General features: G+C 39.3%; 7 protein-coding genes and 1 long non-coding RNA gene across 8 annotated transcripts; 2 read left to right on the top strand and 6 right to left on the bottom strand.

Annotated features, from left to right (window-relative positions):
* The first annotated feature begins 23,190 nt into the window (after positions 1 to 23,190).
* Positions 23,191 to 25,670, top strand: LOC117503062 (CCN family member 2-like). Its single transcript, XM_034162228.1, is given in 6 exon segments — positions 23,191 to 23,493; positions 23,584 to 23,800; positions 23,885 to 23,926; positions 23,929 to 24,135; positions 24,220 to 24,431; positions 24,524 to 25,670. Coding segments are annotated over 6 exon segments (1,038 nt in total). The 5' UTR covers positions 23,191 to 23,430; the 3' UTR covers positions 24,821 to 25,670.
* Positions 25,671 to 29,218: 3,548 nt separating this feature from the next.
* chga (chromogranin A) lies at positions 29,219 to 42,496 on the bottom strand. The gene is made up of 8 exons (XM_034162227.1): positions 42,265 to 42,496; positions 42,037 to 42,086; positions 39,588 to 39,681; positions 38,722 to 38,790; positions 36,540 to 36,626; positions 34,055 to 34,336; positions 32,310 to 32,701; positions 29,219 to 29,490 (listed from the first exon to the last, which is right to left on the bottom strand). Exons 1-8 carry the CDS (start codon positions 42,308 to 42,310, stop codon positions 29,410 to 29,412), a joined length of 1,101 nt encoding a protein of 366 aa, XP_034018118.1. The 5' UTR covers positions 42,311 to 42,496; the 3' UTR covers positions 29,219 to 29,409.
* A 7,021-nt stretch (positions 42,497 to 49,517) lies between these two features.
* Positions 49,518 to 60,481, bottom strand: si:dkey-177p2.18 (phospholipase B1, membrane-associated). The gene is made up of 16 exons (XM_034162222.1): positions 60,415 to 60,481; positions 60,043 to 60,107; positions 58,393 to 58,483; positions 58,250 to 58,308; positions 58,027 to 58,094; positions 57,891 to 57,934; positions 56,895 to 57,015; positions 55,553 to 55,604; positions 55,385 to 55,465; positions 55,241 to 55,306; positions 55,068 to 55,159; positions 54,273 to 54,354; positions 54,058 to 54,159; positions 53,868 to 53,963; positions 53,653 to 53,724; positions 49,518 to 50,018 (listed from the first exon to the last, which is right to left on the bottom strand). The coding sequence occupies exons 1-16, from the start codon at positions 60,470 to 60,472 to the stop codon at positions 49,881 to 49,883; spliced, it is 1,287 nt and encodes a 428-aa protein (XP_034018113.1). The 5' UTR covers positions 60,473 to 60,481; the 3' UTR covers positions 49,518 to 49,880.
* A 2,780-nt stretch (positions 60,482 to 63,261) lies between these two features.
* Positions 63,262 to 74,986, bottom strand: sel1l (SEL1L adaptor subunit of ERAD E3 ubiquitin ligase). The gene is made up of 21 exons (XM_034162250.1): positions 74,530 to 74,986; positions 74,387 to 74,424; positions 73,395 to 73,590; positions 72,492 to 72,659; positions 72,258 to 72,363; positions 71,508 to 71,670; positions 71,353 to 71,406; positions 71,199 to 71,258; positions 71,031 to 71,112; positions 70,763 to 70,917; positions 70,178 to 70,234; positions 70,012 to 70,080; positions 69,797 to 69,874; positions 68,881 to 68,943; positions 68,530 to 68,617; positions 67,790 to 67,938; positions 67,526 to 67,691; positions 67,283 to 67,357; positions 65,126 to 65,298; positions 64,923 to 65,051; positions 63,262 to 64,835 (listed from the first exon to the last, which is right to left on the bottom strand). Exons 1-21 carry the CDS (start codon positions 74,615 to 74,617, stop codon positions 64,578 to 64,580), a joined length of 2,415 nt encoding a protein of 804 aa, XP_034018141.1. The 5' UTR covers positions 74,618 to 74,986; the 3' UTR covers positions 63,262 to 64,577.
* Positions 74,987 to 85,376: 10,390 nt separating this feature from the next.
* LOC117503050 lies at positions 85,377 to 86,657 on the top strand. Its single transcript, XR_004558466.1, has 2 exons — positions 85,377 to 86,044; positions 86,093 to 86,657. It is a non-coding gene; the product is annotated as an uncharacterized LOC117503050 (long non-coding RNA).
* Positions 86,658 to 88,691: 2,034 nt separating this feature from the next.
* arhgap18 (Rho GTPase activating protein 18) lies at positions 88,692 to 123,766 on the bottom strand. The gene is made up of 18 exons (XM_034162207.1): positions 123,470 to 123,766; positions 108,646 to 108,904; positions 106,494 to 106,629; positions 104,803 to 104,885; positions 104,493 to 104,642; positions 100,890 to 100,953; positions 99,455 to 99,573; positions 95,352 to 95,423; positions 95,121 to 95,214; positions 94,753 to 94,844; positions 92,928 to 93,005; positions 91,930 to 92,089; positions 91,656 to 91,738; positions 91,340 to 91,546; positions 91,082 to 91,216; positions 89,277 to 89,398; positions 89,120 to 89,175; positions 88,692 to 89,013 (listed from the first exon to the last, which is right to left on the bottom strand). The coding sequence occupies exons 1-18, from the start codon at positions 123,583 to 123,585 to the stop codon at positions 88,922 to 88,924; spliced, it is 2,118 nt and encodes a 705-aa protein (XP_034018098.1). The 5' UTR covers positions 123,586 to 123,766; the 3' UTR covers positions 88,692 to 88,921.
* A 4,517-nt stretch (positions 123,767 to 128,283) lies between these two features.
* On the bottom strand, positions 128,284 to 133,576 carry fkbp6 (FKBP prolyl isomerase 6). The gene is made up of 8 exons (XM_034162208.1): positions 133,357 to 133,576; positions 131,922 to 132,039; positions 131,728 to 131,817; positions 131,391 to 131,593; positions 129,455 to 129,574; positions 129,107 to 129,304; positions 128,474 to 128,583; positions 128,284 to 128,382 (listed from the first exon to the last, which is right to left on the bottom strand). The coding sequence occupies exons 1-8, from the start codon at positions 133,429 to 133,431 to the stop codon at positions 128,301 to 128,303; spliced, it is 996 nt and encodes a 331-aa protein (XP_034018099.1). The 5' UTR covers positions 133,432 to 133,576; the 3' UTR covers positions 128,284 to 128,300.
* Positions 133,577 to 134,592: 1,016 nt separating this feature from the next.
* Positions 134,593 to 143,236, bottom strand: tmem244 (transmembrane protein 244). Its single transcript, XM_034162267.1, has 6 exons — positions 142,928 to 143,236; positions 139,181 to 139,266; positions 137,388 to 137,464; positions 136,001 to 136,126; positions 135,054 to 135,098; positions 134,593 to 134,852 (listed from the first exon to the last, which is right to left on the bottom strand). Exons 1-6 carry the CDS (start codon positions 143,018 to 143,020, stop codon positions 134,755 to 134,757), a joined length of 525 nt encoding a protein of 174 aa, XP_034018158.1. The 5' UTR covers positions 143,021 to 143,236; the 3' UTR covers positions 134,593 to 134,754.
* Positions 143,237 to 144,179: the final 943 nt, after the last annotated feature.

Genomic DNA, 144,179 nt, shown 5'->3' with positions numbered 1-144,179 from the left:
TTAAAAAATCATACATTGTGATTTCTGGATTTTGTCTCTCACAGTGGACATGCACCTAAGATGAAAATTTCAGACCCCTCCATGATTTCTAAGTGGGAGAACTTGCAAAATCGCAGGGTGTTCAAATACATATTTTCCTCACTGTATATACTTATGCCTTTTATATGTTCAAAGTGTTTCAAAACAGTAAATCTTTTTCTGAAGCAATTGATTCAATTAGTCTGAAGTATTCCAAAAGAGTGAATCATATCCTGAAGCAACTGAAATGTTTTAATGTTTGAAGTGTTTCAAAACGAAGCAAGTGGTTTATTTGATTGAAGTTTTAAAATGTCTAAAGGAAATCCAGCCTCTGATGCTAAAGTCATAACCAGTGCTGTTAACAGGGATAAAGTTTAAAAACCTATGTGGCATTACATAATCTGTTGAATACAGCTGTAAAGGAAAAGAAGAAAATAGGAAAAAGTTGTAGCTGGCGGCTGTTGATTTGGCGGACAACAGAGTGATGTTCCTTCCTGCGTCATCGCCTCCTCCTCACACCACACTGAGAGATTTAAACGCTGACTGAGACTGGATACAGCTGGAAAAATAGCAGTGAGCTCACAGCTGATGATGCACAAGTCCACGTTTGGTGCAAGCACATGTGGCTGACGATGCTTTTAACCAGATTAAGATTCATAAATATGACAGCACTGTAATCCTGAAGGCAGACATTACTGTGTGTTGCCATGTTGAACAGCTGGGCTCCAATTGAATACTGTTATTTTTCTCCCTCCTATTACATGCAATAATGCACTGGATATGTCCTTAAAGCTGCAGCATGTAAGATTTATGGGTTTAAAGCTACATTATGTAGAATTTAGTGATTTAAAGCTACAGTATAGCAGATTTATGGGTTTAAAGCTACAGTATGTAGGATTTAGTGGTTTAAAGTGACAGTACGTAGGATCGAGGGGTTTAAAGCTACAGTACGGAGGATTTATGGGGTTTAAAGAATATGTAGGATCTCAGAGTATAAAGCTATAGTACGTAGGATTTATGGGGTTTAAAGCTACAGCATGTAGGATTGATGGGTTTAAAGCTACATTATGTAGAATTTAGTGATTTAAAGCTACAGTATAGCATATATATGGGTTTAAAGCTACAGTACATAGGATCGAGGGGTTTAAAGCTACAGTACGGAGGATTTATGGGGTTTAAAGCTACAGTATGTATGATTTAGTGGTTTAAAGTGACAATAGGTAGGATCTCGGAGTGTAAAGCTATAGTACGTAGGATCTAGGGGTTTAAAGCTACAGTACGGAGGATTTATGGGGTTTAAAGCTACAGCATGTAGGATTGATGGGTTTAAAGCTGCATTATGTATAATTTAGTGATTTAAAGCTACAGTATAGCATATGTATGGGTTTAAAGCTACAGTATGTTGGATTTAGTAGTTTAAAGTGACAGTATGTAGGATCTAGGGTTTTAAAGCTACAGTACGTGGAATTTATGGGGTTTAAAGCTACAGCATGTAGGATTTATGGGTTTAAAGCTACATTATGTAGAATTTAGTGATTTAAAGCTACAGTATAGCATATATATGGGTTTAAAGCTACAGCATGTAGGATTTATGGGGTTTAAAGCTACAGTATGTAGGATTTATGGGGTGTACGGCTGCAGTATTGAGGATTTGTGGGGTTTAACGCTACAATATGGAGGATATAGGGTTTTAAAGCTACAGTATGTAGGATTTATGGGGTTTAAAGCTACATTATGGAGGATTTATGGGGTTTAAAGCTGCAGCATGTAGGATTTATGGGGTTTAATGCTACAGTAGGTAGGATTCATGGAGTTTAAAGCTACAGTATGTAGGATATATGGGTATTAGCAGAAATGGAATAGAGCATTCATATCTGTTCTTTACAGTATAAACAAGAAATCAGTGTTTTTTTCATAAGCTTAAAATGACATATTCATGACAGCGGCTCCCCTTATGGAGGCCGCCATGTTGCACCACCATGTTGATACAGTTGCTCAAAACGTGCGTTCTTTGCATTTTGCAGCATGCTGGGAGATCGAAGAAAAAGACGAAGAGGACTCCACTGCTACCACTACTCCCCTGCACACTGTCTGCTAGTTGCTAGCACAGGCTAACAAGTCTGAGAACCCTATTTTTTGTGAAATGTGAATCATACACATTGTTTTATCACCAGAGAATGCAAACGAGTATGACTCGCCATCACCAAACATGAAGGGAAACCAAATAGCAACCAGCAATGGCATGATACAAATGGCCACCAGATGGCACTAAATCCTGCACACTGCAGCTTTAAAAGCCAAAAGCCTTTAATTGCAGCTCCATTAATATCTGGAATTTGAGGTTAATTTTGGTGTATGTAAACATTTGAACGACCGAAAATCTGATCTAAACAAACAAACCGCAATAAATGTGTTCAAGGTCCACACAGGCAAAATTAAAAATAAGATAAAAAAATACACATAAAAATAATAATTTCAATAATAGCTTATTGATAGTAGAGGAAAATTGAGTTTGAAGGTCTTTCACTAACTTTTTCTGCATTTTGCTTCATGCAGGTGTTCCAGCATAATATCTTTGTGAATAATAAAGGGGCTTGAACTTATTTATACCGTATGAGGGTGTTGTTGGTCTTAGTGCTCTTGTGCCGCACTTTGCACCTGCTGACAGTGGAAAACGTATTTCTGTCTTTAGGAAGGCGAAACGTGTGAAAGTTGGGCTGTTAGCTGTCAGTTTGACGGCTAAATGAGTGATGACTTCTTCCTGCGTCATCACTTCCTCTTCACTTGAGTGAGAAATCGGCCTCTTCACCGCTGCCGCCAGGGAATATTCCACGTTGCTGCAAAAGAGCGCGTGACATGCGGGGTGAAGGACCTGCCGTCGGTGTCAGACAGACTCCTGCCAATGCACACAACACGCTGTTTTTCACACACGTCTGTTTGCACGACTCAAAACTGTTTAACACGCTCTGACAAAGCTTTGGCAGAAAGCGTCATTCTGGCTTAGAACCCAAACCGTGACAGTGGGAGTGGATCCACACATGAACCAAACCTCATTAAACTCCTCACATTAAAGGTTGAAGTGGATTTTAACATTTTTCAAATATTTTTATAATATTGCAAGTAAGCTCAAATTTTTTTTTTTTTTTTTAGTAGGTGATTATACCTGTAGATATGAAGACAGTTCTGACATTTGACCTGTGACCTTGACCTCCACCTAGATGAGTCACCTCTGGCTGAACTTGTCAGGACAGTTCAGGCATCCACTTAAAGTGTGTTGCCACAAATTGGGTTGCAAATCAAACTCTGACCTTGACCTTTGCACAAATTTCTTTAAAGGTGATTTCAAGGTCAACATTAACTGATAGACAGGCAGGCCTTGACCCCAGTAATTTATTTATTTATTTATTTTTGCAAGTTTGACCTTGATGGGCAATTCTATAACTTACCTAAATATACGTGGCCGGGGTTGGTGCAAATCAGAGTTTAAAAAAGTAATTATAATTAGACCTTTGACCCCAGTAACCTTGACCTCACTGTTTGACCTGTGGGCAATCCCACAACCCATCAGCACGTGTGTGGCAAGTTTGGTCCAAATTGAACTTATCAATTTGGTTCAATCTTAAAGGTTCAATCTTGACCTTTAACCCTAATAACCTTGACCCCAATGTAAAATTGATGATAATGAACATCACCTCATCCAGCATGTTGTGTTTAATCTGTCTTCTGCTTGGTTTGCTTGTTATCAGGTTTACTTATTTTAAAAAAGCAGAAAATGATCTCTTTTTTAATGGATCACAATGTGCATTTTACATCTTCAGGGAAAAAAAAAACAAAAGATGTGAAATGAATTCTCCCCCCCCCCCCCTTTTTTTTTTTTTTTTTTTTTAGGAAAAAGGTTTACACCTTTGGGTTCTCTGAGAATTTTAAGACAAAAAAAAAAAGCCTCAGTGGCAACTCAGATATGAAATGTAGGGGAATCTTATCATTTTTGACTGTTACCATGGAAACACCTGTTGCTAACATTATGTTTCATTAGAGCCTATAAAAATCTTGTATGTTTGCAAATATCTGACAACAAAATTAGAGTAAGGAATAACATCCTTGGAAGAATATAAGATACATAATATATATATATATATATATATATGGTAGCACATGTGAGGGTATTGTTTTGGTCCTGCACGTTTGCTTGCGCATCTATCACAGCATGAACAGTATATCTTGCAGAGTTTTGATCAGATTTGGTCCAAACTTGGTAGAATAACTAAGGGTTGGCAAAGGACAAAACAACTTGATTTTGATAAAAATCGGTTAAAAGTCAAGGTCAGGGGTCAAGGTCAAAATTTTGGTCTAATACTTATACATAGGCAACTTTTCAAATGGTTGTTTAGAGGAAATGGTTAAAATACTCATATGAAGTCTGTTGTCACATGACCTTTGACCTTGGGTGAACTTGAAAGGTCAAACTCTAATATCAAGCCAATTGTCTTGGTTCTCGCTTGTTTTATGAAAAGCTGCAGCTGCAGCATATCTGATATTGTTGAAACTACTTTCAGCAAAAAAAAAAAAAAAAAAAAGAGAAAACAGATGTGAAATAAGGGTGCAGTGGCTGAAGTCCGACCTTGGAGCGCGCACTCAAACAGGGTGAGGCCTTCGTTTCAGACAGACAGGGAGGGTCCTGTTAGCTGCTGTGCAAAAAAAAATAGAAAAAAAAAGAAAAAGCAGCATATCTGGAAACAATTAGAGTAGGTGGGAACCCCTGGCCAGACCTGTTCTATAAGGCTCAGCTCTATTGGGCATTTTTAGCAAACAGTTTGTCCTAATGATTATTTCTTTGCCAAATCGCTCGTCACATGAACGCAGCTCGTTAATCCATCAACATATTACCACGGAGCAATTAAATTTCCACACACTCCTTTATTTGTTTACGCCGACAGCCTGGTGAAAGGCAGAGATCTCTCAGCAGTCTTTTCACAGCCGACCTCCCCGACGCTAATCTTTCGCCTTTCCATCTCACACGCCGCCGTCGCCTTCTGCAGCGATCGGCATCGAAGGCACACGACGGCTCTCTTGTTGACTTCGGGTGTTGTTTCGGCACAGACATCAACCAGACGTTGGTTTTTCAGCGGTGATGCCAAAAGATCTGGTTTCACTCGCAAAGCCAAAAGTCCAGCGGTGATGAGAGGCGCTCGCTCGCTCGCCGCACACGTCTCCAAAAGGAAGGAGCCTTTGTGTCTTGAATATTGTTCTGTGTTTTTATTTTTAATCATGTCGATGTTACTGCCAAGAAGGGGAAGTTTTTGGGGCCGATTTTATGTTCAAATCGTGCACATAACATTCTTTGAGAAATTCTTGTTTGCTTGTGTTTGTTTGACCCCAGCATTAGGTTTTGTTTTGGCAAAGGTCAATGTGACTTGAGGGTGAAGGTCAAACCTTTAGTTTCCCTCTTTGTTCCCCTGCTCCACCTACATTATTTGGCTGATTGCCACCAAACATGATATTTGGATGATGTTAAACCCCTGGATTCCCCTGAAAGGGTTTGTTTAGGCAAAGGTCAAGGTCATTAGGGTTAAAGGTCAAAATATGTTACAACCCCCCACCACCACCACCAATTTGCACCAAACGTGGCACACATATAAGAATTATACAGGCAAGGTCAAATTTAGCAAAGGTTAATAATCAGGGTCAAGTTCACTGAGGTTAAAGGTCAAATGTTTAGTTTCTCTGTTTGTTCCCCTCTTTCTCTGAGATCCTTTGGCTGATCTCCACAAAACTTGGCATTTGGATGATGTTCAACCCCAGAATTCCCCTGAAAAGTTTGTTTTGACAAAGGTCAAGGTCACTGGGGTCGAAGTGGTTTCATTGCAGAAGGATACCGGTTCAAACCCCGCCCCTGCCACATATCTCCATGTAATGTGGAGTTGTGTCAGGAACGGCATCAGGTGTAAAACTTGTGCCAATTCAGCAGCTCGGATTTGCTGCAGTGACCCCAAGTGCAAAACAAGGGAACAGCTGAAGGGGCTTACTTTTTACACGGAGGTGGGTTCTGGAATTGCACAGGCAAGGTCAAGTTTACCAAAACTCAATAATCATGGTCAAAGTTTATTGGGATCAAAGGTCAAAATTTTACTTTTTTCACTCCGATTTGCTGCAGCAAACATGGCACACACACGGGGCTGCATTCTGGAATTACCCAGCAAGGCCAACTATTGGGGTCAAGGTCATGTTTGGCGGTCTGTCTGTTGGCCGACTCCTCTCAGGTCCTTGGGCTGATTTCTGCTACACTTGGTAGATTAATGAAGGTTGAAGGGCAAAGAATGTGATTTTTCAAGTCAATATGGGCCAAATGTGGGAAACACTGCAGTGGTCTACACAACTGCCTTGGCAAGATCAGTCAGAGGTCAATCATTTGAATAAAAGTCAAGGTCATTGGGGTCAAATCTGTCAGATTGTTGTAGTCATCACGCCCACAGGTACTATTACTGAGCACTTTGAAGTACGAGTACTTTTATTAAATAAAGGAAGGCAAATGGCAAACACAGACCTATTTATTTATTTATTAACATTCTTCACACTTCTCATCCATCAGAGAGAAGAAGCCTGCAAGCCAGTCAACTTGAATCATGCCGCTCAGGTCATAAATTTGATTGATTGCACATTCTGCACTCTCCATTCTGCAGGCTGTTGTCATTTGGCAGGCTCCACATTGTCCAAACAATCGGCACTGAAAAAGCTGTGCCTTCACTGCAAGTAAGTCCACAAATAATCAATGAGGCTCATTTAGCATTTTAAAAAGCTGATGTATTTCTTCTCACCTCATTCACTAACCCACCGATTCATAAAATGAGCCCTTTTAGGTCTCTCCAGCCCCACACCTGGCGAATACCTACATTACTACGCAAAATTTAGTGATGAAGTTTACGTCCTCGATTATTAGGTGTAGTCGCACGAAAATCATTCATTCATCATAAATATGCAAACCCGTGTGTCAAACAACCCTAAATTGTGATTGGTTTATGTACACCACAGGGGGTACCTATGGAGTAAGTATCAAGTGTCTAGTATTTATTGTCAAAGGTGAACGTGATTACAAGGGGGGTTAAAAGTCACTTACTCTCCATTAATATGCATATATAGCATGAAACAACACTAAAATGTGATTGATTTATGTACGCCACAGGGGGTACCTGTGGAGTAAGTATCAAGTGTCTAGTATGTATTGTCAAAGATGAATGTGATTACAAAGGGGGTTAAAAGTCACTTCCTCCCCATTAATATGCATATATGGCATGAAACAACCCTGAAATGTGATTGGTTTATGTACGCCACAGGGGGTACCTATGGAGTAAGTATCAAGTGTCTAGTATGTATTGTCAAAGATGAATGTGATTACAAGGGGGGTTAAAAGTCACTTCCTCCCCATTAATATGCATATATAGCATGAAACAACCCTGAAATGTGATTGGTTTATGTACACCACAGGGGGTACCTATGGAGTAAGTATCAAGTGTCTAATATGTATTGTCAAAGGTGAATGTGATTACAAGGGGGGTTAAAAGTCACTTCCTCTCCATTAATATGCATATATAGCATGAAACAACCCTAAAATTTGATTGGTTTATGTACACCACGGGGTACCTATGGAGTAAGTTTCAAGTGTCTATCATGTATTCTTAAAGTATATATACAGGTGAGCCCCGTTAACCTGCACAAGTTGGGGTCCACAAAATCAGACCACGGATTATCTGAAATCACGAGTTAATGAAGTTGACCAACAAAATATACAGTATATTATAGAGTACTCTAAATTTTCAGGGTCCACAAATTGACAAGTTAAGCCGAATCGCAACTTGCGCATGCGCGAGTTAATGGGGTTCACCATATGCAACTATTTGCAATAAAAAGCCTTAAACCGTAATTTGCTTATGTTCTGCACAGAGGATACCTATGGGGTAAGTATAAAGTATCTATTCCTCTATGACCATTTACGTTAATTCATTCTTAGCCCTCCTTAATATGCACATATACACACACCAAAGCACCATGAAGCATAACTCAAGTCAGCTATCCCCAGGGTGTGTGTATATATATATATATATATATATATATATATATATATATATATATATATATATATATATATATATATATGGTATGGGTGACAAGTGTCATGTTTTGTCAAAGGAGAAAATATTGAGAAGTAAAATAATTTCATCTTTATTAATATGCAAATAGTCCTCCAAATGTAATCAACTCATGTGGATACCTATGGTGTAAGGATCAAGGATCTGCCATGTTGGATACCTATGGTGTAAGGATCAAGGATCTGCCATGTGCTGGAAATGAATTACAGTGTTCAAAAGAATGTGTCTGTGTATACAGTATAGATACTCTACATGCCACCTTTTATTTATATAAAAAAAGAAATACAGTAGCAGCAGTAATGAATAAGCTTTGATGTTATTTTCTCTGGTTGCCGAGCGATGTGAAGAATTTGATGCAAAAAAAAAAAAAAAACCTGATGCAACTTTGCAGCTGAGCTGATGAGTCTGTTGCTCCAGTTTTACATCTGATGTCAGCGCGGCCATCCTTTTGCACAAGTCCTGTAAAAAGTGCTCATGTGAACGTGCACCGCGTGACAGAAGACAGGAAGGAAAACCAATTTGCACCATTTCAAAATGGCATCAGAAAAACAGCACACCAATTAAAATAATAAAAAAAAGCAACCTTTAAAAGTCTTAATTGCAGAAAAACAGACCGTTTATTTGATGTTGAGGAGGTGAAATCTTGACCTGGATCATTGCACATCACGTCTGGAAACACCTGCGCGGGAAATAGCTAAACCACACGGTAAAATGTCCCCCCCACTTGAAGAAACATTTACCTTGGCAGTAAATGAAACAAAGCAGCAGCAGCGTGTGATTAAAGCCGATGTTTTTCATTTGAGGCTTTTTACAGGAAGCTAATTAGCCGAGGCACGCGGCCGTGTGCCAAGCTAACAGGGGTGAGAAGCTGATATTCCTGCAGGAAAACGAAAACCACGCAAAGCTGCAGAATATGTGTTCACATCCCGCGGCCTTGAGGTTCACTTCAAACATACGTTTTGGTTTTGAAATTCAAATGCAAACATTGGCTGTGCATCTGCCCGTTAACGTGTTGAAGTCCAACTGAAATCAACAGGAGTGAACAACCCAACAGTGACCCCCAGTGGCCACCGGGACTTTGCGATTAGCAGCAAAGCTTCGCAAACGACTTGCGTGGCTCGTCTAATTTTATTTGCACATTAGAAGACGGCAACATGTTATGAAAATAGGAGGTTCACTGGTCCTCATCTGCATCTGTCAGAACCCAACACTTCAGTTTTTGCGTGACAGCGTTGCTTTTGGCAAGTTTGGTGGTCGTAAAGCTACTATATGTAGTATTTAGTGTCATCTAGTGGTGAGGTTGTAGATTGCATGATGCTGTTTGTACTGAGTTGGACGTTTTGCCACCTGTGATGTAGTGACATGCCCACTTTCAGGTTCTGACCCAAGGCCAATCAGATAGACCCTTGCATACAACCAAAGTTTCCCCAATTAAACCCAAAGTTACATTAATTAGTCATTCAGAAGTCTTTAGGAGTTAATTCCATCAGTTTCTGGAAAATTCAACACCTATATACATAAAGGGCTACGTCTGTCTGTCTGTCCGGGATAAACTCCCAAACTATAATATGTAGCCCTAAAAACTATATATATTCTGAATCATGACATGGGGAACAAACTGGTACCATTTTTTTTAAAGCTGAACTGAAAATTACCCCCAAAATAGCCAGCAGTGGGTATGACCTGGCAGATTCAAACTTCCAGCCCTGTATATGTGTTGGCCATCTCTGTTTATTTAATCCTGTTCTACAGCAGACTCAGCAAAACAACAACAAGCATAGGCTGAGGCTGTGGGTATGACCAGGCAGATTCAAATTTCCAGCCCTGTATATGTGTTGGCCATCTCTGTTTATTTAATCCTTTTCTACAGCATACTCAGCACAGCCACAGCACACTCAGCAAAACAACAACAAGCATAGGCTGAGGCTGTGGGTATGACCAGGCAGATTCAAATTTCCAGCCCTGTATATGTGTTGGCCATCTCTGTTTAGTTAATCCCTTTCTACAGCACACTCAGCACATCACAGCCACAGCACACTCAGCAAAACAACAACATGCTTAGGCTGAGGGTATGACTGGGAAGATTCAAATTTCCAGCCCTGTATATGTGTTGGCCATCTCTGTTTATTTAATCCCATTATACAGCACACTCAGCACAGCACAGCCACAGCACACTCAGCAAAACAACAACATGCTTAGCCTGAGGCTGTCGGTATGACCAGGCAGATTCAAATTTCCAGCCCTGTATATGTGTTGGCCATCTCTGTTTATTTAATCCCTTCCTTCAGCTACTTTATGTTCTCAACTGTTAAACACCTGACTGTCCTGTACAATCCAGTTTGCCTTCCTGTCTGAATACATTCATTTTATGTTTGTAAAATTGCAATGTAAAAACAGTGAAATACACCACTACCTCAATTTTGATTCATTGATATTTACATTTACTGTTACCTACCTTTTGTGTGTAATTTTGTTATATATTTGATTGCAAAACAAAGTCTGCATGAAGGACTTCAAATGTGTTTGTCTTTTAACCAAGTATTTCCACTTAGTTTGGGGAGTCCACCTCATAGTTCTGCTGGACAAACTTTAGCCCATTAAATATTATATTTATAAGATATCACCATTACAAAAACAAATGTTGGGCAGTTGTTTTGATTAAAACGATTGGCATTTGGCTTATGTCTAAAACAGGTTAACGCGGGCAGCGCCGGGTACCCCAGCTAGTTGTGAATATAAACTTGTACTGACTGCTTTTAAATGGTGCCACATGGAAATAAAGTAATTCTAACCAACTGAACACATTGATAAAAATGAAGTTCAGCCAAGCTGTATTAGATTAGATTACATTAAACAGAACTGTATTGATCCCTTGGGAAGACTTCCTCAGGGAAATTGAGGTTCTAGCAGCATTGTATTGCAGCACACAGGCTAAGAAGCACACAGAGTATCAAAAGTGAAAAAAACAGTTTGCAAATATAAATATAAATACAAATATACAATATAAATACTGGTTTACTGGCTACTATTGTTCCTCTCAATCTCATTCCTGATCTCTGTCTTCCTGTTACTCCTCCTCCCCCCCGAGTGAGGAGTGTATGCAAACCTTTGCCCACAACGAGATGTATGCTGGTGGATCAGGAAGTAGGAAGAAGCAGCACCAAAATATATTCTGATTACCCTGAAGCAAGGTATTGTTTTCACTAGCATATATGTGTGAGGGTCTGTGGACAAGACAACTGAAAAATATTTCCCAGCTGGCTTGGGAACACCTTGGGATCCCCCGGGAAGAGTTACACAACTTGGCCGAGGATAGGGAAGTGTGGGATGAGCTGCTTGCTCTGAAAATGGATGAAGAATGAACAGACTTTGATTGATATCTAGAGAAGACAAAGGAAGACATATTTGAAAACAACCTTTTATTTGTATACCTCAACAACAAAAAGGCCTAGAAGGATGAGCTAAAGCATATATTGATGAGCAAAATATTTATGATTGATTGGTATCAATGCATTCATAATGAAGTCATACATAGACGTGTATTTATTGGCGGTTAACATACATCAGCCCTTTTATTATATACAGGGATTATTTAGCTGTAGTGATCGCATCACTGGTTAATACATTTGCAGTTAAAAAAAATAGCCTGAAATTGTCACCAAAACAGAACAGATGCCATCCTGGACCTACATGAAGCTATGTTTAGGTTAGGACCACCTAAGTGTGTGGCAACAAATCTACAGCGGAGATGAGTTTTTTGTGCTGTTTGTTGAAATAGTTATGGCTCAAATTCTCATTTTTGTCTTCTAGTCTAAACATTATCCAGGACACAGGGTAGGTTTGACAGCTGGGCACCCCCCATCACCTCCAAGCATTCACCCGTGAGCCTCTAACACCTGGCATCCAACCACTTAACCCGCCGGGGATCGCTATGATAGCCCAGCAGAAATAAGCAAACCCATCTCTAAAGACGCCTCAGACGAGATGATTTATGAGAAAATTTGCCAGAAATACAATTCAGCTTCCATCACTGCCATCAAACGCTCGGTATATTATCTCAGCCCGTTACCCCCCCCGAGTAATTCCACACGCAACTATTTCGTGCAGGCCGTGCCTTAAAAAGATCGGGCCTCATGCATGTTTCCAGTCTGAACATTTTCCCTCCACCTCAAGCTTTAAATAGACACTGTTTCCATCGTCTCGCCCCCTCCGCAATTCATCTGCCCTCCAACCCTCATTGTTAAATTTCACCGAATCGTCCCGCCAGGCTCCCGATCCCTTATTATTTTCCAGCACTTGCCTTTTTATAGTCCAGCGAGTGTTTCCAACGCTTTCATTTTTCAGTAACCGATGGGTCCCTTCTGTATTGTTAAACGTCAACAGATCAGCTTTCGGCCCCGTTTTTAAAAACGTTCCCTCAGAGCGATTTTTCAGACCGGTCCAAAATCAGCTTTGCTTTCCCCAGCTTGCTTCCACAAAGTAATCGCATATTATTGCACACGATACGGGAATGCTGTCGCTTATTTTTGGCGCCGTTCTGCATTCTGCCCAATCACAAGTCATTTCCCGCTGTACTTGTTGGATTGCTCTACGACTGTCATTGCCGACTTTTATAAATGTACATTGTTTTTGTCTGCGTTTGCCAAGTTGGCTGCAGGCAGCCGAAGAGTTCAAAAAGAAGAAGAAATATGCAGTCTGGGAAATCGTTTAAGAGATTTTGGTTTCATGTTCAGTTTACACCCTGGTATAGATGGTTGGTTTGAAGGCTGAAGCCAGGGAACATTCCTCAAACGGACTGCCAGCGACCGCTAATGGAATTCACTTTAATGGACAGCTGAGTGCAAATAACTCAAGCCAGTGTTCAAATGTAGATACCTTTAATTGAAAAACAGTGTTCTACCATTACGAGTAATTCATATTTTTTTTCTTTTCTTAACCAGCCAAAAGTTTCTTACATTAAAGTCTACTTTTTTACATATAAAAAGAACACCTTTCCAAAAAAAAAGGGGAGAATAAAACCATAACTAACAGTTACATAATAAACCAAGATAACTTTTGCCAAGTCAATTAAAAATAGTATTCTGTAGAGCGCATACCTTTGTCAAGACCTAGTGTTTTGAAATCATGTTTTAAAAAAATAAAATTAATAATAACAATAATAATAATCTCAAGTTTCAAGACTGCAGCACAAGAATTTGTCTGGTCTCGGTTATACCCGACTTTTATAGAGTTTCTTTTTTAATGCAACTCCTTATTAACAACTCAGAAAACTAAAAGTGAATTTTTTCTCCCTTTAATCCATTTTGTCATACCTATCACAGAACGTCGTAGTACCTGTTTCAGGCCACACCCGATAATTTCCCCAAGTGCTGTGAAAATGAGTTTTAGTAGTAATATTTAGCCAAAAAACCAAAACAGTCTGACTTTGCCGAGCCTTACTCTTAACCCCAATCAAGAGGCCTTTCCTGACTCCTTTGATCTTATCAAGAGGCCAATGCTGACTACTTTGATCCCAACTAAAAGATCCTGAATCCTTCAATCCGATCAAGAGGCTTATCTGGATTCTTTAATTGCTGATCAAGACGCCTATCAAGAAGTACACCTTGAATCCTTCGAGTCTGATTAAAAGCCTTTTTCTGACTCCTTTGATCTTTAATCCCTATTCTTTTTATTCTGATCCTACCTTTGATTGTGCTTAAGCAAAAGGGTTCAGAGGACAGCCCCTAATCCTGAAGACTTTGATCATGAATACATAGACAGACAGAAAGAAACACAAGATCTTTGGTGAGGTTCAATGATCAGTAGTCAGGATCAAAGGTCAACAATCAAAGATGAGTGATCTACATCACACACGAGCGTCGAAGGTTTATGTAGCATTTGATCAAAAATGGGAACTCAATTTCAAATTTTTGACTCTGATAAAGTGAAGCAATGGTCTTTTAAGCATTTGTTTGTACAAAAGCAACACAGGAAACCTGGAGGCAGCCATGTTTTTATTATTATTATTATTACTCACTTTGTGTATTGAATGCCTTGAGGTCGAAAATGACAAAAATTGGACTTCAGACATCCCATATCTGATGTACATTGAATGGCAGCGAAAATATAAAGTGGTTTACAAAGTTAAAAAAAAATAAATAAAAAAATCAAAGTTAAGAAAAAATCAAAGGCAACGAGGTATAAAGAGAATGACAAATTTACATATGAATTTAACATCCAAAACAACGGATAAATTCATCCATCAGATATGACAGGTTAAAAAAAAAAAGTATAACAAACAAACAATTTTAGCACATCGAGATCTGTTCTGGTGTGGTGAAAACGTAACCCCATAAAAGTATTTAGTCAGGAGTTTTTGGTCAAAGGAGTTTTGGTCAAAGGAGTTTTGGTCAAAGTATTTGCCAGGAGTTTAAATACGTCTGCAGCAGTCCTGAATAAGAGCACTGTGGGGGAACTAATAAAAGATTTCCCAGCGGAGACAAGGCTCCACACAGTGACAGCCACCGCTGGAATGACATCACCGAGTGAAGCGCGAGTTTCCACTTTCCATGACTAAATCTGAGAAGTTGGGACAGTGTCGTCATCAGAGCTTGTTGTGCAACTCGTGAGAAATTAGCCTGGTCAGCTGTACTGTCACATAGCTGCTAGTGACGTTACACAGTAAGAATGAAACGGCTGGTGACGGATGCTGTAAGTGTCACGCAGCAAATAAACATGAAGCTAAATCCTGCCTCGGATACGAGACATCACCGAGTCGGAAATAATAAGATGTCACATAATCATAAACGTGTCAACATGGCAAAATTAATCAAGCTTTATTCAGTTTCAGTGGAGGTAGCGAGGTTTCAAATGCTAGCTTTTAGCCTACTCACTACCTAGCTTTTGGCAGCAGCTATAATAGCTGTTAAACATCAAATTTTATAAAATTCTTCTTTACCAAAGCATAAATTGTTCTAAAACAACTCTAAAAACAGTCATTCTAGTCAGTTGTAGCACAACACATAAATACAAATGCATGAAACTTTCCAAGCTACCGCTTCTCCAGCTAGATTAGCATGTAGCTAGCTTTTAAGCTAACCCATTAAGCTCATCCAGGAAGAAATAATGTATTAAACTGATGTGTTCATCAACTAATGTTGGCTTGTTATACATTTAGTAAGTATTAAATTGTTTTAAATATAATAAAGGTGCACCTCCACACAGAAGCAAGGCCAACTGTGCACAAAATAGTGGACCATTAAACAACCCGCGAATACGTCACTGAAAGTTACACGGACAACGATAATTTATGAGTTTTATATACTTGGGGGTGGGGGGTTTATAGAAAGTAACACAAACAGTAACTTTACCACACACTTTAATAATGGCACTTGCACTTTTGACTTATGTTTGCCGTGTATTTTTTGTAATTGCCACATGGAGTGTCACATTTTCAATTCAATTTATTTTCATTTATATAGCGCCAAATCACAACAGAGTTGCCTCAAGGTGCTACACACAAGTAAGGTCTAACCTTACTAACCCCCAGAGCAGCAGTGGTAAGAAAAAAACTCCCTCTGAGGAAGAAACCTCAAGCAGACCAGACTCAAAGGGGTGGCCCTCTGCTTGGGCCATGCTACAGACATAAATTACAGAACATGTGGAGTCGCTTACCTCCTTTGCTTCCTGTGTTCGGCCAAGGAGTCCTCTGGTAGCACAAATGCCTTATAATGGTTCCGGAGAGGACCAAGTTATAAATTAGGTAGGGATGAGAATTGTATCGCTGGGGAATGTAAATGTTTTTTTCATGAATATCCCAGTGTGTGCGTGTTTTTAAGACACGGTAATAAATATAAAGTAGTAAGACCAATAAAAACAATTAGATTAATATTTGTAAATTATAAACTTTATGGTAATTCACCTGCAAGATGGCACATTCCTGTGACGTAGGCATATAAGGCAAAAATCCACATCTGTTCAGGGTGTCATTGTGTTGTTGGTGCCAGTCTGTAGCTTTTATGGTATAAGTTGTCTTTGTTTAAAATTTTGTCATCATTTGGCCCACCTATCACTGTAACCAGCCTATTGCTTTTAATTCATTTTTATTTATATTTTTGTCAGCACAATTCCAAAATCTACTTATGTGTGCCATGTTTGGACCAAATTGGGTTCATCCAAAGATGCTGATGAAATGAAAAGACAGACATTACACTGACCCCAGTGATTGACCTTTGCAACATTGGACTTTGCCTGGCCAATTCTATAATTCAGATACATACATACGTGTGTCCAGTTGTGTGAAAATCGGAGTGACAAAACAAAGCTAATCTTCCTTTGAAAAGAACCTTTTAACATCAATTCCAGGGTCAACCTGGTTGATTTCCACCAAACTTGGTATGCTTGGTGGAAATCAATGAGAAACCCAAAGGAGCAGGGAAACAAACATGCAAGACAGACAAATTCCCGTTTTTTTTTAAACAATATTTGTCACAAAACTTTTGCAAAGTTTGAGTTCATGTAATTTGGGCATTTCCTTTTTGAAACTAAAATGAGAACATCCTACTAGTGGTTGCAAGTGTTCTGAGTTTACAGTCAGGTAGGTATGTTTAACACCACCGATCTCAGTGAGCACACTGACATTGTATCACCACCACAGTTACTTGGCTGATTTTAAACTCTTACATAAATAACTCTATACTTAGCCTCGAACATATCTCGGCCTGCCACACACAGAGACGTATGTTTCCTTTGGCTGCCACACTGAGCCCACATCCAGTTCTACAAAACACTGTGTACCCGGAGTGTCAGACTGCTGATATTCAGCACAGTGAGCCCTCACAATGGCAGGATGAGCGGCTCGTACGAGTATTTCTGTTTTTTTAGATTGTCAGCAATATGACTCAACAACTGATTAACTGATTCTTATCAGAACTGGTGAGAGGATCAAAACAGAACAAAACAAATTGGATTGTGATGATGATTCAGTGTAACGCAGAGAAACATTTGTGATTTTCTTTGTGATTACTTAAAAGAATGTACTTCTTTCACTGTAAACACCCTGCAGAGTTGAATCCATTACACTTCTTGAGGCTGGTAAGTCTTTGCAAAGCACTTCCAACATTCTCTTGGAGTATGATGTCCAAAAGGCCATGCAAAGTGTTGGTTGAAAGATTGATCTCCTTCATGCCATGTGTGTTGATGTTGTGGGTTCAAGTCTCAGTTTTGCCCCAAAGTTTTGAAGTCCAGTATGGAAAAGGTCTCAAACAAGACACTGCATTATTGGCAAATTACTGGTAAACACCACCCTTGCCACATGTACAACATTGTCTTTCTCTACTAGACTCCAAAGCTCTGAGGCAAAGCTGAGATTTGAACCTATAACATCAAGAAGTCAAACCAGTTGTACATAGTATGGTTCCCCTGCATCACTACAAAGCCCTCAGAGTTACAGTTTTATGTGTGTTTTTATCTTTTTACTTTGTCTTCTTCAAGATTTGATGGCAAAACTGAGACTTGAACCTATAACATCAAGAAGTCAAACCAGTTGTACATGGCACTGTCCCCCTTCATCACAACAAAGCCCTCAGAGTTACAGTTTTCTGTGTTTTTATCTTTTTACTTTGTTTGCTTCAAGATTTGATGGTGAAGCTGAGACTTGAACCTATAACATCAAAATGCTGCAAGATGTTTTACGCATTCCTGTCATACAAATCCATGAGCTCTCCCAATTTCACACTATTTGACCTCAAGATGTGTAAGTGGGACTAGGTTTGTTTGATAGACATAAAGAGTTCAATAGCATTCTCGAGATTTGAACCCACAACTTTAAAGATTTAAAGAACTCAAAGACAAAACAAGGTTCATATACAGGTTGTTTTAGTGAGGCTTTTGACACTGGACATGGATTCTGCTGATATTTGAATAGCAGCAGAATGTCCAAGACTTGAACCTATAACTTTAACTTAGAACATTCCTCAAAGACTGGGAGCCACACCAACGAACATGGAACCACCCTCTTTTGTTCAAGCTCTGGAATTTTCACTTTGTGGATTGCATTTCAAAACTCAAGGGAATGTCTGAGAATTGAACTCATAGCTTTAAAACCTCTAAAAACTCTTGATGTACAGCAACATGTTCGTGTTTTTGCTTTAGTTCCTGGACATCAAATAGCAGCAAAACATCAAGGTTTGAACTCACAACCACCAACCACTTACATCCATTTAACAGGATGAGCTTTTAAAATGAATATATGCAGGCTTTTACTTTATTACAGAGACAGTGAAAGACAGACAGGACATGCAGCAAAGGTAGCTCAGGCAAGGATTTGAACCTATGGATGCTGCAAAGTGTATTCTGTGGCATGCACTTTTCTTTCAACATCTAAATGCGCTTTAAATTTATTTTCACACCAGTGTCAGCCTGCAGCCATGCAAGACACTCAGTGATCTTTCCAGCCAGACAGGGGATTTGCACCATCTGGTGCCAAACTAACCCTTGTAACCACAAGACCATCACCTCATACCTTAGCTCACACTTTAATAGTTTCGTATCAATGCTGGAGCCAATTTGTTTGTGAGTTTTCTTGATTTTTTTTTTTTTTTTTTTGGGGGGGGGGGGGGGGGTGCAGTATTTTTGGATCTGCTAGTACGGTGAGATAGAATGACGGCTAAGTTTGAGTGTTGTCATGCAGCATGGGCAGCACAGACACATCCAGCTGTTTTCTTTGGATATCATCAGATATCACAGAGGTGACGACTCGTGACCACATGACCTGCACAACTCAGTTACACTGCTTATTTCTGTCAGAGTTTGTTGTTGTTTTTATAGTCCCTACCTTGTTTGCTGATTGTTTGCATTATGTTTCACTCTTGATAAAGAGTAACCCCCCTTGCTCACTGCAAATGACCTGCACAACTAAATTAAACTTTTCATTTTTTAGTCAGTGTTTTGTTGCTGCTGTTGTTTGGCTGTTTGTTTTGTTTATTTGGTTTCACTCTTGGGAAAGATACATCTTTGGCTCACTGCAAATGACCTGCACAACTTAAACTAAAGTCCTGTGTTGTTGTTGTTATGATGTTTAATAGTCCTACATTGTAGCTGTTTGCTTGCGTATTTGGTTTAATTGTGATAAAGACAACCTCTTTGGCTCACTACAAATGAGCTGCACAACTTAAATTAAAGTCATATTTCTGTCTGTGTTTGTTGTTGTTTAATAGTCCTACATTGTATGCTGTTTGTTTGCATATTTGGTTTAATTGTGATAAAGACAACCTCTTTGGCTCACTACAAATGAGCTGCACAACTTAAATTAAAGTCCATATTTCTGTCTGTGTTTGTTGTTGTTTAATAGTCCTACATTGTATGCTGTTTGTTTGCATATTTGGTTTAATTGTGATAAAGACAACCTCTTTGGCTCACTACAAATGAGCTGCACAACTTAAATTAAAGTCCATATTTCTGTCTGTGTTTGTTGTTGTTTAATAGTCCTACATTGTATGCTGTTTGTTTGCGTATTTGGTTTAATTGTGATAAAGACAACCTCTTTGGCTCACTACAAATGAGCTGCACAACTTAAATTAAAGTCCATATTTCTGTCTGTTTGTTGTTGTTTAATAGTCCTACATTGTATGCTGTTTGTTTGCATATTTGGTTTGTGATAGACAACCTCTTTGGCTCACTACTAATGACCTGCACAACTTAAAGTCCTTATTTCTGTCTGTGTTTGTTGTTGTTACGGTTGTTTAATAGTCCTACATTGTATGCTGTTTGTTTGCATATCTGATTTAATTCTGATAAGATAACCTCTTTGGCTCACTACAAATGCCTGCACAACTTTAAAGTGCTTATTTCCTGTCAGTGTTTTAGTGCAGTGAATGTTTTCTTCTTTTTGTGTTGTTTTTTTTTCATTGACCTACATGTACTGTGAGATAGAATGACAGCTAAGTCTGCATGTTGTTGTGCAGTGCGTGTGGACAGGCTGTGTACCACCGTCAAGCTGTTTCCTTCAGATACCACACAGATGAAGCATGGACCCACAGCACGCACACACTTTCTCTGCTCTGGAGTCTGTTTTGACAGACACGACACGCCACGTGCAGGCACACTTTACTGTACACAGATCAGCACAGACAGAGAACATGGCCATATTAGGACAAGAGACGAGGTCCTTATATGGGGGAAACTTCCCGTGTAGTAAAGACCCAGTCTGCTGGCTTCTCTCGCTCGCATTCCTTCAGCTGCAGGTTTCTCTGGGACTTTTTTCATTTCCGATTCACTGGCTGGAGAAGGAGCAGGGCCGCCTTTCATGAGTCTGGCCCGGTGTGTGATCCCTTCTTCAAAAAAATACACAAACCTCCGTCTAGCTTCTTTCCTCTGCTCCTCTACTCTGGGGTTTCATGTAGTAAAATAATCCTCGCCAGGGACGGGGCACACCTGCTCTTTCAAGTTCGTCATAGACTAAACCTCATTAGGCAGGTGGGAACATGCGGCCTTTTGTTCCTGCACTCCTTCACGGGCAGAGCTGCACTTTCACACATCGACTCAGGATTTTTATCCTGACTAAACCAAAACACCTCGTCCCGTGTGATAAAAAGAAGACAGGTTCAGCAAAAATCGCAAGAAAAGCACCCAGTTCGAGAAGCACTATTAACTGAGAACATTCCACCTTTGTTCCCCGAATACCTGTCCGGGAAGCTTAGTCAGATCAGGTAACTCAAGGAGACTCACAGGCCCATCGAGTGACAGAAATGCACTCATCTGTCTTTTAGCAGGAAAACTCAAAGCAGCAAACTGATTACATAAACCGGGTGAAATGGTCAAAACAGGAATACAAATCCATTTTCCAGTAGATTCAGACGACAGAACTGGAAATTTAGATTTATAATTTGGCGCTTGAATTGTTGTCCTATAACTTTTCCTTCCAATTTCCCGATCTACTACTATACTACATACTACACTACTATGATTACTGTAACTCTCTATTTTTTAGCCTTAGCAAGTCCTCTTTGGACCGCTTACAAACGGTTCAGAATGCGGCTGCGAGGCTGACGAGGTCATCAAAGAGGTCACATATAACCCCAATCCTCTCCTCCTTGCACTGGCTCCCCATCCATTTCAGACTCCAATTTAAAATTCTAGTACTGACTTTTAGAGCTCTGCATGGTCAAATGCCATCTTATATCACCGAGCTATCACATCCATATGTGACAAGTAGGTCTCTGAGGTCTTCGGACCTGGGCCTATTGGTTGTGCCTAGGACAAGACTGAAGACCAGGGGAGACTGTGCTTTCGAGGTGGTGGCACCTAAAATGTGGAATGCACTGCCTTTGGACCTACGCTCCGTGGACTCTGTTGAAACATTTAAAGTGAAGCTAAAGACCCTTTTGTATAGGCTGGCTTTTACCTAGTTTTTATGGTTTTATGTTTCTGCTGTTTTTAATTTCTCTGTTCTTATGTGAAGCACTTTGTGATTCTATCTTGAAAGGTGCTATAAATAAACCTTACTTACTACTTACTTACTTACATGATATTTATGTCATTTTAGACAAATGTGTGGCATCAATACCTCTGCTTGAGGAAATTATGTTGTGGGCATGATCTCCACAAAAATTTCTTGGGATGATCTGTTTAATCACAAAACCATTAAATTTTCGATTTGAAAGGCACCGTTTGTAGGATTTAGGAACATTTAGCATAAATGGAATATAGCATCCATTATTACCTGCAGCAATGAATCAATGTAAGGTTAGAATGAACCCACGGGAGGGCGCCCCCTCATGGATGCTGCCATGTCAATACAGCACCCCAAAAGAGACATTTTCCAGTGTGACTGGAACACTGGAATATAAATGTATAAATAAATATCCATATGTCTGTAACGCTATTGTTGACAATGTATGGCTTCATTATCAAGTCTTCCATACCAATCACAACTACACTGAAAAAGAACAAACTTAAAAAAGCATTACAATTGGTAAAACCTGAATGAATTAAGTTGTTTGAACTTAAGTTTGTAAGTTCAAACAACTTAATTCATTCAGGTTTTACCAATTGTATCACTTTTTAAGTTGATTCAACTATTCTCTTTTTTCAGTGTATTTTGCTGATCAATATCTGCTTTAGATCATCCATCTAGGCTTCTTGGTTGTTGAGATATACAAAAAAGTGTTTTTCAGACCATGTTTTCCTTGACCTTTGACCAAACTACTCCCAAATCTAATCACCTCTACACATCGATCCAATTAACATGCACCAAGTTTGATGGAAATCCATTTTATCAGTAAACAGCCCCGAATACATGAAAAAGTCTGACTGACTTTTCTTAAACTCTACAAGGGAAAAGGGAAAATTAAGAATTCTACTTCACTCAGTAATAATTAGATTAGCAGGACTGAAAGAAGCATTGATTGTAAAAATACTTTCTTCATGCATCAGAGTTTGGATGAGTAACACTTTAAGGCTGCAGTCGGTTTTCTTGTGTCAGTAGCCGACGTCAGCGCACAAAAATGCTCGTAGAGCATCTCAGACGCGACCACATCACAAGACAAAGTTACAAGACGGTATAACAGCTGCCAAATCGCTGCGTCTGAAGCAGCACCTTGATAGATAACCTGCTCACACTAATGGCTTCAGTGAACTTCCTCTCTCAAGGAACCGTTTTGCTGTTAATTTTCCCCATTGTGCAGGAATGCTCTTGTGTGTTTAAATCCCTCACCGCCCATCACACAACAATCAGTTCCATATTTTTGCATCCACATCGACTTATTTTGCTTGTTTTCTTTTCTCCTTCTTTTAAAAATTAATATTTATTTGTCGCCGAGGTCTGTTTGTGAAGTCAGACTTCAAGAATTCCCAGTGTGCGGTCCCAGAACTCCAACCAGACACCCCCTCCACCTCCCTCCAAAATCCAGATGAAAGGAGCTCTGAGAGGCAGTGTTGTTTGGCCGTGCAGCAGAGCCTTGCCTTCAGACGGCAGGAATGTGGGATGTCTGGAGTGGGGGTCAGGAAGTGAGGAAAAGAATGCCAAGTATGTCCATGTTTGTCCAGGGTTGGCTCTCCATTCAGCCTCCAGTGACGTGCCGCGAGGGCCAGCGAGTATAAAGGGAGCTCGGCTGTCCGGGCAGAACTCAGATCAGCTCCACTACCGAAGCTAAACTCTAGCTTTCACCAAGAACGACCGAGACCGGAGCCTCCGAGGAACTCCAACCAAGACAAGGAGATCGACTTGATCCGAAAGAGGTTTAACTCAAGACTTCTCCCGTTTGGAAGAATACATCGAAAGTGCGAAAAGATGTCTGACGGAGTGAAGAAAACAACTTTGCTGCCTTTCCTGTGCATTCTGCTCTCATATATGGTAAGAAAAAGCAGTCTTTTAAGTTTTCTACTCATGCACTCTTTGTGAATCGGAGTTAATTGTGCATTTTATTTGTATGTGTCCCATCAGGCTGCAGCTCAGGAGTGCAGTGGCAAGTGTTCGTGTCCTGCTACTCCCCCACAGTGTCCCATAGGGGTAAGCCTAGTGATGGACGGCTGTGGGTGCTGCAGAGTGTGCGCCAAGCAAATGGGCGATATGTGCACTGAACGAGACGTGTGCGACCCCCACAAAGGTCTCTACTGTGACTTCGGGGCGCCTAGCAACAGACGGATAGGCGTTTGCAACGGTAAGCCTCAACTATACACCTGAAATATCCTGGTGACGGAAGTAGGAACTGTCCTTCATAATATGTGTCGTTTCCACTCCACAGCCAGAGAGGGCGCCACCTGCATGTTCGGAAGCACAGTGTACAAAACGGGGAGAGTTTCACGAGCAGCTGCAAGTACAAGTGCACCTGCCTGGATGGAGCTGTGGGTTGCGTCCCACTTTGCTCTGTGGACATCCGGCTGCCAAGTCCTGACTGCCCCATGCCGAAACGAGTCAAGGTGCCTGGGAAGTGCTGTGAGGAGTGGGTGTGCGATTCCCCCTCCACACAGACCTTCGTGGGTTCAGCTTTGCCAGGTGAATTCATCCCAACATATTCCTGAAGCCACTTTTTGACAAGAGGGTGTAGTGAGACGTTTCTAACCCATCGTGTTTTTGTAGCCTACCGAGAGGAGGAGACCTTTGGCCCTGACCTCTCCATGATGAGGGAGAACTGCCTGGTTCAGACTACTGAATGGAGCGCCTGCTCCAAGACCTGCGGACTTGGCATCTCCACCAGGGTGACCAACGATAACCGTGACTGCCGCCTAGAGAAACAGATCCGGCTGTGCATGGTCCGACCCTGCGAGTCGCAGCTGGAGCAGAGCATTAAGGTGAGTCCCTGGTTCAAATTCAGCCAAACATCCACCCAAAACCACCAGAAACTCAACAAATTCCCCGCTGACGTTGCCCCGTTCTCTTGCAGAAAGGAAAAAAGTGCATCCGAACTCCTAGAGTTTCCAAGCCCATGAAGTTTGAGATCTCCGGCTGCACCACCACCAAGTCCTACAGGCCCAAATTCTGTGGCGTCTGCCTGGACGGCCGCTGCTGCACGCCGCACAGGACCACCACCCTGCCCATGGAGTTCAAATGCCCTGACGGGCAGGTCATCAAGAAGTACATGATGTTCATCAAGTCCTGCGCCTGCCACTACAACTGCCCCGGGGAGAACGAGATCTTTGAGTCCATGTACTACAAGAAGATGATCGGAGACACGGTGTGAGTCGCCAAGTGGGGAGCGCCCCGAGCTTATGACTGTGAACACAAACAGAACTCCATCTCATTTTGCAGCTCATTGTACTTTGTGGTTGTCGTTCTGTCGTTGTAAAGTAGTCCAGACACTTGCGTCTGCGTGTGTTGTATGGCCGGTGCACGTCGGTCACATAGAGCTCAGACAGAGGGTTGCGCCGCAACTCCAAGAGATTACTGCACATATACTTTGATTTGGAAACCTACTGTCAGGTATCCACCCCAACCCCTGAAAATCCCCCGTTTTTGCCAACCCATCCTTTTACTGTATGCGATTTTAAAACCTCGACTTCCTCTGTCAATGAGGTGTTTAACACCCCCCCCCCCCACCCCACCCCCCCCAACCCCAGGCTAGACCAGACCTGTAACACTCCAGGCAGCTGTTGAGGAAGCACGTAGACCACAGCGGGCCAGCGTTCCCCAGTCAAACGGTTGAATGTGTCCCTGTGTGCGTTTGTATCCCAAAGATTTCCACCCAGCATGCTGAGTTTAGGGTTGGATCGAAACACAGTGGCTTTGCACAGCACTGAAAAGAAAAGAAAGATGACGACCGATTATTGATTCAGGTCAGAAGGAAGAAACCATTGTCTATTTTGTATGAAAAAAAAAGATATGACTGTAAGAATTGTAATTTCATTCCTTTTTGTTTCATTGTTGATGTGTAATTCTGTATATATTTGTACATTTTAAGGTTAATTTAAAAGCCAAATTTGCTTTGTAATGTATCAATAGTGTATTTTTTACTATTTTATTGAGAAGTGTGACAAAATTGTTACATGTTTCACTTTGTAGCTGGAAAATAAAATGTTATATTTTTTATACAACACAAGTTCTGCAGTTGCTTGTTCTTTACATTATACACACAAAATATCTCCATAATAACTGAATTTATCATTATTATTATAGTATTATTATTTTATTTTTCTACTGTGATATAAGTAAAGTATGGTGTCTGAGAGAGGCCTAACAGATACAAAAAAAAAAAGAGAAACAAAACACCTGCATTAATTCAACAACAGTTGGCTGCATCAAAAACACCTTGCAAAGTGTCAAAGAACAAAATACAGAGAACACGAACAAATATAACCTGCAGCACATGCAACAATGTAGTACGATTAATGTGGTCTGGTGCCTATCCTCACAATGCACCCAAAAAACAGAAGTGTAGTAAGCTCCACAACACAACAGGAATACAAACAACACAAAAACAGGTTTCTGTCCACTTTCATGGATGTCTACTGTTCAATGCATTGCAAATAAAAATAGTAAAACATAAAACTATAGTTAGCTTAACATTACTACTTTCAAAGTAGCAGCCTTGCAGACAGGAAGCACTGGGTGGGTCGTCGAAGGCAGCAGAGAAGTTTAGTAGGCCAGGCTGCCAACCATTGGTGAACTGGCAGAACAGCAACTGCTTGTCCATGGCAAGAAGGATAATCAGGGACACTTCCATCCCTTTAACAATCTGTTTTCCCTCCTGCCCTCAGGTATGATGGTGCTCTAGGCTGAGTTGCAAAACAAGCAAATTCAGGGGCAGCTTTTACCCAACCACCATAAACAAATACAATGGATAGAAAGAATTGTGCAATATAGAATGTAGGAACATAGAATGCACTGTAGCATCTGGTTGCAACTTATCCTTGTAGCATCCGCATATGTGCAATATCCTGTGTTCTTTATTTATTATTGCATGTTGTGTATACACAGATGCAGAGAGATTTATGGATAGGTTTATAAAAAAACAAAAGAAAAACAAAATCATCACACAGCTTGGACTGGCATTCTATATTTTTTATGTATTCATATAGTGCATCATTATTTCATTCTGTGACAGAATCTGTGGTGTTTTTTTTTTTTTTTTATATACTGAATGTCAATAAAAATGAGTCTGGGTCTGATTAAATCTGATTAAAAGTAAATAAATAAATTTACTCAGCTCTGCCGACCAGATATTTGTGTTTTTTATGTTTACAAATTGTTTATTCTAATTCGACTTTTTATGCAACTACCTGTTGTTGAGTTGATGCAGGTGTTTTTGTATTTGTAAATAACTTATTTTGAAACTTTAGCCACCGTACAGGTGTAAGAAAAGTACCTCATTTACCCACTATGTCACATCTGGAAATAAAAGTGATTGGGAAAAAAAATTCACAGTGAAGTTATAAACATATAAACTCCACAGATCCTTATTATTTTCATATAATAAGCTTGAAAGTGTTACTTTTTTGCCACATAATATTACAGTAGCAGTTCTGCAGCAGGTTTTTTTTCCCTTTTCTTTTATGACCATATAAAAATGAACTGAGTTTCCAGAGGACAAAAACAGAAATGTACCCATGTGATGGCTATGATGTTTCTAATGATGTCCACTTTAGGAAACAAGCACTAAAACAGTCTAATGTCGCCACCTGCTGCCCTTTTTTAACCCCATTGTGTTTAGTAGATTTTACATTTTATTGATGTTACACCTTTGATTTGCATTAAGCTCCTATTAGAAATCTATCCAGCAAGTCTCAGTACAAAACCCTGGTGCTCGATCAGCTTCACCGGACACCACCCTCATGTGGTTTTCATTGGCCATTTTCACAGTACCATGTTAAAATTTGGATTTTCACTCATCAGATCATTGGGTTCAAAGGGCAAAATGTCAGTTTTTTTCACCCCGATTTGCAATAAATTTGGCACACTGTGGCTTCTGAAATTGCCTAGGGCAGTCAAATCTATAGCCAAGATCATATCTGTCAACTCCAGAATTCATTTGGGCAAAGGTCAAGGTCAAAGACTTGATTTCGACCCAGTTTTGACCAAATGCGCACATACTTGGGTGGAGTCCCAATGTGCCCTGGCCATTTCAGCCAGAGGTCAATCATCTCTGGGTGAAGCTCAAAATCACTGAGGTCAAATGTCAGATTGCCATAGCCTGTTAAATCTAGAATTGCCTTATTCTGAAATCAAAAGCAACCACTTCTGATCCCCACAGACAGCAAGTGTGAGGGTTGTGCAGACAAATCCTTTGCATTAGCCAGATCAGAACACACCCTGCAGGAAGAACACTCACATGCAGTGCCAAAGCAAATATCAAAAGAAGAAATGACTATAAGAAATAAAGCATCAGTATAGGACTGAAAATGCCCCCAAAAAGGTCTCAAACAGCAATTCAGAAGCAACATCTTACTAACGGACAAATAGTGTAGCAGATAACAGAATATTGCAAGAGGAACCCTTCAAATCCGGTTACAAGCACCAAAGTTTGACTGTGTATACCTTTTGGTACATACTTTAGAAAAATAATTTTAGCCATTGAATTTTCAGTAGGGGGCCGAGTAGGGGTCAAAGGAAGAACTGCATAGGGGGTAAAAAAAAATGTTCCAATTATATTGAAAGCTATATCACATTATGTGTCTAATCACAAGATTCCAAAAGGTATAGTTTGAACAATCTGTGACTGAATGTTCTGGAGTTACGGGGTAAAAACAGCAAGCATAGCGACAAAGGTCACTTTCAGTTTGTGCAGGGGGTCAAAAGTTAAAGTTGCTCCAATTATGGTAAAATATGATGCAATTATTGGTTGAGTTAGTAGGATAGTTTGCATCATGTGTCATGCTTAGTTATCATGCTATGGGAGCAACTTTAACTTTTGACCGCTGTACAAACTGAAACTGACCTTTGTCACCATTCTGCTGTTTTTACCCCATAACTCCAGAACATTCAGTTATAGATAGTCCAAACTATACCTTTTTGGAATCATTGTCATCAGATACATAATGTGTTATCACTTTCATATGATTGGAACATTTTTTTTAATTTTGACCCTGTGCAATTCTTCAACTGACCCCTACTTGGCCCCCTATTGAAATTTCAAATGGCTAAAGTATTTTTCTACAATATGTACCAAAATTTTGGTGTTTGTAACAAGATTGTGAACATTCTTACAATTATCTGCTGTACTAAAACAAAAGCCAACACAAAGATCGTTCGACTGTCAGTTAAATATTTAATGGATTACGACTACAGGTGAAAATTTGTAGTAAGCCAAGTTTATTGAATTACTTCCATACACAACATGTTTATTTCATTTAGCACAGTTAAAAAGTAAATATCAATCAGGATATCAGATTATCATATATATTATCAGACTGTTGGTGTGTTTTCTTAAAACGCTGACTTGGCTTGATTAATGTGTATCTATGATAATTAAGCAGATCTCACTTGATAAAAAAGCTTTGTACATGTGTATCATGCCTTTAACTGTACAACTTCCCTGCTACCCCCAAACTTTAACACAAATCACAGACAATATCATTTAAAAGCGAGAGAGTAAAACAAACGGAAAAGAAGCCATCGTCCTTCTCTGAGAGAGAGCCCACGTTTATTTTAGTATCAGGGTCGAGCCGCAATGTGCATCTACGCTAATATTAGTGAGGAGCATGATGTCACATGGCAGACTGCGTCAGCGTGGAAGAAGCTGCCTCGAAAGATAAAACTTGTCACATATTCACGAGATCTGGAAACCAGGCAGCTGTCGAAGCGGAGGAGGATGAGAGGAGACAGGATGGCAGCGTGTCAGCCACTCTGCTGCAGAATGTGGAGTTTATGGGCCACAGTTTCCAGCTCTGATTCGATGGCTGCCAAAGTTTCAGCATCCTGCAGATATAATAACAATAGCAGGAAATGTACCAAGACAGAATCAACCAACAGGGAAGAGCAACGTAGTTCTAAAAAGGCATCAAAAATATTTAATTCCAATCAAAAGGCATAGATATTCCATGCAGTATGCAAGACCTGGACCATATTAAGATTCTGCAACTGTGTAAGACGCCTGAAGTGTGCACGAATTCCAGAAGTGTGCAAAACTGTGTCTGGAGCAGATTTAGGGTTCAATTTTCAAAGTTTTAAGCATAAAAAACAAAATTAAGCCCTAACTAAACTGAAATCATTTAAGAGCAAGTTATTTGCATGGTTGCTCAGTAGCTGAGACATCAGGCTTAGTGCCATCAATCCGACATCGGAAGCACACACAACGCCCTTCCAGAAATGCAATCGATTTTAGAAGTGCGAAAAAAATCAGTTTGTCCCATTGCATGCAACAAGGAACATATGTCTTGAATTCAGTCATTCTTGTCATAATTAGAAGTCAATAAAATGCTCAATTCATTGTCTAGACAGTGACAACATGCAGCAATGGCTGACGCAGGAGATAACAAGCAATCACGATGATTTCAAGCCTGATAAGTGGAACTAATAAAAGAAACCTTTTTCATAATATAAATCATTTTTATGACTGGGAAGTCATATGCGTGCCAGATCTATGAAAGAGAAGACTGCATTATATATGGTGTAGTTTGTAGCTCACTGGTCAATATATTGTTATATTATAATGTTAAAATATCTATTATTTTTATCTATGAAAGAAAAAAGAGGGACTGTTTTATAAATGTAATAAATGTCAGCAAATCATACAGTAGTGCGAAACACCTGCTAAATAAATACTGTGTGTCTTAAATTAAAAATGGTGCATTGAATTTGTAGATGCGATCGTGGTCGATCCTATGGAAGCCCTAAAGGTCATTGGTGTTGGTACTTATCCCCAGATACCGAAGCATGAAGCAGATGAGAGTTGACAACTACTCCTGGATGGGACGCTGGCCCATCATAGGATACATCTCCAGCGAAAACCAATACCCATGAAGCAATGGAGATAAAGTGTCTTGTCCAAGAACGGAGACAGGTGGCATGATTGGAAACTGAACCCAGGTCTACATATTTGAATAATTTGCAAAATGTTCACAAAACCTTTTTCATGCTGTCATTATGGGTTTGTTGTGAGTAGAATTTTCAGGGAAAAATGAATTTACTCCATTTTGGATAAGGCTGTAACATAAAAAAATGTGGAAAAAAGTAAAGGGCTGTGAGCACTTTCCAGATGCACAGTATATAAATTCAAATCAGCTCCCTATCCCTGATTCTATTCCCGGATTATGCTGTGGATTCATTCAGCGCTCGCATCATTTCTGGTTGAGTTTTACACAGCAGTTTTCTCTAAACCCAGGCAGACAAGTAATTAGTAGTAGAAGAAGAAGCTGCTACAGTGAGCAGGTCAGCCCCTCTTTTTCCTAAAACAAGCACAACATGAGACATCTCCCTGTCTGCTTTGCTGCCTGGTCTTTTTTCCTAGTATGTCTTTATTTCACAGCAAAAAACTGGGACATTCCCTTGGTACAGCTCCAGCCGGGGATGAGCTCACAAAACAGACAATGTCCCTGAAAACTGGGACTTCTGGTCACCTTACTATTCTGCCCCATGTGGCATGAAAAAACAAGGATTGGCCTTTGTTCTGGTGATCAAGGGTAAACCTTCAGAATGACACCTTAAAATCCCCACCACAGTTAAAATAAGTTCTTCATGGACACCCTCCTGAACCCTCTAAGGTGTATTCAAACTTTGATCTTATGAGATTCAGTCCACCCAGCTGTAAATGGGTACCGAAATTGGCTGGGGAAGTAACCTGTGTCAGAACTGGGCGTCCCACCCTGTGGGTTGTAGGCTCTTATATGCTTCATGTTGTTGAAATCTGGTGATAAGCTTCGACATCAATGGGTCACAGGGCCTTCATGAGTCCTACTGTGGAATTGGATGACCAATTTATAGTCCAGTATTTGACCCCAGGTCTGTTTTCATGGTTCCTGACAAGTAAGTAAGTCCTATATAGACTCTTGGGCCTATTGGTGCCGGTGCTTATCCCTAGATTGTATGGCATGATACAGATGAGTCTACAACTCCATCCGGATGGAACACCAGTTTAATGCAGGTCACTTCCCCAGCCAGTGCTGGTACTCATGCACAGCTGGGTGGGCTGAGATAATGCAGAGGAAGTGTCTTGTCTAAGGACACAGGAAGGTAGAATGACCAGGACTCCAATCTCATATTGGATACTTATATGGGTAACCCACTATTCATCCCACTGAAGTACCTGCTCTATGTTCCAAACCACTCAGCTGGAAATGGGTACCAACCTTGGCTGGAAGTGACCTACGTTGGACTGGTGTCCTGTCCTGGGGAAGCTTTAGACTCTCCTCCACTTCATGCTGCAGTATCTGGGGTATAGTCACCAGCACCATTGGCGCTTAAGGCCTATGTAGGACCTACTTCTTTACATCGTCTTCTCCAAAATCCAACCCAAAAAGATCAACTCCCTCTGCTGTCGTCATTCTCAGAGGTACTACTAAAGCGGAGATTTTTGCATCCCAATTGACAGTTGCTCTATTGCATCTATCTTTATGGGTTTTAAAGTTCTTTTTGCAGAAAACTCTTTGAGGGCAAATCTCAGTTAGCTCAGCTGTTACACGACAAACACGCCTCCTTTTCCAAACAAGAAGAGAAAAGCATCGACTACTAAAGTCAATATTTAAACCAGAAAGCAATTTCAAAGCTATTGCTGGGAGACAAAATGATGAACAACAAACCTTTTGGCTGCCGCTGCCGTTTTCTTCGGAGCCCAGCTTCGCCTCCGGGATCATCACCTGCAACTCCTTCACCTCTTGACTCCTCTGCGCCCCTCTCTTCCTCTTCTCCTCCTCCTCTTCTTCTGGGACCTCTTTGGAGTGACTCCTTTTCCGCTGCGCCTCCTTTCCGATCGCTTTCTTCTGCGCTGTCGGTCCCTTGGCTCTCTTGGTCCACGTGCTCTCCTGACTACCTGCCTCTTCACTACCCACCTCCTCCTCCTCCTCCTCTGATGCCTGTTTTACATGTGGTAAGAATGGAGATCTCTTGTCATCTTTCTCCTCCTCGTCTTCTTCGGCTGATTTCGGGTCAGGTCGGCGTCCCTGCGGGCCTCTTTTTTCCTCAAATCCAACACCTGGGGTTAAGAAACAGAAAGCCTGGGCTCAATTTATTTTCTCACTTAATCACCATCAGCATAATCCTCAAAACAAGCAGCAAGAATCCACTTCTTGTAATGGAACATTTCTTGCCAGCTGGCAAACGTCCCACAGCACACTTGCCGTGTTTTATGGAAATTAACCACATGCCAGGAGCAGGACGATGACTTGGCTTTAGGATGTGGCAACACCTCTTTCATTAGTGCGATTGCTGCACGGCATGAAATTGCGATTGTGTTTGCTTCGCTTTGCTCGTAACACTTGTCCACCCGGTACAAAAACAACAAAAAAGTCAATGAGTGGGTAGGTTTGTCCACCTCAGTTTGTGTAGGCAATAACTCAAAAAGAACGAACAGTATCATCTAGTAACTCACCAAGTAAAAAGAGCAGATAGTGAGGATGAAGTGTTTAGAAAGTGATTAAATCTGATGCAGCAGATCAATCGTAAAACAAACTTTGTGATGTGTCTGCCACCTACTGGATGGTTCATGGATGGATTATAAATGACAACCAGCTGTGAAAGAACTTGTGTATAGTTTGTCTGCTAATCATTCAGCACATCGCATGTTGGCTGCGGGGCTCCGCCCACTGGTTAAGCAAGTAAGTACTTTAAGTTGTTCAAGAGGAAAATGTTTAAGAAATTCAAGTTGAAGGTTTTAAACCCTCCAGTTTATTCACACATTAACTCTACTTTGTTTTTGTCATAATATACCTATCTGGCACTTGCAGATTTAATCTGCGACACATACAATCTATGGTTGACCTCTGACCTTTACAACTCGTAATCGTTCTCCAATAGTGCTTCAAAATAAAGAAAGAAAGAAAGAAAAAAAGAAAACCCAGCAAAATTAACTTTTTTTAGTGACTAACTTAACTTTTTCCTTTTCTACGCTTCCTGTCTTGCTTCCTTTTATCCTTCCTCTTTTTTTCTGGGGGGGAAGTTGTGTCCAGTTCTGCTTGGATGCTTCTCAACAGCACATGTTTTTTAAAATCATTTCCCAGGAGAACGACCTGTTCATTTGAATTCTGGAACGTGAGGAACTGTTAATGGTTCCGGACGGCGTGCTGGCAGAATGCGGGCGATATCGATGGCACTCCGCTGAGGAGGGATAAAATTCATCACAGAGATGGAAGCACTTCCATCAATCACTCCATCCTCTGGCTGCGGAGTCTTTCATCCGCACCAATCCGTTATAGCTCCGGCTCGGCCGTGTGGCGTTATTTAATTTGGCGAGCCACCCTTTATTTAGTCAAACTCAATCTAATTTGTTTCTATCTACTGCACGATGTTCTTCTGATTACTTTTAATTTTTTTTACACTCTCCACTTGCCTTTTCCATCCTTCATCACTTGCTCCTCCTCGGAATTCCCCTCCGAGTTTTCCCGCTTCTCTTCGTGCTCTTTTGTCTTCCTCTTCTCATTTGTGTCCTCTCTCCACTCGGCCGCCGCCCCAGACTCGTGCCTCCATGGGTTCTCCTCATCTTCCCTTTTCTCCTGCGCTGCCCCGCCGCCCCTCCGCTCCTCCTTCTCCTCTTCTCCTTTTCCTGCCCTCCTCTTCTGGGACAGAACAGATCTTTCTCCGAGACCGCCCAAAGCCTCCAACATGGATCGATCTGAAAAGAAGAGAGGCCCAGATTTAATTCACTAAGAGAAATTGATTTCCTAATGATGTTTAAAGACGGTGAACTGCAGCGCAGGTAGAAACGCCACAGATGTCACATTCAGTGGACTGTCAAATGTGTGGCGCTAAATGGAATAAATCAGCATTTAAATGATTCTGCATTACTGCTGCCTCGGCAAAACAATTTAAGCCGTTTTTTGGCACAAAATTCAGATGTCTCAAAGAAGGCCTGTGAGATACACAGAATAAGAAATATTCATCAAATGCGTATTTTTATTACTTACGCATTATGTACACTCACTGGCCACTTTATTAGGTACACCTGTTCAATTGCTTGTTAACACAAATAGTTAATCAGCCAATCACATGGCAGCAACTCAACACCTTGTTGAATCTACGTCTCAAAGAATTAAAGCAGTTCTGAAAGCAAAAGGAGGTCCAACTCAGCACTAGCAAGGTGTACCTAATAAAGTGGCCAGTGAGTGTATAATTTAGTATCACAATGTAGGAAATGTTGGAGGGAGTACTGAAAACTATACTCAAGGAAAATTACAAGTAATACCAAAAAAAAAAAAAAAAAAAAAAATGATGCAGGTAAAAGTGAAAATTCTATTTGAAAAATCTGCTCAAGTATAAAAGTATCTAGTTAAATGACTCAGAGTACCTCAAAGTATAAGTTACTTTTGTCAAACCTACACTGAAACTATTTAAAGTTATTTAAAGTTGAATCAGCTTTTAATTTTTTTTTCTTTGCTCTAATTTGTGACATCAAAATTTATATTTAAGTATATTTATAATGTGGTTGAAACCTTAAATTTTAAATACACTTTGAGGGAAAACTGATACATTTAAGTGGAACAAATGAGGGTAATTTAAAAAAAGTTTATTATAAAAATTCTAAAGCTGAGATCTAAAATGTTTTGGGGGGTGACCTGGAAGTTCTCGTCTTCATTTCAGACTTCACTAAAATACTTTGACAGCATACAAATGATAGTGTTTGAATTTATATGCACTTTAATATTTTCTCCAAATTTTTAATCAGCTGTTGTGACTAGAATTATTTAGTTATTTATTTTTTTGGAGTTTGATCCCCAGAAAGCTGTGAACAAAGCCTCCATCAGCTTCTCACCACTTGCATTGTCTGCTGCTAGGTTTCATGTGAAACCCATTGCCATGCAAGTCATCAAAACTTTGTGATCCAAATTATTTATAACCTAAATCCTGATGTAGACAGGACTGTTTTGCTGCTTGAAATAACAAAATGACGTAATACTAGGGGAGCTACGACCACTACCTTTGCACCCACCCCCACCCCCCAGGACTGAACCAAACCAATTTTTTTAGGTTCCTTAGATGACCCCAAAACACAATCAGGATGTTCCTAACCCAGTTATCCAAGATGGCGTCCAAGATGGCTGCCAAAATAGGGTTCAATTCAATGATAAGGGTCTACTGGTGGCCATTTTGGATCTTAAACCCATGAATGAATTTAGTTTAGGCACAAATGAGTTTGCTGTGACCTGCAATGGTCTTCCCATTGAATCTCTGTGACATTTAAGTTGTTTATATGTTGTTTAAAGGTGTTTTAGTGGAAAAACCCTATTTTGGCGGCCATCTTGGACGCCATGTTGAATAACTGGCTTGAGACGTACCTTTGCAAAGGTGCAAAGGTACTGGTCATAGCTCCCATAGTATAACTTTCTGTGCAATGTTGCAGATGTTTGTATGCAATAAGACTTACAGCAGCATGGAATTTGTCATATGGAGCTGCAGATTTAGTCACGGCATTTACAGAAATACTTGTGCATACAATAGATTATCATTTAGTAAATATATTCCCACCACCTGGCCTTTGTTCCGCATTGTGCTCATAAGTGAGTTTTGGCACTGCCTTAAAAAGGCTTCATTATTTTCACGCAATGCAACAAAGTTTAAATTCACCTCAGCCTTCTCCTGCTCACACAAACATACAAAACCCAGCTTTGCTGACAACATAAAAATAAGAAGTAACGGATATAATGCATCATTCTGACAGCCAGGGCACTTGAACGTGTTGACGAGAAATGATTCAAAATGAAAGCCATTGAACGCTGTTGGATTATGATGACACATGAAGAGCGCGAGGACACAGCAGAGGTTACGTTTTACCACTCGTTGAGGACGGTTGTGTGTTTTGGAGCTGCTGAAGGACTCACCGCTCGCGTCGCTCGTGGTTTGAGGAGTTTGCGTCACGTGGTCAGGTGCAGCGGCGTCGTCACGCAGCTCAGTTCTCTCTTGGTCACCTGTCAACAACAACATGTGTTTATCTTTCAAACAAGTGTCATCCCAAAAGATTTAGTAGTGGCCGACATCGCTAATTAGAAACCTATAGCAGAGCAGGTTTTCTTTATTATTTATTAGAAAAAACATTGTGCATGAGATCCTTTTAGTGCACTTAAATTCAATTACATAAAAAACTATTTTTATTCACCAAGCATCATTTTACTTACTTACGTAGATATTGTAGGTTCCAGATTGTAAATCATGGTGTGTTTTTTTCTAGTTTGAGAGGCCCTGCGACTTATACTCAGGTGAATAATAACTATTATAATGACTATTTAGAGAGGACTTTTTCCAGGAATCAAAGCACTAAATAAAAGAATAAATGCCAATAATAGAAAGTACACTAGAATAATGCACAAAAATCTCAAATTGAAAAGCTGATAATTCAGGGAAAAAAGTTTGACTTATACTCTAGTGTGACCCATATATGGACTTTTCCTCTTCAAGAGGCATTTTTTAACAGGTGCAACTTATACTCCAGAAAATACAGTAAGTAAATAAATCGAAAAACAAACAAACAAGAAGCTTTGTTGAAATAATTTTTCTTATACAAGCATCTTTTTACTTATCTCGCTTTGTTTTATCTTATGTACAGGGGCGCCGAAAAGGGGAGAATAAGGAGAAGGATTCTAGGGGCCCATGACTGACAGGAGCCCAAAGGGGCCCCTAATACAATTAGTATACTGACAAAATAATATGACACTCCGTAATAAACTTACACTCACACATACATTTATTTACAATGTATTGGTAACATTAAATTTATTTGTTTTGAAAACATTTCTCAACACCCCCCCCCCCCCCACTCTATTTACGTAAAATGGTTCAGTCCACCTGCTCTGTCAGACGGCTGCAGAGCGTAATACCTTTTCACAGACAGCAAGTGGAGGAGGAGAAGCAGACAAAAAAGAAAAGAAAAAAGCATGGGGGAATGAACTGAGCGTTTGTCACCCAGTTCTTTCATAGGCAAGGTGGGTCTGTTAGTGATTCAAGTGATGGAAAGTTCTGGAATATTAGCTTGTATGTTCCTAACGTTGTCCATATTTGCTCATACTGATGAAGAAAAATCTAGATTTGTACATTTCACTGTTGTTTTAGTTAAAGAATCAATTCAGGCAAATGTTTAGCAAGCTGCTCTGCAAAAAAAAAAAAAGGTATTAAAACCAGTAGGGGACAAAGATCCTTGGCGGTGCCCCTGCTTATTGACAGAACAGTTACGGACGGACACACACACACACACACATGTATATACATATACATACAAACATATATATAAAATTTTAGGTTCTCAACATTTGGACAAAACTGCTTCTCTGCAGGGATGTGGAACTCTATACCTTTGACTGAGAGAGAGAGAGATACTCTGCAACAGTTTATTAATTTCACACAAAGAAATGGTGGAAAGATGGTCAGAATTGTGAACATTAATTAATTGTGAGTAATCCGTTGCTGGTGTTTCTTGTTGGTGCTTGTGGGGGTTGTATCTATTTTTATATTTTGTAGTATTTTGCACATTGTGACCTGCTGTTTCTTGCTTCTGCCCAGGGAGAACAGATGAAAATTAGCTTGTAATTAGCTTCCATTCCATTCCATTGTAGCTAAATCTGGTCTGTGCAACACATTTGTTGTGCAATGTCCCTGTCAAATAAATAAATTATATATAGTTCACAAGAGGAAACTTCTACTCGTCAACTTAGACAAAATTATTGAGAAATGACAAAATTTTGCGTCATTTGACATTTAAGTGACATTGCATAGGGCCAAGAGTTTGGACAAGTGTTAATTACAGTTCAAGGAGCAAAATTGTGGAATACTGTATGTATTCACATTTTAAGAAAAATAAAATGGGCAGAAAAATCATATAATTTTTCTTCTTATTTTCTGGAAAACTAGTTATGGTAATTTGATTATTGGAATGTCCATAGAGGGGTTACATGACTTTTTCTTCTGGTCTTTCATCGAATTCAAGTTTGGATTTTTTGTTGTTGTTTGTTTTTGTGCAAAAATTATAAACATGCATGCACATGCAAACATGTTACCATTTGTCTGCATTACCTTGGACAGCGATGTCCTGCAACTCTTTCAGAAAGTTATGACGACGGAGGATCGTAACAAGCCGGTTATCTGTAAAAAAAAAACAAAACACAAGCATTAAAAAAATGTATACATGTAAACTGTTAAGTGTCAATGTGATCATCATCATCATCATCCTGCAGGGCTAGCACGTGTCTTTCTGTCTTTACCCTTCTTTTTTTTCACAGCACTCAGCAATTTCCTTCTGCAGCTATTTGAAGTTAATTGCCCTGAAATTTACTGCTATTCAATGCAAGAGTGCAATTAATCATTTGGCTGAGAGCCGCCTGCGGCTGAACCTTCTGCTGACCAAATAGCAGCGCTGCACACAGCGGCCTCTCCTTTATTTCCTCACTGCACATCACACTGACCCCTTTTCTTGCACGCTCCACTTTCCTCTTGTGGTGTTCTGTTTCTCGCTCAGTCACTAACAAGCGGTGTGCGAGCAATTCGCCGATTGATTTTTTTGCAGCAAGGACACTATCAAGGTAAGAGAGCTGCGCTGTAACTGAATCCTTTTTAGTGTCCCAGTATCACACCACACCACACACACACACACACACACACACACACACACACACACACACACACACACACACACACACACACACACACACACACACACACACACACACACACACACACACACACACACACACACACACACACACACACACACACACACACACACACACACACACAGAGTGAGTTCTTACCCAGCAGGCATTGTATCAATCTACAGTGTGGCTACTTTGCCTTCATGAAGAAAAACAGCAACATATATGATGGTAATGATGATAATAATAAAATTCATCATAATGAATGTTTCGAATGTGGGCGGGGCTTACCTGTCTTCAATATGACCAGACACTCCTGACTGATGGGCAGTGGGTGTGGTCTGGAGAGTACATCTGTCAGTGCCTCCACAATGCATTTCGTCACCTGAAGGGACACACACACACACACACACACACACACACACACACATTTAACTAATTACCTCTGTATAAATGTTGTTATCATCAAATGGGATAAAAAGTGCTCCGTTCTCTGTTTGCATAATTACTTAGGTTTATCTGTGCGCTCATGGGCGTGGCATCCCAAAAGGAGGTGTAGTCAGGCACAAAGCTGGTGTATTCCTAGATCACCAAAAAGCAGGTCTAAATTGTATCACGGTGACTTTGTGGTATTTTAAATATGCTGCACGCAGACGTGCCTTACATAAGCAGATTCACCACACACGTGCACTATGTGCACAGCACCCTGTCTGTTCAGATCTCTTTCCTCCCAGAAATCCTTTAAAGACCTTTCTTTTGCATGCATTTAAAACCATACTGTTGTGCAACTTACACACTCCTGTTTAAAAGGGATGACAAGCAGCACTCTGATTGGTTAATGTTGATATGCCCACAAAATGCCCTTGCATAATACAGTGCCCTGGCACTCAAAATATTCATTCTCTAGAGAGCAGTGATGCTGTATAGAGTATAGTGTAAAATGTATGGTACAAATCGATTTGGAGTGTGTTACATAATGACCTCTATGGTGCAATGTGCACCAGGCCACACCCCACATGGATCTGTGCCATGTATTTTAGACTGTGTGATATACAACATCAAGATAAAGCCCCTAATATTTGAAAATATCAAAATCATTTTACCTTTCAAATCAAATTTTTGCACCTATGGACAGCAGTAGCACAGGCGTTAGATCCCTAACGATATATCAATTGGTCAATAATTTTGATAAATGTGAGCCTTTCATGACCATATCAGTATTACCGTTGTTTTTTGCAGAAATGAAAACTTTTATTTTACTAAAAAAAAATGCAAAAAAACATTATGGGTGTTGAAAATTGTGTCACTGCATAGTTTGTCCAACAGAGGGCACTCCGACAACATTGTTTACAATCCTGTCAAGTATTGTTGAGGCCTCATCACCCCTTGGTCACATTGGTTACAAGAGACTGAGGAAAAGCGAACAGCTGTCAATCAGAGTGTAAGTTTTACAGCAACAAGAGACAAGTGGCCACAACGCCACCAGCTGTGCAGAGCCAAAATAGACACAAAGTCTATTTTAGGCAAATGATGAACAACGCAAGAACAAATGTGAGTGAATACAGCATGACAACAGTGTGATGTATGTTGACTGGTTGATGGTTATATTTACGGCTAATAAAGTTCATGGTTAAACTACAAAACATCATGAGATAATGAAATGTGAAGAATCATTGCCATTTTTGATGTATACTGTATATCTTCAGATATATCAGTGTCATAAAAATTTTTTACTCCATAATATTGGTATTGGCCACCAAAAAAGTTAAACATTAATAAGTGGAATAGATTCAGACCCTGTCAAACTGACATAAAATGCCTGATTTTGCAGTGATTTTTGAAAAATAAAAAATTCTGGGTGTTGTAACATTTAGGTTTGAGATGATTTTTTACACAACTTTCTCAATTCAAAGTGAAATGTTACAAAATTAAATTAAAAGATTTTAAAATTCACTGGAAGTAAAATGTGAATTTGCGGAACGATGGCAGAACATCTCGAAATGTCCACGTTTGTAGCCTTATATGGCAAATAGAAAAAAAAATTCTGTTTTGTAACATTTAGGAGGAGTTTAAGGGTTTAAATACAAAGAGATACAATATAAGTCCATTTTTTTCCTCAAATGGGAGAAAAATGTGTGAATTCACAGCAAACCGCATTAGAAAATGCACAAATTTATATAAAGTGAAAATTCTTTTGCACAATGGCAGTGACCAAAGCAAGTGCATGATGGCCTCAACTAAAAAAATAAAAAAATAATAAAATAAAATAAATCCTGTGGTTTTGAACTTGTATTTTGCATGTAAACCCTTCAGTTGTAACATTTAGGGACAAAATCTCATTAATATTGTCCAATTACTTTTGGTCCACTAAGGACCTGCTTTGGATGCAAACACATTATTTCACTCTAACATGCTGTAACAGCTAAAATAAAGATTTTTGCCAATGTCCAAATATATTTTTGGCTTTAACTCTGCCTGTGTGTCTCTGTCTCTTTGCCATGAGGAGAAATTAATCCTGCAACACTAAAACTCACAAAATGCTCTCATTCTGCGTGGATAAAACAGGAAAAAATATTATTTATTTTAAAACAGACAGATTGTTTCTTGATTTTCTTAAGGCTGAAGACTCTTTTATAACATACAGGTTGTGGAATTAATTCAGGCAAATTTGATAATGTAGTAACAGATTTTAAATTCCTACTGATGCTGTAAAAAAATGAAAATCCATGAAAATATTTACCTTCAGGTCTTCATTCTCCAGCTGATTTGAGTCTACTGGGGCAGCCAGAGCTGGAAAAAAGAAAAAAAAATACATATAGTGTCAGAGTGAGTGATTTTGAGTGATAAAAGGTCCGTTTTTCTGATGTGATATTGCGGTGATTTAACTCCGGCTGGATGTGGCTGCCGGCGCTGTCCGCGGTGCTGAAATCTGACACAACTTCCAGAAGGATTCAGTGATTTTTCTTACCGCAGTTGGACAGGATTGTCAGAAGGAAGAGAACTCGTCCGATCATGTTGGAAAATAAATTAGATATCGTCGCGCACGCGAAGCTCTCCAGCACCAGAGAAACACCCGATCTTTAAATCAGAAGGACAACACAGAAATCCGGCGGATTCAAGGACGCATTCTGAATAAAAGTCAGCCGTCTGTCGGTGTGGATTTATTTATTTATTTTTACAGGAGAGTCCCCCCAAAAAAATCATCTGCAGCCTCCACGCGCCAACACCTCGCCGCATCCGCGCTTTTATAGCGCGCTCTGTGGACAGGAAATGACGTCATCCGAAGAGTACCTGGTCAAAGCGCGCAGGTTTGTCAGGTGCGCGTTTGGAGCGCAGAAATAAAGTGACGCCGAGAGTTTGTTTGTTTGATTACGACAAAAATAAATACGTGAGTAGTGTTTAAGATTGGTTTGCAAGAAAGGTGAAAAGGTTAAATCCAGTCTGGAGTAGTGAAGTTTGACCCAAAGGTCAAGAAGCTGTGCACCCCGTGGACAGGTCACCAGTCCATCGCAGGGTTCTGATCAGTTTAATTTCAATCAATCTTTTGTATAAAATACAGCAAACCAATGGAAGCTCAATTATTTGTTTAGATTAGATTAGATAGATTCCAATGTGCACGTTTTGTCTAACCGTAGAAGCTCATTCCACCTCCACAGTTGTGTGGTGTCTTTCTTGTTGGTCTCTTTCTGCTTTCTCTCAGTTTTTGAGGCAGATTTTTCATACATTGCTTTACAATTTGTATTTCCTAATACTGGAGCAGATAATGAAAAAAAAAAATCATGCTTTTGGTGGTGGGAGCACCAGATTTGGCATGTTGATTCTCATGATATGACTCAGCATATCTTTTCAATTGGCCACTTTGCCATTTTCCAAGATGGCCACCAAAATTACTTAAAGAAAATAAATTTTTGAATAGAATGATCCCATTTGATTGATTAAAATGAACTTGATGTCAAATTCCAATGTAGTTATATTATATTTTGTTTGCCATTTTATGGTACTTATTATGTTTTATTTTGCTTATGTGCCAAATTAGAGTGAACTTTATTATGGGTTGTCTGTCTCTTGAAACTACTGCATATAGGTCTATTAAAAGGTGTTAAGCGCTAAATATATTGTGTGTTATAATTTTTAATATCCACAGACAACATGGACAAATGGCAATTTATGCCACTATGAGTAGTACATGAAAAGTTAAATCTGGCATGGCCGAAAACCTATAATTTAACAGCAGATGATTGCATAAATCAAATAAATAATGACATTTTTGTGAGACAAAAAGATTTTTGGGGTCAATTTGGGGGCCATCGTGAAATTAGGCACCACCTTGGTTTTCACTAATGCTGTAAAACAGATCCAGTGTGATCGGAGAATTTCAACGCAAAAAGCAATTATTTATTTGGTCAGTCATTCTGGTAGCCATCATGGAAAATGGCCACCATCTCAGATTTTCAAAAGACGGCATAAATTCAATAAATAATGACATTTTTGTGAGACAAAAAGATTTTGGGGTCAATTTGGTGGCCATCGTTTAATGAGGCACCACTTTGGTTTTCACTAATCCCGTAAAACAGATCCAATGTAATCAGAGAATTTCAACGCAAAAAGCCATTATCTGTTCAGTCATTCTGGTAGCCATCTTGGAAAATGGCCACCATCTCAGATTTCCAAAAGATTGCATAAATCCAATAAATAATGATATTTTCGTGAGATAAAAAGATCTTGGGGTCAATTTGGTGGCGATCGTTTAATGAGGCACCACTTTGGTTTTCACTAATCCCGTAAAACAGATCCAATGTAATCAGAGAATTTCAACGCAAAAAGCCATTATCTGTTCAGTCATTCTGGTAGCCATCTTGGAAAATGGCCACCATCTCAGATTTCCAAAAGATTGCATAAATCCAATAAATAATGATATTTTCGTGAGATAAAAAGATCTTGGGGTCAATTTGGTGGCCATCGCTTAATTAGGCACCACTTTGGTTTTCACTAATGACGTAAAACAGATCCAATGTAATCAGAGAATTTCAACGCCAAAAGCCATTATCTGTTCAGTCATTCTGGTAGCCATCTTGGAAAATGGCCACCATCTCAGATTTTCAATATATTGCATAAATCCAATAAATAATGACATTTTTGTGAGACAAAGTTTGGGGTCAATTTGGTGGCCATCATGAAATTAGGCACCACCTTGGTTTTCACTAATGCTGTAAAACAGATACAATGTGATCGGAGAATTTCAACGGAAAAAGCAATTATTTGGTCGCTCATTTTGGTAGCCATCTTGGAAAATGGCCACCATCTTAGATTTTCAAAAGGTTGCATAAATCTAGTAAATAATGACATTTTTGTGAGACAAAAAGATTTTGGGGTCAATTTGGTGGCCATCGTTTAATTAGGCACCACCTTGGTTTTCACTAATGCTGTAAAACAGATCCAATGTGATCGGAGAATTTCAAAGCAATTATTTGGTCGGTCATTTTGGTAGCCATCTTGGAAAATGGCCACCATCTCAGATTTTCAAGCGGCCAGTTGACGAGATTTGTTAAGTACTACGTTGGGAAACGTCATGCCAAATTTGGTGCTTGTATCAGCATTTGCACAGTTTTGCTGTAAAATTGATATCATCTGCTCCATTATAATGAATAATGCAAATGCAGTCCAAGATATAAAATATTCATGTGTCCAGCCTATGATTCATCAATAATCCATTGTCCTAATAATTATGGCTTTGGAACATGAGGGGATGATACATAAAATAGGTGTAATTCTGAAATGGTTAAATGTGATATTTTGTTGGTGTACGAAAGAAAAAATACAAAGATTGTGCTACTCTTACACTAAGTGGTTCTAAAGTGACATGGAGCTTGAAATGAGCTTGGTTGTCAGTTTCATTTTGAAAGCCTATAGGTCTGGTGGCCACCAAGGCCACTGCTGGTTGTGCAATAAAATCATTTAATTCAAATACATAATAAAAACATCTCCAGCCTCCACACAAACCCTACCCCAGTCATCTTCTTACTGTGCATTCTGTCTGATATTTAGTGTTGATAATTTGCTGTCTTGCAGTGCTTTTTAATCAGTCAGTCTCTATTTGTAACACAGCTGTGTCTGTGTGTTCAAGCTGTGCTGCCACGTTGAACCAAGCCTTAATTTTGTTTGTCGTCTCTCGACAACATGCACGCGTTGCCAAGTGTGCGATCCTCATGTGAGCAGGTGGCATGAGTGGTTTTAACATGAAAGGACTTCCCCCCCAATAAAGACAACAATCTGTAAGCATTTACACCCCTTATCAATAAAAATATTCAACCTCATTGCTCAGTGCTTTAATAATGTTTCAGTGGGCTTTGAAATACAAGCAGGACAGCAAACAAAGAGGATTATTACATGAAAGCAAACACTACCTAAAAGGAAATTGTACACTGTGATACGTAAGGTACTTTTTAAAAATTATTAAAATATAGACAAGCAAATATTACCTGGTGTATTATTCAGTGTAACACCACAGATATAATACGTAAGATATGTTAATATCTATGTCACTAATCAGCTTCCATCTAGATTTGATGCTACTTAGGGATTAAAAGAACTAAGGTAATGTTCCTCATGGAAAACAGTAAGGACTACAGCAATAACCCAGTGACCTTGACCTTCACCCAAATAGTTGACCTCTGGCTGATCTTGTCAGGACATTTTTGAGATCATAAGTGTTGGGTTGATGAATTCTGAATTATTTCAAGGCAATTTTTAGGTCAACCCTCAATGACAGACCACGTTTGGTAGAAATCAACATAAAGACCTGGGAGTAGGCCATCAAATATATCAAATATGACTTTAACCTCAATGATTGATTGGTTGATCTTTGCCACATTTGGCCTTGTTGGAGAGTTCTAGAACCCATTTCCATATGTGTACCAACGTTCATGCAAACTGGAGTGAAAGCTTAAATCTTCACCTGGACCCCAATGGTTGATGTTTGGCAAGTTTGATCTTCTTGGCCATTTCCAGAACCCACCTCCATATGTGCACCAAGGTTGGTGCAAATCGGACTACACAAACACAAAAAAAATGACCGTTGACCACAACACTTGACTTTTACAGAAAAAAAACACCTTCAATTCGGGGGCTGATGGTCATGCACATATCAAGCTTGGTGGAACTCTACCAAAGGATGCAGAAGGCTTTGAGGAATGAACAGATTAGCAAATTAGGGTAAAAATTATGGACGTTGATGAATGTTGGCCTTCAAGATGTTTCTCCAAAAATCTAAGTGACTTTTTTTGTTTTCTTGAAGAGCAACAAGACATCCATCCATATACATTATGGTTCTAAACATGTTCACTAAAGCTGTATGTGGCATGTACGTATGGAACATCCTAAATCTGTTTGCTCTCTTTTATGTGTTGTGTAAGCAATGTGCACCAGCCTGTGTGAGCTTCTTTGCTCTTTTGTTACTGACACATTCATTAAAAATCAGACAATGAGGTTTCCTTGGCACACGTCTGGACTGTTTGCTGGTTCAAATTTCCTGCTGTGTGGTCAGCAGAGATCACAAAGATCTCATTATGCCTTAAGGGAAACAATAAAGGCCAATCTGCGTCAGAGCCCGATTCCACATTAGTCCTGCGCGCATAAAACACTGACACCTTTGTTTAAACGCAGCCGGCAGTCTGAATGCAACACGGACAATATGAAATTCAAAAGTGGATGAGTACCATTTGAAATTCTATCCGCCGCAATGTCCAAGAGGAATAAAGACACAGCAGCTGCATATATTGTAACCACTTGAATGCATCAGTGAGCAAAAATACAAGCCTTTATACTTATTTTTATTTTATTGCTGATGGATTACAGACCTTGAAATATCCTCCTGAAATTTTCCACTTCACAATGATACTTAAAAACAAAAGACGTGTGCGTAAAGTCCCGCCAAGATCGTGACGTAGGCGGATGACCAAATTGGAACACGTTATCTGTCCCTGCATGGAAGCACAAGGAAATTATGTTTGTTAGATGTGACATGCTGAGTTGATGCACCGCACTGTGAAAGGTAAAAATGGAAGTGGACCACAGCAGCCGTCAACATGGGTGAAAACTGGAAATTTCCACTGTAGAGACATAGATGTATCCAAATCTCAATCTGTAACTATGAGCTGTCCACCCTTAAAGCTACAGTGTGTGGGATTTAGGAGTGTTTATTAGCAGTCGTAGAATACAGCATTCATAAGTCTGCAAATCACCTGCAACATTGTATCGATGTGGTGTCATATCTACACACAGCATAATGCAATCTGCAAGCTCACCACTAGATGACACCAAATCATACACACTGTAGCTTTAAGGACTAAAACTTTAGATGTGCTTCACATGGGTACCGCTCGTGCATATATCAACTTTCCGCTTCCAAGCGTAGATGAGATATAGCCAGAAATCAGATGATCTCAGCATTAATATGCACATTCATTTATGCAAATGTCATAGCAACGCTCATGTTGCAACATGCACTCCGCATGAGGTACCTCTTGTGCAAATATGAGCATTCCACTGGCAAAAATGTGTCAGATATGCCCATAACTGCAAAAAACGTTTGCTCCCCAGTGATTCCACATGATCTTTCTGCCATTCAGTAGAACTGAGATACAAAAAGATTGTTCCCCTCATGAGATTGTATTGAATATATGCACAAAAAGTTTGCACAATTCACCTACTTCCTTCCTCTATCTATATTGTTAACATCTCATGTATAAAATATATCAGTATTGAGTTTGGGTTAGGAAATTTTTTGCATATATCACCCATTGCACAACCTACTCCATATGAGGCACCCATGACGTGAACACCAGCTTTCCAATGTTAAGTACTGGTGAGATATAGCAGAAAAAAATATTTTAAGTTTCCTGCTATGCAAATATCACCAACATCCACTCCACAAGGCCTCCATTTTGAAAATATCAAATTTCCACAGTTCAGTAAGATTGGGATATAGTGATTCCAATAAGATCTTATTGCCCTTAATAACATGCAAATATCTGAAGAGAACTTTTCCAAAACATAAACAGTGTGTCAACACCCTTAGAGTGACCTATATGGTTAATTTTAAGTGTTCAGTATGTATTGATCATGAGTTATTGTTTTCGCAAGGATGTGTCTACTTCTCTAAATAAGACAGCATAATGCGCCACATACTGTGTGCCAAGTTACATGACTTTTAGTTAGTGGTACAGTTTTTTCTTCCTTCTCAAACTCACCTATCAGCTCTATAATCCTTTATATATATATATATTCGAATAATTAGACACTTCACTTTGTCTTTTTTTGTGCTCAATCTAGATTCACAGTAAGACATTTGTGTCAAGATGAAAGTAAAATATTTTTACAAGTTCAACAGACACCATTAAGTGTTATAGAAAAAGTTACTTGTACTGCTTATTTGATAAAACTGTTACTACTTTTTCCTTTAATTATTTGTGCCCTGAAGGGAAAAACCAGAGAAAATGTTAATTCAAAATTTAATTCAATATAATATTTGTCATTTTTGCCACATTTCTCAATGTAATGTAGAGTTGCACCAGGAAGGGCATTAAATGTAAATAAATAAATAAATAAAATAGTGTCAAATATGGTGACCCCAAGAGGAAATAATAATAATAATAATAATAATAATAATAATAATAATAATAATAATAATAATAATAAACAAGGGAGCAGCTAAAGGGACTTATATAATATTTGTCATTCACACCACCACCTTCAAAACGCCTGGAAACATGTTCCAATTTAACATTAGAAAACACCTAAAATAATAAATAAAATACAAATAAAATAAATAAAATATTATAAATTTTATAATAAATGTTATAATATAATATTGTAATATAATAAAATAAAACATTCTGACTCTGTGTAGTGATGTTCTAGCCATGTCATCTGCTTTTGAAAGCCCCAGAAATTTCACTGTGGAGAAAACCAAATAATGTTTGTACTTTGTGGATTAAATTCAATAGTAAGTCCCTTCGGCTGCTCCCTTGTTTGCACTTGGGGTCGCCACAGCAAATCCAAGGTGGATCTGCATGTTGAATTGGCACAGGTTTTACGCCAGATGCCCTTGCTGATGCAACTCCACATTACATGGAGAAATGTGGCAGGGGTGGGATTTGAACCCGGAACCTTCTGAACTGAAACCAAGCGCACTAACCACTTGGCCACCACCCCTGCGTGAATTAAATTCAATCAAGTCTTGAAACAAAGGTCAGAACTTCCAGGTCACAGCTGCACAGGTGACCTGTTTCCTCTAGTCATCACGATGACACCAGAGTAAACAGTTCTGTTTCATTTTCTGGGTGATCTTCTAAAGCTACTGTCGCCATCTAGTGTGGATAGATGCAATTGCAGAAACCACCCCTCCATCTCTCACTCCAAGAATTAACACTGTAGTTACTATATCATACAAAGTCATCTTATTTTAGAAGCAGATATATTTGAAAATATTGCAACCTGAATTATAAATCTTCTTTCATATTGTAAAATGATCTTATTTTGCCAATTAAATGCATGATCCCAAGTGGAGTTATCATTTTTTATAAGTTAAAAATCCATAAATTCTCCAAATCCCAGAGGGAGCAGGAGGAGCAGGGTGACAGCTGCCTGCGAGGGAGCACCAGACGGGAGAGGAGCCGTGCCGGATCCGGCTGCTATGGGGCGGGTGAAGATGTACGGGTGATCCTGGAAGTGGGACACACAGCACGTGGATTTAGTTTGAGTTTTTGGGTGCAGAACGACATGAAAACTGACAAGGTCATTTTAAAATGTATTTTATGATTCAGAGGAAAATATCTTTGAGACAGTAGGAAGGATTCATTTAAGCCTGGGGGATGTTTCAGATCTTGATGTCGCTCGGGCTCTTCTGGAACCCAGCAACATATGTGTGACACATTTGGTGCAAATCTGAGGGAAACCTTTGACCCCAATTATTTTGACCTCAATGATTGACCTTAGGGAATTTTGATGTCACCTGGGCACTTCCAGAACCTTCCTATGTGTGCCACGTTTGGTGGACAACATTGTGAAGTAACACCTTTTTTTTTAAAACCACAACACTCATGTTTGTATTGTGTTTTTTTTTTTTTTTTAATTATTGTTATTTGTGAGGTGTTGTAATCTACTTTATTTATTTATTTATTTATTTGCAGTGTACTGTCAGCAAATTTCATTTTTCATTTATTGCATGTTACTGGTAATTTGATTTATTTATTCATTTTTAGAAAATTTGTAGCAATTTTCTACTTCATTTATGGAACATTTGCAGGAATTTTTAGCATTGTGTTGTCAGTAATTTGTATGATTTTTACATTGTGTTATGGTAAAATTGCAACTTTTAACATTTTTATTGTGATGTCAGAGATTTGCATGATTTTTACATTGTGTTATGGGAAAACGGCAACTTTTAACATTTTAACTGTGATGTCAGAGTGTGGCATGATTTTTACATTGTGTTATGGGAAAACGGCAACTTTTAAGATTTTTATTGTGATGTCAGAGATTTGCATGATTTTTACATTGTGTTATGGAAAAACGGCAACTTTTAACATTTTTATTGTGATGTCAGAGATTTGCACGATTTTTACATTGTCTTATGGGAAAACGGCAACTTTTAACATTTTTATTGTGATGTCAGAGATTTGCACAATTTTTACATTGTCTTATGGGAAAACGGCAACTTTTAACATTTTTATTGTGATGTCAGAGATTTGCACGGTTTTTACATTGTGTTATGGGAAAACGGCAACTTTTAACATTTTAACTGTGATGTCAGAGATTTGCACGATTTTTACATTGTGTTATGGGAAAACGGCAACTTTTAACATTTTAACTGTGATGTCAGAGATTTGCACGATTTTTACATTGTGTTATGGGAAAACGGCAACTTTTAACATTTTAACTGTGATGTCAGAGATTTGCACGATTTTTACATTGTCTTATGGGAAAACGGCAACTTTTAACATTTTAACTGTGATGTCAGAGATTTGCACGATTTTTACATTGTCTTATGGGAAAACGGCAACTTTTAACATTTTTATTGTGATGTCAGAGATTTGCACGATTTTTACATTGTCTTATGGGAAAACGGCAACTTTTAACATTTTTATTGTGATGTCAGAGATTTGCACGATTTTTACATTGTCTTATGGGAAAACGGCAACTTTTAACATTTTTATTGTGATGTCAGAGATTTGCACGATTTTTACATTGTCTTATGGGAAAACGGCAACTTTTAACATTTTTATTGTGATGTCAGAGATTTGCACGGTTTTTACATTGTGTTATGGGAAAACGGCAACTTTTAACATTTTAACTGTGATGTCAGAGATTTGCACGATTTTTACATTGTGTTATGGGAAAACGGCAACTTTTAACATTTTAACTGTGATGTCAGAGATTTGCACGATTTTTACATTGTGTTATGGGAAAACGGCAACTTTTAACATTTTAACTGTGATGTCAGAGATTTGCACGATTTTTACATTGTCTTATGGGAAAACGGCAACTTTTAACATTTTAACTGTGATGTCAGAGATTTGCACGATTTTTACATTGTCTTATGGGAAAACGGCAACTTTTAACATTTTATTGTGATGTCAGAGATTTGCACGATTTTTACATTGTCTTATGGGAAAACGGCAACTTTTAACATTTTTATTGTGATGTCAGAGATTTGCACGATTTTTACATTGTCTTATGGGAAAACGGCAACTTTTAACATTTTTATTGTGATGTCAGAGATTTGCACGATTTTTACATTGTCTTATGGGAAAACGGCAACTTTTAACATTTTTATTGTGATGTCAGAGATTTGCACGATTTTTACATTGTCTTATGGGAAAACGGCAACTTTTAACATTTTTATTGTGATGTCAGAGATTTGCACGATTTTTACATTGTCTTATGGGAAAACGGCAACTTTTAACATTTTTATTGTGATGTCAGAGATTTGCACGGTTTTTACATTGTGTTATGGGAAAACGGCAACTTTTAACATTTTTATTGTGATGTCAGAGATTTGCACGATTTTTACATTGTGTTATGGGAAAACGGCAACTTTTAACATTTTTATTGTGATGTCAGAGATTTGCATGATTTTTACATTGTGTTATGGGAAAACGGCAACTTTTAACATTTTTATTGTGATGTCAGAGATTTGCATGATTTTTACATTGTGTTATGGGAAAACGGCAACTTTTAACATTTTTATTGTGATGTCAGAGATTTGCATGATTTTTACATTGTCTTATGGGAAAACGGCAACTTTTAACATTTTTATTGTGATGTCAGAGATTTGCATGGTTTTTACATTGTGTTATGGGAAAATGGCAACTTTTAACATTTTAACTGTGATGTCAGAGATTTGCATGATTTTTACATTGTCTTATGGGAAAACGGCAACTTTTAACATTTTTATTGTGATGTCAGAGATTTGCATGGTTTTTACATTGTGTTATGGGAAAACTGCAACTTTTAACATTTTTATTGTGATGTCAGAGATTTGCATGGTTTTTACATTGTGTTATGGGAAAACGGCAACTTTTAACATTTTTATTGTGATGTCAGAGAGTTGCATGATTTTTACATTGTGTTATGGTAAAATTGCAACTTTTAACATTTTAACTGTGATGTCAGAGAGTTGCATGATTTTTACATTGTGTTATGGGAAAACTGCAACTTTTAACATTTTAACTGTGATGTCAGAGAGTTGCATGATTTTTACATTGTGTTATGGGAAAACTGCAACTTTTAACATTTTAACTGTGATGTCAGAGAGTTGCATGATTTTTACATTGGAAAATTGTGTTGTCAGCATGTTCTTTTGTCACTTTTGTCATTGTGTTTGTCACTTCATCACTTCCTGGTCATGTTGTGGCCTTTCTCTGCCTCTGTACTAACGTGTATATATATATATATATATATATATATATATATATATATATATATATATATATATATATATATATATATATATCAAATCAGTTGGAAAAAATGAGACCAGGTTTAGTTGGAGTCGACGCTGAAGTGTCAGATGTCTGAGTTTGCCTGAATGCATCATCACCCTGCTGTCTTGGGAAAACGATTAAAGGCCAAGAATATGCACTGTGCCTGATTATCGACATGCATACAATCAATCAATACAATCAATAAAACTTTCAAAACTGATTAATTTACATGATGCAATGAAATGCGCTCAATTTTGCCCTTTTTTAAAATGCTTTTTTCCACTCAGAGTGTATGAAGAGCTCTGAAGCCTGATGTTACTGCAGCCGACATGATCCTGCAGGTCCAGAAAGAAGGTCTGCAAGTGTCTTACCAGAGGAGGACAGATGAGACTTATGGGATCAGAGAAGCTGCTTACAATCATCTTCCCTCCCTCAGGTTGGAACTGTGAGCACCAGACAGGAACACACAGTGAGTTCTGACCACGCGGGGGTTTAGGGTTTGACATAATACACAGTTTGCATAATACATGCTTCTTTGTTTTCATTCTTTTTCTGTCTGGTTTGATGAAGTAAAATCAGCATTCACCATGTTGTTCCACAGTCCTTTGGCCAGCTCCTCGTGTCCCTTTATGGTGAAGTGGAAGCAGTCGTGAGTGAAGAAGGTCATGTCGAGCTTCCCGTTCTGCTCAGAGAGACCAAACACAAACAGACAGTGGGTGAGGATTTTCAGACTCGCCGCAACAAAGCCGTCAAAGTTCACCGACGGGTGGATTAACCGGGAGGCGCGGCGGGTCGGCGTGTTTCAGAAAGGGCTGCAGGATGACGGCAAAGTCGTCTTTGAAGAAACGGCCGCTGTGCAGCAGCTCCTCGAGTCTTCTCTGTGGACAGATGGGACATTAAAAAAAAACTGACTTTCTGCAGGTTTTCTCCCACTGATGCTGATTTCACACAAACCAACATAATTCATCTGCATCTGCAATTTAAACTGCACCTGGAACTCCAGATTGACTCCTACAAGCTCCCGTAGTTCAGGAGACCTGGGGACCGGCTCTATGAGGCAGGAGCAGAAAGACCTAAATGAAGCAAGGTGGCACACAAAACAAGACACAAAAATCTGTGAGATTAAAGTAAGACACAAAAGAAAATCTGAATATTGGAATAAAAAAAATCAAATAAATAGAATTTAACATGAGAAGATGGAATCAAACTACAAACAAAATAGTTTGCTGGTTTTCAAACTGATGGACGGGACCATTTTGGGGTCATAGACTTTCCAAAAGGGTGCAGGGCCATCTAGTGGGGGAAATGTGAACTGCAACTAAAAATCAAATAAAGCTTATTCATATACAGGATAAAAAGAAAAAAGAACAAAACAAAAAGATCATGGTCAGACATGAAATAAATTAAAATTGGCTTCTTCATTTATTGATTTTGTTGCTATTTTCCATATTATTCAGTTTGCATTTTCAAGTCTAAAGTCTTCTGTGGTCCACTCAAAGTGTGTTTGTGTATATAACAGGAAATGAAATTGTTTTATTTTTAAATTAATATTTTAATGAATAAAAATTTAATAAATAAATAGTTTAATTTCATGTACTGACTTCTCATGGCCCACCTAGTACTGTAATAATAAGCAAGCAAAACAAACATCCTTTTTTTTGTTCTAATGATGCATCAAAGTTCACCAAAGTTTAATCGCGTTATCCTCATGATATGCCCTTTTCATCTGAAGGGTTACAAACTGATAACATTTATCATATTAAGAGTGTGGAGGGGGTGGGGTCACCGCTGGAGGAGACAACCAGGGGTTGGCTTCTGCACCTCCCTCAGAGTCTGCATGGGCAGGATCTGGACCACATTAATGATCAAACGGGGAACCTGAAGAACAACGCAGACAAACTCTGACACCCAATAATAATAATAATAATGATGCATTCAATGCCAAAGATAAATCATTACCTCATTCATCAGCATTTCCAAGGAAATGGTGACATAGTGAATGAAGTTATCCACTGAGAAAAGAGCCTGGAAAGAACACAGAGACTCTGCAGTCTGACTGTGAGATGTTTCATTTTTAATGTCTCAAAGGAGACAAAAGCAGACCTTGTCTTTGCAGTAGTCACAGATGTCGTTCATGCCCATGAGAATAGTCAAAAGCTTCCAGTCCTCTTCAAACTTCACACTCTTCAGGGAATAGACGGATACACAGATTTTAAAGACAACTTTAGGAACACGTACTGTATGAATACACACACAGAGAGGGTGATGTACCTCATGACCTCTTAGCGTGTCAATCAAATGTCTCGTCTGGCTCGGGAGATTGCTAAAAAAAAAAAAAGCAGACAGCAAGTGTCACTTTAAAAGCGTTGTTAATAAATAAGTAGACTATGTGAAAAGTACGTATATGTCATACCTTGATGTGTGAATGTCATTAGCAATTCATGTCAAACATTCCCAAAGTCTCAGTTCTCTAAACGCACAGGAGAAAATCTTTGGACATGAGCGAAACTTCAGCCTGACCTGTGATCCTGATCACTCATCTTTGATCACATTCTTGATCTTTGATCACAATTGGTGACCTTTGAGCCTCATCACTGACCTTTGACAATCAGGCTAATCTTTGATTATGATTTCTAAATTTTGATCCCATTTGCGAAACTTTGATCCTGATGTCTGACATTTGATCCTCAAAGCTGATCTTTTATTGTGATGATTAAACTTTGATTCTGGCCTTTAACCTTTGATCCTAACTGAACTTTGATTTTGATAACTAAAGTTTGATCCTTGTCTGTGGCCTTTCATCTGCAAATGTGATTTTTTTATTATGACACTTAAGCTTTGATCCTTATTGCTGAGCTTTGATTCTCAAAGCTAATGTTTGATTGTGACAACTAAACTTTGATCCTGGTCTCAGACCTTTTATCGACATGGTGATTCTTGACTATGATTACTCAACTTTGATCCTGACCACTGAACATTCATCCTGGTCTCAGACCTTTTATCAGCAAAGTGATTCTTGGTTATGATTACTAATCTTTTATCCTGACCACTGAACTTTGATCCTGGTCTCAGACCATTTATATTCATGGTGATTCTTGACTATAATTACTAATCTTTTATCCTGACCACTGAACTTTGATCCTGGTCTCAGAGCATTTATATTCATGGTGATTCTTGACTATGTTTACTAATCTTTGATCCTGATCACTGAACTTTGATCGTGGTCTCAGACCTTTTATACATATTGTGATTCTTGACTATGATTTATAAATTTGATCCTGGCCTCTGAACTCTGATTCTGGTCTCAGGCCTTTTATCGACAAGGTAATTCTTGATTGACTGCTAAACTTTGATTCTGTCTGCTGAACTTTAAACCTGTTCTCTGACCTTTGATCCTCAGTGCTGATCTTTGATTATGGTAATTGAACTTTGATCCTGATCTCTGACCTTTGATCTTACCACTGTTAAACTTCAATCCCGATCTCCTTTTGTTTCTGATTGCTGACCTTTGATCCTGCTTTATTCGGGAACACTGACCAGGAACAGTCTCTCTGCGTTAATTGTTTCCATGGAAATTGCGGTGTGTACTGAAGCCATGTCGATCAGCACTCACAAAGTGTTGTGTCCTGTCACCGCCAGGTTGAAGCCTGTTTCACGAATGTGAGCCTGCATCCCGTGAACAGTTTTTCCAGGAGCAGCACCAACCAGACTGGGATTGAACAGTTTGATGATATCTAAACACACACAGGTGGGAAAAGAAATGAACAATAATCTGAACTTTCTCTGGAAGTCGTGGAATAAAGAAATCATATGATAATTTGAGCAACATTAGTCTGTGTATGCCTTTACTCATTCCAGCTCCTTTGGGCAGCTTCCACAAATTTTGATATGTGGATGACAATCAACTCCAAAATTGCCCTAAAAAGGTTGTTTTATGTATTTATTTTTAAGGTCATGGTCATTGATGTCAGAGGACAAAATTTGGGCTTTCCATCCTTTGTTCAACAAACATGGCACACATAGGTAGGGTCTGGAATTCCCCAGGTGACATTAAATTTACCAAAGGTCAATTACTGGGGTCAAGGTCAATGGGTTCAATGGTCAAAAATCAAAGTTTTTCAGTCTGATTTAAACCAAACATGGTACACATATATAAGTCAGTTCTGGAATTGCCCAAGTAAGATCAGATTTACCAAAGGTCAGTCATTGGAGTCAAGCTCTTTGGGTTAACACATCAAAAATTTTCACTCTCATGTCCACCAAAATTTGGCACACATAAATTACCAAAGCTCGATCATTGAGCTCAAGGTCATGTCTGCTTGTCTCTTTGTTGGTCTATTCCTCCCAGGTAATTTCACTGATTTTGATCCAACTTGGAATGTTGGAATGTTTCAGCCCAAAACTGCCCTTAAAAGAATTCATTTTGGCAAAGCTCAAGGTCAAGGAATTTCATCTTCAACTCTTATTGGACCAAATGTGGCACACATTTAGATGGATTGCAGAATTGCCCGGGCACAGGTCAGTGATTTGGGGTGAAGGTCAATTTCACTGGGATAGACTATTAGTACTACTTCCTAGTTCAGAGGAAGTGGAGAAGGAAGTCGCTTACTTCCCAAAGTAATGACATCTTGAAAGGATCCATAACCTCCGATGCTGAAAGATGACGAATAAAACAGGAGCCACATCAACAAACAGTAACCCGAAACACAGATCAATTACAGATTTATAGAAAAGGTTTCCATCACCTCCACGACACGTGACGGAACTCAATAGGAATCCCGAGCACTGTGGTAGCGTTAGCGCCAATGGCTGTCTGAAAACACAACACAGCATAGATCAGGGGGGACCTCAATGTCAAGCATGGACAGTCTGGTGTTTGACAAAATTAAATGTGATTTTTTTTTTTTTCCCCCTCTCATTTTCTTAAAGAACATGAACATTTTTCCAAATCAAGTGAAAACCACCTACTGTCAGAGAATCACCCAAAGCAGCGATGACTTTGATGTCTGCTGCTTTCACAAATTCAACTAGAAAGAAAAAAAGAAGAAGAAAATGTTGGAAGAAAGACAAGGTGTCATTTCAGGGATGATCCCGATGAGATGTTGACAGACCTGACGTGGGGATGGAGGGAGACGGGTTCATGTCCGGACACTGGAACGCGGGATGTTTAAAGCTCACCGGCCTGGTTTTCTCTGGAAACTCCTGCAGGACACACAAGAGAGAATTTGGGGCACAAACAGTGACATCTTGTGAAAGATCTTTTCTCCTAATTGCTGATCTTTGATCATGGCATTTAATGTTTGATCCTGTACGCTGATCTTTGATAATGACTAAAATTTAATCCTGTTCATTGAGCTATGTTTCTGATTGTTCAACTGTCATCCTGCTCTTTGCTCCTAATTACTCATCTGTGACGATGTTCTTTATATTTCATCCTGATTCCTGAACTTTGATTCTGACGGCTAATCTTTGATTATGATGACTAAACTTTTATACTGTTCAGTGACCTTTGTTTCTGACTCCCGAAGTGTGACTCTGGCCTTTGCTCCTGATTACTCATCTTTGATGATGTTCTTGATCTTTGATGCTAATTGCTGAACTTTAATCCTCAGCTCTGGCTTTTGATCCCAAAGGTCCTGAATGTTGATCCTTGATTACAATAACTAATCCTATTCATTGACCTTTGTTACTGATTGCTGAACTGTTATCTTGGTCTTTGTTCTTAATTATTCAATTTTGAGGACGCTCTCGATCTTTGATGTTCTTGCCTTTGATCCAAAACGGCTGATCTTTGATTAGGATTACATAATTGTGATGCCGGTCACTGACCTTTGCTTCTGATTGCTGATCTTGAGCTTGCTGAACTTTTATGCTAATCTTTTGACTTTGATCCAAAAGACTGATCTTTGATTAGGATTACTAAACTTTGATCCTGGTCACAGAGCTTTGCTTCTGATTGCTGATCTTGAGCTTGCTGAACTTTGATGCTAATCTTTTGACTTTGATCCAAAAGACTGATCTTTGATCAGGATTACTAAACTTTGATCCTGGTCACTGAGCTTTGCTTCTGATTACTGAACTGCGATCCTGAATGGACACTTTGAATCTTGCCCATTCTGGTTCAATGCCCCCAACCTCTTGGGCAGTGGGCTCCTCCAGATGTTCCACGTTCACCCTCCACTATCCGTTTATGTTTACCAGGTCTGTCCAAAGTCCCCCCTCACTCTCTGATCCAACTCACCAGCAGATGGTGATCAGTTGACAGCTCTGCCCCTCTGTTCACCCGAGTGTCCAGAACATGAAGCCTCAGATCAGATGATATGATGACAAAATTAATCACTGACCTTCAGCTGAGGCTGCTTTGATACTATGTACACTTATGGATAGTCCATAACTAGCAGAGATGCCCATTAACAAACAACCACTCAGGTTTAAATCAGGGAGGCCGTTCCTCCCAATCTTAGTTATGTGTCTTAGTTATTGCCCACGTGTGCGTTGAAGTCCCATCGGAGCCTCATGCACGACTCCAAGAAGGCTGAACACTCCAAACGGCTGTTCGGTTCATACGCACAAACAACAGTCAGAGCTGCGCCACCACCTAAAGGTGCAGGGAGAAGACCCTCTCATCTACCCTCTCATCTACCGGGGTAAAGTCGAACATATTCTGTGAGGTTGTGCTAAAACAAAATGGTCCATCCATCAGTAAATCCCGTATCCCCCAAAACAGCAGTTGTTGATGTACACGTGTGTGTGTGTTGTACCTTGTTCAGAGCCTCCTTGGTATAATGTCTGATACCCTCCTCGTACTCCCGCCACCACTCACTGCCTGAAAGTCACAGAGTGGTTATCTGACATGTGATTTTCAAACTCAATGTCAAAACCGTTTTCAGTTCTGTGCATCTCATTTTCTGCCCTAAAATGAGATCTTATCTTATGCATTTTTATGTGCAAAGTAAAAATGGAATCAGATTACTTCTCAGGTGAGGGAGATTACTCTTTGAAAAAGGCATTTGGAGCTTTTAAAGTAACTCTCCTGAGCCTGACTATAAACAATCTGGCTCAAAAAGAAAGAAAAAAAAGAAGCCGCGACTTGAAGGCCGCCAGTTTGGCGTCGTGCTTGTTCTAGCACTTACCTTTGACAGAGTGGGACGCGAGCACACATGTGGCCACGGCCATCCAAATCCACTCCATAGTGATGTGTGGGGGCCAGCTGACGGGTCGACCCTGCACAGCGCACAATGGGACGCACATTTTTACAGCACTGTCACTTTATGTCGTTCGGCCTCCGCGGGCCAGTCACATAATGCGTGCATCACATACACAAACACTGCATTTTTAACCGTTTGTCAGCACTAAAGCCCAGTATATATGATTTTATAGAATAAAAGAGGCTGTAGTTATCAAGCAGGAGAAACAGCTGTTGTATGTTTGCTACTTAAAGCTGCAGTGTGCATCATTTATTTATTTTTTAACATGAATGGAATGGGCCTGTTCATTAGTGCATAATTACCTGCAACAATGAATCAGTGTGTTTTCATAAGTTAGAATGAGCCCTTCATATATTTACATGGGATCAATCTGTATTCCATTTTGGCTAATAAAGACGCCTAATTCCTACATACTGTGGCTTTAATATTCCTTGAAATATTGGATTAGGAAGTGTTTAACGAATGCACCATCTTGAAATATTTAACAACAAAAAAAGCTTGTTTCATCTCATATATGACTCAAACAAGATTTTGTTGAGTTTTAGGATGTATTATCTCAAAACTAGTCCTTATATCCTGCTGAATTTTTACTTAAGCAATTAGAATTTGGTCAAATATACACTCACCGGCCACTTTATTAGGTACACCTTGCTAGTACCAAGTTGGACCCACTTTTGCCTTTAGAACTGCCTTAATTCTTCATGCCATAGATTCAACAAGGTGTTGGAAATGTTCCTCAGAGATGTTGGTTCATATTGACATGATGGCATCACATAGTGGCCCATTCTCCTCTGACTTCAACAAGGCATTTTTGTCCACATAGCTGCCGCTCACTGGACATCTCCTTTTTGGACCATATTCTCTGTAACCCCTAAAGACGGTTGTGCGTGAAAATCCCAGTATCTCAGCAGACCAGCCAGTCTGGCACCAACAATCATGCCACCTTCAAAGTCACTTAAATGCTAAATGCATTGAATTGCTGTCATGTGATTTGCTGATTAACTATTTATGTTAATTGGCAATTGAACAGGTGTACCTAATAAAGTGGCTGGGGTGTGTACATTGAAGATTTACTCTTTGCAATACAAAAGTAATTACATATATAAAATAATCATGTGAACATTTCATTCAACAGAATTCCATGGATTGATAAACCAGCACGTCTTACTACAGTGTTATTACACTTAGCTCGGAAACCGTTATATTTCATGTAAAAGAAGTGTTGCCATTTCAACATGAAACACATTAAGAAGAGCACAATTAGAGCAGAAACAAATATTTATTAACTTGTAATAGTAATGATGAAAATGCAATGTTTAAGCTTGACACTGTGAGTTACTTTGTTGGCAAATGCCACTCGGTCCACTGCTGGTCATCATCCATAAAACATTTCTCTTTTCCCTGTGATCATTTCAAGCAAATGTGAGACCAAACTGAATCTTTCCATCTTTTTAATAAGCACATGTTGGGTAAGTGAATAAAACGGATTTAAACACACAGGCAGCAACATTATTTTAATATTGTTTTGGCCGAACGGTTCTTTTATTTCTCACGAAGAGCTCAAAAGTTGGTCCATCTGAGCTGAGATGTGTAGGCAGAGTACAGCTCAGACTTTTGGTGAGGAGGCGGATATTCTCACACCGGCTGAAATTATGCAAGCGAACAGACGTCTCGTCGACATCGTCCAAGACAACAAACAACCAGAATGAATCCACCTCAAATCGTGCTGCTTTCAGCAAACAAACTGAAAAAGTGAAACCATTCAACAATGAAGAGCTATTTAGAAATTAACTTGAAATGTGACATTATGACGGCGGCCTATCTGGGGTGTAACTATTCACCCGCTAATTAAAACAGAGGGTATACACAATTTTTTTTTTGCTGTTTCCCCATAAGCCAACTGTGACTGACTTCCTGTAATCATTTATTGTTATAAGAGTTCAGCACCTGCGTCTGACACCGTGGCTTTGATACGTGCCCACCACTTTGAACACTTATGACCTCGAGTTTGGCCTTTCAAGGTCACATGACCAGACAGCTATATATATATATATATTCATTTTAGCACTTAATAACCAAAAGTGTAGCTAACCAATTCACGAAACTGAAGAGTGTGGTTGAAAAGTTGACCTTGCCTCTTCACTGATTTTCCCCCCAAAAGTTAAATAAATTTGTCCTTGGCTGACCCTCAATCATTGACCCAAAACTTATTGTATTTATCCACAAAGCAGCACAGAGGACCACAGCTGCAGCTAAGGATTATTTTCATTGTTGATTAAACAGTAAATGGACTGCATTTATATAGCGCATTTCCATCTGCATCAGACGCCCAAAGCGCTTTAAAATAATGCCTCACATTCACCCCGATGTCAGGGTGCTGTCACACAAGGTGCTCACTACACACCGGGAGCAACTAGGGGATTAAGGACCTTGCCCAAGGGCCCGTAGTGATTTTCTGGTCAGGCTGGGATTTGAACAGAGGATCCTCTGGTCTCAAGCTCAACAGTTTAACCACTAGACCATCACCAGATCCGATTAACCTCTTTAAGAGTAATCTATTAGTCATTTGATCAATAAAATGTCACAACATGGTGGAAAAAAAAAGTCAAAATACCACCTTCAAATATTTTGTTTTGTCCATAACCCAAAGATATTCAGTTTACTGCCAGAAAAAGGCTACAAAAATTTTAAAAAGTCATAAAACATTGACATTGAAGACATGGGGGGGGAATATGTTAGTATCTTGACATAAAAAAGGACAGACAACTAACATAATTGGCAATTACTTTAATCAATTAATCGTTGCAGCTCAATCCAGGAAAACAAAATTCCTGCATGCTCTATCACTGCTTGTTTTATATATATAGTCATTATTGAGGGGCTGCAACACATAAAATGCTGAATTTGTAAAATGAGACTCCGTTATCAATTATTCTAACAACTCTGAATGGATTCACATCAGCTACAATTCTTACACGTTGTCCCCCCACTTGCAATTGCACCTGATTATTATTATTTTTCCATTTTTAAGTTCAAACACTCACTCTTCAGTGTTTGGATAGTAAAACGTTTCACTGTGGACGTCACCTTGTCTCCATGCAGGATTTTGACGGCCGATTACTCTACTGACAAATTATCAGCAGTGTGCTGTCCAATATCTTAACATAAAACTTGGTGATAAAAATGATTCTGCTATCGATATTAACGCCATAAATAACTCAAAACACACACACACACAAACCTAATAAATTACTTAATGTAAAATTTGTTCACCTGTGAAAGATTTGGGGAGGAGGTGTGGTCAGGTGAATTCCCCCCCCCCCAAAGAAACAATTATTCAAAGGAAAAAAAAAAAAAAAAAAAAAAAAAAAACTAAAGTTAATTACAGCCTGAAAATTACCAAAGTCACTAAATATCCATAACAACACAGCTACATTTAATCAGCATTTATATGATCGCAGGTTCATCCGACACAAACATGAATCATTTGTTGTTCACGTCACAACTTCTGTCCAGCTACGTGAACATTTAAAATATTTTGGGGAGAATGACGAGAGATGCATTGAACTTTTTTTGCTCCTCCAAAGTTTCCCAACATTTTTTGGTTTAAATGTTTTGTGTCTATAATTAAAGAGTAATTGTGGTTTTCAAAGACATCAGCAAAAACAAAAAAGACTGAAGTTGATGTTTTACCCCAAATACTGGATTAAAAAAAAAAAATAAATAATAAAAGGCCGACTGAAGGACTTCCATAAGCAACCGTGAAAACAAACTGATACACAACTCAGACTTAAGCTTTTGCTAATGAGTCCAGTCCAAATCCACCTTGATCTGGCAGCTGCACACCTGTTTCAATGCGAGGACTTGTGGCGAACTCCAGAAGTATCCAGAGTCTCAGATTGACATGTCTGTAGTCCTTACAAGCAAAAGTCCACTGTTTTGCCTCAGAACAAACTTAGTTTATTAATTTCAGTCTGTGTGTGTGTGTATATATATATAGGCACAGAAGGTCAGCAGGTTCTCGGAGAGCAGCGGCTGCTTCGTGCAGCAGCCGGCACTGCCCCCTTCTCTTTTCTACCAGTTTGTTCTCACTGCTGTTCCTGTGGCTCCTCCTCTTCCTGGGCAGGGCCCTGGAGCTCAGCCTGGGCTTGCGGCTGCTCCTGTGCCGGTCTCGGCGGGGGTGCTGGTGCAGGAGCGGGCGGTCGAGGCGGCGCTATGATATGGTGGTGGCGCTGTCGGTAGGCAATGACTGTGCCCAGCAGCAGGGCGATGACGGTCATGAGATACAGGTCCCACTCCGGGCCGAGGAGCTGGTCCAGGTCCACTTGGGAAACCAGCTCTTTTAACTGATGGACAAAACAAAGAGGGAGACGTAAAAACAGCTTCAGCCGGTCACAGAGTCGGCTTTGGAGGACGGAAGCTGAGCGACTTACATTCAGGTCGTGCAGGTACTGCAGAGTGTATATCAGTCCGAGCTTACACAGGGCCAGGAAGACTGGAACCTGGGCGTCGGGACTGGCTTCAGCAGCCATGTCATAGAAACGCTTGGCTAAATGGATGTCCTGTGGGAACACATGGAATAAGTCTGTGTGCGCCACCAAAACCTGCTCATCGGCATGACGTGACATGAGCCCACCTGTTTAATACCCAGTCCTTTCTCATGCATGTAACCCAGATTAAACATGGCCTGGGCACTGTGCTGTTGCTCCGACGCCAGTCTGTAGTGGATCACAGCCGTCTCGTAGTCCACGTCCGTCCCATAGCCGTAGTAGTGGTAGTCTCCTAATTTTATCCTCGCCACAGTGTAACCTGAATGTTATTGTCACATTCAAACATTACATTTCCAGCTCAGAATCAAACTCTTTAAAAGCTACGGTGTGTGGGAGTTAGTGTCATCTAGTGGTGAGAATGCAGACTGCATTGTCACTTTTTTGGTGACAGGTATTCATGCATACAACCCCTGGCAAAAATTATGGAATCACTGGCCTTGGAGGATGTTCATTCAGTTGTTTAATTTTGTAGAAAAAAAAGCAGCTCATAGACATGACACAAAACTAAAGTCATTTCAAATGGCAACTTTCTGGCTTTAAGAAACACTATAAGAAATCAGGAAAAAAAAAATTGTGGCAGTCAGTAAAGGTTACTTTTTTAGACCAAGCAGATGGAAAAAAAAAAAAAAAAAAAAAATGGATTCACTCAATTCTGAGGAATAAATTATGGAATCACCCTGTAAATTTTCATCCCCAAAACTAACACCTGCATCAAATCAGATCTGCTCGTTAGTCTGCATCTAAAAAGGAGTGATCACACCTTGGAGAGCTGTTGCACCAAGTGGACTGACATGAGTCATGGCTCCAACACGAGAGATGTCAATTGAAACAAAGGAGAGGATTATCAAACTCTTAAAAGAGGGTAAATCATCACGCAATGTTGCAAAAGATGTTGGTTGTTCACAGTCAGCTGTGTCTAAACTCTGGACCAAATACAAACAACATGGGAAGGTTGTTAAAGGCAAACATACTGGTAGACCAAGGAAGACATCAAAACGTCAAGACAGAAAACTTAAAGCAATATGTCTCAAAAATCAAAAATGCACAACAAAACAAATGAGGAACGAATGGGAGGAAACTGGAGTCAACGTCTGTCACCGAACTGTACGAAACCGCCTAAAGGAAATGGGATTTACATACAGAAAAGCTAAACGAAAGCCATCATTAACACCTAAACAGAAAAAAAAAACGTTACAATGGGCTAAGGAAAAGCAATTGTGGACTGTGGATGACTGGATGAAAGTCATATTCAGTGATGAATCTCGAATCTGCATTGGGCAAGGTGATGATGCTGGAACTTTTGTTTGGTGCCGTTCCAATGAGATTTATAAAGATGACTGCCTGAAGAGAACATGTAAATTTCCACAGTCATTGATGATATGGGGCTGCATGTCAGGTAAAGGCACTGGGGAGATGGCTGGCATTACATCATCAATAAATGCACAAGTTTACGTTGATATTTTGGACACTTTTCTTATCCCATCAATTGAAAGGATGTTTGGGGATGATGAAATCGTTTTTCAAGATGATAACACATCTTGCCATAAAGCAAAAACTGTGAAAACATTCCTTGCAAAAAGACACATAGGGTCAATGTCATGGCCTGCAAATAGTCCAGATCTTAATCCAGTTGAAAATCTTTGGTGGAAGTTGAAGAAAATGGTCCATGACAAGGCTCCAACCTGCAAAGCTGATCTGGCAACAGCAATCAGAGAAAGTTGGAGCCAGATTGATGAAGAGTACTGTTTGTCACTCATTAAGTCCATGCCTCAGAGACTGCAAGCTGTTATAAAAGCCAGAGGTGGTGCAACAAAATACTAGTGATGTGTTGGAGCGTTCTTTTGTTTTTCATGATTCCATATTTGTTTCCCTCTGCTTGGTCTAAAAAAGTAACCGTTACTGACTGCCACAATTTTTTTTCCTGATTTCTTATAGTGTTTCTTAAAGCCAGAAAGTTGCCATTTGAAATGACTTTAGTTTTGTGTCATGTCTGTGATCTGCCTTTTTTCTTCAAAATTAAACAACTGAATGAACATCCTCCGAGACCGGTGATTCCATAATTTTTGCCAGGGGTTGTAATTGTCTAGCTCACAAAAATAGCCGCTTTCAAGCTTGCTAGCCTGCACTAGCAACCGTGCAGCAAAGTTTTATAAATGCTATATTCCACTCGTGCTAATAAACGCCCCTAAATCCTGTAAGACACTGTAGCGTTAAGAAAGTATGTGAAGGCTGCATGAACTGACCCTGAGCTGCAGCTCTTGTCCAGTGAAGCAATGCTCGAGGATACGTCTCATTGTTGCTGAAGATCTTTCCTCCATCTGTAACCCAACAGTACAGATCCTAATTAACTTGCTGTAACATCAACAACCCTGGGACAAGTTTGTCGGACACGAAGAAAACCAATTTTATAGTTGTTTGCCAAAACATGGCTGTAGCTGCTGCTCGAATTCATTTATATACGGTCACTATGTGGTAGTACAACATACGCTGGTCCAGAACGAATGCCACGTTGCTCTGAGCCACCTCGTAGCCCTGCTCAGCCAAAAGCATGTACTGCACCAGTGCCGCATCCATCTCGCCTTCCTTAAAACTGCTGTACGCCGACATCAGACGCTCTGACCAGCGCCCACGCTCACACACACTCTTGAAGAGCTGCAACCAATGAGAATGAATGATTAACAATGCTGCCTTCCCAGCTTGGTAACCTCTGGCAGAACGACGGCGAAAACAGTCACGTTAAAGCTGCTCACCTCCACAGCAGTGTGACAGGAGCGCATCACTCCCGTGCCAGTGGCGTGCATCTGGGCCAAGTTGTAAAAAGCTAGAATGTGACCTCCCTGAGAGGCCAGGTTGAAGAACTTCAATGCCTGCTTGTAATCGCGCTTCACCCCAATGCCATCTACAAAAGAAGACGAAGAAAAATGCTTCAAACCAAGAAGTGAAGAGTTCTAGTTAGAAGCAACAAGCAAAGCACAAAATAATAAACTCCAATAATAAAAGAATAAATGCCAATAATAAGTGCAGTACAACAATGCACAAAAATCCAAAATGAATGAGCTGATAATACGGATAAAAGGTGTAACTTATACTCTGGTAAAAATACGGTATACTCAGGAAAATACAGTAGTTTGGGAGATCCTATGACTTACCCATAAAATAAGTGAACAAGCAATAATAACCAATTACATAGGATTTCCCAGAAATCAAAGCAATAAAAATAAACTTTAATAATAAAAGAAATAAATGCCAACAATAAAAGAAACTACAAAAATGCCAAACAGCTGATAATACAGGAGAAAAAAAAAAGTGCAACATAGACATTTCATCGCCCCCTTAGGCATTTTTGACAGGTGCGACTTATACTTTGAGAAATACTGTAAATTTTTACTTTTTTTTTTATTTTTATTTTATTACCCAAACTATCATCTCCGGGCCAAAAAGAAGCAAATGCCCTGGGAACACATGCTGAAACTCAGGCTTCAACACTTACTATAATACATGGTACCCAGCTGAAGCTGTCCGTCAACCCAACCCTGTTCTGCTGCTTTCTGGAAATATTTCAGTGCCAGCTCGTAGTTCTGAACACACAAAACACACTACTTATAGTTTATTAGTTTCAACATCAGCAATAATCTAGTATCTTCACACAGGATTTATAAAACAAGACCATTTTATCCATGATTTGTTTAAATTTATCATACTTTAGTTTCCATTATTGGTTCTAAAAAACAGCCAAATCAACAACATGAAAATGTTTAACACAATAAACACAGGCAGGTATCTGGATCCCGACCAATTTACATATTTATGTCCTTTTTAAGAGATTCATTCAGTTCCTTACCACTGGGACACCCCTTCCATATAGGTAGGCCATACCCAGGCCACTCTGACCTACTGGGTTACCCTGTAGACCACAAAAAAAATAAACCAACAAATTCACAGTCAGGTCCATAACAGGGCTGCAACTGAAGATTATTTTCATCATTAATTCAGTGTTAAGTCCATAAAATGTCAGCAAATGGTGAAAAAAGTTGATGGTATTCCAGAACCCAAGATGATGCCTTCAAATGTCTTCTTTGGTCCACAGACCAAAAATATCTGGTCTACTGCTGGAAAGGAATAAAGATCCTAGTAAAATAAAAACTACAAAATATTTACATTTAAGAAGCTTTAAAAAAAAAAAAAAAAAATTGGATTAAAAATAATACATCACCCAAAATGATAATCAATAGTTGTTGACTATTTTAATTGTCAATCATTTATTCACTGCTGCTGTGGTCAACAAGCAGTTGGGCACCGTGACAATTTTTGTAACCATCTGTGTACCACTACAATGGATTTAGAAAAATAAAAATACTGTAAAATATCACAGCTACTTTTATACACAGCTCCTCCATCCCTCCAAATATAAGAGTTATTGTTGATACAATTTCACTGCCAGTTCTATTTTAAGACAAGCTGATGGATACGTAAACATTTCCAAGTTACTGAATGTATCTTGGACTTCATTTCCATCAATCATCGAATTAAAATCAGTACAACACTGTATGTAGTAGACAGTTTACAACAACAGCAACTGCAAGGAGGAGACTGATGAAGGAAGCCACCAAGACACAAATGGTGATATAAGCTTCTGTGGCTGTTCATGGCACAAAATTTGTCTATTGTATGACCAGTTGTACAGCTTCCTGGTGGAACCGCAAAGGAGTGTACAAACCCAATGTACACTAAACATCTGAAACAAAAACATGAGTTACCAAGTCTGAAGCCTTCTTGAAGTACTGCAGAGCTGTCTCATTGTTCTGAGGGAGAAACTTGCTGCCTTCAGAGTACATCTGAGAGACAGAAATAAGCACTTACTCTTCATGAACTGGCTATAAATGTAATAAAACTGCAAACCCAAATTACAGCCTTTAATTGTTTTGGATTGGCTCTTCATGACAACCAAACATGAGCTCCCCTTGTCACTCACCTTACCCAGAAAGGCCATAGCATGTGTACTCCCTGCATTGGCAGCCTGGGTGAAGTAGTCATATGCTCTCTGTTAGAGAGAAGCAAGAGAAATCTATTTACCACTACAAAATCCAAACAATATTAGTAAAAAATAAATAAATAAATCTTTGGAGAAAAAGTCACACCTGATGATTCTGTTCAACTCCACGTCCTCCATGCAAGTGCAGCTGACCTAATCCGACCTAGCAAAGTGACAAAAATCACTGCATGTGGGAGGGTGCATGCATTAGGCAGGACTTCTATAAATAATAAGAATTCTGACATTCTACTTAGAAGAATTTCTCAAAACATTAAGTTTTGAGCACCAGTCATATTTGGAATATTTGCATGCAAGTAAATGTCAGATTTGGATTTCACTGTAAAATACTCCAAGTGTCCTGGAACCCATAAAGTAAAGCCTTATATACAAGTTTCTATCGGCTCCGGGTGTCCAGAGGGCAATTCCTCATCGGAGGTTAATAAACAAAAATGTTCTGGCACTGATCCGATCTCAGCGCACATCGTTTTGTAGTTTTTCCACACCACCTCTTCCACAGATGGAGGCGAGACACCAGGAAAAGATAAATGGATCACAATAATGAGGTAAAACGCGGACGAGTCAGTCAGCTGACTTGGCACCATTTGGGTGGGTGTTGGCATGCTGATCGGCGCCCTCATCTTCATTAATTCCAAGAGCTACAATGTGACAACTCCAGACATAACTATTTTACCTGTGCTTGTACGTCTCCTTTCTCAGCTAAGAACTGGTAGTACTGAATCAGGTCCTCCTCCAGCATTCCGCTGGTGGATCCGGGGTTCTCCACCTCATCCAGCAGCCTGATCCTCTGCACGGCTGAACCGCCAGTCAGGGACACATCACTGGCAACTGTGGATGTTTATGAATTGAGAGCTCATGCTACGAGCCAATAATCTACCAAATTATAGTCTAGCACATCGCGTATAAAACACCACAGAAAATTCTATGAAATATATTCTCACCGTGATTTGCCACGAGCCTATAGTGGGTCAGTGCTGATTCACAGCTCTGGGGTACACCCACACCTCCCCAGTATCGGTATCCCTGATGCAACAAAGAGAACAAATGTTACTTTATGCTTCAGACAAAGTCATTTTGTTGTAGATAGGAAGGCAAACCAGTCGACTTACTAGGATCATATGAGCCATCAAGTTTCCACCCAATGCTCCAAATGTGTAGTAAACCAAAGCCTGAAGTCCAAAGAAAGTGCACAATATGCATAGATTATTAAGTGTAGAAAAGGAGGCAGGTATAATTTCATTAATTAAATAAAAAGAAAAATACTTTTGCTTGGCTGGAGTTGACACCAAGCCCGGCAGCATATAGAAATCCAAGAGCCTACAAAAAAAAAAAAAAAACATACGCCATCACTTGCATGCTGAGTAATGCAGGAAGTTTCTACTGTGGATCACTAGCATAAACGACAGAGCGAGACGCACTGTTTGAGCTTTGGGTGAACCCTCCACGGAAAGCTTCTCCAACATTTCCTTGGCTCTGGTGATGTTCTGTCTCATGTAGCTTCCAAACAGCATGGCATAAGCCACCTTCTCCATGGCTTTATGGTGGCCTTTCTCTGCTATTTTCAGCAGCTTCTCATATAAACTGAGAGAGGGTGGATGGGCATTAAGAAGGAACACAAATATAACTTAATAAAAAAAATAAATAAATAAATAAATAAATAAATAAAAAAGCATGTGCACAACAAACAGTCCTACAACACCTAAAGCAAACAAAGTTATGCAGAGCAAAGTCACAGGAGCAGTGTGATTTAAAAAAAAAAAAAAAAAAAAGCACATAAACCACAACTATAAGCTTAGCAAAAGCAGAAATGTGTGTTCTAAGATTTGTGTTTGTATTATTGTGATCATGTTTACCTGCTATTCTAAGCAGTTTTATGATTACGGTAAAACTGAGCACTCATCTGCAGCTTGAGTGGCTGCAAGTCAGAGTTAAAGTACTGCTGTCAAAAATGAAGCAACTGACACCATCCTCATGCCTCATCTCCATTTTTGGCAGAGTACAAGTTTACACTTCATTCGACGGGTTTCAAGATTCTGGTTGTAGCCAATACCAATAGAGGAGAAAAGATACAATCACCTTTATGTCATTTGTAACTTCAAAATACACCAAAAACAAAACCAAACTTCACAATTAAGAAGCAAATTGAGCAGGAGTCAGAAGAAACCTACTCTTTCTTCTGGCTCCTCCGGATAGTGATGTTGAGCATTCGCACCACAGTCTGATACTGTTCCTCAGTCTCCTCTGCCTGCAGCCGCCGCTGTGACTCCTCCTCAGCTAAAGGACATAGAGGAGACGCAACTAATATCAGAAATGTGAAAAGAATGCTTTTAAACATTTGGTCACTTTGGGAAGAAGAGTTATTTCATAAAACTGGACAACTGGATAGAAGACAGAACACTTACTCTCACAGAAACCCCACTTTTTATCCTGGTCATAGTCGTATGTTGTTGCGCACCACAGCCGTCCATCACCCCGCCCATCGGTGGTACACTCAGAATACTCCTTCCCTTGGAAAGAGAAGGGAAATATGCAGAGCTCTCCATTGGCTGTACCACCATTGACTATAGGAACTGCATGGGGAAAGGGGATAAAAAAAATTAAAAAAAAGCATGACAACACTTTAAAAACATATCTAGAGATTAGTGGTGGCCAAGTGGTTAATGCGCTTGGTTTCAGTTCGGAAGGTTCTGGGTTCAAATCCCACCCCTGCAACATTTCTCCATGTAATGTGGAGTTGCGTCAGGAAGGGCATCCGGCGTAAAAACCTGTGCCAAATCAACATGCAGATCCACCTTGGATTTGCTGTGGCGACTCAGAGTGCAAACAAGGGAGCAGCCGAAGGGACTTACTAGTGTAGATAATATGGAGAACTATTTTCCCCTGAAAGAAAGAGAAGTTATAAGTTCAATAAAAAAATAAATAAAAATCTCATGCAATATGATGCAACTGTCTGCAAGAGAATCTACAGGTGCAAGGACGCTTTTAATTTCTCATGGGGTTTAACTGTTTATCCTGTGTGTAGCAGCACTGAAACCACATAACAACTGAAAAACAGGGCAGAAAGAATATTGCTCTCTAAAACAGATGCAGTCAAGCCAGAGCTGAAAACCTGAGTGCAGTGAGGTGTAACAAAGCCAGTGAACACACTTGCTGGAAACCTTTGCTGAAAAGCTTTGTGGGCTAAAAACCATCTGCAATCTGCATTTTGTCATCGCCACCATGGCACGGCAAGAAAAGCGAGCTCCACTTTAACATGGGAACAAAACATCAGCAGCCCACAGAATAGTCTTTCCTAATCTCCTCACCTTCTTTAGGTTTTTCTTCAGCAGGAGGTAGCTGGTCAGGTAGCTCCTCCTTCTCTTCACCCTCCAGTCCATCCTTAGGTGGCTGTTTCTCCTCTTCTGGTCGAGAGGGTTCATGACCTGAAGTGAAGGAGGTTTCTGCCGCAATCGATGAGCCAAGTATGATGTCGTCATCCTCAGAGTCTGGCTCATGATACGACTTGGAGAAATAAATAATCAATGGATGGAAACAAAGATCACTGGATGACAGTATCTAGTGGCTTCAAATATCAAAATACTGCAAACTCTCGAGGTGCTTCTCTCGACATCTGAGGTAAACAATTCTTGGGTTTACTGGAAGTAATTGAGGTGTGCCTAATTTTGCACCAAAAATTGTAGTGCAATGTTGTGAAAATTCACATCCATTTACAGAAATGCAAAACCAATGGATTGTTCCACTTTTGTCATCTCATCTGAAGATGTGATCAGATTCAGCAAATCTATCACAATGGATGAATTTCAGATATTTCAGCCCATGTTTTCAAAATGTTCTGACTATTAACAGATAATTAGACATAAACACTGCTCCTCTAGCACCTGGTTATCACAAAAGCCTGAAGCATATTTTGAAGAGATTTGGTTTGGTAAATTTCAAGTAAAGAATCTCAACTTCACTATTCACAATGTTACACAGAAAAAAAAGCACATTACTGCTGCTGCAGGAATACAAACAATATATGGGGAAAATAATCAATATAATCTGTATTCTTTATTTGCATCCAGAGTGCTAAACAATGAGGCAACTTTTTCAGTACGTGTTTGGGATAAAATACAGTAAAACATATAGTGTGTCACTTGTTTGCAGACAGACACATAATGGTGTTTACCCCAAGATTATGCTCAACTGAAAGTCTGCACATCAAGATTCTTTCAAATCAATTGCAATGGCGCAGAATCAAGGCTACTTAAATTGTCACTGTCCAAATAATGATGTTCGTGACCACTTCACGACGTACTTTTAGCTCTGGTTCATCGTCCACATGTTGCTCTTCATCTGTAAAGTACATGAAAGTAAATAGTTTCGTCGCATAAGAGCGGCTTACATCATCTTAAAACACATCATATGACAGTAGCTACATAGCTGACATTTAGTACTTACCAGCTGTTACTCCTTTCACGAAAACTATTAGAACAATCGTGAAAACACAAAATGTCCCAGCCGTCTTTAAACGCCACTTAAAGCCCATGTTGTTGATGTGCTAACAGCCTGCTAGCTGGAGCTACGGCTGTGTTCACCTGTAAACATTAAGTTACGGCTGTGTAAAATTTTCTGAACTGTACATTTAGGCCATGACAAAAATAAAGTCTCTCGGGCGACAACTTGATAGATTTAGCTGCCAAAGAAGCTAACAGCGAAGTCAGCTAAATGACATTAGCGCAGACACAACCGCAAAAAAAGAAAGAAAACGCAATATTTACAACAAAAATATCTATCGACTCTGACGTGTGACAACCAACTACCTCATGCCATAAAAACAGTCACATTTAGCGAGAAAATACAAAAAGTGCACACTACTTAGCTAAACATGCTAAAGCCCATGCTACAGATCGACGCTTCCTATCTTCTCAACGCGACCAATGACATGACGGTAACAGTGACCGTAACCAATGAACGTGGAGCACCGACATTTCAGCCAATCAGGTGCGTCCACAATTATATCTCGAGGTTGACGAGTTTATCGTTTGTCCACGACACTAAAAGCACAGTGAGTTGAGTTAAAGGTGAAAATCAATGAACTGTATTTTGTAAAAGCCTTTTAAAAAAAAATCATGTTGATTTGTGTTTGTTTTATTGGTATCTTTGTGCAGTTCCCGTGAAATGGGAGGGAATCGATTCAAAATGTTCACAAACCAGATAAGTTTGTCACTTTTGATATAGCTCCACTTACATAAATAAATACATAAATGCTGTTAAATCGTTTCTTATGTACCCCACGCCGACGTGAGGCGAAAATTTGCAAAAATAAATAAATAAATAAAAATAAATAATTAGAATATATATATATATATATATATATATATATATATATATATATATATATATATATATATATATATATATATATATATATATATATATCGTACTCGAGGCGGAGCTACATTAGGCCACATCCCTCTGTTTGACGTCAGTCTCGAGACTTCTGCAAAATAGCTTTTAATGACACAATATTTGAATGCAAAGTTGAAACTTTTTGGTAGAATTGATGTTATTACTGGTATGTTAACAAAAGATGACTAATCACAAAATAATCAGTAGACTGATAGAAAAAAAATTGTTAGTTTCATTGAAAAAAATACTTGTTAGATTAATCAATTATAAAATAATAATTACTTGCAGCCCCAATAACCTATTAATAAATGGTTTCTAAGAATCTTTGGGGGAGTGAAAAAATGGATTTGCTTTGGTTTTTTGAAATTTGGAAAAATGTCTTTTTATTTACATTTCCAGTGAATGATTATCAAATTAATGCTCTTTTTAATCGTAAAATGGTTCCTCTAGAAATGCAACAGAAGAAACAGATACAGGAACTTCTGGCCAAGAGAGCCACAGGCGGATATGGGGGGGTGGGGGTTGTGCCAAAAATTTAATGGCTATGCTACAACTTGCCAACTGAAAGCTTAACCCTGTCCAGGGTATAATGGCTTCTTTTTTATTTTTTTTTTTTAACTACTTTTGGTTTTACCTTCATAAAGTGGGTCGCCCTTTTCAGTCTGGTCTGCTTGAGGTTTCTTCCTCAACAGGGTTCTGTACTGCAAATTTTTGCCCGGCCCTAGGATTCAAATTGGCTGTACCGCCCAGCATGGATTTTTCAAAAAATAAACTGAAATGTTGCTGAAAAATGTACCAATTTGACGTATTTCAAGCTTACAGAGTTGCACTTTTGCTTTATTTTGCAATTTCAACCAAATAATTAAAGAAATAAGAAATATATTTCTCATTTTCTTCGGATTGTAGCGGCCAATCTACAACATGCGCATGTGCACATGCACACACAAGGACCGTTTCGCACATAATTCACTCAGTCAGACGTCGTTCAGAAGGAAATGCAGCAACTTGCAATAACACTGGGTTTCCTGCCTTATTCAGGGACACGTGTGACACTCCAATGTACAGGTTCACATTTAATGTTGTGGTGCGCTGATGTGGAAGTTTAGAGCGAGGCTCCTGGCGTGCCATTGAGTAAGACCTCTACATATCTCCACGCTGTTAAAGATAAGCATGAGAGAAAAATGAGTCCACACACTGAATGAGCTTAGAAGTGAATAACTCTCTTTATTTTCCAGATATACAAGTTTTATACTAGTTGGGAAACAATGAAGCAGGAACCGCTCCATCACATGAACAAAGGAAGGACAGTGAGATTCTGGCAACAGGCTTTGATCTGTGCCGTTGATCATTTCTTGTATGATCGCAAGCAGGTGGTTCCTGCCGTGGTTCATGGGTGACATGAAAGACACTTTTAATGTCTGGATCAAATATGCGCTGCAACTTACTGTGTCAACACCCGGTTGGACATGAAAAGACATTAACATACATAAAACACAAGTTCTGTCAACAGACATTAATTTGCATAGGATATGTTGCAGGCAGAAACCACAGTGAAATCAAATATGACTTTGTGCTTGGTGACTGAAAAGAGTTTATGGTGATTTGTGCGTTAAATATTGTAGCTTGGCCTCTACAGTATTAAATAAGCTGCAAAAAGCAGAGATCCGCAGTCATTAAATAATCCAGAGTTCCTTCTGTGTCTTTAGATTATGATTCATTCAGAAATTTACGGTTTATTTTACAGTTTAAAGTCTTCCTGTTTCCAAAAAGCTCAGAGGAACAAACACATTGATGGAGAGAGAGAGAGAGAGAGAGAGAGAGAGAGAGAGAGAGAGAGAGAGAGAGAGAGAGAGAGAGAGAGACAGGGGGGGGGGGGGGGGTAGGCAGTGGGCCAGAGGAGATGTTTGGCCCACCTGGGGGGAGGAATGCTTCCTATTATTTTATTAAAGTTCAAGTCTCCCTGAGACAGAGAATTGATGATAGCAATGCAGCCACAGCACCTTATTATTTTGGGCATCTTACTGTTGCTCACTTGGACATGCTAGAGAAGCAAATTTGGTGTGTAAACCTATGTTTTTGTGGTTAATACAGACAATGAGCATACTCTTATTCATTCAGTTTACACAATATTTGGTCAGCCATTTTGCACAATGGCCGCCAAATATTTAGCAGTTTTTTGGTGTTTTATTGTTCTGTTATGGTAACAAGTACATGTATTGTGATTGTAAGTGTTACACTGCCATGATATTTTATAATGGCTTGTTTTACTACTTTATTACGAAATATATCTCAAATGATGACTATTTCCTGAAGAAATAGAAACAAGGTCTTTTCAGTATACATATGGTTATATATTCTGTGAAATAGTCAAATATATGATCAAGGTTGGGTAGGATTACTTTGAAAGAATACATGTGGATTACATGTTTGTATGCACATACATTTGGATTACTTGTAATCTGATTACTTTTGGATTACATTTCAAAGTAATCCTACCCAACCTTGTATATGAAGAGGTCAAATACAAGAGAAAAACTTACCAAAGCTACTGAATTGAGAGTTGATGAAAAGCTACATAATCTAGCAACTAAGAGACAAGATAAGGAAAGTTACTACCAGAGACATTGTTGCTGGTGAGGCCCATCATCACCCATCCTGTTACAAGAATCACACACATGAATTGGATGAAGACAAAAACGAAGAAGAAACTGATTACGCTCAATCCCACTATCAGGAAATGGACACACCATTTGCAGACCTTCTAGGATTCAAACAAACTGAAACAGCAGAAAAGAAATCAATGATCCATATATCTACCTCGAAAAGAAAACTCGATACAGAACAGAGATCTAAAAAAATCAACCAAAAACCATCTCTGCAGAAAGCTTGAAATTGAGCTTGGCAACTCAGTGCAGATCATTTTAGATGATACAAGAACACTCCTTGTAGGTCCAGACACCCCTGAACTTAGAGATGTGGTCATCGAAAACCAGACACCAAAAAGAGAACTTGACGTGGAAGTCCAAAGAAATTTCAAAGGAGATTGACAAATCCTCAGCCATATTAGCTCAGTCACAGAAAATGACAAGAAATCAACACCATGGCTATATCACCCTTGAGGTAGACAGTGCTCTATTCAGTATACCATATCACCTTGATAGGTTTTTGCTGGGACTTCTGACAGGTGATCCCGACAACAAAGCCCCATCTCAGAGATTGGTAACTCTTATCAAATCCTTCAGTTAGGATACATAGTGACCTGTGGACAGCAAAAGCCTCGAAAACATTGGTTGTTCCCATATGCTGTTAAGACACTCACTGGTAATGTTGAAATCATCCATACCCCCAATCACCTGGGACATGCTGTATCCTATTTCAACTTCAGGAGAATGACACAGCATTATGCTGTGTCTTAGAAGCTGCAGAAGATGGCGGCTTCTATGAATCAGCAAACTATTCTCCCTGCATCTATAAAGCCCTACGTCTTTACCAACCTTGCATGGGACAACATAGACTGACTTGAAGAAAGACTCTCAGGCAAGGGAACAACACACAGTGCCAATGGTATTTCTGTTCAACCTAAAGTCTACGGACCAGATCTACCACTACAACCCCTGGCAAAAATTATGGAATCACCGGCCTCGGAGGATGTTCATTCTGTTGTTTAATTTTGTAGAAAAAAAAGCAGATCACAGACATGACACAAAACTAAAGTCATTTCAAATGGCAACTTTCTGGCTTTAAGAAACACTATAAGAAATCAAGAAAAAAAGATTGTGGCAGTCAGTAACGGTTACTTTTTTAGACCAAGCAGAGGAAAAAAAATATGGAATCACTCAATTCTGAGGAATAAATTATGGAATCACCCTGTAAATTTCCATCCCCAAAACTAACACCTGCATCAAATCAAATCTGCTTGTTGACATTAACCCTATGTGTCTTTTTGCAAGGAATGTTTTCACAGTTTTTGCTCTATGGCAAGATGCATTATCTTCTTGAAAAATGATTTCATCATCCTTAAACATCAGAAAAGTGTCCAAAATATCAATGTAAATTTGTGCATTTATTGATGATGTAATGACAGCCATCTCCCCAGTGCCTTTACCTGACATGCAACCCCATATCATCAATGACTGTGGAAATTTACATGTTCTCTTCAGGCAGTCATCTTTATAAATCTCACTGGAACGGCACCAAACAAAAGTTCCAGCATCATCACCTTGCCCAATGCAGATTCAAGATTCATCACTGAATATGACTTTCATCCAGTCATACACAGTCCACGATTGCTTTTCCTTAGCCCATTGTAACCTTGGTTTTTTCTGTTTAGGTGTTAATGATGGCTTTCGTTTAGCTTTTCTGTATGTAAATCCCATTTCCTTTATGCGGTTTCTTACAGTTCGGTCACAGACGTTGACTCCAGTTTCCTCCCATTCGTTCCTCATTTGTTTTGTTGTGCATTTTCGATTTTTGAGACATATTGCTTTAAGTTTTCTGTCTTGACGCTTTGATGTCTTCCTTGGTCTACCAGTATGTTTGCCTTTAACAACCTTCCCATGTTGTTTGTATTTGGTCCAGAGTTTAGACACAGCTGACTGTGAACAACCAACATCTTTTGCAACATTGCGTGATGATTTACTCTCTTTTAAGAGTTTGATAATCCTCTCTTTGTTTCAACTGACATCTCTCATGTTGGAGCCATGATTCATGTCAGTCCACTTGGTGCAACAGCTCTCCAAGGTGTGATCACTCCTTTTTAGATGCAGACTAACAAGCAGATCTGATTTGATGCAGGTGTTAGTTTTGGGGATGAAAATTTACAGGGTGATTCCATAATTTATTCCTCAGAATTGAGTGAGTCCATATTTTTTTCCTCTGCTTGGTCTAAAAAAGTAACCGTTACTGACTGCCACAATCTTTTTTTCTTGATTTCTTATAGTGTTTCTTAAAGCCAGAAAGTTGCCATTTGAAATGACTTTAGTTTTGTGTCATGTCTGTGATCTGCTTTTTTTCTACAAAATTAAACAACTGAATGAACATTCTCTGAGGCCGGTGATTCCATAATTTTTGCCAGGGGTTGTAGTTTCACTGCCAAGTATTAGGAAAACAAAACAAAGCTCTGTTTGTACTGAAGACCAGAAACTGGATGCATACATTTCAGGAGAAGGAACTGGTCCCCACTCACTATTTACATCCAATGTTGGAGTTGAACAGTGTAGACAAGAAACTGCCATTGCAAGGAGCAAAACATTGGCATGAATACTTGCAAGGCATTCTGAAGAGGGAAAACAATTGCAAGCTGGAGTGGTTTTAACATTAAAACCAGAGACTCTATTTCTGTGTCAGAAGATACTACTGGTAACAGATATGACCACAGTTTTTGAGATCAGGAACCAGTCAGAACGTATTCATGAGACACTGCATCTATAGACAGAAGTTGTTGTCATGGAACAGGCACTCTACTCCAAGGCAGCAGAAATTGTGTGGAAACACAAACGGCAACATGTCAATGTAGTCCCTCGCATGGGTGCATTCCATACCGTTTGTAATGCACTGGCCATTTTAGGGAAAAGTTTCCAGGATACGAGATGTCCTTATCGAGTCAGGAATTGTAGCTGAAGGTTCAGTCACAGGTGTTATTGAGGGAAAATGTACAACAGGGCTGTGTGTGTGCAGAAATGAAATTTAAAGTATCTCATAAGTTCCCAAATGTTATAGTTTATAAAGTTGTGTCACTGTGTTGGAAGGAGCCAGAGCTTGTGCGGGAGGTTGAGCGATACCAGTTAGATCTGGTGGGCCTCGACTCAATGCACAGCCTCAGCTTTGGAACCACTCTCCTTGATAGGAGTTGGACCTTATTCTTCTCTGGAGTTGCCCAGGGTGTGAGGCGCCAGGCAAGTGGGGATACTCACGAGTCCCTGGCTGAGCGCCACTATGTTGGAGTTTACCACGGTAGATGAGAGGGTTGCCTCCATGCGCCTTCGGTGTGGCAGGGGTGAACAACATCTAGATCTGGGTCCACAACACTACTGACACGAGAATCCAGTACTTCACCAGTTGCACCTGTATCTCCAACACTGTCATGTCCAGTGGAGGTTAACCTGTTTCTGGTGACATCCCTCTCTGAACTACTCTGAGAGTGACCCGTGTCCACAACATTGCAGACAGAAGAATCAGAATGGAATGCTTCATCAGATGTCTCTGCTTTATAAATTGAATCACTGCTAAAGAGCACGTAATGCTGGGTCATAAAGGTGTGATGGATAGCCTGCAAAGGTCTTATCCTCTGTTTAGGATCCACCATGAGCATTTTCTTCAGCAGGTCTAAAAAAGCTTTCAGGTCTCGACGGTCTCGATCATCTCGTGGCTGATAGAGTTCTTCCATTTGACGCCAACTCTCAAAACATACATCTTCTGTTTCGTTTCCTTGATGTTTTTGAATCTTGAACCTGCAGACCATGTGGTATTTTGTGTAGACCTCTCTGGTGGCTCTCCCAAATTTTTTAAGGTCTTTGGTGGGTGACCTGGGTCATACTCTATTAAGACACTGTTAACGCTTGACCCCAGAAGCATGTGAGCTGCTATCATACCTAAAGCCCACATATCAATGGTGTGTGTTTTTAATCACTTGTTCCTCTTGTCATTTCCAACCACTCCACAAAATTTCATCAAAATCCGTTCAAAACTTTTTGAGTTATCCTGCTGACAAACAGACAAACAAACGTGACCGAAAACATAACCTCCTTGGCGGAGGTAATTATCAAATTCATCTGGTGTTTAAATCAAGTTAGTAAGTGATTTAAAATGTTAAAACAGCAGCTGGTAAAGAAATCATTACCATGTATAAATGAAGATAGGTCACTATTTGTTGTTGTAATCCATATGTGGCACACTGTACATGATTCCTGACACTAGTTGTGCCTCTCATTGTATGCTGTCCCTGCTTGTGTCTTGCAACCTGCTACTATATGTTGGACTGTCTCTAGGGCACTTTTGCACAGCCTGCAACTTTGGGTCCAGTTGGCTGTGCTACACTCCTGCCTCTATGGATTTGAAAATTGTATATACAGTAAAACTCACCTAAACCGTCATCGTGTAAACAGTATATTCACACTCACCAGACAAAAGTAAAAGTCCCAATGCTTTTCTATGGTTTTCCATGTAATAAACACTGTATATAAAACAGATTTTTGCTCACATCATGACATGGGGAACAAACTGGTACCATTTTTTAAAAAGTTGAATGTAACCAAAAAAATAATGCTTTAATCTATTCATTTTATATATTTATCTTTTATGGAATTACTGGACAACCGGGTCAAGCTGCCCTGGTTGCCCAGGTCTATATATTACTGGGCAACCAGGGCCATCTTTTATGGAATTACTGGGCAACCGGGTCAAGCTGCCCTGGCTGCCCAGGTATATAGATCTATAGACCTTTAATCATGGAATTACTGGGCGACCAGGGCCATCAAAGATAAATAGACCCCCCATCCTGAGGATGTCATCAAAAAAGCCTGAGTACAAAAAGTATAAAGTGGTCAGAATTCTAACTTTGATTAAAGTTCCCCATGTCATGAGTATTCAGAATATATATAGTTTTTAGGGCTACATATTAGGTTGTGTGGGGTGGAATTAGAATTGACCACTTTATACCAACCAATAATTTAATGCCTTAATCTATTCTCTTTATCTATTTATCTGTTACAGAATTCAGCTTTAGTCATTATTGCTAGAAATCTTAGACAAAAAGAAATTTCACTTTAATTCTTTATTTCTTTTTCAAAAATTAACATAATTTGCCTTCGGGACATTAAATAAGCACATTTTCCAAAATCCTGCCTCAAATCTCTGAGTGTACTTAATTTCATACCTGGGTGATTCTTTAACTACGGGCACTATTGGCCTTGTAAATGTGATTTCCACCACACCATTGCCTTACAATATAAAGCGCCTTGGGGCAACTGTTTGTTGTGATTTGGTGCTATATACATGTGCTCTGATGTTACTGTTTATCTCCATAGAAACTACCCACACAATCTTTCATACAAACTTTTTAAAGGGACATTATTGTTGTGGTGGAAATTACGGCAATAGTGTGGGACGACTACATTTCGTTTAAAAAAATCACAACAGTTGTATGACATTGAATACCCCAATTATGTTTTGATTATTTTACTGATATTTTATTCAGAGATATTTTAAAACATTAGAAAAAACGTGTGTTTACTATTCATTTTTATCATTGAAGATCATAAGTCTGGGTGTGGGACAAGCACAAAACGGCAATATTTGCATATAATGATGCTGAAAAAAGGTGAAGAAGTCATCATAGACTACTAGGACAAATTTCTTAAAACACTTTCATTGTAAAGATAACTATAGAAGTGTGAAATTTTCCCTTTTTTTCATAAAATATGATCAAGGGACATAAAAGTGCCCGTAGTCTAAGAATCACCCACCTCTGTTATTGAGCACATCCAGACTGCTCTCTTTGGTATATGTGAGGTTTTTTTTTTTTATTATTATTATTAAAATGCATTGCGATCGGACAGGACGTTTTGTCTTTTGGCTTCCTCCAGGATAGTCAAGCTTCAAAAGACAGATCAGTCCTGTGTCTTAGGTCCTATCGACACTTCATGGTGAAGAAAAAGCTGATCCAGAAAGTCAAGCTCTCGATTGTGCACCCACTTGTAAATGTATGGTCTAACATGGAGAAAAAACACTTGGACACCAAGTTTATTTGATCTTGAATCATGTATTTTTGTCTGAAAACGGCCACAACAGTACTGGTATTGATTTCAGCACAGCGGCTTCAGAATATCAGTTCAACTTGAATCAGGGAATGTTTACTGCAAGTCAGGCGTGTCCATCAAACTGGGAGGAGAGACGTACTGTAAGTGTCCGCGCAATTCAAATAAATATGACATCCCAAAAAATAAATCCAACAAAATCATGATTTTATTCATATCAATCCTACAGATGTCACCAATCGTGCAAAATTGATTGTTGCATACAAAGGACTCCTCATTGAAGTTTGTGCAAATGCACTTTTACTCGTATTTACAGTTCAGTGGTCATTTTCATTTTCAAAGACAGAAATGAGAAAAAAATAAATAAATTTCTGAAAAAAAATAAAAATAAATAAATAAAAATTCACATGCCCAGGAAGGAATTAAAATTTCACCAGAGGCATTTTTGCACAATCTTTGTTTAGCTTTTTTAAAAAAAAATCTTTGTTGCAAATGTGAATCGACACCACATGTTGAAATGGTGCAAAACTGCAAAGGTGTTTAGTCTTTAAGTGAAAACCCAACAGCAGCTTACCTCTGTGTGCAATAAAGATAATAATTATTATTTACCATTTCTGGATAAATAAAACACCTGTTGCCTTCACAGTTCCAAAGGACAGTAAAATGAAGTAATTTGAGCAAATATCAAACATTCTCATCAGACAAAAAAGGATTGGTGTCCAGATATTTTTGGCACCCACTAACTATAAGGGTGCATTTTTTAGCAGCGGCATTTCCAGCCATGGTCGGCATTACTGGCACCTCGATATTTTATGTACAACTTTTAAAATGTGGTCCAAAATAAATGCAAACAAAGCAGTTTAATTCATTTTTTAAAAATTTCGATTTATTTGGCAACAAGAGCAAAACAAAATGTTTCCATAAAGTGAAACAAAAATTCCTGACATAAAATGTATGCTGGAAACAATTATTGGCACCATTTGATTTACAGTAAATCATCGCTTGTACAGCCAGATGTTTCAGACAAGTCAGGGGATGGATACATAAACATTTTTCAATTCACTGAATATGTCTTGGACGTCATTTACGTCAATCTTTAAGAAATACAAACAGAATGGTACTCTATGGTAAATCTGTGTGGAAAAGCAGTTCTCAAAAACTGACCAACTGTGCAAGAAGGAGAAAAGTGAGGAAAGCCACCAACTCTGAAGAAGTGATAGGCATCTGTGGCTGTAATTGTAGAAATTGTGCACAGTGTAACTTTTAACTGTTGCATCAACCTGATATACAGCCTCATGGTGTCTGCTCCACTTCACTATGAGGCTGAGTGCTGGTGCAACAGACAAAAGTTGCACTGTGCACAGTTTCTCCAATCACAGCCACAGAAGCCCATCACTTCTTCAGAGTTGTTTTGATGGCTTCCCTCACTAGTTCATCAGAGTGCCAGTAATCAACGTAATATCGCTCACTACTGCGTGCGGTAAATGGCATTTCTCATCAAAATTGAACATAATAAATGTTCCCCCATACATTGGACTGTGTTGTCTTGTAGTTTTATATCTTTTTTGTCATGGCTTTGTTTGTCCCGATACCGGAATCGCGCACCGCGCATGTGTACTTGTAGTGTTGAACAGGCTTATTGTGTCCCAGCATACATTTTACATCAGGAGTTTTTGTTTCACATTATGTAAGCATTTTGTTTTGTTGCCAAAAATATTTGGATGACACAAAATTGGTTTTCATTTATTTTGTGACCATATTTTAAAAGGTTTACATCAAATATAGAGGCGCCAGTAATTCTGACCATGACTGTATAAAGTCAACAATTATTTGAATCAAATTTCTTATTTTGTATAAAGTCAACAATTATTTGAATCAAATTTCTTATTTTTCCATCATGTCTTTAAAGATAAATCTTCGGTACACATCAAGTAAGGATTCAACATATTCTGCATTGGTTTGCATATAAAAATTACTTGTTCATATTTCTGCACTGGAGTAATTAACTCATGAACAAACTCAAACAACTTGTCTGTGTTAATGTATCACATGTACACTTAAAAACCTTGTTGTCGTCATTGTGTTCCCTTTGTTACAGTTGTTGCTAATGGCATGTTTTTAAAAGTGAATCACGGCTGAATGTGACCACGTAGAAGGTTGTAAAGTGTGACTCCTGCAACATCTCTATTCTGAAAAAAGCCTGTCAAAAGTCTTCCCCCTGATGCTAAATACTGTGAACTCACTTTTTCAGGACTGTTTGCAAAAATAAATAAAATCATAACCCAATATTGATAAAATTAATTAGAAGGTCCACAACCTTAAACTGATTCATGAATTTCAACATCCTAAAGCATGACATTATTAGATAACACAAAGTGATTAGCAAAAAAAAAAAAAAAAATGCATTAAAATATTTAGAATATTGACAATATCATGTTTCAACTGCTGCTGTAAACAGGAAATTGTACATTTTCCCCACTTTTAAACTGTTTGATGAGGTCTTCCCAAACACGTGGTTTTCATGTAACTTTATAATTGTCCAGTATTTCGTGCAAACTGTACCTGCAATGACTGGTATTTAGTGGTAGAAATCTCTAAGTGTTTCAAAAACAAAAATAATACAAGATCTTGTCCTTTACATACACTGCAAAACAGCGATGCACCATGCTGCTACGGCCAGATATCAGCCACTTTGACGGCCAAGAAAGAAAGGGGCGCCATCAATGTCAAATCTTTATTACCTCTGCCAATGAAGCCTGGAGTCCATAATTTTCATATATTATGAAATTTTTACTCAAGATTCATATCCTGGTAGGCAAGAAGTGATTCAGTTTTTAAGGTCATAGGTCAAAGGGCAAAGTCTTTAACATTGAATAAATATTCACAAAATTATAACTCAGTCAAAGCATTATGTAGGATGGTATCCTTTATTGACTGACAAAGTCTGATCTGGATCTGATCGGTATTACAGATCTCTTGGCCATTTAATTGTAACATTGAAAACCCCATTTAATGTATATTTTACATTATATCTTAACCCGTTTATGCCCAGATGTTTTTTTTTTTGTTTTTTTTGTAAGTGGAAAAAGTTGCATTTGTACCTTTGAGATTTTTTTGTTGTATTGTGAGTAGAAAATGACAGTGATACACTTCAGTGACAACTGTTGCCAGGGGGCAAAACAGGTTAATCAAACATGTCACAATCACTCTCATATTTGAAGGTGAGGTGCAGACTGACACTCACTATCGCCTGACAAAGTTTGATCCAGATCTGATCCTGATTATAGATTTCTTGACCATTTAAATTTAACATTGAAAACCCCATTTAATGTATATTTTATATCTTAACAAAACGTGCCCCAATCACTCTCATATTTGAATGCAAGGTGCAGACTCACACTCACTATCACCTAACAAAGTCTGATCCAGATCTGATCCTGATTATAGATTTCCTGACCATTTAAATTTAACACTGAAAACCCCATTTAATGTATATTTTATATCTTAATCAAACGTGCCCCAATCACTCTCATATTTGAATGCAAGGTGCAGACTGACACTCACTATCACCTAACAAAGTTTGATCCAGATCTGATCCTTATTATAGATTTCTTGACCATTTAAATTTAACATTGAAAACCCCATTTAATGTATATTTTATATTATATCTTAATCAAACGTGCCCCAATCACTCTCATATTTGAATGTGAGGTGCAGACTCACACTCACTATCACCTAACAAAGTTTGATCCAGATCTGATCCTGATTATAGATTTCTTGACCATTTAAATTTAACATTGAAAACCCCTTTTAATGCATATTGTATATTATATCTTAATCAAACATGCCCCAATCACTCTCATATTTGAATGTGAGGTGCAGACTGACACACACTATCACCGAACAAAGTTTGATCCAGATCTGATCCTGATTATAGATTTCTTGACCATTTAAATTTAACATTGAAAACCCCTTTTAATGTATATTTTACATGATATCTTTATCAAACGTGCCCCAATCACTCTCATATTTGAATGTGAGGTGCAGACTCACACTCACTATCACCTAACAAAGTCTGATCCAGATCTGATCCTGATTATAGATTTCCTGACCATTTAAATTTAACATTGAAAACCCCATTTAATGTATATTTTACATGATATCTTGATCAAATGTGCCCCAATCACTCTCATATTTGAAGGTGAGGTGCAGACTGACAAGGTAAAAGTTTGTGGAATTGGAAACTACTGTTGGCGGAGGGATGCGCTCTATAAGCACGCTGCTCTCATACATTAATGATCATTTCAGTGTTGGGTATGGCTAATTTACATGATGATGCTCTTTGCCACGAACAACACGATCTCAATCCTGTAAAACTTGGAAAGAGTGAAAAAAATGGACCACTTTGAGTGCATCTTCCAAGATTGTGCAGAATTTTAGTTTTCAAGTCACATTTGTCACAAATGCTTCTTCTTCAAACAGGGTTAGAGGCTGAATGAATGTTAACTTGCGTCGAAGTTTCTGCACCATTTTGACAGAATATGTCCAGAACCTGAAAAGAAAAAAAAAAAAAAAAAAAAAAAACAAACAAACAAACAAACAAAAAAACAATGAACTGGAATACAGGTGACCTCAGGAGCACAGGGTGGTGGCGCTGTCCCGCACCCAGTTGGGTGTGACTGAATTGGTTATCGTTGTACGGTTCTGACGACCCATTCTGCTGCTGGATTCAGCTGGAAAAGGTCTTTCATGTACGTTTCCTCATCCAGACACCTCTCCTCTGAGGAAAAGGAGGGAAAGAAAAGTTGAAAATTATACTTGTTAAAGGATTTTCTAAGTTACCAAGTTACTATTTTTTCTGTAAGTCCTGCAGAAGCGCGCCTTACTGATGTTTCCGCCAATCTCATAGAGACACAAATCTTCTCGTTTTGCTGCCACCGAACTGTGAATGGAAAAGAAAAGGAGACGAGGAGAAGATGGGTGACTGAAGGCGAATATTTGCGTTTGTGTGCACGTGTGCAGTTCTGTATGTGGACGGATCACCTGTCCTGGCTGAGGAAGCGCGTTAAAATGTCGGCAGCTTGTAATTCTTCTGTAAGATGAACAGCCATCGACACTTTACTGAACTGTGGCGCCTGAACGCGAATAAATCCGAGCGAACTCTCCTGGTTACAAAGACAGAGGAATGAAGAAACGCACAGTCACAAGAACTGCAAGCTCTCAAACAACAAGCCAAGTTTTTTGGTTTCAGTAGGGTTGGCGAAAACTGCGGTTGGCATCTGCGTTTTTATACGACACCATAAGAAGATAAAGGTTTGTCTTTCAAGATGGATGGTGGCATGTTCCCGTGAGTTCAGTTCACATCACCAATGAATAAACTCGGAATTTCACTTCTGAAATGCACACACAGGGCGGCACAGTGGCTTAGTGGTGGAGTGACCTGGGTTTGAGTCCTGTGTCGTTGGACAACAAAGCTAATCTGCATTGTTCCCATCCAAGGAGGTGCATGTTCCAGCCCCGCCACATCCATCGCACTCCCAAACCACACTAGGTACCAAAGAGCAACCACCCAGACAAACAACTGGTCGATTCCCACATCTGAAAAAGTAACATCTAACTGCCACAAACAGTAGACATCTCCTTGGCCTTCTTCCAGCCACTTGGGTCAACACCTGTGTGCTGAATAAAGCCCTAAGAAATGAGCCACATGGCCAACATTCCCCCACAATACATGTGATGTGAATCTTCTAAAACCCCCCCCCCCAAAAAAAAACGCTCATTCAGCAGTACCCAAAGATCTAACTAATGGATGGTGGCATGTTCCTGTAATTTCAGCTCATAATGCCAATGAATAAACTCAGAATTTCACTTCTGAAACTGACACACAGGGTGGCACAGCGACTTAGTGGTTAGCACTGTTGCCTCACAACAAGAAGGTCATGGGATCGATTCCCACCTGGTCCTTTCTGTGTGGAGTTTGCACGTTCTCCCCGTGTTTGCATGGGTTCTCTCCGGGTGCTCCGGCTTCCTCCCAATTCCAAGTACGTACAGGTTAAGTGAATTGGAACCTCCAGCGCCCCCTGTGGCCCTTGAGAATGTGAATGAATGAAATTGACACATAGCATTTCCATGGAACACCAGTAGGTGTCCCTAATAGGTAATTTAGAAGAAAATTACAGTGGCCAATAGGGGTCGCAATACTTCAACACCACCAGCAAAAGCAGAAAACACAAATGCAAAATCTGCATCGAGTAAACAACAGGTTGGTGTTTTTGCAAATATTCCTATTTATTTTTGGTGGTATCTTAATTACATCCTCCAAGGATGCAATAAAATCAATGGCGTTTATTTATTTATCTGTCTGCCTGTCTGTTAGCAGGATTACATCAAAATTGCTGCACAGGTTTTGACATAATTTTCCACCACAGATAGATATTAGGCCACGGAAGACTCCATTAAATTTTGGAGGTGATCCGGATCCAGATCCAAATTCTGCATCAAGATTTCTGGATAAAGATTATACTTTATATAGGAGTTGAAGGATTATGTCAAAATTACTTCACGAATTCTCACCAAATTTGCACCACAGATTGATATTAGGGCATGGAAGACTACTGAATTTTGGAGGAGATCTGGATCCCAATTGGCAGATGTCAGACATCTCAGATTGCTTATGTTTGGAAGTGGTGCGGTCCATTAAAAGCTCAATTTTTACTAAATTGTGACCACCTACTTCAATGTTTTTTTCCTTATTATTCATCTTCAGCCTTAATTACCTGCATCACATCTAAACGTGATGGTTTTTGTTTGTCAGCAGGCTCATCCCTGCATGAAATCACACCTCCTACCTCAGGAATGACTTTGTCAGAAGGTCTGTCGGTGGTAATCTTCTTCAGTAGCTTTCTTACAGCTCGCTCCCGATTGTTTTTGCGTTGACTTTCCATGTTCTGGTGTCTGACCTGGGTCAGAATGAACTTGGGAATCTGAATGAGACAAAAATACATGAAGGTGAAATCTGAGACGACACCCCAAGTGCACGATGCACAATCGTTCATTCACTTTGGAAAGAAAAATCAAGCGCTGGAGCAGACGATGACGGCTCTTACCGTCCACAGAAGGTTCTGGTATCTAATCAGCAGCCGGACGATGTTGGCTGTGCTCGTTGCCATTGAGAACTCTTGTTGTTCTGTAATCTTGGAGCGAAAGCCTTTAAACATAAAAATGTTGGGCGCCATGACGACTGAGACATTGTTGAGAGTCATTTTATTTTGGGACTGATGGTCGATCACGCGCTGAAAAAACTCCACGAGTACCTGGATCAAGAAAACGGAATTCAAATAACAAATAAACCAGTCAAGCATCCCTCATGAAGAAATGGTTTACTGAAGCCTAAACTGTGTAAGTAAGTTAGCTTGAGCTAACCTTTAACGTATCACGATTAGCTTCAGGCAACAAAAGAACCAGCAGGTTTAACGCTTGCAGCTGTTGCTTCCTTGTGGGGAGCTCTGCAAACATACAAACCAACTGAAGAACCAATATCAACATTACAGTGTTTTCCAGTGTGTAAGTCGCAGTTTTTTGCCTCGCCATTGTTTTGCTGATGCGGCTTACACTCTCTTACAATATGATATATGAAAATTCCTTCTTTTCTCGTGCAGTATTAAAGCACCTGTTTTTAGTATGAGAGCATACATACTGTTGACAGCAATAAAAGCACTGAGGTATTCCACAGTCAGTAATGGATGGGGTAGTTCTCGGATGAACAGCTTCAAAAGGCTCGCGGCATCGTGCTGTTTCAAATGGTGCCATGGAAAAAGTCCATCGTAGAAACAGGACTCGAGTTCTTGGCAGAGCGCCTGGATATCATACACACACACACATAAAAATACAGATACCCAAAAGAAGACATGAATGTTTGTTAAAAGTGTCAAGAGCAGACATCAACAAGAGGCTTGGAGCCACCAAACTTAATATTCCACTGGCCCGGTGGGTTATCGGACAAACTACGGTCTGTCATGGTCCAAGAACTTCATGTTAAAGACAAAACACTGCCACCGACTCACTTCCCCCAAACAAGTACTCCATCCTTTGTCGGACGGCAGGAAAGGAGCCATTTTTTTTTAATCAAATAATACGCCAAAGTGACAGTGCACAATTGCACATAGTCGCATAATAAATCAAGGGTGCGTTTTGGGGGTAACATAAAATAAGCCAGAGTGCTATCTGTTGGCGCATTGGTACTGAGATGGCAAATTTACAAGTGAGGGTATTTCCGGTGAAAACACAAACCACTGCCTAACCCTGGTGTATCCTCATATGTGAAAATTCATTGGCAGTTTTGTGGTACGTCTTCATGGACCACCGTCAGTCTGTGCCCCATGCATATAAGGTGCAGATGGTCTTTTAAGACACATTACAACACTGCAACACTACTAACAGTAAGGTAAAAACTGTTCACTTTGACATTGAAAATGCTGTCTGTCTGCGCACTGTTCTCTGACATGCACATGGAGTGAGTGAGGTTTTCTTTTTCTGTTAAGGCTGGAGTACTGTGTTTTATGTCACATCACGTATTGTTACGCATCTTCTTGGCGCATTATCCGCAATCTACATTTTAATCTCAAACCAGATTGTGAAAATTCAAGTTTTCCAACACTGGGTTTTGCATCAAAAAATTGAAAGTATATTGGTAACCTTGACTCTTGTGGCTGCTCCAGGTATCCTTAGCAACCCCTCTGTGTCCAGTCCTTCCTCCTCAATATGGCTGATGAGCTAGCAAAAGAAGCAAAAATCAGCTTAAACCTAAAGAAGGAATTGTTAAAAAAAATATTAACACTGGAGATACAGTAGTGTTCAGAATAATAGTAGTGCTATGTGACTAAAACGATTAATCCAAGTTTTGAGTATATTTCTTATTGTTACATGGGAAACAAGGTGCCAGTAGATTCAGTAGATTCTCACAAATCCAACAAGACCAAGCATTCATGATATGCACACTCTTAAGGCTATGAAATTGAGCTATTAGTAAAAAAAAGTAGAAAAGGGGGTGTTCACAATAATAGTAGTGTGGCATTCAGTCAGTGAGTTTGTCAATTTTGTGGAACAAACAGGTGTGAATCAGGTGTCCCCTATTTAAGGATGAAGCCAGCACCTGTTGAACATGCTTTTCTCTTTGAAAACCTGAGGAAAATGGGAAGTTCAAGACATTGTTCAGAAGAACAGCATAGTTTGATTAAAAAGTTGATTGGAGAGGGGAAAACTTATACGCAGGTGCTAAAAATTATAGGCTGTTCATCTACAATGATCTCCAATGCTTTAAAATGGACAAAAAAAACAGAGACATGTGGAAGAAAATGGAAAACAACCATCAGAATGGATAGAAGAATAACCAGAATGGCAAAGGCTCACCCATTGATCAGCTCCAGGATGATCAAAGACAGTCTGGAGTTACCTGTAAGTGCTGTGACAGTTAGAAGACGCCTGTGTGAAGCTAATTTATTTGCAAGAATCCCCCGCAAAGTCCCTCTGTTAAATTAAAGACATGTGCAGAAGAGGTTACAATTTGCCAAAGAACACATCAACTGGCCTAAAGAGAAATGGAGGAATATTCTGTGGACTGATGAGAGTAAAATTATTCTTTTTGGGTCCAAGGGCCGCAGACAGTTTGTGAGACAACCCCCAAACTCTGAATTCAAGCCACAGTTCACAGTGAAGACAGTGAAGCATGGTGGTACAAGCATCATGATATGGGCATGTTTCTCCTACTATGGTGTTGGGCCTATATATCGCATACCAGGTATCATGGATCAGTTTGGATATGTCAAAATACTTGAAGAGGTCATGTTGCCTTATGCTGAAGAGGACATGCCCTTGAAATGGGTGTTTCAACAAGACAATGACCCCAAGAACACTAGTAAACCAGCAAAATCTTGGTTCCAAACCAACAAAATTAATGCCTCGCAGATGTGAAGAAATCATGAAAAACTGTGGTTATACAACTAAATACTAGTTTAGTGATTCACAGGATTGCTAAAAAAGCAGTTTCAACATAACAGTTTTGAGTTTGTAGCGTCAACAGCAGATGCTACTATTATTGTGAACACCCCCTTTTCTACTTTTTTTACTAATTGCCCAATTTCATAGCCTTAAGAGTGTGAATATCATGAATACTTGGTCTTATTGGATTTGTGAGAATCTACTGAATCTACTGGTACCTTGTTTCCCATGTAACAATAAGAAATATACTCTGAACCTGAAATATACTCAAAACCTGGATTAATCTTTTTAGTCACATAGCACTACTATTATTCTGAACACTACTGTACAGTTAAGGAGGGAATAATCACATTAATGGCACAGTCAAAAATCAGGGGATCCCCTGCAAGATATAGAATGCACAACTGACTACTTACAACATCCATGGACTTAGTTACAAATTGATGAATTTGTGACCAAAAAAAAAAAAAAAAGCATCCGTTTTCCCGGTAAAAATGCAGATTGATATCCTAATGTGGCTCACCCTCTGCAGTATGAATGGCACTTTGGTTCCAGCAGCACGCCTCTGGTCCATATCCAATAACGTGGCAAGTGGAACACCAAACAGACCAGTTTCTGCGTGCGCATACACACACACACGCTAAAACTGTAGTCAACCAACATTTTTAAACAACACATTTTGTTCTGTAAAACCAAAAGTCGCAGTCTTCACAATGCAAAAGCAACGTTTGCACCTCAAAAATGCAGATTTTTGCAACATATACTGAAAACGCAGTCGAACCTGGATTCAGATGACGTGACATAGCCACAGTTTAAACATTTTAACATGGCGAGATCACTCTCAACGTTGCCAGTGTGTGTGTGTGTGTGTGTGTGTGTGTGTGTGTGTACCTTTTGCTTTTACTTTCACAGCTTTGTGAGCCTTCAGGTCAACGCCGGCGGTGTCGAACAGAGCTGTCATTTCCACAAGCACGAGTCTGTGCACCTGTCAAAGACGTGAAATGCAGACAAAACTGCCCCGCTTTTAGAAATGAGATAAAGTCCTGATTCGGGCTTGATAGAAAAACAAAAAAAAAATCAACACACGTTAATATTTGTAGGTCACCGTGAGCCTTGTGTTACCTTTTTCATATCCAGAGGAGACAGATCTCCTATTCTGGTCTGACCCGTTTTATCCCGGAGTAGCTTAAAGTTCTGAGAAGGAAGAAGACACATTAAGTGCACATAATATAAACTGAAATTCATGTTATTAAATTAAAGTGAGAAGGAAAAGATCAGTGGAATTAGATTGCAATACCAGCTTCAGCCACCAGATGCCACTAACAGCCAAGCTTTACAAGAGCCCACAGGTGACCCAAAGCTAAATTAAAATCTATAATTAATTAATGTGCACTAGATTTTAATGCACAATGGGTTTGACATTTTAAATCCCTTCCACGGGTCATATTTCATATCTGGCAATGCTTAACTGTTTTTTAAATTTACTGCATTCTTAGTGTTTTCTGCTTCCTCACCTCAAGCATAAATGTAAAGTCAACACATTACATAAGCCTGCAAACTGTCGGCTGAATGCATCAGCCAGTGTAGACGATACAGTCAGTTGACAATGTGGACACCAATCAGCAGTTAAATGGGAACCAATTCAAGTTCCTTTAAATGTCTTAGTACCTTGGTGGTAACCAGACCTCGGCTTTGGGAATTAAAGAGCTTGACAAACCCATTTAAAGCACGTCTGGTTTTAAGACAATCCAGCCTGTCAATGACTTGCTGGACTAAGCTATCAGGAGTGTATCCTGTGGGGTCTAAGTGTTGACCCCACAGTATTTGTAGGGACATTCGCTCATCTCGACAGTGAAATGTCTCTTGGTCTTTGACATTTGCGATCGAGACAGTCGCTTGAGAAGCACTTGTGGAGTCATTAGGTTGCTGGAAAGAGGTGTTTAGTGGTGCCAATATTTTTGTAGAAGAACGATGATCCAAGTCTTTGGGGGGTCTTGGTGCTTTCTGTCCAAGAAACCAAAGGCATCCAGTCATCACATTTGTTCTTCTGGTATTAGGTCTCTTCAGAAGCTTCTTGAGTACTGCTGGAATGCCTGTGACAAACGAGTGTCTGCTTCCCTGCAACAATCTCAGACCTGCCCGGCAGGCAACAGATATGATTGCCTATAATAGCAATTCAAACTTGCTTTTTGTGTTCATCACAGGCACTGAGGACAAGCAAAGTTTAATCAGTTCATCCACATCATATGAGCGTTTAATGTGGAGACTCATACGGTGATATCATTGATCGTCTTTGAGTTATTCAATCAATCAATCATTTTTTTTTTTATATAGCGCCAAATCACAACAAACAGTTGCCCCAAGGCGCTTTATATTGTAAGGCAAGGCCATACAATAATTATGTAAAACCCTAACGGTCAAAACGACCCCCTGTGAGCAAGCACTTGGCTACAGTGGGAAGGAAAAACTCCCTTTTAACAGGAAGAAACCTCCAGCAGAACCAGGCTCAGGGAGGGGCAGTCTTCTGCTGGGACTGGTTGGGGCTGAGGGAGAGAACCAGGAAAAAGACATGCTGTGGAGGGGAGCAGAGATCGATCACTAATGATTAAATGCAGAGTGGTGCATACAGAGCAAAAAGAGAAAGAAACAGTGCATCATGGGAACCCCCCAGCAGTCTACGTCTATAGCAGCATAACTAAGGGATGGTTCAGGGTCACCTGATCCAGCCCTAACTATAAGCTTTAGCAAAAATGAAAGTTTTAAGCCTAATCTTAAAAGTAGAGAGGGTGTCTGTTTCCCTGATCTGAATTGGGAGCTGGTTCCACAGGAGAGGAGCCTGAAAGCTGAAGGCTCTGCCTCCCATTCTACTCTTACAAACCCTAGGAACTACAAGTAAGCCTGCAGTCTGAGAGCGAAGCGCTCTAATGGGGTAATATGGTACTACGAGGTCCCTAAGATAAGATGGGACCTGATTATTCAAAACCTTATAAGTAAGAAGAAGAATTTTAAATTCTATTCTGAATTAACAGGAAGCCAATGAAGAGAGGCCAATATGGGTGAGATATGCTGTCTCCTTCTAGTCCCCGTTAGTACTCTAGCTGCAGCATTTTGAATTAACTGAAGGCTTTTTAGGGAACTTTTAGGACAACCTGATAATAATGAATTACAATAGTCCAGCCTAGAGGAAATAAATGCATGAATTAGTTTTTCAGCATCACTCTGAGACAAGACCTTTCTAATTTTAGAGATATTGCGTAAATGCAAAAAAGCAGTCCTACATATTTGTTTAATATGCGCTTTGAATGACATATCCTGATCAAAAATGACTCCAAGATTTCTCACAGTATTACTAGAGGTCAGGGTAATGCCATCCAGAGTAAGGATCTGGTTAGACACCATGTTTCTAAGATTTGTGGGGCCAAGTACAATAACTTCAGTTTTATCTGAGTTTAAAAGCAGGAAATTAGAGGTCATCCATGTCTTTATGTCTGTAAGACAATCCTGCAGTTTAGCTAATTGGTGTGTGTCCTCTGGCTTCATGGATAGATAAAGCTGGGTATCATCTGCGTAACAATGAAAATTTAAGCAATGCTGTCTAATAATACTGCCTAAGGGAAGCATGTATAAAGTGAATAAAATTGGTCCTAGCACAGAACCTTGTGGAACTCCATAATTAACTATAGTCTGTGAAGAAGATTCCCCATTTACATGAACAAATTGTAATCTATTAGACAAATATGATTCAAACCACCGCAGCGCAGTGCCTTTAATACCTATGCCATGCTCTAATCTCTGTAATAAAATTTTATGGTCAACAGTATCAAAAGCAGCACTGAGGTCTAACAGAACAAGCACAGAGATGAGTCCACTGTCCGAGGCCATAAGATGATCATTTGTAACCTTCACTAATGCTGTTTCTGTACTATGATGAATTCTAAACCCTGACTGAAACTCTTCAAATAGACCATTCCTCTGCAGATGATCAGTTAGCTGTTTTACAACTACCCTTTCAAGAATTTTTGAGAGAAAAGGAAGGTTGGAGATTGGCCTATAATTAGCTAAGATAGCTGGGTCAAGTGATGGCTTTTTAAGTAATGGTTTAATTACTGCCACCTTAAAAGCCTGTGGTACATAGCCAACTAATAAAGATAGACTGATCATATTTAAGATCGAAGCATTAAATAATGGTAGGGCTTCCTTGAGCAGCCTGGTAGGAATGGGGTCTAATAGACATGTTGATGGTTTGGATGAAGTAACTAATGAAAATAACTCAGACAGGACAATCGGAGAGAAAGAGTCTAACCAAATACCGGCATCACTGAAAGCAGCCAAAGATAACGATACGTCTTTGGGATGGTTATGAGTAATTTTTTTCTCTAATAGTTAAAATTTTGTTAGCAAAGAAAGTCATGAAGTCATTACTAGTTAAAGTTAATGGAATACTCAGCTCAATAGAGCTCTGACTCTTTGTCAGCCTGGCTAGAGTGCTGAAAAGAAACCTGGTTATTGTTATTGTTATTGTTTTAACAACTGGGAAGGATGTGTGCGTTCTTATCCAAAGCATAGGGATAATTAGCAAATACTTATATACGGATTGTTCTTTAACTCAATGCATGAGAGAATACTTAAAACATGAAAGAACATGAGGACAGTTAAACTGAGGTTTACCTTTAACACATCATTAGAAAACCACAATGGAAAGTAGGAAATGGTTATTTTCAATTAATTTCACTTCGTATCATTCAAAACCAGAGAGATGTGCAGCAGTGCGTACTTACAGCGAAACACAGTACTAACAGCCAAGGTATAATCATACAATTTTATGAGTAAAAGAAGATATTTTTCTAAAATTTCATTTTAGAGGCTTTCGAGCTTTATTAAAGAAAAGATTAACATGGTGGACAGCTCAGTGACACGATGAGGGGCTTTCGTGATCACTGAAAGCATCTGTACAAAAGGCTGATTTATCAAAAAGACAATAAACAAACAAAAACAACAGATTAAAAGTTGATTGTTAATCCAACATTTTATACAGCGTTTTGTTTGTGTGTCATAAAACGTTTGGAAAGCAGCATGCCCCAAATCTTTTGCACAGCCTCGTAAACTTGCAACAGACCCTGCAGAGGGTAAACACTCCTTGTTTACACTGTATTTGTAAAGCACAAACACACAGCTGAGGAAGCGAGCGAGCGTGGAACGCTTGTGTACACAACTGCGTGACTCACTGGTAGTTTGTCGTCAGGTGAGTTCGTGCACGTGGCGGCTTTCAACCGCTGATGGTTATCCCTGTAGTTGACAGCCTGCTCGGAAAACGCGACTTCAACGTTGAGTTCCGTCTCTGTTTCTGTGGAGGCATACATTTAAAAAAAAAAAAAAAAAAAAAAAAAAAAAAACAAGCTCAGAAAATAAGGGCACACACATGTAGAGATGGGAAAACATTTATGGAGGTAAAGAGGCTGATAGATTATATAATGCCAGTGTGGAAATCACTGCAACAGGAAGTAGAACAGGGAAGTAAGTGATTAATGCTCCGACATTAACATGTTCAGTAATATGCAGCATATTTGTGTGGAAAATAACCACTTATAGGATCTTGTGTGAAGACCTGCAAAAGGAATAGTTTGCACCATCTGTCATGCTTAGTTATCATGTTACGGGTTAAGATATGTCACATGTCATAGAATCCAATGGACGTCAACATTGTTTGACCTTTACTTTGGAGACCAAACATTCAGCACAGTCAAAACTATTCCATTTATTAATCCAATTAGCTCAACCAATAATTTGCACCACGTTTTACCAAAATTGGAGCAACTTTAACTTTTGACCCCTGTACAAACTGAAACTGACCTTTGTCACCATTTTTGCTGTTTTTACCCCATAACTCTAACATTCAGTCACAGACAATCCAAACTATACCTTTTTGGAATCTTTATGCTCAGACAAATAATATGGAATATCTTTCAATATGATTGGAGCATCTTTTAATTTTGACCCCTGTGTAATTCTTCAATGGACCCCTACCTGGCTGCCTATTGAAAATACAAATGGGCAATCGTTTTTTTTTTAAAGGAGTAATGTCTAAGGAGTGTTTGTCCTGAATTTGTTGCTTCTATCACCATTTGTAGGATTGTTTCAGTTATCTGTTGCACTACCAAGTTCGGGCATAAGTAGGTCTGTTTGGAATTGCACCTTAAAAATCCATGCAGTTAGGGTTCGAGAATCCATGACTATAAAAATAATTAAGGGTTGTAAGGTTAGTAATCTTAGACAGGAAAAGGTTAAAGACACATAAAAAGGTGAAAATGTGCAAAAGAAAATTCTAATAGAAGACACATTAAGGAGTAAAGCTAAAGTACACACCAACACCACACACTACAATTTCTGCATACATTTAAATAAACTTTATATAAGTAGTATTACGCACATAAATGTGTTGTTATAGTGATACATAGCGTATAGGAGGTCCAACGATATGTATCGGGTTTTGAGACACAATATATAAGTGCTGTTGTTTGAAAAATGCACTGTGATTGCATTTTCCATCCTCTTTTTAAACATTTCAGTTGCAAGGCAAACATTTATTTGGACCTGGATTAGTCATTCTCCATGCTGACTAAGAGCCCGCGTGTGGCAGCAGATGCATGATGTCAAACATACCGGCTGATGGGACGTCTCTCTGTCCATTCTCACTTCCCTCTTTGGTTTTGCTGGGCTCGTCGTCCTGCAGGAAAATAACAAACAGCAACCCAAAAGCAAACATATAAAGTTCAGACACACTCACAGCACCTCTCGCCTTCATGTTACGCATTTTCTCATCTGTTAATTAGTGACTAGAATGCAAAACAACCTATTTTGGGAAAAGAATAAAGTAAGTGGAGGGAAAAAGTACACATAAATTAACCTAATTACTGGAGGAATGCAGTTGGTTACCAATGTCCCAAATGCAAAAATGTCCCATCAGTGTAATTGGGAAAACCAGAAAGATGCACTTAGGTGATGTTTCCAGGTGCGTATACAGTACGATAAGAAGGCGGCACACATGAGGGTTTGGTGAAATCTGGCCATGTTAAAATTCCAACTTGTCTGATAGAGGAACAGATGTGTAATATCAACTTTACAGAACAATCATGCAAATGCTGCTACAGGCACCAAATTTGGCATGATGATCTCCAAGATGGCCACCAAAATGACCGACTGAAAAATTAAGTTTTTTCACTAAAATGCTCCAATCACAAAGGATCTGTTTTACATCACCAGTGAAATCCAAGATGGCACCTAATTTCACGACAGCCAATAGACTGACTGGGGGGGCTGGGATCAGGATCAGCACCTCGAAGTCTGAGGCCATGGTTCTCAGAAGGAAACCAATGGACTGCCTACTCTGGGTAGGGAATGAGGTCTTGCCCCAAGTGAAGTTGTTGAAGTACCTCTGGGTCTTGTTCATGAGTGAGGGAACAACGGAGTGTGAGATTGGCCAGAGAATTGGCACAGCAGGGGCGGTATTGCATTCGCTTTACCGTACTGTTGTGACGAAAAGGGGGTTGAGCCGAAATGCGCTGCTCTCGATCTACCGTTCAAATTGTTTCATGCATGCTGGATTAAATTTTTCATGTTCCAACAGCAATATGACACTCTTAGTGGCCTAAATTTTCATTTGTCTATGTTTCCTGCAGATATTAAAAATTACAACACAATATATTCTACACTTAACAGCTTTTAATAGGCCGACATGCAGTAGTTTCAAGAGATGAACACTTTTAAAACATACTGGGTGAAACCCATTAATATTTAATGTAATAAACTTCACACATTTGGCACATAAGCAAAATAAAACACAATAATACTATAAATAGCAAACAATCAAATACAACTAAATGGAATTTGACATAAATATAATTTTAATCGAACAAATTGAAGCATTTCTATGCTAGGTCATTTTAGTGGCCATCTTGGAAAATGGCAGACTGCTTGAATTTTCAAGTGGCCAATCGACCGGATATGCCGAGTAGTATCATGAGAATCACCATGCCAAATGTGGTGCTTGTACCACTGCATACGTGATTTTTCATTGTCTGCCCCACTATGAGATGTGATTATTTCAGATGCCCAGTTGAAATTTGGTGAAAATTTCAGACATTTTGTCCAAGTTATCCCAAGCACGAGAATCATAATTTTTGGGGGAAAAATGATCAAGTCTTTCAACATGAAATGCAGTTTATCTGCCGAATACTCGAGTCTTTTTTAAAAATAGCTGCAAAGTGACCCCATCATCCAGTGTACAACCCCTGGCAAAAATTATGGAATCATCGGTCTCAGAGGATGTTCATTCAGTTGTTTAATTTTGTAGAAAAAAAGCAGATCACAGACATGACACAAAACTAAAGTCATTTCAAATGGCAACTTTCTGGCTTTAAGAAACACTATAAGAAATCAGGAAAAAAAAATTGTGGCAGTCAGTAACGGTTACTTTTTTAGACCAAGCAGAGGGAAAAAATATGGAATCACTCAATTCTGAGGAAAAAATTATGGAATCATGAAAAACAAAAGAACGCTCCAACACATCACTAGTATTTTGTTGCACCACCTCTGGCTTTTATAACAGCTTGCAGTCTCTGAAGCATGGACTTAATGAGTGACAAACAGTACTCTTCATCAATCTGGCTCCAACTTTCTCTGATTGCTGTTGCCAGATCAGCTTTGCAGGTTGGAGCCTTGTCATGGACCATTTTCTTCAACTTCCACCAAAGATTTTCAATTGGATTAAGATCCGGACTATTTGCAGGCCATGACATTGACCCTATGTGTCTTTTTGCAAGGAATGTTTTCACAGTTTTTGCTCTATGGCAAGATGCATTATCATCTTGAAAAATGATTTCATCATCCCCAAACATCCTTTCAATTGATGGGATAAGAAAAGTGTCCAAAATATCAACGTAAACTTGTGCATTTATTGATGATGTAATGACAGCCATCTCCCCAAGAGCCTTTACCTGACATGCAGCCCCATATCATCAATGACTGTGGAAATTTACATGTTCTCTTCAGGCAGTCATCTTTATAAATCTCCTTGGAACAGCACCAAACAAAAGTTCCAGCATCATCACCTTGCCCAATGCAGATTCGAGATTCATCACTGAATATGACTTTCATCCAGTCATCCACAGTCCACGACTGCTTTTCCTTAGCCCATTGTAACCTTGTTTTTTTCTGTTTAGGTGTTAATGATGGCTTTCGTTTAGCTTTTCTGTATGTAAATCCCATTTCCTTTAGGCGGTTTCTTACAGTTCGGTCACAGATGTTGACTCCAGTTTCCTCCCATTCGTTCCTCATTTGTTTTGTTGTGCATTTTTGATTTTTGAGACATATTGCTTTAAGTTTTCTGTCTTGACGTTTTGATGTCTTCCTTGGTCTACCAGTATGTTTGCCTTTAACAACCTTCCCATGTTGTTTGTATTTGGTCCAGAGTTTAGACACAGCTGACTGTGAACAGCCAACATCTTCTGCAACATTGCATGATGATTTACCCTCTTTTAAGAGTTTGATAATCCTCTCCTTTGTTTCAACCGACATCTCTCGTGTTGGAGCCATGATTCATGTCAGTCCACTTGGTGCAACAGCTCTCCAAGGTATGATCACTCCTTTTTAGATGCAGACTAACGAAAAGATCTGATTTGATGCAGGTGTTAGTTTTGGGGATGAAAATTTACAGGGTGATTCCATAATTTATTCCTCAGAATTGAGTGAGTCCATATTTTTTTCCTCTGCTTGGTCTAAAAAAGTAACCGTTACTGACTGCCACAATTATTTTTCCTGATTTCTTACAGTGTTTCTTAAAGCCAGAAAGTTGCCATTTGAAAGTTTGAGTTTTGTGTCATGTCTGTGATCTGCTTTTTTTCTACAAAATTAAACAACTGAATGAACATCCTCCGAGGCCGGTGATTCCATAATTATTGCCAGGGGTTGTATACATCCCTTATGCCATTCTTGCAGGAATAAAATCTGCTAATAGTATTAAAAAAACAAGATGTTCTAGGGGGTCTGTACATAACTTGCATTTATTCTTATCCCACAAGGGTTTAGGAGCTTTTCAGTCAGTTCTTGCATATTGTGGTATATGTTAACCTGTGTGTGTGTGTGTGTGTGTGTGTGTGTGTGTGTGTGTGTGTGTGTGTGTGTGTGTGTGTGTGTGTGTGTGTGTGTGTGTGTGTGTGTGTGTGTGTGTGTGTGTGTGCGTGTGTGCACACGTGTGGACATCCAAACCTTTGTAGGTGGTTTGAAAATGTCCCTAACGTCAGGAACATGCTGTCGGTTGCGTCGCCGTAGCGTCTGCTGTAGCGACGCCACCCGGCGTTCTACGGCTGCCGCCTGAGTTCTTGTCAGTGTAGACAGGAACACGGCGCTATCTTCATCCTGTCAATCAAACAGAGAGGTTTAAACATAAGACAACGTCTCTCTAGATGATCCACATCTTACTCCAAACTGTGGCGCATCACGCAGTAGGTGTTCACTACAAATAAAAAACCTACATCTCAATCTCAGTCTGAATAATTCCATTAAGAATGAGTGGCACCTGATCTTGATCAGCAGCCAGTGACCCATCAAACAGCCGTGCCAGCCCCGCCTCTGTAAGCCACGCCTCCTCCTGCTCTCCTTCTGAACACACAGAACAGAGGAAGTAGTTTAAAAAGGGGGAATTTTTCAGATGGGTGAAATATAATCTTCTATTTAGTCCCACCTCATCCACAGTACAGCTGCAGGAAAAGGGAAAAAAAACAAACAGTCTCCACACATGGAGACGTGCACTCACACTCCACAGGATGTGTTTGTTTGCTTCGGAGAACAATAGACTTCCTAAACAGCTTGGATAAGATAGAGAGAAATATAAATGACAACTAGAGCACTGCGCTCATAAAGCGCCAACCTCCGCCAACACTAGTTTCCAGTTCTACAAAGTTTTACCTTGGAAAAAAGTCCTGTTAGAAGTGGCTTTTCATCAAAAAGGGCTTTTCAATGTTAAAATCAAATATCCGCTAAATCTGCAATATGGATCAGATGAGGATCAAACTGGCTTACAATGTGCGAGTTTTGGCCCTTTTTCAGCCGATTTTTCACTCGTGTGAGAATTTTTTGGATCGCGCAGAGTTTCAGCATAATCGTGCGTCCTGCGTTTAACCTCTCATGACCACCTCCCGATCGGCAATCGTATGGTAGGATGAAAATCAAACCTGTTTGATATTCTGGTCGGCCGTCATGAGGGTTCCGCGCCGTTGAAGCAGCGCTACAAGCGTCTCTTGCGCGCTGCATGTGCAAACACCGGAGAGAGCATAAACAGTGATCATCTCTTTGGGAAAGCAGCTTCTGTTTCTTTTTCCCTATTATTCTTTAAGTCATTTGAAGTCTTTTTTTTGTTGCTGTTAAAACTTTGATGTCTCCCATCGAGAGTTTTTGTAAAAATAAGAAATGTAAATAAAGTTTGAAAAAAGTTGCATTAATAGATTAATCTTGCCCACCAACATTTTTCAAATTTTTGCTAATTTATGTTCATTATACTCTCTTTTAATTTGGACACTTACAAAATTATAGCATTTATTGTTTTTGAGTTATTGCATTAAAAATCTGGAAAGGATTGACTTATTAATTTATCTATATTCATTCACATATGGAACTTTAGAGTGTGTATATGTTTTCAAGCGGGTTGCCAGGTCTGCACTTTATAAAGTAGCCTGGTAGGAGGCAAACCAGATTAAGCCGTTTTGTCCTGTATTTTACTTTTTTGGATTGTGTGCGATCAAAGTACAACGGTGCTCTGTGATATAGCTGTGTTAGACTCATTGCTACAGCAACATGCATGGTGATCTCCTACAACTTTCTGGATAAACCCTAATTAAAAACCAATCGACTAACACAAGTGGGAAAAAACTAGGATACCTTTAAAATCAACTACTGCATGGGAGCAATAATGACCTCTTCAAGAAGTACAGACACTGTAAAGAATTACAATTTCTACCTCAGAATAATTATTTTAAATGTTCATCGCTGATTAATTTTTGTGCATAATTAGTCTGTCTGCCTATGATGTACTGAGTACATCATAGGCTATGATCGAACCTCATCAGATTATCTGAAAGCAGATTCCTAGAAAATTAAGAACAAAACTACCCAACGTCACCAAACTGTCCGTACAGTATACACCACGAAATGCAACCGAAGAGAAGAAAGACATCTCTCTTCAATCTTAATCACGGACACAGTGCATCCTACCCTCCGCAACTTTCTGATGCTCCTCCTCTTGCACTTCTCCTTCTCCACCTTCCCCTTTGTCGGGTGCTCCGACTGAACGGGTGATATTCTCTACCTCCTTCCAATAGTCATCCATCTGCAGCTCCTCCAGTGAGTCCTGCAACACATACACGGAGAAGCCTAAATACAGCAAGTGTAAATTCCCACTCAAGAGCATAATGGCCCATTTACACGCGACTAAGACCTACATCAGACCTACAAGGTCATGACATTTTGTCAACTCTCACAAGTGTTGGCTGGTCTCCATTGCGATGTGTTACTTGCATTTACACTAAGCTTGTATTGTGACTGAATTGCGGGAGTGAAAAATATTTTAATATCTGCGATCATTGATGCAACCCCATGCAGAGTCAACTGAGAGTCTATTACAACCAATAGGATCAAGTTGGGAGCGAGTTGAGATGTGAGAGTTTATCAAGACCAATTCTGAGACCCATGTATCTGTAAACTGGTCGCACAACTTGTGCAAGTGTTTTAGATAGTTCAATATCAATACACTCGCATGCCTGTTGGAGACTGATGGGGAGCAATGGCGACCAATGGGGAGTGATGGAAAGCGATGGCGACCAATGGGGAATGATGGAGAGCGATGGCGACTAATGGGGAGCGATGGAGAGTGATGGCGACTAATGGGGAGCGATGGCGACCAATGGGGAGCGATGGAGAGTGATGGCGACCAATGGGGAGCGATGGCGAGTGATGGCGACCAATGGGGAGCGATGGAGAGCGAAGGCGACCAATGGGGACTGATGGCGACTAATGGGGAGCGATGGCAACCAATGGGGAGCGATGGAGAGTGATGGCGACTAATGGGGAGTGATGGCAACCAATGGGGAGCGATGGAGAGTGATGGCGACCAATGGGGAGCGATGGCGAGTGATGGCGACCAATGGGGAGCGATGGAGAGTGAAGGCGACCAATGGGGAGTGATGGTGACCAATGGGGAGCAATGGAGAGTGAAGGTGACCAATGGGAATCTTTTTTATGACCGCGGAGACCCCATTGTGACCAGCCTGCAACTTCGGTGGGAGTCAGTAAGAGTGACGGCGAGCAGAGGCCGTTTTTCGATCGTAACTCGGTTGTGGGCTCGGTGTAAACAATTTGTTTATTAGATTTTTTTATGAGGTATTCTTGCATTATTTTACACTGGAAGGATGAGGAATTTGGCAGAATCTGACATCGGGCAAGAGCTTTTTCAGGCTGGTGTAAGAGAAAAACCTGCCTTTAAACAATGGATGTATGAGTGTGCTACATTTCAGCGGTTGCACATCACTTTCAGATGCATTTTTTTTTCATTATTATTAAGCTTACATGCCATTAATCCATCAACCGCTACATGCAGCGTCAATTCTGTAATTGCATATGTATTGCAGGGTTTTAAAAAAAGTTACCAAACACATGTAACTGGCTGTGCTGCTTCTCTCGCTCTCTCTCTGTCTCACACACACACACACACACACACTAAACATGCATGTACATCTTTTACATGTTGTACTCAAACATGGATTTCGACGCATTACACCAGTTCACTCCACTTACCGCACACGGTACAAAACTTAAACAAAAATACAACTTCTGAGTTCAAGTCTCCATATTTATTCGCCGTTTTACCTCAGGAACCAGAGTGCGGCAAAAACATGCCAGATGTACACATAATTTACATTAGAACACATGTCACACACAATAACAGCTGCCAATCAAACTCTTTTGGAATATTTTAACAAGCGTAACGTGCACAATTAATGCAAACTTCTTATCCAGGGGCGTTGCAACAATCAAAAGCGCACACAGGTGCGAGTGTTATAGTTAGGAAGATTTGTCACTATAACGGCACTTAAAACAAGGCAGTACTGGAACAAGCAAGACCTGTTCTAGTTACTCTTTGTGCTTCAACGCAAGTTGGGGCAAAGTGTGTTTTGGAGTAATTCAAAAAAAAAAAAAAATCAGCAGTATAGACAACAAAATGATAAAATGAAATACCATTTAAAATTAACAGAAGTGCTGAGATTCAAAGAATAACCAGATAAGAAGACTATCTCCATTAAGTCTGTTCCAGTATCATCTTTCACACAAGTTGGATGTTCTGCTCACAAATGCCGAGCTGACAGCTTACCTGTGAGCTGCAGCGCTGATAGGGCAGTCGGGGTCTGACCCTAGATTTGGGACTGGAGCCGGAACCAATCCTGGGACAGGAACGCGCTTTAGGGCTAGAACATAGCTGAGTTTTGGAGTATGAGGTTGAGCCTGGGTTGGGCAGTGGCAGCGGGTTACCGCAGGTGGTTTTAGCATTGCTTGTTTTGTTGGTAGGTCCATGTCTGTCTCTGTGTAGCGCATTGTAGTTTGGTTGGACACTGTAGTTCCCCGTTCTGCGACTACAAGAGTAAAAAAAAAAGATAGATTTGTCAGAAACTGGATTGATAATGGATAGCACAGTGGATTAGCGGTTAGCACTGTTACATCAAGGCAAGAAGGTCATGGGATCAATTCCCACCTGTGGCCTTTCTGTGTGGAGTTCGCATGTTCCTCCCATGTGTGCGTGGGTTCCCTCTGGGTGCTCTGACTTCCTCCCACATCCAAAGACATGCAGGTTAGGTGGACTGGAAACTTTAAACTGTCTGTAGATGTACGTGTGGGTGTGAATGTGTTTGTTTGTTTGTTTAGATGTGGCCCTGCGACAGACTGGCATCCTATCCGGGGCGTGCCTCGCTTAACGCCCTATGACTACTAGAATAGGCTCCAGCCACCCCGTGACTGTTAATTGGAGTAGACCGTTGAAGATGAATAAGTGAGTGAGTAAGTGGACTGATGATGATTATTAGATAAACAGTGAATAAAACTGCATAATTTCTGGAGTATAAGTCGTGGATTTTGACTAGTTTGGGAGGCCCTGTGACTTATACTTTGGTACGACTTGTACGTATACCAAAAAAATCACGAGTCTGTTAAAGATCAGAATGCCTCATTTTAGACCAGATGAAACATTCTTTAGTTATTTCACAGAAATAAAAACCAAAATGGCGCCCATGGCAGCCATATTGGATGATGGATGACCTCCAATTTTGAAAGGAACCTTCCTCTCCCCTCCCCCAATACAACAACAAAAAATGGTTTCAATCAGACAAGGGATTCTTCAGCTATTGCACGGGAATGAAAAATTTAGACGGACGCCTGGGCAGATGAGATAAAAATATAATGCCCCCAAATTTTGCTGAGAGGTGTAAAAAGTCAATATTGACCAAATTTCCCAAAAAGGTTTACAGAGACAGATCACCACCTTTGGTCATGGGAATAAAGGTGGCCAGGTGGCCAATAATGTGGCAGGTCTGTGTTACACCCAGTGCAAACTGAAGCTATACAATATAAATAAAGAACCGGGCGTGCGAGTGATGAAATTATGTATAATTTGCTCTGTAAATGAAACTGTACACACACGGTAGCACTCTGTTTTCACATATGTCCTCCAGCAATGATGCACATCAAGAACTTGACATGTCCCAGCATGATTCTTCATCTTAATGCAAGGCGGTATTTGCAAACCGTTGCATGAACCACGTCCCGCCTTGCACTTTGTACCTTGTTTGTGAGCAATGTTATGTTAGAAGTCTTGTCTCCTTCCTGCGTCCTCTTGGAAAAAAAACACCACAAAACAAAAACCTGTTTGTCTGTCCAAAGAGTCTAAAGACTACCAGTAACATGTTGAAGTCAAACCAAGCATGTTAATGAGAACTTCAGCAGGAGACTAAGAATAACAGCTCATCTGTAGCTCAAGTTTCACTTTGTGATTCATAACTGTTAATCAAAACTGGCGATGATAAAAATACACACGATGACCAACAGTGATGTTTGGTTCTTGCACAACAAAATCTAGATAAGTTAGTGAGTCAGTCAGTCTACAGCTTATAAGTGCTTCAGAGTTGTCAAGGGTGTCCTGAAAGAAAGCTGGCTGAAAAGCTACCTTGACACTTGCACGAATTTGATTCTCACATCAAACTGTGTGAGGCCCTGCGTGCAATGACACGCAGTGACATGCATGGGTTGCGCAATGTTCACTACTAATTCATGCGAGTGGCATGAAATTTATGCAGCCTCGCACAGTTTATGATGAGTTTATTCAATGGCACGGCAAATTGCATGCCAGTGCAGGGATCGAATTCCTGCAAGTGTCAAGATGGCTTAAGAGTAATAATCTGCATGAACAGTAACTATCACATTAAGTTTGTCCAATTACGTATAGCCTCTGAAAATGGCGAGATTGCATATAAATATAGGTGTAATTCTGAAACGGTACATTTGTTAAATCCCTTGAACTGACGATAAAGCTCTATGCTCTAAGCACATGCCTGACACCTCACTACTTAGCTGACCTAATTAAACCCTACGTACCGGCCCGGGCTCTGCGTTCTCAGGGTGCAGGGCTACTTTGTGTGCGTAGGGTGAATAAAACATTTGAGGGTCACAGAGCTTTCTCTTTTCGTGCCCCTGTTCTGTGGAAGGATCGCCCTGTGTCAATAAAACAGTCAGATTCTGTGGAGACTTTCAAATCCAGACTTAAGAAGCACTTATTTTCCATTTCGTATGGCTAGCATACTGGTATAGTATAGTTCTACACTTTTTACTCTTTTAATTCATTTTATTAGAAAGCGGAGTGTGCCGCGGCCTCAACTTTAACTAAATTCTGGGTCTTTTAGTGAAGTTTAGGGCTAGTGGCCGGCGATCACCTTAGTATTATTTCCATTGTTTTTCTTGTTGCTTAATGCCGACAAATTATACTGTATTTGTTGTCTTTCTGATGCCTGATTTTTTTTTTTTCCGTTTAAGGTGCGGCTCCATCCAGAGATGGATGTGGTGTCTGTTTTCTGTTTCTATACCCTCCTGTCCTACACACCGGCAACATTTCCTGCATTCTCGTTTTGTGAATTGTTCCGTAAATTGTGTCAGAAGTATGGCTCAAGCAGAGGGTCACCCCTTTGAGTCTGGTCTGCTTGAGGTTTCTTCCTTAAATAATCAGAGGGAGTTTTTCTTTACCACTGTCGCCTGTTTGCTTGCTCTGGGGGTTGGTAAGGTTAGACCTTACTTGTGTGAAGCGCCTTGAGGCAACGTTGTTGTGATTTAGCACTATATAAATGAAAATAAATTTAAATTGAAATTTGTTTCACTCCAATACCATCGTTGTCGGCGTATAGAGGCAACAGTGTACTGTCCAAATAATTATGCGCTGTGTCTTAGAAACATATTAGAATTTGTGCGGTAGTTCAGACATGTACAGACACAGAAATGTGAGGCGTTGAGGATGTTTAGTGTGAAATCCAAACTACATTTAGCAGTAAAATCTAGATTAAAAACTGATTGTTTTTTTTTTTTTTTGCAATATGAACACTTTAAATCCAACTAACAAAAATATGACCTTCTCGTGGAATTAACAGTTCAGTGAGGAAAAATCTCATCTGTTTAAATATTTTCCTTTGAATAAGCAGCTAATTGGACTTCCAACAATAGTTCTGTGTTAATTAATTTAGAATTATCAGCGACGTTGCCCTGAGGACCCCTGCTGAGAGAAGGCCACATACCACAGCAGGCATCCCAAAACATACACACACAAAATCATAATGCAATAAAACGGTTCCACCTGGTTTTACCAAACACCAGCTGCATTCCGAACCACTACAGTGACATCATTCCTTCTTTCCTTCCATCCGTTTCTATTTCAAACTCTCCTCTCCTCCACCACACACACACACACACACACACAACTTCAGTCCAAGCTTTTCCCTTCCTTTCTAGCATTTTGTTGGACTTTTCCTCTAGTCTCCTAATGGCCCCCATCTTCCTCCTTTCAGCAGGATTTAATCTAAACCAACACCGAGACAAACCATCTGACGCCACTCTGTCTGACTTTGTTGTGGTAATAGTAAACCTCAGAGGTCATCCCTTAATTTCTATTTAGACCTCCAAAACCTCAGCGACGCCAAGCTCTCCTCGCTGAGGAATGGTAAAAATGTCATCGTTTTCAGACGACCATGCTACACTTGAGAGAAGATTTGTAGACTTTAGACATGGCGTTACACCAGGCCGAAGCTGAAGGAAAAAACACAGGACACGTTAATCATTTACCGTAAGAAGAACAATTTGACGGAACCATAAATCAGAGATTAGCAAACACTCACATAAACGCATGCTAACGTACTCAACTTCTCGTCTAGGATCCGTCTACACGGAATGTAAATTGAGGACAGTTATGCTGGTCCGTGAGTTACAATAAACTATGTATGTGAATATGCTCCATCAAAATCACTAAGTGTCATAAAGTACAAACACTGAAGACAAATGCAACCGCGTGGGACAAAGGGAAGCACTAATGTGCGAAAATGACAACTCCCAGCTATTTAGCATCATAGTACCATTTAGTAGCATTGTAAATTAAATATATTTGGACTTTGGACTTTTGGGCAGACAAGCAATTTGACAGAAGCGGTGATGCCCATTTTTACAATTGTGGCGTTTAAAGGCTAAAAAAAATACAAACTGATATAAAGGTCATCAGTCATCAATTATAACAATTCCATTCACACCCAGTTATGTACAAACAGTAAACAGTTGGATAAGTTTTGAACAGTTTGATAAGTTTTGTCATTTGTATATATTTTTAAACAAGAAAACAAATCCCCAATAGTCTCCTTCTTGCATGGTCCCTCCTTTTTTGAGCACTGCGTGCGCTAGACAGATTGACCAAACAGTACCGCGCCATTTGCATTTCTTAATGCTTGTAAATGAAATCATAAACATATTCCACAACTTTGAAATCTTCATGTGTCCATCATTTGACTTGTCAAAGGAAAACTGGCTGTTAAAGTGATCATTTGCATCAACAAAACACGTTTGGTCAATTACTTATGGCCTCTGAAAATGGAGGGAGTACATATAACAAGTAAATTGCCCATAAGGGTAAGAAACACAGCTGTAAGTTGATTTTTGGCTGTTAGCTCATCTTATTTTCACCCAACATTAACTTGTCAAATGAATAAACAGTGGAGATCTGGCCGCACATTTGAGCAGCTTTTGTCGCCATCTAGTGGACGATGTGAGCATTTCAGGGCTTCTGCTACACTTCCTACTTAAAACCCAAAATTCAGTAAAAAACAGCATTTATAAATGCTAAAAATGCACGATTTGTTTGGTAGTATTAATGTATAAAGAATTTCAATTGCCAGAGTTTTACATTTCTTGAGTTTTAGGTAGAGTTGGGGACGACTAATGAAAATCATTCGTCGACTAGTTGGGTACCACTGGTCATTGACTAGTCAGCGACTAAATTTGACATTGAATGAATTAAACCAATTTCGAATCTTCATGGTGAAACTCAAATGTGACAAACACATAGCATAAAATCATAAATACAAAAGCAGCATTAGTATGAAGATAATACCTACATTAATTTACTAGGTACAGACTACCCATTTGAGCTAACTAATTCACCTACCAAGATTCACCCGCTTTCTTCACCGAGTGAAGGAAGTGGTGGCAGCTCCAGCAAGTCCATTCTTTTAAGGATTCAATTAACTTAAAAAAAAAAAAGGCTTTTGACTACTCGACTAATCAAAAATCGGCGACAAGTTGGATGTTAGCTAGTCGTAGTCTACTATTACGACTAGTCCCTCATCCTTATTTTTAGGACGTGAAAGGTTTTGCTGTACGGGCAGACAGAAGTACAGCAAATTCTCTTGACAAGCACAACCTACAGTTTTGAAAAAAATAACAAATTAATAAATTGGTAATGCGACATTTTTGTTAAAAAGCCAAAAGGCTACACTGCAAACACAACTACCTATGGGCCCTAAGTAGGATCATTAAAATAAATACATAAAATTCTATTTTGCTTGACTAACATGCAAACTGAGGACAAAAAACAAACTACTGCATGAAAATGAGTACATTTTTAACAACTGTTACAAATTTGTTCTGATCCAGACGTACTGTAGAAGTCTGACGGAATGCCCTTGTGATTAAAACAAATACATTATTTCATGCGCGCTACACGGATAACCTCTAATGACAAAAATAAGTGAGTAAGAATTATTTGTATAGCACTTATCACAGATAAAAATCCCAAAGTGCTTCACAAGAAGCAGTAAAAATAAACCATAGCATATGAAACTATATAAAACAGCATTAAAAACAAGAACGCCAGCTAAAAGCACAACTTTGTGAGTGCATGTTGTCCTTGTGCTTTGTTCCTTTACAGCTTTTATGACGTTTTACGGCCGCTGATAAAAAAAAAAAAACCCTGTGTGAATGATTTGCACAGTAGATAAAACATGTGAAGTGCAAACGGAAATAGAAGCGCTATTATCTTGCAAGTGTGAGGATGAGTAACATCTGAGGAAGTAAATTCTGTAAAGCGCACCACGAGTTCATGCGTGATTTTATTTCAGCAAGAAAAACTTTTTTTTTTTTTTGCTTTGACCAAACTAGCAGTAGGTCAAAGATGAGGAAGCCGGGCATAAGAAGAGGAACAGTGGGCGTTATTCCCATTCAGAACAACAGCTGCTGGCCTATGAGACAGAGACCGTCTCTGTTCCCTATATGTCTCTGTCACGACGCACACACGCAGCTGCTGGCCTCAACAAGTACCCACTGGTGGAATAAATTATCTGCTGTAATTCTGAAGAGATCAGGCCTGAAGATAACAACCGCTTCCATTATAGTCAAGTCCGTAAGGGTTTGGACTGTGACATTTTTTGTCATTTTGCATCTGTACACTACAATAAATGAAACAATTAAAATGTTTTTGCAATGTATATTTTTTGTAATCTGTCTTGAAAGTCATATCGGTCATTAAAGGCGGTTCTCAAAAAAAAAAAAAAAAAAAAAAAAACACACAAGTGAAGATACTACTGAGGAAAGTCACCAAGACATATACAAAAACTCTGAACGCCGTGACTCGACAAACTGTGCATCATGCAGCTTTTGTCTGTTAACCCTCTGGGGGTCTGAGGGCATTTTTGGACAGTTCACTCGCCTGGCATAAATGTTTTATTATTACTGTTAACAGCTCTCCCTGCAGCCCACAATCAAGTTTTATGTCTCTTTTTTCAGGACAACCTGTACTTTCATAATATATACGCTTTTGTTGTGTTTTATAAGTGTAACAAAGGTTTACAATGAGAAATAAGAAAGAAAAAAGTAAAGCAGAAAATAATTTCCCGCACGCATTTATTCAAACCACACAGCAAACTATAACAAAACTGTTTTGACACTTTATAAAGGTAATTTGAGGTCTTGCGTGAAAGACTGTACAACAAAAAGGTTCAAACAATAAACACAAATGCACATTTTGAACAATATATACAAAATGGTCTATGGTAAAAGCAACAGAGTTATCCAGTAACATTCACATGCAAACTAGTGGAGCAATCCTGATAGATACGCACCCTTTGTTTGAGCACATGAGATTGTCATCAGAGGCTCTGTCTGCTTTCAGTGATCGCTGTGTGTAATGGCGCAGGGCGCATTTGGAGCCCAATAGTATGTACTCACTGGAGCACCCAGGGGGCTATTCAAACGGGCCATCTAGTAACATATCACTCCTAAAAACAATCTTTGGCTTTTCACATGAGGTGAATCTGCCCTACGACTGGATTTTGGAAAACCATGTGACGGTGAACTAATTCCGACTGGACACTCACATTGCGCACGTCATCACACAGCTTCTATGAGGAGTACAAAGATGGCCGATGGCTGGCTCGAAAGTCCGCGGAGTTAACTTTTCAGCAAAAAAAAAAAAAAAAAGTAAGTTTCTATCTCATATCATTAAAAAGTTATTTATAATTTAATAAAGCTTGGTCTTAGCCATCGTATACGACGAGTCAGCCCCAGAGGGTTAAGATAAGGTCAACTTTATTTATCCCGATGGAAATTATTTTGCCAGCATATGGAAAGAGTAAATAGTGAAAAATGTTTGTTTTTTCTTTACAATAAGTACAACAAATTTGTGCAAAATGACTGGAAGACATTTGCACAAGATGTTCCATAAAATTGCATCTAATTCTGAGTCACTGAATAACTATTCACTATGTATTCATCAACCAGAAGGGGGACGAATTACACAGTGTGATTGCCACAGGCAGGAAAGACCTCCTGTGGTGTTCTGTGGTGCACCTCGGCGATCTCAGTCTACAACTGAAGGTGCTCTGACAGGACGTCAGTGTGGCATGCAGAGGGTGGGAGGTGTTGTCCAGGATGCCGCGCAGTTTCTTCAACATCCTCCTCTCTGACACCTCCACCACAGATTCCAGCTCAACCCTATGTTGCGTCACTAATTAGCCAGCTTCACGGTGGAGTGGAACAGGAATGACTTTTCTTTAAAAGACAGTTTGCAAGAAGACACATGACACGCAAGCCTGTGATCCATTTTCTTGTATGAACGCACCAGAGGAGCTGTTCTTTCATTATATACTTAAAAAAAAAAAGCAGTTTGTAAGAATAGTTTTGCCATTTAAATCTTTCAGTTATTCTTGCAATTACTGTGCCAAACAGGGACGTTCTGTGCATCTTCCTTTGCAATCAACTCTGCAAAATGCCTCAATGCTGCATGTCGGGGCATGTACTCATAATCATAAACAATACGGAAGTAATGCTTTTCAGATGTCATGTAGAAATAGCAGGTTGATTAAAGCATTTCAACTATAGACCATTTATTTTTAACTCACAAATAATTCTGATGATCAATTTTTACTTCTCAGAGCACTTTCAGGTGCTGAATCCTGTTAAAACACAACGAAAATTAGATCAATGTGCAAGACCCGCGGTGGACGTGCAACCTTATGCTCCTGAGGTCAGATGTCCCGCGCTGGAAGGCAGCCAGCTGCTTTCTGTCTGTCTGCCTTTGTTCCTCATTTCCTGACTAGGTGAAGCTAAAGCTACACGTTAGCCTTGAGAGGACACTCACACACTGCTGTGGGAAGTGAGACAAAAGCAGGCTGTAACGTGATGCTGGCTGGGGGTTTTTTTTTTCCGCCCAAGCTGGACAAGTCATCTGGAACACACACAGATACTGTACAGACACACACACACACACAAGCAGGTGTAGCTTTCTTTCTACCTACTGGGCGGGTGCGCCGTCGGTTGTTTACTTTTGCCAGACCGCAGTTGCGTGCCGATCTAAACGTGCAGAACACAACACGACTATGGTGGTTTACAGTGAGTCCTACTCTGGATTCAAAATGGGACATTTACACTCATCGGCCACTTTATTAGGTACACCTTGCTAGTACTGGGTTGGACCCCTTTTTGCCTTAATTCTTCATGGTATAGATTCAACAAGATGTTGGAAACATTCCTCAGGGATGTTGGTCCATATCAACATGATGGCATCACATAGTCACCCATTCTCCTCTCACCTAACATCAACAAGACATTTTCCTACACACAACTGCCACTCACTGGATATCTTCTCTTTGACGTACCATTCTCTGTAAACTCTAGAGATGGTTGTGTGTGCAAATCCCAGTAGACCAGCAGTTTCTGAAATACTCACACCAGCTGTCTGGCACCAACAACCATGCCACCCTCAAAGTCACTAAAATTCCCTTTGATACTCAGTTTGAACTTCAGCAAGTCGTCTTCATGCCTGAATGCATTGAGTTGCTGCCATGTGATTGGCTGATTAGCGATTTGTGTCAACAGGCAACTGAACAGGTGTACCTAATAAAGTGGCTGGTGCATGTATATACGAGGTCTATTAGAAAAGTATCCGACCTTATTATTTTTTTCAAAAACCATATGGATTTGAATCACGTGTGATTACATCAGACATGCTTGAACCCTCGTGGGCATGCGAGAGTTTTTTCACGCCTGTCGGTTACGTCATTCGCCTGTGGGCAGTCTTTGAGTGAGGAGTCGTCCACCCGCTCGTCGATTTTTTTCATTGTTTAGAAATGGCTCAGAGACTGTTGCTTTGTTTGATAAAAAAATTTTCAAAACTGTAAGGCACAACTGAGTGGACACCATTCAATAAATTCAGCTGGTTTTCAGTAAAAATTTTAACGGCTGATGAGAGATTTTGGTCTGGTAGTGTCGCTTTAAGGACGGTCCACGGCGCCTGACGGCGATCTGCGCTTCGAGGCGGCAGCGTCTCGCCGTTTCAAGTTGAAAACTTCCACATTTCAGGCTCTGTTGACGCAGTAAGTCGTCAGAGAACAGAGAACTTTCAGAAGTCGGCATGAGGAGTTTATTCGGACATTCCATTGTTAACGGTCATTTTGTAATGAAAGAACGTGCGGGCAGAGTCGCATGTCGGGCTGGACCCGACCGCAGGGGGTCGCGGCAGGAAAAACACCTCCGTTGGAAATCTTAACGGGCAAGTTGGAACATGCCCAAGCTGTTAAACAATTTCTCAGTTACTCACTTGTTGAAAGCCATTAAAAGCCGCCTGAATTCTACAAATGGTTTTCAACACGGAGGTGTTTTTCCTGTCGCGGCGCACACAGATTTGCCGAGTCGTCACGGAAACGACTCGGCGAATTTGCGCGTACGTCTTTCATTAAAAAAATGTCCTTAAACAGTGGAATGTCCGCATAAATTCCTCATGCCGGCCTCTTCTGAATCTTCTCTGTTCTCTCACGATGTCCTGGGTGAATTAAGCCTTAAATTAGGATGTTTTCAGCTTGAAACAGGCCGACGACAGCGCCTGGAAGCACTGCAGGACGTCCCGCTCTGTGGGAAGTCCTTACACCGACAGAAACACCCCATAATCTCTCATCAGCCGTTAAACTTTTCACAGAAAACCATCTTAATTTCTCGAATAGTGTCCACTCGGATATTCCTCACAGGTCCAGAAAAAATTTTGATAAAGCAACATGCGCCGTCTCGAGCAGCGTGTGAAACAAAGGAATTCAGCCGAGAGGGCGGGACCACATCTCACTCAAGGCCTGCCCACAGGGAAATGACGTCACCGACACGCGTGAAAAAACTCACGCATGCGCACGAGGGTTCAAGCATGATTGGTGTAATCGCATGTCATTCAAATCCATATAGATAAAAAAAAATAAAAGGGTCGGTTTATTATCTAAGAGACCTCGTACACACGAGTAAAGAATACCGGTACCACATATGAGAGATAAGCGGCATGAATGCCTGCTAGCAAGAAGGTCCCCGCATTCACCTTGTACATCTAGAGTTGTGCCAGGAACGACATCAGGTGCAAAACTACAGAAATATTAGAGTGCGTAAGACTTTTACACACTATTTTTATACTTGGTGATGGGCAACACCAACTGAACTCCGATGGTACCAACTTTGAAATACTATTTTATCTATCATCTATGTGTTGATTTAATGTGACTATTGATACACGTCAAAGTCCATCACAGAGGTGATATGAAACTACCCGATTATTTCACTAGTGATGCTCTGTAAACTCACTGTTTTAGACCCACAGTAGCGTTGAATAGAGCAGCAGCCTGAATTACTGAGATTTCTGTCTTAGTGTATCCAAGTCAAGGTTACGGCAATCTGCTGATTAGGAACGCTGCAAAGGAAAACATGTCCAGAAGCAAAGGTCAGAGCTAGCCCTGATAATAATAATAAAAACGTTACTTGGTGTACCTCCCTGGGTGAAACAGTAGGTTCAGGTCCTGCAGGCTGCAAGTATGGGATTACGTTTGGTTCAAAAATATTAGACAAACATGAAAATGGATAAATCTGAAACATTCTAAGGAAAAAAAAAAAACTTGTTTGTTATCAGGATTATGGAAACTAATTTTAGGTGCAGATGCATATAAAAGGGTGAAGATGAAAAATGACAACAACGACAACAACGACAACAACAAAGCATCCACAGTTAACTGAAGCATTTGTGCATAAATCACTCTCTTAATCCAGAAAAGGTGCGACACAGAGCGTTCAGAGCATGCAGAGATTGTTGAACAACATATAGAGTCCACAGTGTCTGAAGAGGTTTTGTTGTAAAAACCCTGACTAATAGGGCCAAAGGTTCATACGCATATCATCAATTTTGAAATAAACTGGGTGAGGCATTAAAAAGTTATAGTGTTGAAAGAAAAACATGATGAATTGGCAAACGAATGAATGCATGCAATAATAATAACAAGAATCAGAGATGTGATGCATATAACACGTGCAAAGTGTTTTTTTTAACTACACATCTATATCATAATTCTCTAAGTCCCAAATCTGTGTGTCTGTTATATGTTATTCTGTCTTGTAAAAAGCTCAAAAACCACATATTCAGACTCTCTTTCTTTCACATAACATGTAAAATTACTTGAAGACATGCAGTAAGATTTTTTTAAGTTAAAATTGTAACTAAGTATGTTTTTAAAGTATATTATAAACCCCACTGCTCACACTGGAGGCACTCAAATCGTTAGCCTGTTAGCACTACGTTATGTGATGCTAGATGCAAGCATGAAAACTTGCTAGCATCACATTATGTGATGCTAGCAAGTTTTCATGCCAACATTAATCCATTAGCATCGCGTTATGTGATGCTAGCGAGTTTTCATGCCAACATTAACCCATTAGCATCATGTTATGTGATGCTAGCGAGTTTTCATGTCAGCATTAACCCATTAGCATTGTGTTATGTGATGCTAGCGAGTTTTCATGCCAGCATTAACCCATTAGCATTGTGTTATGTGATGCTAGCGAGTTTTCATGCCAGCATTAACCCATTAGCATTGTGTTATGTGATGCTAGCATGTTTTCATGCCAGCATTAACCCATTAGCATTGTGTTATGTGATGCTAGCAAGTTTTCATGCAGGCATTAACCCATTAGCATTGTGTTATGTGATGCTAGCGAGTTTTCATGCAGGCATTAACCCATTAGCATTGTGTTATGTGATGCTAGCATGTTTTCATGCCAGCATTAACCCATTAGCATCGCGTTTTGTGATGCTAGCGAGTTTTCATGCCAACATTAACCCATTAGCATCATGTTATGTGATGCTAACGAGTTTTCATGTCAGCATTAACCCATTCATCGCGTTATGTGATGCTAGCGAGTTTTCATGCCAGCATTAACCCATTCATCGCGTTGTGATGCTAGCGAGTTTTCATGCCAGCATTAACCCATTAGCATCATGTTATGTGATGCTAGTGAGTTTTCATGTCAGCATTAACCCATTAGCATTGTGTTATGTGATGCTAGCGAGTTTTCATGCCAACATTAACCCATTAGCATCATGTTATGTGATGCTAGCGAGTTTTCATGTCAGCATTAACCCATTAGCATTGTGTTATGTGATGCTAGCGAGTTTTCATGCCAGCATTAACCCATTAGCATTGTGTTATGTGATGCTAGCATGTTTTCATGCCAGCATTAACCCATTAGCATTGTGTTATGTGATGCTAGCGAGTTTTCATGCCAACATTAACCCATTAGCATTGTGTTATGTGACGCTAGCGAGTTTTCATGCAGGCATTAACCCATTAGCATTGTGTTATGTGATGCTAGCGAGTTTTCATGCCAACATTAACCCATTAGCATTGTGTTATGTGACGCTAGCGAGTTTTCATGCAGGCATTAACCCATTAGCATTGTGTTATGTGATGCTAGCATGTTTTCATGCCAGCATTAACCCATTAGCATTGTGTTATGTGATGCTAGCATGTTTTCATGCAGGCATTAACCCATTAGCATTGTGTTATGTGATGCTAGCGAGTTTTCATGCCAGCATTAACCCATTAGCATTGTGTTATGTGATGCTAGCGAGTTTTCATGCTAACATTAAGCCATAGTCTTTCCAGGTCCCATCATCCCCTGTGCGCTCGGGTGGTTTCGGTTCAACTCACCGGTTGTACACAAAGAATATGGCGGCATCATTAATGAGGAAAAAATAAAAGCAAACCAGCATGAAATGTGGTCACCAAAGGATTCAAATGTGTTGTTTATATAGATTTTTTTTTTTCATTTATTTATCAAATTGCGCGACGAATCACACCCAGATTACATGGCATCAATACTCCTTCCAGAAGGTTCTTATATGCCAATAACGCAAAGAAACAATGAAACTCCCTGCGACGCCATGATACTGCGGAACTGGAACCCCTCCACACACAAAGATGAGAATTAGCATCACATTAGGTGATGTTACCGACTTTTCATGCTAATGTTAGCATTGCAACAGCATCGCTAACAGGCTAACGTTAGCATATGTATTTATACTGGCATGCAACTCAATGACAGCATTTACTAATCACGAACTCCAGGTAGCTTAAATATATATAATTTAGAAGCAGCTTGGAACAAGTATAGTTAGCCGTTATTAGGAACTTTTTAAATATTTCATTAATTTAATTTCACAAAACTCCATGGAATATGGAGTTGCGCCAGGAAGGGCATCCGGCATAAAACATGTGCCAAATCAACATGCAGATCCACCTCAGATCTGCTGTGGCGACCCACAAGTGGAAACAAGGGAACAACTGAAGGGGCCTACTTTTTATTTTGAGGAATAAAGTTGCTGAAGTGACCACATTTTGACTTCTTCATGAAGTTGAGCTCGAATATTTTACTGAGCAATGTTAAGATTTCAATCACATCTCTAGTTAAACTGGTGGCGTCACTCTTATGGCACACGTGTTTCAGCTGTCTTGCTTGACCTTTGACCAACCTGGTCCAAAAGTTAATCATTTGGAGACGCTACCTCTTGTAATGTGAAAAATCTGTCCAGCTATTTTTAGTTATTGGCAGTGCGGCGTCCCCATGTCGTTGGATGTCATTTTATACAGAGGAAAATTAAAAGTTTTAACACTTTTGACATCAGCTCAGGGAGGGAGGTTGAGTTTTCAGCTGTTTTCCGATAGTCAACATTTCCATCCAGCTCTCAAATTCAAAAAATGAAAGAAAAAAAACAAGCACACTGTGACCTTTGCTCAGTTTTATCACACACACACACACACACACAGAGGTCCCACCTGGACACAGTGGAGTCGAGGTCCTGGGCACACACACCAGGTTTCGGCAGCAGTTCTACGTTGCTGTGGTAACCCGTTAAAACCACTCCCTGGGACTCCTGCTGCTGGTGACTCATGTTTCTCCTCCTTTTCTTCTTTCTTTCTCTGCGGTATGCACAGCTGACATTTAATCACCACTGAACGCTCCGTCTGTCTGTCCTATCTATTCAGCTTCTCCACTGCTAGACGAGCATGCAGTGGAGTCATTCTGACATCTAACTTCCCTCCGTGTCTCTCTCTCTCTCTCTCTTTCTGTACAGTTTGTGTGTGTGTGTGTGTCAAAGAAAGGCAGGGCAGGACAGGGGCTGGATTACACACAGTCATGCACAGGGATTGGCCAAAAGGGCAAGAGGGGAAGTTTCAAATACAGTAGCGCCCCCTGGTGTTAAGACTGCACAGGCTGAGTCAACCATTGGAATGGATTGGTTTGTGTAACAAGAGTCATCACGAGATGACATATCCCCCCCCCCACCGGGTCCCCACAAATTCTTGAGATATTGCATAAACAAGGGTGGCAATGACATTATTGTGACTATCTCACTGTGACCTTAAAATTGAACCCAAGGTCACCAAGGACGGACAACGGACATGCCGATCGTTATATACCTCGTATAGTGTCGTGTGGTTCAGTCATTGATGTCAAAGGTCAGAGATTTTTCCACTCCGATTTGCAACAAATTTGGAAACCATATGGGAGGAGGGTTCTGGAATTGTTTGGCAAGGTCAAATTTGCCAAAAGTCAATTACTGGGGTCAAGGCCATGCCTGCCCGGGTATTTATTGACCTCTCAGGTCATTTTTGCTCATTTCTACCAAACGTGGTATTTCAGTGACGGTTAAACCCCCCCACCCCAAAAGCTGCCCTTGAAGAAGTAATTTTGGAAAAGGTCAAGGAATTTGATTTTTAACCCAATTTGGAACTAATGTGGAGCACCAACATTCCTCAACATTGCACCCCGCAAGTCAAACCTTCATGCATTCTCAAGAAATGTTGGTTTCTTAGAATGCAAAAGATGGAGGCCCACACCCTACTTTTTCTAGGCCAGGCTCAAAATGTCTGAGTTACTCCTTATAGGTGGATCATTGGCCAGCAAGGTTAGCTAGAGGTTAACCATTTGGATGATGGTCAAATTGACAGGGGTCAAATGTCAGATTCCTGTAGCCCTTGCTATCTTCATGCACACGGGTACTATGACCTAGTTATTAATAACAGCAGCCAGGTGGTGCAAGTAGCTAGCACTCTTGCCTTCACCCAAGAAGGTCCCCGATTAGAGAACTTACATGGTCATTCTCCTTGTACACCTGGAGTTGCGTCAGGGCACTTGAGGCAAAACGTGCCAGATCTCCTGTGGCGACCCCAAACAAAAAGGGAAGAATCTGACAGAAAGAACGGAGTTTGAAAAACGCATATTTACTGAATGATTTACAAATAAATGCTCAATGTTGCATTAAGGTACCACAATGCAACTGTTTTGCAATTAATACAATATGCAATGACTGAAAGACAAATTTCTTTGACAATTTAATTGTATGAAAATTGAAAAAAGATGGAATCTAGATCCAGAGCATTTTACAAATACCCAGAATTGTTATCAGTATCGGGGCTCCCCACATGTTCAAGGTTTGTTTTTCCTGCCAAATACTCGTATAAGGAAGTCAACGTAAAAACCATGATGGATGCTGCTGTAATACTCTGGAAGTAAAAGCATGACAAATGATACTATGCAACAGCAATATGCAACTCAAAAGTCCATGTTCATTTATCCATTTACTGAACCTACTGTACATACTCCAGTTCAAAGGTGTATTATTCACAGTGTTAACAGATGGCATGACCGCGAATTTAGGTAAACGTACATTAATGTCCAAAAACAGATGATTAACACAGCCATATTTGTAGTCCTAAACCCAAACTCACATTTAAAGAACTACACAGAAAAGTACATTCAAATAAATAGGAACAAATTACAACAATGTGTGTTATTCTCCTTCATTCTTACCAAAGGTGAAGATAGTTGATAAATTTGGAGACCATTGTGTTGGTGTCCATTCAGCTCTCAGTTCAGAGCATGCCTTACATGTGTGCGGACACACACGGTTTTTCTGCTTCTCCATCTGCCCCTTCCCACTCCTAATCCCATCATTCTACTTTCTTTGCCTTCCCTTGCGCCAACTTTTCTCTCCCGTCTTCGATCCATGGTCTTAGTTTCTTACTTTGAACTATTTCCGCCACCTCCCACAGTCACAATGGAACATAAATTCATAGAGCTCAATGATTTGATTTTCAACCATGTGTTATTGAACTGACATGAACATTTTGTGCGCTCGTGAGTGACCTTCCATTAGAATTTGTAGCGTTTAATATTTGTTTAAACTGTGTAATCTCTCCGCTGACGTCCAGCTACTCACGCAGTTCAAGATGCAACGATGCTCACGTTTGCCACCTAGTGGATATTAACGCACACAACAAGGAGGAGCTATTCAAATCCAAACAAACTAAATTATCTCCATGAACGCTGTCAACTCCACTGCGTTGGTATTACTCACTCTCGGGTACACGGGCCAAATGAAACCTGTTTCATATCCCGTTATCGACATACAGTCCTCTCCTCTGTTGTTAATCAGATTAAATGATTGATAAGAGCACTGTTGCAACAATGGCAATAATTCCGCTCCAGATATCAAGTTTACACTTGCTTGTGAAGTGATCATTTAAACAGCTAATTAAATAAAACACAGAATGGCACTTTAACATAAATTATGTCTGAAAGTTAATTCCATTATGCAAATCGGAGAGCAGCCCAGTGCAAATAGTAATTCAGGAATGGAGAACACATGATAGGACGTCTTGGACCCTGAACTCTGTCCTGCTCGAGACTGCAAAATTTACAAGCAACAAAGACAACATCTTAACCGTGAATTTTTTTTTTATTTCTGCACTTATTAATGTAAGTGATACAACGCTATGAAACCTTTAAACACTCCAGTTAAACTGTTGTTTGAATGCATTTATAAAGAGGTATTTTCTACTTTAGAAAATGCAACCATTCAATATACAACAAAATGACAAAAGATACAAAAAAGGAAGTCAATCAGTGTTTGACCACTTCAAGTTTCAAAAACTTTTGGCTAACACAAATACAAAAGTAGAAAAATTGTAAGAAAAAAAAAATAACTTAGCTTTCAGAGTTCTCAGAACTGGAGCAGAAATAGTTTTTCAGAAGTAGATTTTTCAACAACTGATCTTGATTTTGCTGCCCTCTGGAACAAACACAACAAAAGGACAAGATCCAGAATTAGAAAAAATACAGTAGATATTAACATATAGTACTTTTGCTTGTCTTGAAATCAGACTGCAGGGTTATGTCAGTATTTTCAAACAAAAACATATTAATAGCAATAATAATAAAATTGTAAGATGTCCAAACAATGTCTACAATTTACTGTGCTTTGAAATTAACATGCCTTACAGGTGTAGGTATTATATGGGTATGAAATGTTTATGGTTTTATTTATTTGTTGGGGAAGGTATTGTCACAGAACTCTTTTTCTTTCCAGTCATTTTTGGTGAGCTTAATGGGCATTTGTGTGAATGTCTCTACATCCTGCAGCCAGACTTTTGACACAAAGCAGAAAGTTCGACCACATTACACCCATTTTGGCATCCCTTCACTGGCTTCCTATCCCAGTGAGATCAGATTTTAAGGTTCTGCTACTAACCTATAAAATTATTCATGGACTGGCAACTCTCTATCTAGCTGACCTAATTAAACCTTACGTACCGGCCCGGGCTTTACATTCTCAGGGTGCAGGACTACTTTGTGTCCCTAAGGTGAATAAGAAGTCTGCGGGTCACAGAGCTTTCTCTTATCATGCCCCTGTTCTGTGGAATAATCTCTCTGCATCAATAAAACAGTCAGATTCTGTGGAGATTTTCAAGTCCAGACTTAAGACGCACTTATTTTCCCTTTCATATGGCTAGCATATTGGTACAGTTTTGTTTTACGCTTTTACTCTTTTAATTAATTTATCAGTAATTGGAGCGGGCTGCGGCCTCAACTTTACCTAAATTCTGGGTCTTTTAGTGAGGTTTAGGGCTAGTGGTCGGCGATCACCTTAGTATTTCCCTGTTTTTCTTGTTGTTTAATGCTGGCAAATTATACAGTATTTTTTTTTTTTTTTTTGTCTTTCTGATGCCTGATTCTGTTTTTTCTCTCTGTTTAAGGTGCAGCTCCATCCAGACATGGGAGTTGTATTTGTGTTGGCAATCCTCCTGTACTGTGCGCCAATAGCATTTCTTGTATATTCGTCCGTGAATTGTTCTGTGAATTATTATGTAATTTATGTTTGTAGCATGGCCCAAGCAGAGGGTCACCCCTTTGAGTCTGCTTTGCTTGAGGTTTCTTCCTCAGAGGGAGTTTTTCCTTACCACTGTTGTTCTGGGGGTTGGTAAGGTTAGACCTTACCTGTGTGAAGCGCTTTGAGGCAACTCTGTTGTGATTTGGCGCTATATAAATGAAAATAAATTGAAATTGAAATCCTTGCAGGTTGTTTGGATATGGTGTTAGGATGAAGGAGATGGGTCAAGATTCATTTCCAGTCCATCATATCAAGGCTACAGGAAAGCAAACTATCATTTTTGTAACCACAACTAATTTTTGTACCAGTTTGGACTGGAGGAGACACCATTAGATTTTGGTGTGGAAATGCCTTTAAAAAAACAAATAAAAGCAAGAAAAGGAGCATCTCAGGTGTTCACAAAAATACACGGACTTCTTACCGATGTACTCTCATTACACCCCCCCTTTGTCTTTAGTGTGTCTGAGCATCTTGAAGCACATTTCTTTCTCTTTATCCAAGCTGTCTTTGTGACGCCTGGCACATAAAAAGAATCAGTTTGGACAAACAATACCATCGCCGTTTGTTTGCGACCTTCTGTGTGGTTGTCAGCGAACGTTCATCTTACATGGCCGCTTCTTTCAAAAGCTTGTTGATGTCACTGTCGTAAGGCTTCTGTCCTTGAGCGGTTATGAGGCAATCCATGGCGCGTTCATAGTCCAGCAGCTCCATGTAAGCCTGATGGGGAGGAAATTGCACTTTCCTTACACAAACATTGAGATTATTGTAGTATAACCTGAGGAAATATTTGTCTGCCTGTGTGTTTGTGTGGATGTTCCATTACTGCTCCAAAGTGCGTGGGCCAGTTTCAACCAAACTTGCTATGTGCATGTAGGTTGACATCAGTTACCCTTAAGGAGTTTGTTTTGGCAAAGGTCAAGGCCAGGTCCTTTTGCTGATTTCTAACAAACTTCGTATGTCAACAAAGGGCCCAAAACTGCCTTTAAAAAATTTATTTTGACAAGGTCAAGGGTATCTGGCTTTTAACCAGATTTGGACCAAATGGGCTACACAATTAAGTGGGTTCCAGAACTGCCCCAGTAAGGTCCACCAGAAGCCAATCATCTGGGTCAAGGTCAAACCATTGCTATATTCCTGTCCACAGGTAATATTAGCTGGTTTTCTACAAATTAAACTCTAGAAACCCTCAAGAGCCTGTAAGGACTTTTTATGCAGTTTGAAAACCGAAACATTAACATACCTTTCCACAGCGGAATAGAGCCTTTGTGTTATTGGGATCCATCTCCAAGGCTTTGTTGCCATATTTCAAGGCTTTCTTGGGGTTGTCCAGGTGGAGTTCAGTCATTGAAAGGTTCAAATAAATTGGAAGCAGTGCTGACTTGAGCTGCGACTCCTCTTCATTATTTCCCTGCAGCCTCTTCACGAGCAAGCGCATTGCCTGTCAGTCAACCAGAGGTTATAGTAATTCATGTTTTACAACAGAGGAGTCATGACATCTTAGTTAGCATAGAATCTGTTTTACCAATAAGATTACACGTCAACCAAAATACAACCATGGACCATCGAGCATGTGGGAAAAACAGGTTACCTGTTTATAGCGATGTCTGGCACCGTCATAACGGCTCTGGTTGAAGCAACGGTTGCCAAAACGGCGCAGTGTGTTCACATTGTCCAGGAACGTGGACAGAGGTGTTACATGTTGTTCATCCTGACAACAACAACAAAAAAAAACAATCAAAAGGACTTTGAGTTTATGGCACACAACACCAGGTATCCAATAAATCAAACTTCCTTTTTCACTACTGATACATTTTGGGGTGGTTTCACAGAAAGGAATTAAAATGGCCTTTTAAAACAGAATGATTACAAGTTTGCTGATGCTACAACTCAGACTGACTACCATATTTTCCAGGTTATAAGTACTCACACCTTTTTTTTTTAATGTGTAAATCACTTCTTAAAGCAGCATTTCCCTGGGGGTGAATTTAATGGAGTAGCTGTGTAGCACATGTGCACACCACAGCTTGTGCTGAACTTAAAATAGGAACTTTTAAATTCCAAAAAAATAAACATTGCAAGATAGACAAATAACACTTTGGGCAACATATTGGATGTTATCTGATGCAGTTTGAACAGAAGAAATCATCAGATGGACAAGGATAGAGAAGTGAACAATGTAAGATTTATGTAGGAAGCCTTCAGTGTGTGGTGTGTACCATAAGGACTGTTAAATTCCAAAATAAGCAAGATAACTGACTAAACATGCAATGTGGACAACATATTGGATATTTCAAAAAGGCCAACACAAATAAACATTCCGTCACAGAATACTTCAAACAAGAATATACAGGCTGAGTATTTTTGTCAAAGAAGCTGTTTCTTTAATCTCAAATGACATATCATAGTCATTTAATGATTTAGTACATTAAATAAATTCCAGATAGCACCTCCTACTGCAGTTTCAATATCTTCTGAATTGTGGCTTACACCTGTCTTAACTTAAGCACTGTCTGAAAAACAGAATTCACGCATAGCCCCCCGTCAAACGCTTGAGCTTTTCTGTAACCAACGACCAGGTTTCCTGTTGCTCATGTAACCCCATTTATATATATAAATTCTATTGAACCCCTTTTAAAACTTGTTTTTGGCATTCAATTTCTTTCATTTCTATTTTTAAATGTTTTCTTTCTTGTTTTTAAAGATATAGTAAATGTTTTAAATGAGTTCTCTTGAGGGCAGCATGGTGACTTAGTGGTTAGCACTATTGCCTAACAACAAGAAGGTCCTGGGTTCCCATCCCACCCGGTCCTTTCTATGTGGAGTCTGCATGTTTTCCCTGTGTTTGTGTGGGTTTCCTCCTGGTGCTCCAGGTTCCTCCCACTTCCAAAGACATGCAGCCTGCCCAAATTGTACTCCACCTCTCGTCCAATGACTGCTGGGATAGGCTCTAGCTCCATGTGACCCTTATCTAGACTATTTTTAAAAAAATTAATGAATTATGTTTGTGCAAATCCCTTTGCAGTTCATTATTTGTGTGAAATCATGCCACAATCTTGGGCAAACATTTAAACTGTACAATACTGCAAACCAATCCTCTCCCAGCAGCAGTTACATGTACTTGACCAGTAGGTGTCAGTGTATTATAGTAGCAATCTGCTTGCAGTGTCTGGAATGACTGTGTGCTGTTTTAACCAACCTGATGCAAGAACTCACTTTGCAAAAAAATTCAACTCCAGCCATAACAGGAAAGAAATAAACATTTTTTGCTAGAAATCCCTCAATACGATGCCTCACGGCTGGCGGATTTGAAACTCATTTTAATATTTGATAAAGTGATAAACAGAGGATGGTGTGTAAATAAATGGAGTGAAACATATGGAGGACTGTATTTTCTGTTGGCATAAAGATTTAGTTTCACTTTTTGAACTAATGAAAATACATAAATGGAATGGATGGTAGTGCCAAGTAAGAAGAGGAGAAAAGGGTATTATGAATGAACAGTAGGACACCTACAGCCTCCTTACCAGACTCAGCGAGATAAAGTTGTCCACCTTGCCAGAGTCCAGGAAGTCAATCATGTGAACCTCATACAGAATCACGGCAGCAGGTGGAACGATCGGCGGAAGGCCCATGGTGCCGTACGCATACTGTGGCGCAAAGAGGAAACGAGCGAATTCTCCACTCTGCATGGTCAACAGACCTATTTCAAGTCCAGCCAGTGTTATATCTGTGCAGAAGAGAGTTTCATAAACTATCATTTTACAATCTAATATCTTGTAAGCCTTCTAACAGGTATCCTCAAAACATCCTTCCAAGGCTAACAAATAACTCAATCAAGAAGCCGCATATGTCATTTCTCACCTCTGCCCAACTTCAACATCCGGGGGTACTTCATGTGTGTATTTGTATCGAAAGGCTGGTCAGAATATTCCAAAAAAACAGAGAAATGGACTGTGAGAGAAAAGAGTAGATGTATTAGCAGAAGTAATTATTTGTCAAAAAAAACTGGAGTTTTAGATAGTAGTAAATGTTTTAGAAGTAAAACATTTAAATACACAATACTGAAGCGTGTTGAGGTACAAGCGGGCCTTCTCCAGCTTGAACAACTTCTTTCAGGATTCCTCCGTCTCCTAAAACATCATCCATCTGATGGCGTAGCTGATCAAAAGGACTCTACAAGAGCGTGAAACACACTGAAAACACTTCACACGATTTCCTCTGGTTAATCTGTGTAAAAACTGCATTTACATTCACGAGCACGATCAAGAAGTAGGGTTCGAGACAATGATTTTCCGACTGTCTGGGACAAGTTATAAAACGTATACCCAACAGGGACGAGCACTAATTTGTATCTTAAAATAGTCACCTCATCAGTTTCCTACCACAGGCTTCAGGATGTTCAATGAGCAGACAACGGCAAAAAAACAGTCACGTACTTAAGTGATCATAGCATTTCTTGGAAGATGCAATCTGGTGCAAACATTTCATATTAAGGAACATTAAATGACAAAGGTATGATGACGTCTCTCATGTCAAAGCCTTTACACCAGCTTAATGTCAAAGCCGGAGTAAATTAGTTGTCCGAGATGTCGCCGGGTTTTAGGATCCAGTCCATTTTAATTAGTACTGTAGATGTCCACCTGCTGAATGTCTCAAAGAAATTTAACTGAGCAATTGCAAAACTTCATTAACCCTGTTGTCCCTTGATAACACAGTATTCTTCCATGCATTATGCAAAGTGTAACAAGTTGGAGTTTTATTTTCCTTTCGTGAATCAGACTGCCACTTCGGGAAGGGTGCTACGAGATTCTCCATCTGATGTTTCCACTCCTAGCAACTTCTTTTTTTAATGATTTGGGTTGGGTGGAGATAAAACGGCTTGAGTTTAATTAATCTGAAATACATATAAAGGTTTAAATTTGAGCAACACTTCTACTTTCGGACTACAACTGAGTGCACTTCTGGAAGTCTTGCACAATAGCAGAATTCTGATATGGCTGAGGTCTGAATTATGAAATTCTAAAAATAAATCCAATGAAAATTTTTTTTTTTTTTTTTTTAGATTTAGCTTATCATCCTTTAAAGATTTTTCACGACATGAAAGCATACAATTATTATTATTATTATTGATTGATTGATTGACATCGCTTTTTTCTGCTATGAATTATTTTCTCCACTAGATGTCACTGGCCTAACGTGAGTGGTTGATGATTACTTAAGCCCAAAAATGAATCTTTAGACTGTCACTCAATATTTATTGTGACCACAAAGGAAATAACTTGTAGTCCGTAATGTGTCATCTCTGCATCTGCACGTGTGTTAAATTTAAAATAAATAAATAGGGCTACTTCATTCGCCGTCCATAGCAAGGACTTTGCTAAAAATATGAGTCAAAATGAAACAAACAAAAAAGTTCTGTCAAAAAGCAACAACTCAAAACTTGTGTTAGCGTCATTAGCATTTAGCTAGCTACCATGATTTGGGCCTCACCGGAATCCTGCTCCTGGCCTGCTCCTCAACCTCTATCAACCTTCTGATGTGGGATATAAGTCCGTTTCGTGACATAATTGCAACGCACAAAATCACTGCTGTTGCCAGCAAAAACTGATTTTAACTCTAATAAAAAGGAAATAAATGTTATTATGAGTAGCTTCTTCTGATTTTGACAACCTGATTTAAGGGCCTCATTTAAGGCGCTGATGATTCACTCACAGGAAACGTACGTGCGCCTTTCAAAATGTGAACATTTTGAGAATGATGTGTTAATATTTTCACCAAATAACCCTACTGTTATTCCATGGAGGAATTAACAGTAGCACGATTATTAAAAGGTGAAATTTTTAAAAGCAAAAAACAAAAGTTGCCCGCCCCTTGCTGGTTTTCATAATATATTCCAGTAAAATTGATATTAATTAAAAGTTACATTAAGCTTTGATAAAACTAATAAATCATCTCAGATTAACACTGATTAAAAAAAATAATCGGAATTATAAAAATAAAATAACATTTTAACAAAAAAGCATTTTAGGACTATATTAGTGGAAAAAAGTGGGAACACAATCATGATTGTACTTTACGATTTTATTCTTGCAAATTACACAGTTGCTAGCTTTGTTTCGACATTAAGATATTGTTTTTTTATAATTGTGACTGTAAAGTAATTTTTTGCAATATCAGAAAAAAAGTTGTGTTTGTTATTTCATCTGAAATACAGCACTTTGGTAAAGTTTTGCATACCTGAAAATTTTGGGATTTTTTTTTTTTTTTTTCAGCAGTTCAACAGAAAATTTCATTTGAAATGTGCAAGAATTTCTATTTCAGCGAAAAAAAAAAAAAAAAAAAATTAAATGTGTGTTTTTGATTTCATTTATAGAAACGTTTTTAAAAATTTAAATGAGGTAAAAGTTTATTCATTTATTTATTTTGTACATTTTATGCCTGGTACATGGCAACACAAACACAGCTATGGCTGATCACATATTAAATAACAAAATCATTATTAAAAACTTGATTAAATGCAACTTCATTGAAAAAATTGTTTACTTTTAACACACACACATTTGTTATATGTTCAACATATATTCATATGCATTACTGAAGCTAATTAATTATGCATTTTTCAACATATTTGAACTGCAAAGAATATGATTACCAACACACACACACACACATATATATATATATATATATATATAATCCATGACATAACAGTAAATTTCACTGTTATACAATAAACTGTGCTGTTTACACAGATGTGTCAGACTTTCTATATGTATTGATACACACCATTATTCATACTGTACAGACAGGCAACAGTACACCTAATAAAGTTAATCCACAACTAAGATTATCTAATAACTCGTGAAACACATTTTTTACTTCTGTTCTTCAAAAGTTCTGCAGTTCTGCCGGAGACACAAAATTGCTCCTGAAGAGTTTATAAGCCAGGAGCTGTCCTCCAAATATCATCATCACCAGGCCCGAACCTAGAAAGATTCAATAAATGAGAAGGGGGAAATAAACCAAACAAACAAATTGTAGGCCACTAGCTGAACCCAAGAAGCTTGATTTATTTTTTTAACACTTTTAGGAAGGTTAGAAAATTGAAAAAGTAACATTTTGATCAGGTAGGAAAGAAGAATAAGGACGCATAACAGAAAGCACAAACAATGACGTAAAAAACTCACCCAGAGCAATCCACCAGTGTTCAGCTAAAGGGAAATCTGACATCACTGCAGAAATATATAAAAAAAAAAAAAACTGTTAAATATTAACAAATTTAAAAAAAAAACCTTCACTTTGCATAAAACAGGCAGGATTAATCCATATGAGCATACTAATCAAGAAGAGGAATAAAAAGAGTGCTAATTCACAGTTTTTGAAGTTGAACACAATACAGTATCTGGTGTAGTACAATTAGGTCCATAACTATTTGGACAGTGACACTTTTTTATAATTTTGTTTCTGTGCACCACCACAGTGGAGGTGAAATGCAACAGTCAACATGGATTGGCATTCATTCATCCAGTTAAAATCCATTTTCAGAAGCCAGAAGTAATTGGACAAACTAAATGAAGTACAAATCTGTCTGGAGGCAGGCAGTTCTCAAAACTGATGAGGTGCAAGAACAGGAGACGAGTGAGGGAAGCCACCGAGACACACATGACAACTCTCAAGGTAATTATAGACTTCTGTGGATGTAACTGAAGAAACTGCACACAGTGCAGCATCGTCTTTTATACAGGTTCATGGTGGAGTGGAACAGAAAATGATTTTAAGAGAAGAAGACAGACATTCTTGGTGGCTTCCCTCACTAGTCTGCTTTCTGCACGGGCATATTCACTGGGTGGAAATGTTTAGGTATCTATACCCTGACTCGTCCAAAGAAAACGAGCTATAAAAGTGGCGATTTGTACAAATAATAATATGAGTGTGTAAAAATACGTATATGTGCGCGCGCACGCACACACACACACACAAATGACATCTGTGTAGGTGCCTACACATCTTTTTTGCTACAGTTACATAACCAGGCTACAAATCCAATCAGGTGTACCATTCTATTGATCCACTTTGTGTGTGTGTGTGTGTGTGGGTTTGTGTGTACGTGTGCTTGTGGGTTTGTGTGTTGTACCTGCTACGGTAATTGCTATGTGCAATAGTGTGACAGTAATGGCATAATCCCAGACGCGCTCCTCTACAATCCAGGCGAACACCAGCCCTCCCAGAATGTAGGTCAGTTCTGTGGAAATGACGCCAGCTATAGCAAAAAACACAAAAAGTCTGATTTTAACACCTGTGCTTTCACGTTCTTTAGTATTTTCATCAACGTGATAGTTTTGGAATACTTATAACCTTTTTTATTTTGTCTAGCAAAGCAGACAGGCACTAAAACGGCAGTTAATATCATTACCTCTGCCATCGAAGTTGGAGGTTATGTTTTTGCCCGTTTGTTTGTTTGTTTGTTTGTCTGTTTGATTGATTGTGAACAGCCTGGAGCCCACAGTTTTTCATATATCATTCTGAAATTTTTACTGAAAATTCATATCCTGATAGGCAAGAACTGATTCAATTTTTCAAGGTCATAGGTCACAGGTCAAAGTCAGGGAAAATCTTGGAAAGTTGGAAAAATCTCTATCTTTAACATTGAATGAATTTTCAAAACGTCATAACTCTGTCAAAAAAGATCACATTTCTTTCATATTTGAGAACATTATGTAGGAGGGTAACCTTTATTGACTGACAAAGTTTGATCTAGATCTGATCTAGATTACAGATTTTGTGGCCATTTAAATTTAACATTGAAACCCGCATTTAATGTACATTTTACATTATATCTTCATCAAATGTGCCCCAATGACTCTCATATTTGAAAGTGAGGTACAGACTGGCACTCACTATCACCTGACAAAGTTTGATCTGGATCTGATCTAGATTACAGATTTTGTGGCCATTTAAATTTAACATTGAAAACCCCATTTAATGTACATTTTACACTATATCTTAATCAAATGTGCTCCAATCACTCTCATATTTGAACGTGAGGTGCAGAGTGGCACTCACTATCACCTGACAAAGTTTGATCTGGATCTGATCCAGATTGTGAATTTTGTGGACTTTTGAATTTAATATTGAAAGCCCATTTGGTGTACATTTTACATTATATCTCAATCAAAAGTGCCTCAGTCACTCTCATTTTTCTGTTATGGATTTACTTACACTACCAAAATTGGATGGAGTTTCCACTTTTATGACTGTTTGTGTATCTTCCAGTTATCAGTCAGAAATAAACCCAACAACACCAGATTGAATTAATCATGTGAATGCTGCAGCGTAACACAAGCTGACTGCCTGAACTTACTTGTGCTCGCATGCTTTCACTCTCTTACTCTTGCTCTATTTCTGTTATCACTTTCTTCTAGTTAAAAACAATAATAATAATAGAAGAAACAAACATACCCTCTTCATCTGGTCACCACAGTGTAAAAAACCTTTCAGATATCCACTTGGATGGTACCCACCCAAATACTTGGGGTTCTGCCATGATGGTTGTGTTGTGTAATCAAATGGAGCCAACAAGCTGTTGATCTCATGAATTCTAATGAACAGAAAAAAAAATACATAAATGCACACAAGGAAACACAAACACACCAAACCATCCAGACAATAATTTGTTTTTGTGAAGCTGCTGCACACACACAAGCTTCCTCAAATGAGCAAAATATCAAAAAATATTTCAATTATTACCACGGGCACCTTAAGTGCTTCCAGGATGCAAATAAAAGTCAGAACAACAAAGTATCTGCATGTTAATTATGTGTTTAATATTTCAGCATGCCCGACTAATGCAGTGTAACATTATGTAATTAATATTTAATTTATATAGCGCCAAATCACAAAGTTGCCTCAAGGCTCTTCACACAAGTAAGATCTAATCTTACTGACCCCCAGAGCAAGTACACAGGCGGCAGTGGTGAGGAAAAACTCCCTCTGATGATACTGAGGAAGAAACCTCAAGCAGACCAGACTTAAAGGGGTGACCCTCTGCTTGGGTCATACTACTACTGACACAATTGACAAAACAGTTAAAACAGGATATACAGGAAATTTTGCCGGTGCACAGAATGGGAGGCCTGCAGAAGTAGACACCACACCCATCTCTGGATGGAGCCGCACCTCAAACAGAGAAAAAAAAACAGAATAGGAATCAGAAAGGCAACAAATACAGCATAATTTGTCAACATTAAGAAAAAATACCAGAAGAAATACTAAGGTGATCTAGCCCACTAGCCCTAAGCTTCACTAAAAGACCCAGACTTTAGATAAAGTTGACATTATAATAATATTTATATTATTATAATATAATATAATATTATATTATAATAATATTTCACATTAAAACTGGAATGTTTTTCAGTTAATCATACATATTGTTTGAACAGCTCAGTGTGGCAGGGTACCTCCCACAATTATGCCCTAATTATGCCAGTGAATTATTCAGATGCTTTCAAAGCAATTCCATAATTTCTTGTAATTTTCTGCAATCGTCAGTGTTGTTAAAACAGGCATCCATCTTGGCTAAAGTAAACTGGAAAATTATGATGACGATATCCCAGGACACACTAGAGGGATTAGGCTTCCCAACTGGCTTGGAAATGCCTCAGGATCCCCCGGGAAGAGTTACAGAATTTAACCAAGGATAGGGAAGTGTGGGATGAGCTGCTTGGTCTTTTGCCACGGACAAGGATAAGTGGCAAAAATAAATGAATAATGAGTTCACTGGATCGAGGAGTTTGGTGATGGTAATACTGTTGCAAGAGAACAAAGGTCTAAGACTTTAGGTTCCTGGTACTTCCTGTTTTACTCTGCGATGTCAGACTTGGACACTAACTAGTAGACTAAGTTGATGACTGGATGTCTTTGATATATGGTCTTTTCAAAGGATCCTTGGGTACTTTTTCATGACTTTATATCAAACAAGTAGCTGGAGAGTCAGATGAGGAGTATTACGTGCATTGTGAGGGAACATCAGCCACAACCTATAGGCCAAGTGATGGTTCCTCAAGGTATGATTGACATGCAGATGCCTTGGTGTTGAGGACACCGGCGGTTGGAGAAGGCCAAGAGGACACCCATGTTTGACCTAGCTAGTTACTTTCAAGAGGGCGAGATGGACTTAAGATATTCTGTAGTATAGTGGATGCTATGATGTGTGGCACCAGCACCTCTTACCAGACCTGACTTCTCCAGTAACATAGGTACTGCATTTTTGATACTATGGAATACTTGTATTATGGAATACTTGTATGTGTACCTGAGCAGTCCGATGCACAGACTGGCTACAATGTAGTAGAGACAATAGAAGCACAACATGCACATTAACAGGTTCTGGAGGACGACCTGAAACAGAGAGGAGAGAAGGGCAAGAGGAGAAAATGGCATTGTTACTGCTGAGTGCTGTTAAGGGTTTATTCATTCATTCATTCATTCATTTTATGCCACTTATCCGGGTCCGTGGCCAAGGTGGGAGCAGACCAAACATGTCAACCCACACTTCCCTATGCTCGACAGAGTCCTGTAACTCTTCTCAGGGGATCCCGAGGCATTCCCAAGCCAGCTGGGAAAAATACACTCACCACCCTCTTTATTAGGTACACATGCTTGCTAACACAAATTGCTAATGAGCCAATCACATGGCAGCAACTCAATGCATTTAGGCATCGAGATGACTTGCAGAAGTTCAAACCGAGCGTAAGAATGGGGACTAAAGGGGATTTAATTTACTCCGAGCGTGGCACGTTTGTTAGTGCCAGACAGGCTGGTTTGAATATTTCAGAAACTGCTGGTCTACTGGGACTTTCACACGCAGCCGTCTCTAGGGTTTACAGAGAATGGTCCAAAAAAAAGAGAAGATATCCCTCCAGCATTTCCTGGGCTTTTCTATACGGCCTCCTACTATTAGGGGAGCTACAAACACTACCTTTGCACCCCCCGCCCCCAGGACTAAACCAAACCAACTTTTTTAGGTTCCTTAGATGACCCAAAAACAATCAAAATGTTCCCAAAAATAAAAACTGGCCTCAAGCCACTTATCCAAGATGGTGTCCAAGATGGCCGACAATAGACCCTTATATCATTAAAATACATAGTAGGAAGTTGTTTAAAGGTGTTTTAGTGAAGAAGAAGAAGAAAAAAAAAAAACTATTTTGGCGGCCATCAAATGTTACTTTGTTGTAACTGTGGAATGCCTAAAACTTTTGCACAGTACTGTCTGGTTGTCTTGCCACAATATTGACATTTTCCTACTCCCACAACTCACGCTGAGGCTGCTGTAATTCTAACCTTCACAGTGTTAAATACCAAAATCAATTGCACCGATTGATCGTTTAATCAATGACGTGAGCAAGTTCAATATGTCTTAGCTTTTGAAGCCATCTTCCAAAGGCCGTCTGTCAATACGTGCAGCAAATCCAGTCAGAAATTCCGTGCTTTTCTCCCGCATTTCCCTTTCTTGACATCAGGACAGCAGCTAATCAATGTGCTCTGAAGTCCTGATTGCTGATTATCTGCAGCCTTCAAACCCATGTGTAACTAGTTCCATTAACAATGGTTGCAGGAATTGTTAATCTTATTCGTTCAACGTGTGCTGATAAAAGAAATAAAAAATACAACAGTTACAGCACGTAAAATTCCAACGGAATGTTGGACTTAATGGTATAGTTTATCATGACTGATCTTCACTGGCGTGAAATTGCCATTAACATCTAATTTAGGATATTGAGGTTTTTTAAGTGCCTCATATTTTTTCTTCTCAGTACTCTTGATTGCATCAACCTCATTTCCACCAGCGGCGTGCTTCAATTTTAGAGACAGTGAGAGTTGTAAGGAAAAATGATTGAGGAATTGATGCATCCTGCATGAGCCTATGAGCTTCTGTGATGATTTAAAACTAACGTAATTATGGCCCACATTTGATTTTGAATAGAGCCACCCCAAAAGCCGGCACTGCCAAGAGGCAACAGGCAAATACAGGGACCACAGAGAGGTCAATATTTATCAATACTTTACTGTACAACTGCATTTGGTGACTATTCAATATTCCAAAGGCCCATTGGTCAAAAGGTCCATCAGGCTGGATGTAGAGACAGCGTCATTCCCAATCGAGAAGCCCCTGAGCTTTAGCACTTCCCGGCTCCCAGGCCAGAAGCTGAACAAGGACGTGCCATGGAGAACCTTTCAAATCCCGATTAGAGAACGGAAAAGTGTCACTGCTGTTTTCAACAGCTTTTTGGGCCTTTGGAATACTGAATTGTCACCGCTGCATGTTGTTATACTGTCAGCTCACGAACTGACTGGCTTTCTTTGGAGACCTTCTTTCCAGTGGACCTTCGGAATAATGATCTGATCCGTCCCCACTACATTTGTCTGTACAGCCTGAAGCCCACACTTTTTCATATATTGTTATGAAATTTTTACTGAAGGTTCATATCCTGATAGGCAAAAACTGATTCCATTTTCAAAGTCAAAGGTTAAAGTCAAGAAAAATCTTGGAAAATTGGAGAAATCCCTATCTTTAACATTGAACGAATGTTCAAAAATTCATAACTATCAAAAATGATCAATGAGCTTTCATATTTGAGAGCTTTATATAGGATGGTATCCTTTATCGACTGACAAAGTTTGATCTGGAACATTGAAAACCCTATTTAATGTATATTTTACATTATATCTTAATCAATCGTGCTCCAATCACTCTCATATTTGAAACTGAGGTGCAGACTGGCACTCACTATCACCTGACAAAGTTTGATCTGGATCTGATCCAGATTACAGATTTTGTGGCCATTTAAATTTAACATTGAAAACCCCATTTAATGTACATTTTACATTATATCTTAATCAAACGTGCTCCAATCACTCTCGTATTTGAAAGCGAGCTGCAGACTCGCACTCACTATCGCCTGACAAAGTTTGATCCAGATCTGATCTGGATTGTGGATTTTGTGGACGTTTGAATTTAATATTGAAAAGCCCATTTGGTGTACATTTTGCATTATATCTCAGTCAAAAGTGCATCAATCTCTCTCATTTTTCTGTTCTGGATTTACCTCCACCAAAATTGGACGGAGGTTCCAATTTTATGCCTGTTTGGCTTTTTTTCCAGTTATCAACTGGAGACCAAGTGCCAACAAGCAATAACAGATTGTGCACAGCAGAGACAACCAATGTTCTGTGAAAATTATCTTAAAAAAATTCAGAAACTGAAAAAGTTGAAAAAAACAAACAAAATATGACAACGCCACAAAAAACTGATTCAAGTGCATGAGCTAAATACATACTCCTGACAATTTGATCACATCTAATTTAGTTCATGAAAAGCCACTTCTAAGAGGACTTTGACCTTGACAACTTTTTTCCAAGGTAAATTTTTTGGAATTGGAAACGAGTGTTGGAAGTTTGCGCTCGACAAAGGTAGTGATCAAGTACAGTACAGAAACAATAACAGTGACAGGCTAGTAAAACTAATTATTTCAATTTGTCGTCCCAACTCCAGCATCAAGTCTCCCATTTAAATTGACCAAGCAAATAAAATTAACGGTGTCACACTTTAATATGACTCCAGCAGTCCTAAAATATTAAAGTGGATATGGAATTGGTGAACATGTAAAGAAAACAAAGTGCAATTCAGGTTTGTTTTCCTCCCTACAAGTGCCAGTTTGTTCATCAAATTAAAAACGCTAGAATCACTTCTTAGATGTCTATTCAGCTCCCAATAAAAACCTGGACTTATTAAATGATCTTACAGATGCTTTTATCATCTTCATTAATTAAAACAAAACAATCTCTTGAAAAATATTTCTCCTCCAGGGTTCTGTAGCAAGTATTCTGAGCATCTACCCAATGATGGTTGACGATACTCATCACTTTGTGTTTTTTAATATCAAATAAATAAAATTGACATTTAGGAAGACAAGAAGCACGCTTGCTTTTATCCATCTGTTGTCCTTTTTTTAAAGTGTTGAGTATCTTTTCTATTCTACATGGGTTGGAGTGTCCTTACCCAGGTATCACTGGGTGTAGTCTTGAGGGAAATGGGTCCATGGCGTTTTATAAATGTGAATCCACAGCAACGGCAGCAGTAGTCCAACAACATGAATGACTGCTGGTTGAAATGAGAGAAGGTACACGTGTGAGAGTATACTGATGGGAGGGGGAAGGGTGAGATTAGGAGAAATGGGATTATGACTAAGAAGCCTGAGTAAATCCCAAAAGGAATAAATATGCAGGTGAACACACAGTAGCACACGTCATAAAAAGAAGGATTAAGGTTCAGGTTTTGTTTTAATACATCACTGAGCTGAGTACAATCATTGTTAAGGCACAATCTCAGTTTTTTCATCAAATGCACATCTGTCCTTGTTTGCAGACACTTTTCGATGACCTTTTCTTGGCCTCACTTTGTCCAAGGCTTTGTTTGAAATATATCTATTTTTAAAATGGAAATGTTATCTGATTTTATCATACTTGGTGGAATTTTGATTTCTTTTATATATATATATATATATATATATATATATATATATATATATATATATATATATATATATATATATATATATATATATATATATATATATATATATATATGCAAAAAAGTTGTCATTAATTGTACAGAAATGCAGTTTAAAATAGACTGGGGGACAAGGCATGAAAAGTGAAACCAAAATGTTTACATTGCCCCCTGGTGGCTTGCTGTAAAATATGTCATTCACCTCATTTCTTACATGCATAAAAATATTTTAAAGCATATATATATAGAGAGAGAGAGAGAGAGAGAGAGAGAGAGAGAGAGAGAGAGAGAGAGAGAGAGAGAGAGATATATATATATATATATATATATATATATATATAGAGAGAGAGAGAGAGAGAGAGAGAGAGAGAGAGAGAGAGAGAGAGATAGCTATATCTATATATTGGTCTATCTATCTATCTATCTATCTATCTATATATATATATATATATATATATATATATATATATATATATATATATATATATATATATATATACATACATACACAAATAGTGGACACCAAAATAGTCCAGATATTTGAAAATAAGCCTTTGTGTGTATGTATATATATATATATATATATATATATATATATATTTTTGGTAATTCTAAAACATTAAAACTTTGTTTTTAATGGGCTGTATGTACTTCTTTATTATTTTCACCAAGAGGCAGCAGCAGACATACATACAGAAGAGTCACCAATAAAGAACCAAAGAACAAGACACCATTGTTTTGC

The sequence above is a fragment of the Thalassophryne amazonica genome, chromosome 21, assembly GCF_902500255.1.
Source record: "Thalassophryne amazonica chromosome 21, fThaAma1.1, whole genome shotgun sequence".
Taxonomy (NCBI): Eukaryota; Metazoa; Chordata; class Actinopteri; order Batrachoidiformes; family Batrachoididae; genus Thalassophryne; species Thalassophryne amazonica.
This window is presented reverse-complemented; position numbering and strand designations above follow the sequence as displayed.

Excerpts from the sequence above, each read along its gene's own strand:
- chga (XM_034162227.1), bottom strand. The coding sequence starts at position 42,310 with ATGATCGGACGAGTTCTCTTCCTTCTGACAATCCTGTCCAACTGCG. Across the intron at positions 42,087-42,264 it reads GACAATCCTGTCCAACTGCG|CTCTGGCTGCCCCAGTAGAC; the intron begins GTAAGAAAAATC and ends TCTTTTTTCCAG. Across the intron at positions 36,627-38,721 it reads GCAGGACATCGCTGTCCAAG|GTGACCAAGAGAGAACTGAG; the intron begins GTAATGCAGACA and ends TGTTGTTGACAG.
- si:dkey-177p2.18 (XM_034162222.1), bottom strand. The coding sequence starts at position 60,472 with ATGGAGTGGATTTGGATGGCCGTGGCCACATGTGTGCTCGCGTCCCAC. Across the intron at positions 57,935-58,026 it reads TTCCGTCACGTGTCGTGGAG|CATCGGAGGTTATGGATCCT; the intron begins GTGATGGAAACC and ends GTCATCTTTCAG. Across the intron at positions 53,725-53,867 it reads AAGGACTGTGGAACAACATG|TTCCAACCTGAGGGAGGGAA; the intron begins GTGAATGCTGAT and ends TGGTGCTCACAG.
- sel1l (XM_034162250.1), bottom strand. The coding sequence starts at position 74,617 with ATGGGCTTTAAGTGGCGTTTAAAGACGGCTGGGACATTTTGTGTTTTC. Across the intron at positions 68,944-69,796 it reads TCAAGAAGGCTTCAGACTTG|GGTAACCCAGTAGGTCAGAG; the intron begins GTAACTCATGTT and ends TGTGGTCTACAG. Across the intron at positions 65,052-65,125 it reads AAGGACTGGGTATTAAACAG|GACATCCATTTAGCCAAGCG; the intron begins GTGGGCTCATGT and ends GTGTTCCCACAG.
- arhgap18 (XM_034162207.1), bottom strand. The coding sequence starts at position 123,585 with ATGAGTCACCAGCAGCAGGAGTCCCAGGGAGTGGTTTTAACGGGTTAC. Across the intron at positions 95,424-99,454 it reads CACCTGACGACAAACTACCA|AACTTTAAGCTACTCCGGGA; the intron begins GTGAGTCACGCA and ends CTTCCTTCTCAG. Across the intron at positions 89,176-89,276 it reads CGCTTCCTCAGCCAGGACAG|TTCGGTGGCAGCAAAACGAG; the intron begins GTGATCCGTCCA and ends TTCCATTCACAG.
- fkbp6 (XM_034162208.1), bottom strand. The coding sequence starts at position 133,431 with ATGTCACGAAACGGACTTATATCCCACATCAGAAGGTTGATAGAGGTT. Across the intron at positions 129,305-129,454 it reads CCAGACATCGCTATAAACAG|GCAATGCGCTTGCTCGTGAA; the intron begins GTAACCTGTTTT and ends GTTGACTGACAG. Across the intron at positions 128,383-128,473 it reads CTTTTGAAAGAAGCGGCCAT|GCGTCACAAAGACAGCTTGG; the intron begins GTAAGATGAACG and ends TTTATGTGCCAG.
- tmem244 (XM_034162267.1), bottom strand. The coding sequence starts at position 143,020 with ATGTTGTTGGACTACTGCTGCCGTTGCTGTGGATTCACATTTATAAAA. Across the intron at positions 135,099-136,000 it reads CATAGCAATTACCGTAGCAG|TGATGTCAGATTTCCCTTTA; the intron begins GTACAACACACA and ends ATATTTCTGCAG. Across the intron at positions 134,853-135,053 it reads ACACTGGTGGATTGCTCTGG|GTTCGGGCCTGGTGATGATG; the intron begins GTGAGTTTTTTA and ends GAATCTTTCTAG.